This window comes from Myotis nattereri, assembly GCF_964212035.1.
Source record: "Myotis nattereri genome assembly, chromosome: 4".
NCBI classification, from domain to species: Eukaryota; Metazoa; Chordata; class Mammalia; order Chiroptera; family Vespertilionidae; genus Myotis; species Myotis nattereri.
In genome coordinates this window covers 75,154,647-75,298,825 of record NC_138079.1, presented here as the reverse complement: position 1 = coordinate 75,298,825, position 144,179 = coordinate 75,154,647, and the positions used below count along the sequence as shown (strand labels likewise).

General features: G+C 42.7%; 1 protein-coding gene across 1 annotated transcript; it reads left to right on the top strand.

Moving 5' to 3' along the window:
• Nucleotides 1-23,064: 23,064 nt before the first annotated feature.
• On the top strand, nt 23,065-128,031 carry ZNF608 (zinc finger protein 608; the record flags this gene model as incomplete). The annotated part of the gene is made up of 9 exons (XM_081088905.1): nt 23,065-23,343; nt 24,367-25,451; nt 69,219-69,474; nt 118,294-118,381; nt 118,894-121,345; nt 122,959-123,376; nt 123,938-124,110; nt 125,646-125,799; nt 127,946-128,031. The coding sequence occupies exons 2-9, from the start codon at nt 24,552-24,554 to the stop codon at nt 128,029-128,031; spliced, it is 4,527 nt and encodes a 1,508-aa protein (XP_080945031.1). The 5' UTR covers nt 23,065-23,343; nt 24,367-24,551.
• Nucleotides 128,032-144,179: the final 16,148 nt, after the last annotated feature.

Sequence of the window (144,179 nt, the reverse complement as noted above, 5' to 3'; positions counted from 1 at the left end):
ATCTGACAAAAAAAGGTATAATCTGATTCATTCACACTGGACAGTTGTTGTTGTGTTGGCTGTTGTTAATTTTTTATTTGCCAATCTAAGGGAAAAGAGGTCAGTGCCCCTGACTAATCAGGTATTGCATGTTTTAAAAATTCTTGTGGCACACCGGTTGAAAGTTGCTGTTCTAGAATCTACCTTTATGTCTTCATTATCTGTGTCTCAAGGTCTTGCTTCAGATAGCCTATTCTTTCCTTTAGAATTTGTCTGGCTCAGTTTTCCTCTTTTATTAGAATCAATTATTCAATAAATGTACCTTTACTCATGGATGTCCATGAGGTTCATTTAGTCTTCTAGGATTGTATTGAAAGTATTACATATGTCCCCCCTTTCTCCCATTGACCACTTCTAGCCCACCCTGTCCCCTGCCCCAGGCCTTCACCACCCTATTGCCTGTGTGTCCATGGGTTATGCATACATGCATACAAGTTCTTTTGTTGATCACTTCCCACCCATCTACCCTTCCCTGCTTTCCCTCTGAGATTCCACAGTCTGTTTTATGCTTCTGTTTCTGGATCTATTTTGCTCATCAGTTCATTTTGTTCATTAGATGGAATCCCAGGTTCTTAATCTAGCCACCACCTTCAGCCAGTCTCTCACTTTAGACTTACAGTGGTTTAAGAACAGCTTTGAGTAATCTTGCCACTTCTCAAGTGTGTGGTCTTAGACAAAACACATGCAAGCTGAGTTTCCATGAAAGTTTTTGGCTGCAAAATTAAGGAAGTAGGATTAGAATAGTCTCTGCGTTCTTTTTCATCTAAAAATATTTGATTCTAATTATATCATATTTTCTTTACTCCTATACCTGTGCAGGTTACATTTTCAAGGAATTTTTACTGTAACAAAATGTTCAACTGCACTTTATTTTATCAAATGTTAAAATAACTGGTCTAGATTCCATATTTGCTATTATGTCTTTATCTCAACATCTCTCTATAGCTATCAGTTTTTAATATATCGGTTTCTTAGGCTCATATGTATAGAACTGTTTTGACTCTATCAATTCATACTAGAAATACAGTTTTAGTGTATAATACTAGCAATTTTATTACACCTACTTGTAAAATCCATGACAGTTAAGATGGGATATCATCCAACTACAGGTGTATTTGATAGTTTCACTGGTTAAGTTACAAAATGAAAATGCTTTGCATTTACAGATGGTTTTATGTTTTAAAAGTACACATTAACTCCTATGACCCTCACAAGAAACTAATGAGGTAAGTAGAGCAAACTTTATTGTCCCAGTTTATAACAAAGAAAAATTAGGGCACAGCAGAATACTGAAGTGGCTTGCCCTAGGCGCCACAGTGGATTAGTGACATCTAGGACAAGAACTCAGGATTCTAACTCAGGTTCTTTCCATGGTGTCTGCCCCCATTCTCAGCCAGCTTGCTCATTCCACTCGGTGCAAGTGCAGAGCTCCAAATCTTCCACAGGCGTAAGAGACCCCTCTTACCCACCAGCCACATTGCTTTGCTTGGGAAAAATTAGATAAGGAATTATTATATAAAAATAGAAAAAAAATATATCTATACTAATAAAAGCCTAGGTGGTCCTCGCTCATGACATCGCAAGATAGCCACCATAAGATGGCCACCACAAGATGGCTGCGCACACAGTAGAGGCAGGTCCCAGTGGCCGCTCTGCGCAGTGAGGCCTGGGGGTCCCATGGCTCCGCATGGTGCGGAGGAGGCAGGTCCTGGTGGAGGAGGTGAGTCACAGCAGGGGAAGGCAGTTGTGGGCAACCAGGCTGGCAGGGAAGGGCAGTTCTGGGCGATCAGGCCAGAAGGGGAGGGCAGTTGGGGGTGATTTGGCTGGTGGGGGAGCAGTTAGGCATCAATCAGGCTGGCAGGGGAGCAGTTAGGGGGCTATTAGGCTGGCAGGCAGAAGCGGTTAGGGCCAATCAGTCAGGCAAGCAGTTAGAAGCCAGCAGTCCTGGATTGTGAGAGGGATGTCCGACTGCTGGTTTAGGTCCGATCCCACAGGGACATTCCCCGAGGGGTCCCAGATTGGAGAGGGTGCAGGCAAGGCTGAGGGACACCTGGGCCCCCGTGCACGAATTTCGTGCACCGGGCCTCAAGTATATATAATAAAAGGCCAGGACCATGGTGTAATGACCAGAACGACCGCTCGACCAGTCGCCATGAGATGCATTGACCACCTCTCGTCCCCCCGCCCCCACCGCCCCACAGGCTCTGATCACAGCACAGCAAAGGGGGAACCACAACAAACGGGGGTTGGTGGCGGGGTGGGACTGTTGAGCAGCAGTGGGTGGCAAGCAGCAGTGAGCGTCCAGCGGCAAGTGGTGGCGAGCGTTGCAGGGTGGCAGTGGCGGCAAGTGTCGCGGGCGTCACAGAGTGTTGCGGGGTGTAAGACATGGCCCTGACCGCAGGCTAGACCTAGGGACCCTACTCGCACACGATTTCGTGTGCTGGGATATATATATATATATCCTCCAAAATGTATATACACACTTTGAATTATTATAAAGGCAGTGTTTATTAAAATACATTTCATTTTCAAAATTGAGCTACCAGCTGTTAAAGTGTATGTACATTTTTGGGAGCAGCCTGTAGTCACAGCTTAAACCCTGTAAAAGAAACATAAGAGTACAAAGTACCATTTTCCCACTTGAAGTCTTAAAGGCAGGCACATTTAAGAAGGCACCAGAGAAAAAATACATGAAAACCTATGGAACAGTAGGTCATATAGTACACAGCGCAAAGAAATAATGCAATCAGAGATGTAAAAATTATTTGCGCTAGAAACAATGGTGGGTTTAGTTTACTTTTTAACCTTGGAAGAAATATCTGATTTGGATTTCGGAAACCAGTGAAAGGAATAGTGAATTACAGGTAGGCGTACAACGTTGGTTTTAGTAAGACACCATTAAAAAAGGGGGGATGGGAGGAGGGGCTTTAGACACATATAGACCTGGGTTCAAATTCAAATTTGGTGTCATTCTAGCCTCAATAATAGAAATTATCAGTCAAATGCCTATTTTGTGCCAGGTTCTGTGTTACATGGATTATTTCACTTAATCCTCTAAGCAACCTTGCTGCTCTCAGTGCCTGAGAGAACTCCTGGCACATGGTAAGAGATCAATGAGTGTTTGTTAAATTATTTAATACTGGAGCATGGTCTTTATTTTATTGATAAGGAAACAAAGGCTCAAAAAAGTTATTTTACGTGCACAAGGCCACACAGCTAACAAAGAATAAAACTAGGACTTGAGCAAAATCTGTCGAATTTAAAAAATGGGGATAATACTTTTCCAGGTGCGTCATGGGTTAAATGAAGTGCTCTGGCTAAGGTTGAGTACAATGCCGGGCACACTGGGCGTGCTTAAATAAATATTAGGATAAATATCGCACAGGAGCAAACTGATAGGGGCTGAATAAGAAACAATAAGGACAGCAGTAGCACAACTGTTTTTGGATTTTCAACAGTTTAAGGCAATGTGTTCAAAGTCGATAGAACTTCAAATGACCCATGTAAAGCAAATATTTGATGAGATGTTTGCTTTCATGCTCAGCCATGGCCACTGTTACTTAGTTTTTTTTCGGTCTACTAAATTTAATCCTAAGCATAAGAGAAACAACTAAATGACTTTTCCTGGAATGGTCTCCACTTTCCATATGTAATAGTGGTTTAAAATATTTCTTACAGTGATATAAAATGACATTTGATGCTTCAAATTCATACAATGCCTTTATAACTCTCTGAGGTGTTGCAATCAAACTATAAGCTTTTGGTAAACAACTTAAATATCCAGTGTCAGTCTGTTCAGGCTGCTAATAACAAAATACTATACACTGGGTAGCTTATAAACAAGAGACATTTATTTCCCACAGTTATGAGGGCTAGAAGTCCGAGCCACCAGATTCACTTCCTCATGGATGGCTGTCCTCTCACTGTACACTCACATAATGAATGGGCAAGCTGGGTCTCTGGAGTCTCTTTGATATGGACACTGATTTCATTCATGAGGGCTCCACTCTCATGCCCTAAGCACCTCCCAAAGATCCCATCTCCAAATACCATTACATTGAGCATTAGAATTTCTTCTTTTTTAAAAAAATTAATTTAATTTTTTTCCATCACCTTTGATCCCTTCTATGCTCTCTACCACCTCCACCCACCCCCTTTCATCCCCACAATCACCACACTATTATCTATGTTCATGAATGCTCGCTCTCTCTCTCTCTTTCTCTCTCTCTTTATTTTATTTTTTGAACATTAGAATTTCAACACATGAATTTGGGTGGAGGGACACAAATATTCAGTCCATCGATGGGAGAATTGACATAATAATATAGTATTTCCATCCTAAATATATTATGCAACCATAAAAAGAATGAGATTATTTATATGTACTGACCTGGGAAGATGTTTATCATTTATTCTTAAGTGAAAAAGCAATTGCAGAAAAGTTGTCATAGTGCAATTCCAGTTTTAGCAAGAAAAAAACTCTACATGTCTTGTATATGCTTGTAAATCAATGGGGCGAAATGTGTAGAAAGGTTCATAGTAAATTATCGGGAGAAGTTTATACTGGAGAAGGGAATGTGGTTAGGAAGAGGTTGACAGAAAGTGTATCCTTTTTTGCTTTACGTACATATGTACTTTCTCCTTAAAAAAAAAAAACTTTTTGAAATTAGTATGATTCTTTTTATTTCTTTGTTTTGAAACTCAATAGGAATTATATCAAGGTAATGTCCTAAGAATACCTATATAACTCCCTTCTACCCAAAACTCCATTGGAATGACAGAAAATCATCTTTAAGAGTTTTACAAAACCACATGGGTTGCCATATATTTTGAGAGATTCCTGGAAGATAGAAACCCGTGGAGATGGAAACCAGGACAGATGAAGGCTACTACAAAGGAGATATGAGTCATCTCAACAATGGCCTAAAGTGTATCAAGTTCAACAAGGGCCCAGGGTAATCCTTAGGGCACCTGAAGAACCACGTTTGGAAAAGCTTCACTAGTGGAGTTCAGCTTGCTCCTTGGCCACATTATCAGAACAGCTGGAAACAAAGGTTTCCTTCTTTGAGATTCTTGCCCTAACTACGTTTGAACCAAAATAAGAAATGGCTAGTGAAGGCCTCTAGGGTGTAAGTTCAAGTTGGAGAGAAACCCTATGTAACACAAGGTCTATTGAGGGGGAAATATATGTTGGATTTAGTTGCCCTCCTTTCCTTTTATACAGCATTTGCTCCTAGAATAAAACCTTGAATAAGAGCCTGTGAAGTAGTATTTCTTATAGGTGTGCACTGGAGGCACCACACCCTTAGTCCCCGGGTAACTTACAAATTCTAAGAGGACCTGGGAACACAGAAGACAAGCCAGGAGTCTACTCTTTCTTCCCAGATGGCGAGAGAAACATAGATTGCTGCCTCCTGCACTCCCCCTACTGGGGATCGAGCCCACAACCCAGGCCTGTGCCCTGATTGGGAGTCTAACCAGTGACCTCTTGGTTCATGGGTGGAGGCTCAACCACTGAGTCACACCAGCTGGGCCCAACAATAATTCTTGATGCCTATTCTGTCTCCCGTTGGTTGATAGAATAAAAGCTTAGATCTGGATCAGAGTTTAGAAGCTGCCTTCTAAAAATCTATTTCTCTGAAATAAGGAAATTGAGTCTCAGAGAGGTTAACTGGCAGGGTGTTTTTTAAAACATTGTTTCTAGTGCTCCCTTCTGCAGCACATATACTAACACACAGTTTCAAATTCTTTGAGACTCTCCCATAGACCCTCACAGGGGTGGGATCTCTATGCCCTCCCCTTGAATCTGGGTGGGCCTGTGACCACTGCAGTGAGGTTTACCAACTGTCCTTCTGGCTTTGCCAGGACTGCTCTGGATTTAGCCCTGCAACTCCCCCAGGAAACAACTCAGAACCAGACAAACCAAGATGGTTAGCCACCAGAGGGGTGACTTATGTGTCTTCCAAGGTTGGGTCAGGAAAGGCAGGCAGCTGTCACTCTGTTTATGAGAACACTCCCTCTTAGAGTCCTGAGTGCCACATGAGGTGTCTATCCTGAGGCTGCCAGGCTGGAACCTCCGTGTGTAGGCATTTCAGTGGACAGTCCCAGTTGAGCTCAGCCCCTAGGCATTTGCTCAAGGTGCCAGAAATGTGCGTGAAGGCATCTTCCACCCTCTAGACCAGCCCATGTTCCAGCCGAGTACTACCATGTGGCCTCTGTTGACACCACATGGAAGAGAAGGATTCATCAGCAGGGCCTGCTCTTAATACTGACCCTCAAAATAATAAAATATATATAATTGGTTGTTATTTTAAGCCACTACATGGAGGGGTGGTGCTAACTATATAGCTGTAGGTAATTAGAACAGCGGCTGAAATGCTCAAGGTTCTCAGGTGCCTTCAGTTCTGGTCCAATGTTTGGTCTACCATAATTCAGCACTGTGATTGTTTTTTCTTTCAAAATTAGTGTACATTCTCTGGCTAAATTGAGCCATAGCTTTCAAGATATTAAATACAATTATTGGTCTATAGTAGTGAATATTAAAGTAAACTGTCTTTAGGTTAGGGAATGATTATAAATATTTTTTTAAAAGCCGGTACTTTTGCCTTACAGTATATCTTTATATCACTCTGCATCTAATATTAAGAAACCAAATATTAAGTTAAAAAGGGAAAGTTTAATATAAATAATTGTTAAGTATAACGGGATTGTAGTAATCAAACACTGGCTGGTAAGCAGTTAAAAGAACTTTAAAGAATCTAAGAATAACAGATATATAATGTAATGCCAGAAATAACAATACAGGACAGCCACTATCCCTAGTGTGGAGCTAAAGATCCAAGGAAGAGTTCTCTCCCCTACTCCCCCAGAGCTCAGATCCTGACTTCTTTGGAGACAACATGGTCTTGGCTCATTGGATGGCAAAGGAGTCATTGGGGGCCATGCGGGGTGGGGGTGGGGGGGAAGTGCTCCCCACACCCCCAGAGAGCTGCAGGAATGCGCCCCCTAGTGTGCTGGGGAAAGCTGTACTCAGGAAGGTGTCTCATAAGAGGCCTACGGGGTGCCACAGGAAGCCGCTGGTCACTGGGCACTGCAGGAACAGTGTGATGCTGCAGGAACCAGAAGGCAAGACGCTGTCTCTCTCGTGCTCTCTACTAACAAGGCTCAACACTGGGCCAGCTGGCAAGGGGAAGTATTTAAAGAGATCAGATCCACTTTTACCAAGCAGGCAAAAGGGGTCAATTCAGAGTTGAATGGCAAAACAAACCAACCAACAAAAACTATCGTAATTATTAACTACGCATCAGGATTTTACTTTAATCATCTTAGTCTTTTCATATCAAGTTCTGTAAAAGGTTATCCAGATGTTTCCAAAAGGTAAATATTTTAGACGGCAACGGTCATATGTTTAAATATCATTTTATGATCATAACTTTTATGATCATAACTTTTATGTGACTACCACTTTATAGTATACCAAATCATTAAATGTTGCTTCTAAAGTTACTAAAAATCCCATTAGCGACTGTAAATAGGCACAAGACTACTTTTTACTTTTTAGGGTGCTAGAAATAGTCTAAAAGTAGATGTGGTAATGGTTGCAAAATTCTGTAAATACACTAAAATTCACTATACTGTACACTTAAAATGGGTAAATCTTATAGCATAGAAATTAAGTTTTTCTTAAAATCAGACACTAATTATATGACAAACTTTTCAAATGGGAAAATGGATATGCATTTAAAGATCTGTAAAAATGCTAGGTAACCTTTTTCCCACTGCTAATTCATTGAATAGTTTTAATACTGTTACCACATATTACATGCATATCCAATCTCTATATTTTTCCTTTGAATAATATTTTTTCAGAGCTATAATATTTCATGGCTTCCATAAATCTATTCTGATTCCTCTTGAGAATACTATACCACTCCCAATTTTTTTCATTAGATATTTGAATGCTTTGAAAAAGAGTTTTAAAATAGTTATATAATCATCCTTAATATACAGTTTGATTCTATTGGCAGCAAATGCTATTTATCATCCTAAGAACTTCACTCTTTCTTATTTACCATTTATTCTATTGAACTGAAACAAATTTTCTGAGATAACTGTTGAGGTTGCAGGTTCTATTTGCTTTGTTTTCTTCTTGAAACAGTCTTATCTTGGAAGTTTTGTTTGTGACCTGGGGTCACCTAAGGTTTTGACAACCTGAGTCCTGGAACCATCTGGGCTCTGATACTGGGTTTTGATACTGACTCGTGCCTCAACTAAGGAAGACAGGAAATCCATTAATTAGTTTCTTGTTTCTAGAATGAAAGATTAATGACTTTGTAGAATTAGGTGCATCCCTGAGTGACCATCCAACTTTTAAAAAATATATATTTGAAAATAAAATATAAAAAGTGGGTCTTTTTCAAGATTTAACCAACAAAGTTGGTGTGTTGTTTGTTTTTTGTATTATCAAGTCTAGCACCGTGTCTAGAATATAGTTGGTGTTTAATAAATGATATTTAAGTGAATGAATAAAGTGACAATATAAAGTGGTGACATTTTATTGTTAGTAGCTTCACTTTGCATTCAGGCAAGTGCCGCAAATGTGGATCAATGACAAACATTTACTTTTGGTTTACATACAGCAACTTGGTTAAAACGAAAACTTTACCTTAGACAAATATGACCCAAATGGGATGTAAAGTTAGAATGTAAAGAAAAGTCCTAAAGTTCCTTCTTATTTTTGTCATCTAAACCCTGTTTAAAAAAGGAGAGACTAATTTACAACAATACACTCGTTACATTTTCATACTTTGACAAAATGAGTCTGTTCTAATATACCAAGTTAACTTTCTTCCCCCTTAACTCATCAGCTTCCCAGAAAGTTACGGAATAGACTGAATTATCAAGAGCTGTAGGGTGTTTGAATGAAAAATTCTAATGATCTCAGGCTCTTTCTTGTTACCTATCTCATTTCTACTGCCTGCAGAGGCTGGCCTGGGTTTCACTCAGCGATGGCGAACCTGTGACACGCGTGCCAGAGGTGACACGCGAACTCATTTCTTTGGTTGATTTTTCTTTGTTAAATGGCATTTAAATATATAGAATAAATATCAAAAATATAAATCTTTGTTTTACTATGGTTGCAAATTTCAAAAAATTTCTGTATGTGACAGCGCCAGAGTTAAGTTAGGGCTTTTCAAAATGCTGACACAGTCAAAAGGTTCGCCATCACTGGCTGATGTCCTGGGGCTACTGCTGCCTAAGGGGCAGTCACCTTGCGGAAGTGGCTTCCTAAGTCTCCACTTACTCCCTCCAGTTTGAATTTCCTAAGCTAGTGATGACTGAATGGTGTCCCTGTAGTCACAACCCAAAGGTCTTCCCTTCCCCAGTAAATATTCTCAGCTAGGATCCTTGTTCATCAATTGATCTCTAAAATTTCAACTACTCGCTCTACTGACCCCTTTCTCTCAAAATATATGTTGAAAGCAGTTTCACATTAGAAAAACACAAAACAACGACAAAATTCTCCCAGACTCTTTCTTCAAAATACCTTTCTCTATCTCCTTTCAACAACAAGCGTCTAAAAAGAATAAGCCTCATTTTAACAATTTGCTTCCCTATATTTCAGTTCTGAACCCATTGTTTTTTGCTACCATTTTATGATCATTAAGTCCTCCACTAAATAAAAACTAATGGAAGCTTTGAGTCCTAAACTTACTTGATTTTCCTGATGTAAATGGAATTGGTGATCGCTCTCTCCTTCTCAGAGGTACCCCTTACCTAGATGAGTTTTTGTGTTTGTTCTTTAATCTTTCTGCTCACTCATTCATCATTCAAGCAGTTATATTTTCTGCTCCAAACTTAGATGTTGTTGTTCCCCAGGGATCCAATCTTTGACCCTACGTTCTATTTGTTGACATTAACTGTTGCTTCAATCAACAAGTTTTTGTTCATAAAAACCTATCTCTCAACAGGTCTTCATTCATAAAGACCTCTTCCTGCTCTGGTTAGTTTAATTTGGCTGTAGACTATTCTTGTAGATTTTTACTTTCTAAGTTGAAGGTTTCTAAGTTCACATTGGTTTATTCCATGCTTATTGTTATTGTTTTCCACTTGATATACTTGTTGGCTTGAATATTATCTCAGTACACTTTGATCTGTTCATTAACCATTATTGTCCCCTACATTTTTTGGAAATCCTTTCAACTATTCTCTCATATAGAGGCTCAATATAAGTTCATTAATTTTACAAATATGTTTGAGCATTACAATTTCCAAGAACTCAGACAGGCATGGATGATATAATTCATTTACTACTTCCTGGACCTTTCCTGACATATACATGATTGTAAATTAACTTATAAGAGATTCAAGTTTCCCATAGTCCTGGTAGAGACAGTCCACTCATTGCCTTGTGATAAACTCTAACTCCTCATTATGGGAGATAAAGGCATTCCTTCAATCCAGTCTGGCTGAGTGTCCCCTTTTGTACATGATAAAAGCCTACCCTTTCTTAGGTGATCCAGCAAAGAGCCAGGGCACATAGCTTGGTGAGCAGAGCACGAGCTGGAAGTCAGCTTCCATTGTTCCCTCACCAAACACCTTTGTGAGGGTTTATAATGGCCCTATCTACAATAAAACTTCTACCTCAGCCTGACCTCCATTCCTCCCCTCCAGGCTCCCTGTGATCTAGCTAACCTGCACTACACTGCTATCCTATTCTTCTTTGCCTCTACACCTGTGCTCATTGTGTTTTCTCCGCTTGGCATGACCTTCCTTCCATCTTCATCCTAATGTGGCACAACAATCAGTATAGAGCCTATACGGATTCCTTAGATAAAGTTAGCTGTTCTTCTTTCCCAAAGTAATGCTTTTTGTATTTATGAGCATAAATCAAACCCTACTGGAGTTCGGCAAGTGTCTTATGTCAACCATAGAACTTGAAGCATCTCAAGAGCAGAGATGAAGTCTTACTCCTTTTTGTATCTTCTGTGAACATGTGAACACAATAGAAGTTTGTTGAATGAATACCTCAAACTTAAACACAGGAAATGAGTTAATATTTGTAAAATGCTTAGCATAGTAACTTTCACAGAGTAAGTGCTATCTGGGTGTTTGTTAAATAAAATGAAAGGTTGATAGGTCAGAAGTTTGGGTTTAGAGGACTATTGTTATTATAATTAACTAGAGGCCTGGTGCACGAAATTTGTGCACTGGGGAGGGGGGTCCCTCAGCCTGGCCTGTCCCCTCTTGCAGTCCGGGAGCCCCATAATCAATCGCCCCCACAGAGGGAGGCCCCGCCCAACCGGCTGGGGCTCCATGATGGATCACCCCTGCGTAGGGAGGCCCCACCCACCTGCCAGAGCACCACTGCTGGGTAGCCTGGGCCTCCTTCCTTGGGGCAGGCAATCATGGAGTCCCCCCATTGATCACCCTGCCAGCTGGTGGCCTGGGCCTCCCTCTGCGGGGTGACCAATCTCATTGCACCCACCTTGACTGGCCTAGCGCCAGTGGATGTCATAGCATGGTCGTCTGGACAGTCGTTCCACTGTTCGGCCATTCAATCGATTTGCATATTACACTTGTGTTATTATAGATGATAATTGTGTCCATAATTTATTAATAGATTTAGAAAAACTTTTCTTTTTTATCACTAGACTTTTAGTAATGTGGAACCATGGATAGAAACATTGCTTTCTTTTTATATTCTATTCATTTTTCTAATTACATATCATTTCTCTCACCATGATAGTTAAATCTCATTATATTTAATGATTTATCCATTTTCTGCTATAACAGTTTTATCAGTGACTCCTTGTGTTATAATTTCATTATTTCACAAAATTATATCCTATTTGTTAAGAATAGTAATTATTACCATGATTTCATCATTTTCAATGCTCTTTTTAATCTCCATGACATAGCCTTCTTTGTGAAAAGATTAAACATTTTTTCTCTTCAGTTAGTTTAATTCTGTTCAATGTTGCTTATATATATAATGTTGCTATCCTATATAATAAAGAGCTAACATCCTAATTAGACCAAACAGTCAAATGACCATCCAGATGACATTCCGGACGACCGTCCAAATGACATTCCAGATGAAACCAGGGCTGCGGGGGCCAGCCAGGGCTGCGAGGGCTGAGCCCCTTGCATGAATTTCATGCATCAGGCCTCTAGTTTTATATAAAAATTTAATTCTGTGTTGAACTGTTAGTTTCATTTCTACAACTCTTTCTTTGAATAAGACAGAAAACATGCACTGAAGAAATCTGTTACCAAATATTTTCTTTTCTTCCAGTGTGTAATATATCTGTAACATAATATTAAATCTTCTCTCCTTAATTTCTAATGAATATATTTCTACATGAGATTTTTTCCTTCTTGATTGAAATATAGTTTATATAAGAAATTTATTAAGTGTCCAATTGAGTCTCCTAAGTGCATGTTGAAGATATATATAGAACATTATAGATTTTCACCATTTATGGCCTAGCAAGTGAATTTGAACTAAAACAAATAAACAAATAAAAACCAGAGTAAGCAAATGGTCAGAAGCAAGTATAATCTGCTGCTGTTTGTATGAATAACAATGTCAGTTGAGACTATTTTACTCTATTGGACTGATGCCAAAAATGTTTCAAAGTCAAAGGATAAACTATGTTTCTGAATAGCTCCTTCCTTATCTGAATCTAATAGCTTTTTTCTTTCAATTTTTAATATAGAAACTTCCAAATATATGTGTGTGTTACATAAAGAATAATATGATCCCAGTGTACACACCACCAGTGTCAACAATGACCAGTCTTATGTCATTTTTAATCTCCCTCTGCAACCTATTATGTTCATTTTTTTAATGATTAAAAATTTCCAGTTGAGCAATAACAAAAACTGTTTCTTAAAAAAAAAAAAAAAATCCTGCCCTAGCCGGTTTGGCTCTGTGGTTAGAGCATCAGCCCTAACTGAAGGATCCCAGGTTCGATTCTGGTCAAGGGCACACCCCTCAGTTGCAGGCTTGATCCCCAGTCCGGTGGGAGCACGTGTGGGAGGTAACCAATCGATGTGTCCCTCTCACATGGATGTTTCCCACTCTTGGTCTCTTCCACTCCCTTCCACTCTCTCTAAAAATCAGTGGAGCCTGGCCTGTGTTGCTCAGTGGTTGAGCATCCACCTATGAACCAGGAGGTCATGGTTCAATTTCTCATCCGGGCACATGCCTGGGTTGCAGGCTCCATCCCCAGGGGAGAGCATGCAGGAGGCAGCCAGTCAATGATTCTCTCTCATCATTGATGTCTCTCTCTCTTTCTCTCTCTCTCTCTCTCTCTCTCTCTCTCTCTCTCTCTCTCTCCCTCTCTGAAATCAATAAAAATATATTTTAGAAAATTAAAATTAAAAAACAATGGGGAAAATATCCTTGGGTGAGGATTAATGAGAGAGAGAAAGAGAGAGAGAGAGAGAGAGAGAGAGAGAGAGAGAGAGAGAGAACCCTGAGTCTTAGGTGCCACTTCTTCTGGTTGGCATAATATTGATCTCTGGTGAAAAATGGCCACATGGCTTTTCTTTGATTGAAAAGCATTTAAACTCATTATTCTCTTAGGAAGAGAAGTTGTCAGTCACTGGCATGTTTCTCTTTTCCCATTTTCAAAAATATGGGTGAAATTGTTGTCTGGAGCCATGCTGTAATGGCCGTCCAGTGCAGTGGTTCAGCATCCAGGCACAGGCCAGACTTCCTATATTAAATCTTGGCTCCACCAGGACTTAGCTTTGATACTTAAAAAACTAATTGTCTTTTCTGCATCTCAGTTTCCTTCTCTGATGATATAGTACTCATCTCATGGGGCTCCTATGAATTAATATGCATGAGGAGTTTTAAAAAGTTTCTGGAACATGGTAATTTTAAATCCCATTATTATTCACTTTCTAAGTTTAAAAGAATTGTGCATCCTTAAGGCAGGTGTTAGTATTTGAGGATAATGATGTAAAATTTTAAAACACCTTTTAAAATGATAAAGAGGATATAACATCTTAATTATAAAGAAAAATACATTGTCTTCTTTGCTTCTAAAAATGGTCTGACATGACTACTTTTTAATATTAAATTTAAAATGTTCTAATTTAATGTTTTAATTTTTTAAATCTCAGAGAAAAATTCTGGTCAGGACAGATACTGTTCAGAATATAAAATTTAAAGCACATGTTGGAGCAATTGATTCATTTAACTTTTGTTAATGGGATTCTATTAAAATCCAAGGAAACACCATAAGAACCCAAATAAACAGCATTAAAATATACTTAGAAGGAATGTCCACATACATTAAATTCTATTCTTAGCAGATCTCCAATGTGATCATTATGCGTAAAGGTGTTTTTAAAAAAAAGATACAAGGTGCTTTCTAGGCTGATTTTAAAAATCTTAAAAAGAGAAGACAAAAGGAAAGAAAAGAAGAGGAGGTGGAGAAGAAAAAAGAGAAGGAAAAGAGCAAAGAAAGGCGAAGAAAAAATAATTTTGAAAGAAGAGGGTCACAGAACAGGCTGGCATGGATTGTACACTGAGCTGTAGAAACCTTAACATACTGGCCCCGGAGTCAGCCAATCAGGATGCCGAGAACCACATTTCCATAATGATGATTGGCTCATGGACTGGAGGCTCAGCTGAGCTGAGAGGAAATGGGGAGGAAATGCTGGGCTGAGAAAATAGCAAAACAACTTTCTGGCTTTCTGTTGTTTATTGCATATTCTCCAAATGATTATAGTGATTCATCCTTTAGGAAAGCTTGTTTTGAAAACAAAAGAGGCACAGTTGTTCACAACACAAGTGATATTCAGCAGCCAAAGGAGCTGAGTATAATGCTACTCCTTTATTTTTCTTTAAAATAAACTTTAGTTGCCTGATTTTTCCAACCAAATATGTTAAGGTTTCCTAGGAGATTTATAAGGGTTTGATTTAAGTTACTAATTAGACAGGGATAAACCACTTTGCTTTATTAATCTGTTGGCTTTGTGAAATATACACAAATAGAATGTAGTTTGTAAAGTGTGGGGAAATCCTTAAATTCTAGAGCCAAAAGTATATGAGATACTTTCACAATTAAGGGTGTTCTGTTACTCTTCTATTCTCCCAAAAGAAGCTATATTGGGAAATTTTTCTTATAGCCGTGTGTGTGTGTGTGTGTGTGTGTGTGTATACTATATATGAAAACCACAGATACATTTACCAATGCATTTGTATTACTCTCACAGATTTTTGCACATATATAAAACCCCACTGTCATTAAGTCATAGAGATTTCAAAAATGACAAAAGGGGGAGCAGAGCAAGGGAGACAAGGAAGAAAGAGTGGAGCATAATGTCTGTATGCTGCTGCCTTTGGGCTCACTCCTGCTTGGTGGTTGTATTTTGTTGTACTCGTTTTAAAGACAAACAGAGCAGTGACAATATTTTGCCTACAAGTTTTAAAAATTTATTTTACAATCATTCTTTCCACAGACCATCTTTCTGGAAATGAGAATATTTCTATAATGCAGATTAAGCAGAAGTATTTCTCAGTCTCTGCCAGTGACCACTCCTTGGCTGGCTAACAGACCAGCCATTCAGAAGCAATTTTCTTCAGGCTGAAATTATGTGCTGACCGTAGCAGATCACTTCCCATAATAACCCTTCCCCCACCCAAAGCTAAATACAATCTGTCTCCTACTCACTGCAATAACGTGCAAATGACTGTAATTTTGCAGACAAGAAACAGCCCAAAGTGAAACATGTCTAAACAGAGGTCGATTTGAAAAATCAGGGCTATTACCTAAATCTGTAAAATACATATTGTAATAAAACCAGCAATCGCAATCTCCAATAAGTAGTTCAAAAAAAAAAAATGTAGCTCGTGTTTTGATCTTCTTTATGCACCCGGTCTCCACTGGCATGAAAGAAAAATCCTTGTCCAGAAATGGTTTCATTACAGGCGATGTAAATTGCCTTACTTTGCTAACCAATTCGCAGACCTTGCTCGGGCACCGGTTCAGATATAGTAGCCCGCAGCATACCACAAGGGCCTGGGCCAAGTGGAGGTAAGATTTCAGACACTTAACACTGACCTACATTGCAGTTCTCTCAGTGTGAGAAGTACACAAATGCTTTCCGTTAGAAGAATGTGCTGGTTTGCAGTATTTTGCTAGGTTCTCTAGAACTGCAGGGCATAGAAGGGGCAAGATGTGCTGCTTCTCCTTGATTATTTTAAGACTGAGGATTGGGAGAAGAGATGGGGAACTACCCACATGTAGAGGGAGACGTACCTCCTTTCACTTTATAGTTCTTTACTATTAAAATGCACTGTCGTCTTAAATCAGAGCATGGAAAAGTTGCTTTATGTCATTTCGATTGGCTTAGGTAAAGCCCTGTGAGGAAGATTTGTGAAGGCGGTCATTATTTTCCTTCCCTTGGCTGTATGGTCCCTTTGTTATATTTTTTGGAATTTAAATGGAAGGTGAGCCAATCAGACATACGTAGAAATGACATGAAAAGTTAGCGCAGCTCTGTCATACAGTACATGTAAGTGTACATATTCAGAAAATGTATATCAGAATGTCTGGGAGTCCTCCAGGGCAGGGTGAACCTCACGGGTGTCTCTCTTCTCTCACACGATCCCCCAGCACCCTGGAAGGAATTGAAATGTTTTCACATGCAGGGTCCTCTCTCTTCATTGGCCACCTTCTTCGTGGCACTTTATTTCGGTCCAGTGATGTTTCAGGATACTGCAAAAATGTCACATGTTTGACCAAAAACACTGCTCACCTCTTTTTGGTGACACTTGTCTAAAGATGGATATTATTTAAAATATTCCACAGAAACCTTAATTGGAGTCAGTAAGTGTGAGTGAGAAGGTAGAGAGAGAGTTTTCTCTGAAAGACCTTTCAGAGACAGGAAGTTAGGATGGTACCATAGGTAAAAGGAAAAAGACCTTCTAGTGTTTGTGTGGGCGTTTAATAAATCACCAATTCTATATCCCCTAGAAGCCAGGGCAGGTCACCTGCCCACTGCCTGGAGGCAGATCTGCATAAGCAACTCTAGAAAGGTAAGAATTTTTTTCTTCACAATCTAATTGAGCAGCCAGAAAGTTTCTCATCTTGTCTAAATTAAGTTCCTCTCCTCATAAATTAAGCCCTTTTCCAGGTATGTTTTATTTTTTATATAACTTTGATTCCTACTTTTTCACCTTGACCTTGAATAAATCTCATGTCAATGTTGGCATAGATTTAGAAAAGCTAGGACCAGGTATAGAGTTGCTTCCAAAAAATCAAAAATCCAAGGAATTATTTCTGATCCTTAATAATATACCGGAAATCAGAGGAAATAGGCACCAAAAAAAAAAAAAAAAAGACTACAGAGTTTTCCTGTATTATTGCTTGAAGCCCAGATCTCCTCAGCTTGGTGTAATTCTGCACTAAAAATGGAGTAAAAATCTTGTTCCAGGACCTTCTGAGTACCTGGTAATCAATGCAGTAAATGCAGGGGCAGAGCTGGTGGTGGTAGTGATTGGAGATGGGATAACACCAGTTACCTGCTCCTTCTACACTATCCTCATGCTCCCAAGCTCTCCATTCCTCCTAGATTCATTTCCAGACAGGTCCTCTCCTCTACCTCACTAAAAGGTAAAATTACAAAGTGCACATATTATACAAAACTGCACTAGTATTATTAAATATATGCATGTGGATATTAGTAGGGAGACGGGTGTGCTGTTATCGTGATAAGAGATAAACATAAAATTGTCTCTTCAAAATATAGTTGAACTTCCCAATTTTGTGAAGAGAGTGGCTCCAGTTTTCTAAGCTGGTAATTATCTTAGTGTCAGTCATCAATTAGCTGATAGCCCTCTGATGTCTCTTGATTGGCTCTTGTCAAACAACACAAAACAAACACATGCAAAGCTAGCATAACAACTGTGGTTTATTCAAGTCTCTTGGAAGAAAGAGGGCAGGAGGTAGAGGCGGGTGCAAATGGAGTGTGGAGATGTTGGAATGGAAGGAAAATGCTTTGATTTATGGAAATGGTTTGGGTTAAACATGTGGTTGAGCTTGGTGTAAACCTCAGTCTTTAACCAGTTTATCCAAAAGGTTTAAGATTTAGGGCTAGGTGTTAAAGTTAGGGTTAGATCAGATTATTTGAGTATTAGAAAGCCTACACTTTGGTTTTAGTTTTACTGAATCTGTGCCACAGGCCCTGTGATTTGCTTTTATCACGGCAGTGTGATAGAGGAGTGCTTTTACCCTTTTCCAACTTCACCAGATCTTATTGTCTATGCCTTTTGAAGTCCAGTTGTTTTGAGAGCTAACCATGGATTTTTCAGAACTGACATAACATATGGGGTAGTCGCAGACTTGGAAAGTCTGAAATACAGATGATGCTCCAGGGACACAGAAAGTGCCCAAGAGTGACCTGGTCCATGGAGGAACCAACCCCTCTTCTAAAAGAAGAAAAGTTAGAAATCACCGTAGGGTGCTGTATTATTGCCAATGGGGCATGCACAGACTGTAAAAGCTGTACATTAAAAAATATGAAAATACCGAAACTAAAACAGAGGGTGAGTGGATATCAGTATCTAATTTGCCCTATTTTATTTTGTTTTGACTTGAATACAGACCTACTTAGGGAGATCTAAGGACTATTATGGATTGCATTTCTCTAGTTAATATACCTTAGAAAAGGGTGGACACGACTATTTATTACTGTTTGCAGCATCAAATCTAGTTCATCTTGGATTGTGAAACAATTGGAATTAGTAACAAATATTTCCCACCTGGCCCTAGGCGGGAAACAAATAGTAACAAATAGTTTTGTATAAGCTAAATATACGGAAAACTAAAAAAATGAGTAAATAGACAATACTTAAAACATGTGACAGCCGAAACCGGTTTGGCTCAGTGGATAGAGCGTCGGCCTGCGGACTGAAAGGTCCCAGGTTCGATTCCGGTCAAGGGCATGTACCTTGGTTGCGGGCACATCCCCAGTGGGAAATGTGCAGGAGGCAGCTGATCGATGTTTCTCTCTCATCGATGTTTCTAACTCTCTATCTCTCTCCCTTCCTCTCTGTAAAAAACCAATAAAATATATTAAAAAACAAAACAAAACATGTGACAAATATTTTTATTGATCCACAAAGTTATCCCTGAATATTTATGTCATAAGGATCTTCTGCTAGCAGTAATTCACTTTATATGTCCATTCAGCTCAGCTGAGACAATCTTAAACTGCAATTGTGAGGTGGAAATTACAATCCCAGTAGCACTAGATAGTTAATACTTGGGATCATGATGCTTTCGATTAAATTCAGACCACCTCTGAACTTTAGACTTTCCGTATTATAGCTCCTTAAAGTACTGGAAAATAGCAATAAAAATGTAAAAATAAAAATGCTCTAAAGGCTTAATATATACAAATACATTAGCTTAAGTATATCACCTGTTACAGTATAATACTGAACTTATTTCATATTAACCTCTCTTACCCAGTGACCTCAGAGTCCTATTAACTTGGTTGCTGGCATTTGTCCCACAATACATTCTAAAATATTTCTGTATTCTTGATGGGTTGTCCTCTGTAGCTGTCAGAGGACTTTGACACCCCCACCCCCACCCTCCTTCCCAGGGAAAGGTTAAAGATTTGGGGGAAGGGGAACTCTGACAATCCATGGGTTTAAAAATGCTGACTGGCACTGTTTAATGGGTTAATCTTCCCAGTATATTTTATCTCCCACAGATAGATTAAAAAAAAAAAAATGAGGCTGGCCTGAGGTGTGAATGTGGTTGGCTGGGATCTTATTTTATTTTGCATTTTTTTGGAGCCACCTAGGGCCAGGTGGGAAAGATTTGTTACTAATTCCAGGGAAGAACCATTCACTTCGTGTTGGTTAAATGGTGGCCAGCGCTTGCACGTCAGTGCTGCTGGACCCGAAGACTGGAAACAAAAGGGTTACTTGTTTCCCCACCACCGCCTTTACCCCCAGATCGATTTTTCTTATTTAATCAGCGAGTAAAAAAGAGAGACAGAGCGGGGGGAAAATGGAAGAAGGGCAAAGTGGTGGGGGAGGGTTGAAAGCCAGAGCTGCTATACATACGGAAAATCAGCTTCGGGAGTTCGCGCTGCCGAGCCCTGGCTACAAGGAAGGGAAGCCAACAGGACGCCTGCAGCCGCTGCCACACAGCCAGCACCCACCCCTCCTCCCCGCGCCGCGCCGGCGGCTCATCTGGCTTTCTCCGCCACCGAGAGATCACATACATTATTTCCCACAAGATAACACAATCAAACTCGTATTTACCGACATCCTCCCCTCGCAGCCTGTTTGAGAATTGTTTTAATAAGTAAGTGTTTTAGGTGAATGATGTAGTAATTGAAACGGGCGCACCATTCCCTCCCCCCCCCCCTTCTTACTGCAGGAGGCTCCTCTACCCCAATCTGGTTGGAAAATAAAACGCTTTGTCTCCACAACCACCCCCCACCGCACCCCCACCCGCTCTCAGTGTGTGTTTTATACGTGTGTATTTCTCAACCCCCTACAGTAGCCAAGAGAAAGCAGCTAGCCAATGAGAGAGCCCAGTTTCATAAAAGCTGCTCTCTGATTGGCCCAGCGCGAAAGGGCAATGGGAACAAAGAAAAGTCCCTTTCAGGTATAGAGGCTGAGAGCTCCTTTTGCTCCACTCCCCCTGTGTGTGTTGTGTTTCAGTCCTGATTTCAGTGTTGCAGAACAAGCTTGTGCGTGTGCACCAGGGGGATTTTTTTTTCTTTTTTTTTCTTTTAATTTTTGCTTTGATAAAAAATACACAGGACAGTCTGTGACATTTGCTGGTCCATCTTCTTTAATAATAAATTTGTTGAAGAGATTATAATTTCCAAAATAAAGCGGCTGCAACCAAATACATTCAATGCAGTTAGAAGGAAAAGGTCAACTCGATCCAATACAGACCGTAAGTACGGTTGCGTGGTGTGTCTCTATATAGCACTTAGCGGGGACTTCATGCAGGGGAATGTTCGAGTTTTATGCATTGAAATGAGGAACTAGTTACAGGGTTTGGTTTTTGCATTGAGAACAACAACCCAAGAAGGGTGAATTTTAGCCAGTGGAGGGTGAAGCATTTGTAACTTCTTCACACAAATTAAGCTTGACTGGGCACTCGGGGTAACTTAGAGTAAATTACCTTTTGGGCTGTAACCCAAGGAGAATAAAAGTGACACAGTTACATATCCTGATCTGCAATGTCCATTCTGGGGCTCACCTCCACCCCTCCCTCTCCTAGCCTCGCTGGGCAAGACCTTCCAAACCGAGCCAGGAAAATGGGGGCAAGGGCAAAACAAGACGATTTCAGTCTCCTGTCACATCCTAGTGCCCAATAATTTAATATTAAACAAGGGCACAGTCACCCATTACATGTAATGGTGATAATGACCATTTTCCACCTCCTTAAAAAAAAAGCAAGCAGCAAAACACCATTAAGGAAAGAAGAAAAAAAAAAGCCCCACCCAACCCAAACAAACCCACAAATAGTAACAATGGTGTGTTTATTACAGGACCTGGCTTGGAGCTAGCAAAATATTTTTCTTTGTTTAAGACAGGAGGGGGTTCCCTAAAACCAAAGTAGCGTCGAGGTGCCTCCCTCCCTCGCCCAGGCGTCCCTATCCCTTGGCCCCTTGGGAAAGCCTACAAATTGGAGATAAGTTGAGGAAAGGTTTATAAGGTGTTTCTTTAAAACATCTGCTTTGCTCTCGTGCTCATTACATTTCACTCCTTCCGAACTTCCGAGAGCCTAGATCTGCGAGAAATGTTTCACATTCATAACTTGTAGCTGCGCCCACTGCAGGGGGTGGGTGGGTAGGCGGCGGTGGGGAGAGTGTGTGCAGGGGGAGGGAGGGGAGAGACCTTCAGCTTTTTTTTAAAGAGCAGATCAGTATTTTCTTGATACGCTTGTCACCATTTTTGTTCTCACGACAACCAATTGAGCCCTTGATCCTCACGTGATGTGAAAGGCTTGCACTGTAACAAAATCGCTCCTTTTAGATGGTTGGTTGTTGCTAACTCGCCCATCCCCCTCTCCCAGCCCCGACATTTCCAGCAAAGCGACTCTCCACTTCCAATCCATCAACAATTCATTACTGCTTTTAGCTTCCAAACGCCAGCTAATTAAAAATACTAAGCCAAGCTCCCGGGCCATCTGACTAAACACAGGAGGGGGTGGGCGAAAGAGGAGGAGAAGAGAAAAATAAATAAAAGGGAGACGCACCGTTTGCTGTGACTATAAATGGGGAACACTGTCCTGGAGAAGGTCGCTTGAAAAAAAAAAATCTTTTTTTTACCCTAATTATCGAGTTACCGCCTGACTGATTGGCTTGAGCGACAGCGGATTTTCCCCCCGCGGGGACTATACTAGGAACTCGGTTCCTTTTTCTTAAAACAACATAAAACAGGAAAACATCACATCCCTTAGGTTTCGAAGGCTGAACCAATTTTAAACGCCGTTATTTTCCCTTCCCCACCCCAACGCCCCCCGCCCGGAGCGAGAGCTGTTATAACTGGCTCATCAGCTCGCTGAACCCTCTGCTCCCCTCCCCCTCCACACCTTTCTTTTTCTCCTCGGGCTCCGCGACTCATCCCATCCTTTCTTCCTCCTCCTCCTGCTCCCCCTCTTCTTTCCCCCTCCTTTCCTCTTAAGTTAGTTCAAGAAATCAAATCTGTCAGGACGGGCGGAAAAATGCCACTTCCCGACTAACAGGCTGAATCCAGCCCAGATTTTCAGTCCTTTCTTCTTCTTTCTTCCCTTTCACTAATTTATCCCGATGTTAGCACATTCTGTCTTGTTACTAGCGGACGCCTGTAGGTTTGCTACATGGGATCATTACTTACTGATCACGGTGACTCTGAAGTCTGGAACTGAAGGCGGAATGAGAAGTTGGGAAAACTTTTTTTCTCTAAACTTTCTCTTTTTTTAAAAACACACAATTATTCTCGATGCTTGTTAAGAGGAAAAAAAAACCTTTGGTGCTTCTGTTATGAATGTGAAACATTATCTTCCAGCTGTACAGTGACACTTTTTTTTTTTTTTTTTTTTTTAAGGAGAAAAGGACTCCTGATCCGTTTGCCAAAAGGGGGGTGGGGAGGTGGAATAATGTTATCGAGTGATTATTCTGGCTGAGATGTGTTGTTTGGTTTCTTCCTTCTTGATCATTTGGTGTTTAAGTAAAATGAGGCACAAGCTTGTTTGCCGAGTGGAGTGGGAAAGGCATTTTGATTTGCTGGCCTAATTAAAAAATGATAAAGGATTAAAGGTAAGCAATGTCTGTGTGTGTATGTATATTTATTTATTTTTCTTGACAATCAACTGTTAAAAAGGGGCTGATCCCTTTAAAAACCGTTTTAACTGATCTTTGTCAAACACACACTCATTTGCGGTCATTGAGGCCACCTTGGCGCAGTTCGCTTAGAGTGTATGTCTTAATCAGGCTCCCTGTACAGTCAGTAGCACCATATTTAACAGATTGAGCAAGTCTGTGACTTGGGACTGTGGTAGAATTGTTTAGATGTATTTTTTTTAATCGAAAGGCAGATATTTCACTTTTCATTTAACACTGTCTTTTCTCTAGAGAAATGCTCTTAAAGACATGTTGTGTGTATTTCAAAAATAAAATTGTATAAACTGTTGGGGAAGAAAGGATAGGAGGGGAGGGGCTGTGTATGGAGGGGGGGGGGTGGATTATTGGTTGTTTCTTTCTGTTCCTTACTGGGAACAAAAACCAGAATGCCCAGTTTGTAAAAAGAAATAATAAAATTAGAAATAAGGAAAATATAGCAACATCATTCTGAAACTAACCTCAGAGAACTTCCAGGGTCTGCTCTTTTAAATTGCAAGATCTAGGACATGCTTAGGGATGTTTAAAACCATGTTCCTCCCTCTTGTCTGAGTGTTCGTGCTGTGTGTCTGGGGTTGAGATATCACTTGTATGTGCTAGAAAAAAAAATTCTTAAGCTCTTTTCTTTCCTTTTTTTTTTTTTTAAAACCTGGAATTGACTCAGATCCTTAAGATATTTTAATGCCTTTAAAAAAGTGATTTTGTTTGTGTTGTTGCTAAAGGGACTTTCTTTTTTAGCTACTGTAAGATGCTTACTGTTGTGGGTATGTTTTTGGGGTTTGGTTATTTTCCTTTATACCTGATATTGGACTGTGGAGACAATACATGAGCCACTTTACTCTCCATCCTTCCCTGTACCCCTTACCGACTCCCCCAGTATTAATCCTTTTTTATTCTGGTAACACCCAGACAAGAAATATTCGACTTTTCCCCCCTTCACAGGAAAAGGTGGACCTGGACTGAAGGGTGTAAAATCCCTGGACACATTCCTGGGGCAGGAAAAAGAAGAGGAAGATTAGAAGATTTTTTTTTTCCCCTAAGAGAAAGCCCAGCGGAGCTAAACGAATGTCCCCTCATCTCCAAAGGAAAGTTCATCGGATTTTTATTCTAGAGAGCTCATCTTCAGGATGTCAGTGAACATTTCTACTGCAGGAAAAGGTGTGGATCCAAATACGGTTGATACTTATGACAGTGGTGATGATTGGGAAATCGGGGTTGGAAATTTAATAATTGATTTGGACGCTGATTTGGAGAAGGACAGACAGAAATTTGAGATGAATAATTCCACCAATACCACTAGCAGTAGCAACTCGAAGGATTGCGGAGGTCTGGCCTCCGGTGGGGCCGGTACTACTGCAGCCTTAGCTGATGGCCTAAAATTTGCTTCTGTTCAGCCCTCTGCTCCCCAGGGGAATTCACACAAAGAGACCAGCAAATCAAAAGTGAAAAGGAGTAAAACTTCTAAGGATGCTAATAAATCTCTGCCTTCTGCTGCCTTGTATGGGATTCCCGAGATCAGCAGCACTGGCAAGAGGCAGGAAGTCCAAGGGCGCCCTGGAGAGGCAACTGGCATGAATTCAGCGCTGGGTCAAAGTGTGAGCGGCGGCGGCAACCCAAACGGCAATAGTACCGGCACCGGCACCTCCGCTGTCACCGCGGGGGCGACCTCCTGCGGGAAAAGCAAGGAGGAGAAACCAGGTAAAAGCCAGAGCAGCCGAGGCGCCAAGCGGGATAAGGATGCGGGGAAATCCAGGAAGGACAAGCACGACCTGCTGCAGGGCCACCAGAATGGCAGTGGCGGCCAGGCCCCTTCCGGGGGGCACCTCTATGGCTTTGGGGCCAAGAGCAATGGAGGTGGCGCGAGCCCCTTCCACTGCGGGGGCGCTGGGAGTGGCAGCGGCGTGGCTGCAGGGGAAGTTAGCAAAAGTGCCCCGGATTCAGGGCTCATGGGAAACTGTATGTTGGTAAAGAAGGAAGAGGAGGAGGAGGAGAACCACAGGCGAATCAAGAAACTGAAAACGGAGAAGGTAGGACACAGTCGCCTTCCTCGATCTCCCACTTTCCTCTTTGTGTGCCTCTGTGTGGGTGTGTGTGAGGGGTGTGCCTCTGTGTGCCTTGCACTTCTTATTTGTGCTTTTGGTTCCTTGTGAGATTTCTATTACGTGCATCCTCTCCCTTACCATTCGGTGTGGGGGAGCTTACTGGGGTGCAGTGTTTATTTAGCTCTTGCTTCTGCTGCTGCTGCTGCTGCTGCTTGTGGTGCTAGTGTTTGGGTCCCCAGGTGGGAGGGCTGGGTGTTGTAAGTACCTTTTGCCCTGCAGAAGCCTCCCGGCCAGCCAGCCAGTCGTGGTGTGCTTTTAATAGAAAACCTGTGCATGTACCCACTTGACTCTTGTCCTGGTTTCTCCCCTAAGGAGAACCGTGTTCTGTTTTAATTTACATGGCCTGGTATTTCTGGTAATGTGTCCTTAGGTGCAGGGTTCATGGTCCCTCCCTGGAGAGGTATGACAAGGATGCTAATTTACACTCCACCCACAATCCATTTATTTATTTATTTATTTCCCCCCCCCCCCCCCCCCGTTGGTCACTTTCACCAGAAAGTCAAAGGATCTCATCCTTGGATGGGTGGCTTTTATTGGTCCTGAATTAAACCTCAGCCTTGATGTCCTTGGGTCATTGGTTTCATAACTGTGTAGAAAGACTGGGATGGCTTTGGTTGCCGCTAGGTAGGACTCTACTCTTCTTCCCTCGCCCAGTTTTTAGCTGGAGATTTAAGATTTGTAGTTTGACCAGGGAGCTGAAAGATTGGTTTAAAAAAAAAAAAAAGTGAAATAGATTTGGTAGATTGGTGTTACTGAAATGTGCTAACATAGCCAAAGGAGGCCAGAATTATGTGTTGCGTTTGAGCAGTTTGGATGGTGGACTTGGGCAATATGGACCTCCCGCCCACCTTTGTCATTGTCTTTAAGTCTAGTTACACACGGCCTGTGAGAAACTGCCCAGTGTTCCACTGCTGGGTGCTGGAGGCCTGTGACTTACTGGTCTGGTGATTGTTGTGCATTGAGTAATGTCTCAGGACTGACGGTGCTCTGTCCACTGGGCAGGTTGGGAGTGAGCCGGGGGTGTGAGTGATGTTTCTATGCAACTAATCTTGAGATTAAGTCTACAGGTTGTGCCTTGCAGAAGCAAAATTCATATCATGTGGTTTGTGGCATGGTTGTTTGGAAATATGCTCATTAAATAATTTGATTTTTGCTATTTCTAACTTGCTCAGAATTGTAAGATGTCTTTGGATAATTATTTTTGTGTGCAGTGATTCGCTGTTCTCTACTTAAACCATTGTACGCCCGTGTTCGTGTGGTCAAGATTTAAGTTGGGGTACAGGAATAAAGTTTTGATTTGATGACTTTAGAAGTTGATGAAGGTGTAGATAATGCCAAAATCACAAAAATCCTCTGAACACTTTTTTATTCCTGTCCCCTTGGTCAGACAGCATTTTATGTTGATGACTTTCGATGGGATTTTTTAAAACTCAGGTTTAAACTCTTATGTTTAAATGTGTAGTTTTGCATACTTTCTGCTAAAAGGCGTTCTGAAGTCTTCTTATTGCTTAGTACAGTAGGGCATTTACTTTTGTTGCCAATAGTCTGCAAATTGCAGTTCTAATCTGCTCTAACTATCTAGATGAATTGCCCTAATCCAGTGCTCACAATGGCTGTGGTTAAGGAGTCAGAGCCATTTGATTGGATTCACTGCTGCGTGGAATGTGGGAGGTACTGCCCTTTTGCATTCCCCTTAGCCTTTTAATCTTCCAGCCAAATGTTCACATTCAACAATTTTGTTTAGCTGGCAATCGGAACATTTCAGTATCGCAAAGGCTGCTGTCATGGCAACTGAGATTAGAGCGTGGGGTCGCCTCTCAGTTTCTGTGTTCTTCTCACTTTCCAGTCACAGAGGAAACTGGACGAAGAATGGAAGAATTAAATTATTCGTATCCATGTAACTCATCTTCAGTCAGGATGGTATAAATGTGATCATGTGAATTACATAAATGAAGAGCAGACAAGTCATGATGGGGCTAGGGTGGAGGAGGGGAGAGGGCTCAGTGCATTTAGATTCACTCCACTGCCAAGGAAGTCACTGGCGTTGGCGCACAGGGGCGCTTCAGGGATGGCTCGGAGGGGCAGGAATCCCACAGTGTTGGCCATTCTCTGTCAAGCTGGGACATTGGCTCAGGGACACTGTTCCATCAGGCTTCCCTCCCCACCCCAGCCCCACCCAACCCTGGAGAGGCTTCTCTGAAGCAAGCTCTCATCCTTGGCACACAGATCTGTCACTCCCTTGCACAGATGCCACCCAGGGAACTAACTGTTAATTCCACTGACTTGTGGTTGTGTAAATTAGACTTCAATTTAGAAAATACTTTCTAATGATAGGAGGATACCTATTTAGGAAGTAAAGATTTAGAAGGACAAGTGTCACCTGACAAAAATATTTCAACACTGAGGCATCTTTGAGTCGGTTTTTTTGTGTTTTTTTTTTGGACATTTGGTACATTTTAATTTCAATCTTGCTTGATTATGTGGGTTTGTGAAGAGTAAGTGCCTCAAAAATGGAGATGGTTAATTGTCATCAATCAGATATGGCTCAGGATGGGCCAAATGTGAAAACCAAAGGGGTGTAGGATGTGTGTGTGTGTGTGTGTGTGTGTGTGTGTGTGTGTGTGTTTTCTTCCTGGTTCACAGGAGATTCATAAGGCTGGCTGTCACCGGTTAATTTCACAGCATGCTTAAATGTCTATTTTTGGTGTGTTTATTCTGTTTCTTCACTACACAAAGTCATGTAAAACATGATAAATTGGACCTTATGAAATCTAATTAAATCAATGAGTGTTCTACTCCTTTATGTGGAAACCACAAGTATGTTGTAAAAGTCGCCACTCCCTTAATACGTGTACAAAATCAAAACATGCCATAATTCTAAGATGTTTGAGCTCTATTTCTATAGCCCATTTTGTGGTTAAGCCACCAGTGACATGTCTGAATAAGTAGATTTGACGTGTTGGCTTTTGGTTGTTAAAACCTGCTTCTCCACCTTCCCCCGCCTTTCTTTTGAAGCATAATAGCCTGTGTTGAGGCTCTTCTGCATATATCCTCCTTAGCTGTCTTAGCAGTTTTGACTTATCAGACACAGACCTTCAGCTGGGCTAAATGGTTAGTGTTACATGGTTTTATTTCATCGCTGGAAAATTCAAAAATACCTAGCCGATTTCTTAAAAACAACTGATAACTTAAATAGACATGAAATGCAAAGGAGATCTTACGGTTGTGCCTTAGGGGTCTGACCACGCAGTACATATTCAGAAAGGAGATTCATTCTCCAATATCATACTGCTTTCACTAAGCTGGCCCTTAACAGCCTAAAGGTGGTGTCTACAAATGGACCTGTCTATAAAGGATATCATTCATTGTATTTTATTCTCTTGCAGAGGCCTTTTAACACTTCACTAGGGATTTCTGGCACATTTTCTAAGTGAGTGTGAGCAGTTTAAGAACATGTTTTGATTAATGAGTTTTATGGATGATATGTTTCTTCCCCCATATCTAGTGCCCCCTACAAATTCTGCTTAGAGAGTGCAGTTTATCTACTGTGAAATAAAAGGGCAGAAGGGTCACTTGCTATAATTAAAGAACAAAGTCCATTGTTGTCAGACAGCAAACTGTTTTGAAAGCTACACAAGGGAGTTAGCTGTTAAAAACGTTGGTAACTAAGGGTGGCTCCCAATCAGCGTGGATCCATCTCCTTACTTTTCTTTGGGCTTCCTCGGAGGGTAACAGGGCTTTGGAGGTGGGTGCAGGGGGGCTGCCCTTTCCCCAAGGAAGTCTTCTGTGAGAACCCATGCAGCTTGGAGAATGTGCATGACTTGCGCACACCGCTGAGTTCTGAGCATAGTATTTGAAAGCTGCTGGGTTTGCTGGAGAGATTTAAAAAATCCTTCAACTGATCAAGTTTGTGCTAAAAGGAGATAAATAATGCTTAGCAACTTTAATAACTTTGCAAATAGTCTGTAAAAAAGGTGTGTGTTTGGGAGTGGGGGTGGGGAAAGGAATTGATTGTCCAGATGTCAGGAGGTTAAGAATGCTCTTCAAGTGAAATTGCTTGGCTGCAAGATGGTTTTAATTAGAGTGTTATAAAGACTTATTTTTCCTAAGCAGCATTTTATAGTTAGTAAATGAAATGTATGCCGAAAGTGCTAAGCAGAAATCTCCCTAACCACAGAGGTGTTCAATAACCAGATTCAAACAACATGGAAAGTACCATCTGTTCTTCGTTTTCAGCATGAAAAACAAGGATTGAATGGTTGAGATTTGCTCCAATTTTGACTGTGTCTGTTTTTTTTAATTTAAAAAAGTTCACCTGGTACTTCATAGAAACTTGAAATTGCAGTAATATGAGCAACACTGTGAAAACACATGTTTCTACATTTATTCTAACCAGTTCCACTTTTATTTAAAAGATTTCCAGAAGCCCAGCCATTGAACACTTTCTAATGGTTATTCGGTTCCTGCAGGCAATCACAACGAGAGGTCAGTTCTTCAAAGATCTGACTGTTTAGTCAGTACCTGAATTATTCTGTCAATTTGCTCCCTGGAGGCAAGGGGAGCAAAGGCTCGCACAGGCCAACTCTGGTTGGCATTTATCGGTTAATCTAATTGTAGGTGATAGGGCAGGGGACTGGTGTTTACTATATGGAGACCTTACGCTCCTTAAGAGCTGTAGTCTAGGATTGCTGGTAACGAGGGATCTATTTTTTCCAAGGATGCTAACTTCTGAGTCCTTGATTTTTAGGAGGGAGGCTTTTGAGTTCTGGTTTTTAGTAAGAGCCCTGGGTAAAACATTATCCGGCCTTTGTTTGAGGTCTTTTATAGAAGCTAATAACTGGGCTTGTGCCTCCCTGAGATAAATGACATTATCTCTGAGTGGGCTGACAGGAAACAGACATGTTAATGGTGAAGCTGCGGGGAGGATCTGCTCCGGTTCTGACAAAAGAGTGGAGAAGGGACCCCTGGTTGTGGTCATTAACACATAATGCATTCTTGCTCTTCCTAAGAGGCCCTTGATAATTGGAAAGCTATTTTAGCCACAAGCACTTAAATCATAAATCTACTACTCCTAGTTCCCCTGCATTCTTAAAAGTAGCAAAGTAATGTGTTTTTTGTTAACAAGTGTGTGATCTGGTTTTTTAAATGGTGGCACCTCTGGGCTGGCCGATAGTGACATTTGGGAGAGCTGTGCTTCTGTCTTTATCAGATGGGATCTGTCTTTGTCTTACATCATTCACAGTCATCCCTCTCCTTTAATAAAGCAAAAAAGTGGGCCCAAAAGCTAAAAAGAAATAATTTTTAAACTTGAAGATGTCTCATGGGAGAGAGATAAAATCCATTTTTTATAAGTGGGGGGAAAAGATTTTGCTCAGTGATTTGAATGTGATGAAACCTGCCTTTTGAAGTGTATGTTTAAAAAGTCATGGGTATAATTGAGTTTCAATGCAGTTTAAACTCTGCTTCTTGAACGGAGATAATTGCCATGTTGAATGCACTCTGGAGGTGTAGAAGAGGTGGAAGGATCATGCTATTCTGTTCTTCAATGTTGAGCACTGGAAGTTTTTTCATCGTAATTACTGTAGCACAACATAGTTTTGATTGCCGGCACTTTGAACTTGTCAGGAACATGGAGGGTTTTGCTTGAATACTAAACAGTTTATTCCTAAGTTCCTTATTCTTAGTCTAACATTCTTGTAGAACATGGAAGCCAGAGCAAAGGAATGCTGGGCTAGCCTTCCTAGCAACATCATTGTGGAAATAACCTTTCTTCACTAGGATTGTTGTCAATAAATAATTCCCTCTTAAGCTGTACATTTAAGGTTATAGATAGGGAAAGAGAACAAGAATGATTTAAGTCATCATTATAGACGAACATAGGGATCACACTGGTGCCCGGTAACCCTGGTATTGCATAGGTATGTGTGTATAAATGTTGTTGAATTGTATGTATAGATGTGGGATTGCGAGTGGATTGAGAGCATTGAGCTAGTTTGGGATTTTTTTTTTTTTTTTTTAATGTCCCTGTTAATTTTACTCTGCTGCAGGGTAAGTGGGTCTACTGGTTTTCAGGTCTCTCTCCCAGCTGAAGTTTCACTAGGGATTGCTTGCTCTCTCTTGCAAGGTCTTTTTAATTTAAGATAAAGGTTTTGGCAACTGGAACAAAGTTTTTGCAACTGAATGAAAGGATGTTAAGCTCTTCAATTGACCAGCAGTTGGGTGGTTTGCAATGTTATTTTGAGAGGTCTAAGGACATTCCAGAGGGTAAGATGGGCACATTGCTCTTAAAGCTGAGATATGTATTATCTTCTAAATTTTGGTTGGAACTACCTTTCCGTTTTGCCAGAAGAACTGAAGTGATTACAAAGCAAATACTTCTTATATTTTGATAGGTCAGTAGGCCCTGAACTACATAATACTCATCTGCTATTCAGAAGGCTTCCTTCCCCACTCCCCCCTCCTCCCCAGTGCAGCTAAAAGAGAACTCAAAGGGAATGGGTATTTCAGTTAGAACAAATGGGTTTGGCGGGATGAATAAATACTATTGCTGATTTTTCAAAGCTACTCTCTTCCGTCTCATCGCCACCCCCTCCCTAGTTTGATTATTATTCACTGTGACATTCTAGCTCAACCACTGAGCTTTTTTGCCTCCTGGGAATCCTCGTTGTCAGCTAGCACCTTAAGAAAAATGTGCCTACAGGGACATTTAGGCATATTCCAATAATGCCAGATGAATGTAGCTTTTACAGTTTAAAAATATATTGATTATATTTTGTGTTGTACATAATGATTTTAGAAAGCAGATATTTAGGTTGTGGAATTGGCTTATTATGTTAACCGGAGAGCAGATGGCATGGTGCCACAGACGTATAATTTTACTTAAAGGGACTTTTAAGGTTTTGATGTGTTTTCTTTTCCTCTTATTTCCCTGATGGCTTCTTTTTATTGAAGGGTAACTTAAGGAGACCTGGTAGCAATTTTACTGCCTTCCCCTGACAGTTTGAAATAATAGCTTGGTCTTTGGTTGCACTGATCTTCTACCAGTCAACTTGATTCTGGTTTTTGTCATGTGGCAGTGAATTAAAAAAAAAGTGTTTGTTGTACGTTTTAAGAAATGGACTCTTTTATATGCTTCAATTAGCAACAGACGACAAAGTTCCTATTGGTCACACTTTCATAAACTCCTAGAAGTCATTGTTCGTCCTCTTGATTAAAGAAAAATCCTGGTTGGTTTCTTGGGAAAGCACATCTGGCCCTTGGGCTGCCTTAGGTACACTTTTTTTGCCTTTCACATTAGTCACTGAAGGTGCAAAGGTCACATCTAAGTTGTTGGTAGTTAGTTTAGCAAGCCTTCCCCATTCTGAAGGGCTGTAGTCTTTTTGGTTGCTACATCCACCTTATGTTTGAATTCACTTGGTTTAAAAGTGTCATTTGTTCTATGCCTAGATTTTACAGTGTTACCCATTATTCCCTGAGAACATCATTGGGATGAGTTGGAAAGCATCCCCTAACTTTTTTTTTTTTTTTTTGGCAAAGTGTGTGCAAGCCAGACCAGCTTGCTTTTGGATTTCCTGTCACCTCCTTGGCTGATTTTATGGATGGCTCATGTTAAAAGCAACAATAATGTTTGAATTGGAAGGGTTGAAGCCTCGGGTTTTCATTCTTCATGGAGAACTGTTTATTTGTGTGTGGTTCACCACAGTACATGGATAATGCTATCAAATCTGTGCTTTATTATAGGCTTATGACTAGCACAGCAGCACTTCAGTTATGTGTTTCTGCGTTTTAGTTCTTTGCCAATTCTTTTGTGATGGAAATGAAATTAGAAATGAATCTTTGCAGCCAAGGAGAAAATAAGCACAACAAATAGAAATTGTCCCTTGAGCCAGTTCAGAAGTAAGCGGTGGTGATTGAAAGAAAAAAATTTTTTCAAAGTAAGTGAAGCATACAGAAAAGTACTTCATGTAACTTTTCCGTGAAGATCTCTGGAAGATGAGCCTATCACTTTGACAAATGGAGGCCGCTCCAACCGCAAGGCTTTGTCCCTTTATATTGTTTCACATCTTAAGTAACTGATTGAAAAGCGAGTCACATTCCCAGACCCTGCAACTGCTTTGAAGGTGGCATCTGAGTCAGTAATACTGTTCACTTCTGCGCCCCAAAGGGAACAACATGGTTTGAAAGCAGCGCAACGGAGCTTTTTCCGCATCGAACTCCATTTGGCCAATTGTCTGCACTTGCATTCCTTGCCCAAACCCTTCACCAGCCTTTCCCGTGATGCCGCAGCAGATGCCAGACACTGAAGTAGAAAGCGAGCAGCTGTTTCCGTTACTCCATTGCTGTATTAGCCTCCACAATCTGCTTTCCTTTGCTGCCCCCTCCCCCACTGCGGAAATAAAGAAACCTCTCCCTCTGACTCTTGCGTGCTCCAGTTTATCAGTCTGCAGGTTTATCTTATCGGGACCTCTGGTCCCTTCGGAAGGCCCCGTGTATTGTTTCCGGGCTGGAGCAGATGGGCCCGCGGGCCCCGGGGGCGTGGTCCGCTCGTGCCCGCGCCGGCCGCGCGCTCCCTGCGGGGGCAGCGGGGGCGCGCAGCGCAGCCGGGGACGCGCCCTCCTTCCCTCCCCGGACCCGTTAATAGCCCCGAGCGCTGTAAATCTGTCAGCTCTTCACGACGCCCTTACCTCTTTCTTCATTTGCTCCAGCTTCTAGTTTGACAACGTTCCCTTGAGGCGGAATTCTAATCTGCTTCCAATTAGTTGCAAAATGTGACTGAAATTTCCACATTATGACTGCTGTTTTACTTGCACGCACACATCTAGAAACAAATTAATGCTCTTGAATATTTATTTTTTGAGCCTTTGGATTACTTTAAGAGGAAGTGTTTCCAATTGTGTGGTATGACTTCCAGGACTTGTATTTTTTTCCTCAAAGCCCTGAATACTGGGAATATATGTACACACACACACACACACACACACAGCAACAAGGGTGGGGGCCTCCCCATCTCTTAATAAGCCTTTTCCATCTTTTCAAGATTTCTCAAAATGTATTACATATGTTTAAGTTAAACAAATAAATTTTGTAGTATTTCTAAAATAAACAGAACGGGGCTGTTTGCCCAAGTTGAATGGACGGGTCCTAGTGCAGTGTTTTACTGGAACACAAATACACACAAATTCACTTCTAAAGATAGCTTACGTATTTTTGGCCAGAGCATAAAAGACTTGTTACACACTTTTAAATTCTTTCATTGATATTCAAAAGCTATAAAGCCAAATAAATAAATTGGGTGGTTAAAATTGGCTTAACAAATACAAGGGCAGCACCATATTAAAGATGTCACAATGGGCTTTAAATGTGCCTAGCCCTAGCTGGTTTGGTGCAGTGGATAGAGCGTTGGCCTACAGACTGAAGGGTCCTGGGTTTGATTCCAGTCAAGGGCACATGCCTGCTTGTGGGCTTGATCCCCAGTAGGGGGCGTGCAGGAGGCAGCCAGTCAATGATTCACTCTCATCATTGATGTTTCTATCTCTCTCTCCCTCTCCCTCTCTGAAATATATATATATGTACATATATATACATATACACACACACATACACATATATTTAAAAAAATAATAAATGTGCCTAAATCTGACCATGCCCGGTAGAGCAAGCCCTCTGGAAGCTGTTGGAATGTTAGGGCTGCAGTAGGCATAGTCCATGGCTGCCCGTGACTTTGCATAATCCACTATGAGGAGAATGCGCTGGGCTCTGGGTGTTGGACCTGGTTCAACTTTGAGGGAGGTCACTACCTCAACTCTGTTTCCTCCTTTACAATATATTTTTTTTAAACAAAGATATTGATTCACCTGATTATATGTAAATATTAGAGTTCTTTAAATCTTGGTTGCTAAGGTTAAGTTTAGCTTAATTTTATTACTTGCCTTAAAAACTACTTTCTCATGTACTGGCGAATTTTAGTACCAAAGCAGTTGTCTGTGGTGCAGTATTTGTAGAAAGGTGTTACTTTTAAGGTAAAGAATGTAAACAGCCAAATTTACTGGTGCATTTTATAGTAAAGTTCTGTCCTCAGCATCTTGGCAGATTGATATCAACAGTAAGAATGGGCTTTAAAGAGGTGTGAAGGTAAAGTGGTAAAGTGGTTATGTTGATCACATTACTTTGTATTAGTTTCTAAATAACACCTTCACATGTAAACAGATCAATTGGTGTTTTTTCTTTCAACATCATTGTCATATACAATCATAAAAGCTCTATGGTTGATTTATTGTCTTTTTTAATGTGTTGTTTTCAATCTCTGTAACCCAGAGGTGGACCATTTATTTCACTTTATTTAAAACAAATTTATTTTAAATTATATATATATATATATATATATATTTATAGTATAAAATTTAAATTATTTTATTTGAGAACTTTTAGCTATTGTTTCAAAAAGATGTAGGAGTGCTCTTTGTACTGCTTCCTTTCCTCTTCCTCTGGACTGGTAGAAAAAATAGCCAGATTGAAATCCTTAAAAATTTTAAGTGTGGGCCTTTTAAGATTGTAGGAACCTCCTAGGTTATAAAAAAAAAAAAAAAAAAAAAAAAAAAAGGAAATAGTTGCCCATAGTGAAATGCTCACAATAGGCACAATTGTGCTGGCCCCTCAAGTCCCCTGGTTCACTAATTACCCTTTAATGAGGTCAGTCTGCCCAGGCTTTTTTCCTACCTTGGGAGGAAAATCACACAAGACAGTTGGAGTTCAAGTGGATCTTGCTGTATTTGCAACTTAGCATAACTGCTTTGAAGGCCCCCAGGGCGCTTAATTGGGGCTGGGCATTTTTGTTTTGGGGGAGACTGCACACAGCGCCCCATTGTGTGTGTAGAAGCCACTGTGCATCTTGGAAGCATTACGTGCTTTTGTTGATGGTGCATAGTTTTATAAACTCCAAATGAGCTTATTGCCTTTTAACCATTGGGAGCACTAAATAATGGAAGAACCTAGAAGTCTTTGGGTTGGGTAGCTGCCAAGCAGTTAAAAAAAAAAAAAGAGGAATGAATAGTTTAATTGTAAAGCAAACCATTTGTTTATAGATTAAGATTTATTTGGTCACCAAATCCTATGGACCAGGAGGTGAAAGAATGAGGTCGTAGGTATAGGAATTGAATGCCCAGTGTTATGTTTTGTGATCATGCTCAGTTGTTTTACCCAGTTTTTTCACAAAAGGAGAAGGAATGAATGGTTTAATGGTGAGAGCTGCCAGGCCAAGTGTACTACTTAAGCTATAAAGAGAGAAGGGAGGAAGGCGGAGGCAGGTTGTCATTTCTTTGCTGCTTGGTCAGGAGGCTAAAATTCAAGGTTCTTTCCACTGAGAGAAGGACAATGGCTACTGTTGAATTTTCCTGTTTGTTCAAATGACTGGGAATAGTGGTGGTGGAGGTGGTGGTGATGGTGGTGGAGGTAGGGAGTAAAAAGTAGACAGAAGGTGTGTGGGAAAGGGGGTAGACAATGCACTTCTCTTGAATAGTTGGGGCCCTTTATGGAAATTCCCCACTATTTCATTAGTTAGGGGCCATGGTACTGAACAGAGAGGAACTCTCCTGCAAAGGCAGTGAAGATGGGGGAGGGGCAGGGGAGTGCAGTTGCCTGGCAGCCAGAATTTCAGAATGCCCCCCCCCCCTTTTTTCTTTAAGGACTGCATTGTATCTAACAGTAGAAGACCAGAGTCATGGCATTTGTTCCCATTGTAGCTGTAGTCTGTCCTTCTAATCCTTTTGTGAATAATTGGTTTAAGGCAGTGGTTCTCAACCTTCTGGCCCTTTAAATACAGTTCCTCATGTTGTGACCCAACCATAATATTATTTTCGTTGCTACTTCATAACTGTAATGTTGCTACTGTTATGAATCGTAATGTAAATATCTCATTACAATTACAGCTGCAGGATGGTCTTAGGCCACCCCTGTGAAAGGGTCGTTCGACCGCCAAAGGGGGGTTGAGCACCGCTGGTAAGGAAATCACTAGTAAAGTGTTGTTTTCCAGAAGTATCATTTGAACACTCCCCAATTTAGTTTTTATTTTTACATTAATCTTGGAGTGAAACCCTTTATCTCAAAGTGCTCTTTTGTGTATAAACTGTCACTCTAATTATGACTCAGGATACTTACAACTATTGTTTCTCCATGATGCCTTTGTATTCTGTTTGGCCATGGAAAAGCAAAGCCCATTCCTTAAAATTACTTGTGGGTTGCTTGATACTTACTAGATAAATTGAATGTTAAAGTATGTTAAATTGTCTTAACATGATCTCATTTGTTTTTCTCCTTACTAAATTCTGGGTACTGCTACTTTGATATGGTCCTTTTGAAATGGCTTGATTTTTGAGACTAAATTATGGCTGATAGCTTCATTTTCATTTTACAGATCTCTCTTTTTTGGGGGGCGGGTGGTGGTGATGGTGAGGAACAGGAGGGTTAAAAGAATGGGGAAACAAAAAGGGTGTAAAGATTTAGGTCTAAATGGATTCAGCCTGGTCAAATTAGCAATTTTTTGATGTGCTGTTGTTCAATCCAAATGCTTTTTAATTAATATTTTATATATTAGTGAGGAGACTGGATTTTACTTCTGTGAGCATCCAACATAATTTTTAAAATGTCAAACTTTTAAATCTCATAAAGTTTATGACTTTTATAGTCATTAAGTAGACTAAATTTGTGTAAATTCATTTTTAAAAGATCATGCAAAAAAACCCCACATGTTTTACCAAAGATGTAAATCCCTGCCACTGCTGACCTAAATTTGATTTATTTGGGTGTTTGCCTGTTAATATGTGTTCAACTTAGGTTTACTTAGCAAACTGAAATAGAAGTGCCAAGATAAAAAACATATTCATGTTAATTTTTGTGACAGCTTAGAGCCTTTGCAAACTTGAAATCTCTTTACAGTTTTAATCCCCCTGGGAAGGAAAGTTTTTGTTTTGTTTTGTTTTGTTTTATCAAATTGTCAGTGTTTCCACAATGTGAATGCTTCCGAGGGTTTAAAAAAACCTTCTAGCCCTAACTGGTTTGGCTCAGTGGATAGAGCGTCAGCCTGCGGACTCAAGTGTCCCAGGTTCGATTCCGGTCAAGGGCATGTACCTTGGTTGCGGGCACATCCCCAGTAGGGAGTGTGCAGGAGGCAGCTGATTGATGTTTCTCTCTCATCGATGTTTCTAACTCTCTATCCCTCTCCCTTCCTCTCTATAAAAAAAATCAATAAAATATATTTAAAAAAAACACCTTCTAAACATACCATGTATTTCAGTGAGTTCAGTCCTGTTCACGTGTATATAAAGCATGGGGGAATTGGTGGTGAGCTGCCTGCTTACTAACGAGGCTTCCCCTTGCGTCTGGTTCTTCTCCTCTAACCTCTCTATGGGTACCATCTAAGTGGATGCTTTTTGTTACTCACATAAAGTATGAAAGGAAAAATGTTAACCTTTTTAAGATGCTTTGAAAATGATTTTTGTGAACCTGCTTACACCCATGTCTAGTATAGGGTGCCCCAAAATTCATGCAAGATTTGCAATTCAACTGAATTGCAAATCTTGCATGAATTTTGGGACACCCTATACTTCCCATCTTACCTCATCTTAAAGGCTTAGTTCAGTCTCCCTTGGAAGACTGGCATGTGAACCCATCGGCCTGCTATACATTCATGTGCATTATTACCTTGTAAGAACTAGTGTTTTCCACTTACCTGGAGTTGGTACAGCTGCGGGATTAACTTCCAGCAGATAATCCTGTCCAGTTTTAGACAGATGGCTGTTCCGTAATATCTACTGCTATTTACTGGTGATTAGATGACAACAAAAATCACTGTCCATGTAGGATTGCAGCTCTCTAAGTATATGGAATCTTAAACATGCTGAATTTTCCTTTTCTGACACTTATGGTGAAATGTGAAGAGGTTTGAAGACTTTTGTACTTAAAAAAATCTAGAAAATGCCCAGTGAATTCAAATGACATTTTTACTGGTGCTCAATACATAGATAGAGATATCTTCAAATGGCCTCTGGATTTGGTGAGCACACATTGGAAGTCAAATGGTGGTGGGAAAATAGATACTGTTTTATCTTTTGTCTGTAAAATAAATTCTGAAAGGTTTTTGAAGAATTGCATTTTGGATCTGTTACAACTCACTTCGGGATCTAAGGAGTGACACTAACTGTACAAACACTCTGTGCAGTGATGTGTAGTTGCCTCCATGTTATTTGAGCTGAATGTGCGTGCATAATTGGAGAGATTATTGGAGAGAGAGTGTTTTGCTGTGGTAGATGTGGTTTAAATCCTAGCACTGAGCATAGCATTTACTTTCTCAGCTTACCCACAAAATCTGTGACTAATTTGGTGAATGTGAAGATTTCAGTCCAGATGGTTAGGTTTAATTGTAAAAACTGGAAAGATTTCAAAGTACCCTTTGAGGGAGTGCGGGAAACAACAACTAAACAAAAAAGAATGAAAAGTAACTACAAGTCACTAAATATAGAATATTTGTATGTTATGTATTTATATAGATATATATATACTTAAATATACTTAAATATATGTGTCTGTGTGTGTGTGCAATATTCAACCTTTTTTATCTCGTGGCACACATAAACTAATTACTAAAATTCTGTGGCACACCAAAAAAATGTTTCGCCAATCTGACAAAAATAAAAATATAATTTTGATTTATTCACACCGGATAGTTATTGTCGTGTTGGCTGTTGTCACTTTTTTATTTGACAATCTAAAGGAAAAGACTTCAGTGCCCTGACTAAATAGTTAGGTATAGTATGTTTTAAAAATTCTTGCAGCACATGGGTTGCACATCACTGATAATATGTAGCAGTCAAGGACAAGCTTGCAGAATCTATTCCACGGGTCCACATGAACAGATAGGATCAAAAAGAGAAGTGGTTTTTACTGTTTAATGATTTAGTATATCTGTTTAAAGTGATTTGGCTTTTTCTGGGCTCAAAATAGGTTTCCTCTCCAACGTGTTAAGAAGTTGCCACTTCCCTGTCAGCTGCTATTGTTGGTTAGAGCAGTGGCAGTTACCTCATCAGACCCTGGGGATACCACTCTGCTCAGGCCTTGGCTCCTATCCCCTCGCTGTGGGCCTCTCTGAGGCCTGCTGTTTTGAAGCTGCAGCTGTGAAGCTCAAAGAGGGAGTCAGCTTGCAGAAAGGGGAGGTTAGATGGTGATTAGTGCTGTCGAAGGACCAGCCTACTTTTCAGCATCAATCTATTCTTCACAGTTCTTTCATTTGATGGCCATGCTGGAACGAATACAATGATCTGAGCTGATGCTTTTAAAAGCTACCCAGACCTTCTGCTGGTTGCATCCGGTGCAAATCAGAGCTTAACAGGATAGAGATTGACCCCTCTTCTGTTTTAGATGGGGACACCACTGCCCTAAATCATGGGCCAATAAATTAGCTTTGAAGTTGGTAGGCTAATAGGGCTTTATGGTGAAATTTATTTGTAAAGGATGTCCCAAAATTCACGCAAGAAGTAATTTTGATAGAAGACACGGGTTTATAATTAAAAATTGTAAATTTTTTAATTGATTCATAAAGTATACAGTATAGGGTTATGTATGAAATAGCACTTCGGGTAAATGGCCTCCACGGCTTTGCTGGCACATATACAAAGCCGTGGTCTTCACTGTCCCTGCTCCTGAGCCATAATTGGTACTTGGTAATGCTTATCAAATTGAAGGGATTGAAATCAAAGGGCAGCAGATATTAGAATCTGATTCAATAAACCAAGTAAAATTAGGCTTTTATTTTTGTTGTTGTTGTTGTTAATGCTCGCGCAAAATTCAAATCTTGTGTGAATTTTGGGACACCCTTTATTACCTAGACTTATAAGGAGAGAATGAGGGAAGAAGAATAATGTATCCTGGACAGGAGAAGGCTAGACCATGGGGCTGTTGATAAGATCTGCCTTATTCTAGTTGAACACCTGGGGTTTATGGCATTGTGACTTACAGGGCAAGCAAATGGCCACATTTCTTGCACAGGAATGATAAATGCCTAATATTTATATGGAAATACATTTCATAATATGTATTTAGAAAATGTAGAGAAATGGGTTCAACTTATATGTGTTATATTTGCCATATATCCATTGCTTTAATATTTGATTCTTGAGTCCTCAGAATTTTAAAATGGCACAAGGAATGAGCTTAAAGCAGCAGCCAGCTGTACTGGGCTAATGATTTTCAGATTGTGGAAAACCTGTGAAATCTAGGCCAAGAGAAGGTGCTCCCTGAGGAGGAGTAAGTGTAGATCTTTGAGATGCTCAAAGGTGAGCAGAGGTGATCTTTGCTGTGATCCCTTTGGGTGAGTTCCTTTTTAAAAATATCTTTCTTTCACCTTCTGATATGTCTCTATCTGCTTAGAGCCCAGTTTTTCTCCATTTATCAAGATCTTTGCCCTCCATTAGCAGTCCTTTGAATGATCCTCATGGTGATTTGAAGAAAGACTTTTAAAGGTCCAAGAATGGAGCTCAAATGTGGGGACTATCTGGTAGGGGAGAGGCAAGAGAGCTTTTATGGGGTCTTAAATCACACCTCTTCTACCCCAAAAGCTGGTTCTTTGTAAAGCTGGTTTTGGAGAGACTCTTTTCTGTAGATGTTTCTTACGATATTTGAAACTGACAACAAGGTGTAAGTGATGAAGTTGAAACAGGGTCTGACATGGCTATTTTTTTTCCTTTCTTCTGATTTTACAGTGGATATTTTGAGGTACTTTTATAACTAATGCAAGGAGTGAGGTTCAATAGGCAAATGAAACCCTGAGGATTGACACTGCCGTTAAGCTATGGGTGAGTTAGACTTGAGAGTAGTATTATTGTCGTACATTTCTATTTTCCTTATTTGTTAATACATATATGTTATATAATACATAGTATATACATGCACATTTGTATAAGCCAGCGGTTCTCAACCTGTGGGTCGCGACCCCTTTGGGGGTCGAACGACCCTTTCACAGGGGTCGCCTAAGACCATCGGAAAACACATATATAATTACATATTGTTTTTGTGATTAATCACTATGCTTTAATTATGTTCAATTCGTAACAATGAAACTGGGGGTCACCACAACATGAGGAACTGTATTAAAGCGTCGCGGCGTTAGGAAGGTTGAGAACCACTGATATGCGGTCTTGTCTTCCACTGCACATTTCTAATGTACCTGAATCATTTGATTTGAATAGAAATAATAGCAATGCGTATTGCTGAAAAAGATGCTGTGCGTGCACATGTACAAGGTCCAGGCGGAATTTCAAGGACACAGGTCGGGAAGATAGTGGGTGTGATACACTTGCAGTGTACCTCTCACCCCCTCGGTTCACAGTAGGCCAGAATTCCCCACAGTCTGTGCGAGCGTCACTGAGTGCGCTGGACAAACCTAGGTGCTAGCCCTCACTACTGTAATCACACATGCTGCACTTTTATATGCCAGTGCTAGTTTTTATTTCCTCCGATACCTTGACTTGAGCTAAGGAGAGGGCTGGCAGAGCACACGGTTGTGTATTCTTTCTGTTGGAAATCTTGGCACATCTTAGGGCACCGTGGAGAAGAGGTTCACTGGAAAACAGAGTAGAAGATTTGCCTACTTGTTGAGAACTTGTGTTGACTTTTCTTTAAGACCTTTGGCACTAGGGGCTGGTTGTACTGTAAGAGAGAGGGTTGAGGCAAGGTCTGATGTAGCTGTGGTTTTGAGGTCCAATTATAGAGTAGAGAGCTGTGTCAAGTATCAACTTGAGATGGGAGAGAAAAAAAACAACCAACAGATTGAACAACTGACTTGAGGGGAACCAAAGCCTGGATTCTTGATTGATTGGATGTTTGCACTTTTTTTCTGGACATGCTTCTTAGTCTCCCTCTTGGCTGACTGCACATGCTGTTAAATCCATCCAGATAACACACATGGAATGTGCTCTGGACAAACCGTGTGCAGATTGGATGGGGAGTTGGGTGCAGGCCAGATCATGCATGGCCTTGTAGGCCGTGGTAAAGATTTCAGTTTGAGGATGATGAAAAACCTTTACAGAATTTTGAGCAAGGGAGTGACATGATTGGATTTGTTTCTGAAAACTTGCTCTTGACTGCTGTGTGGAGAATTGATTATAGAGAGGCAAGAAGAGAAATAGGGAAATCAGTTAGTTACAAGACCTTTCAGTAGTTCCAGTGAGAGGATGAATTTTTGTTGTCATCATGAAATTGGTGAGAAGTGCTTAGATTGTCTTAGGCAGTGGTTATCAACCTTCAGGCCCTTTAAATACAGTTCCTCATGTTGTGACCCAACCATAAAATTATTTTCGTTGCTGCTTCATAACTGTAATGTTGCTACTATTATGAATCGTAATGTAAATATCTGATATGCAGGATGATCTTAGGTGACCCCTGTGAAAGGGTCGTTCGACCGCCAAAGGGCTCGTGACCCACAGGTTGAGAACCGCTGGTCTAAGGTAATGAGGACAGGACTTGGATATGGAGTTGTGAGAGAATGAGAGTTAAGGATAAAATCTAGAAATTTGGAGGTGGGTGGGACCAAGAGTTGGAAAACATTTTTAATGCACCCCATGTCTGCCAGGTGATGATGCCCAGTGGGATGGCCAGTGCTGGAAGCATAGATCGGGGAAAGTGGGCTTCAGAGTTTGGGGCTGGAGAGTATTGTTAGGACAAAAGGGGAGCCAGGGCTGAGCCAGGGAGCCGTGGTGGGAGCCAGCATTGAGTCCACTGTGGAGGAAATAGCCGCAGGCAGTCTGGTGTTTCTGGAAAGCAAGTGAAGAAATTTTAGCAAGGAGGGTGTGATCAAATGTGTCAAATGCCTCCAAAAGTCAGGTTAAGACTGTTGACTTTGGAAGGATGACTGTTGTTGTTGATCTTAACACAAGTGGTCCTGAGGTGAGAGGTGGGGATGGGGGCAATCAAAGTCTGACCCGAGTGCTTGAATTTTACTGGGAGGTGAGGACCATGGAAAATGATGGCTAACACACTTTTTCTATAAGGGACGACATGAGGTCAGGAAGTATCTATCTATATCATTTTTAAAAGTAGGATCCTCTAATAATAGCCTGTTTATATGCTGATGGGAATGATACAGGCAAGGGAAAAAAGTTGCACATACCAGAGAGAGAGGGGTAGGGTAGGGGGGAGCTCCGTGGGCCGCTGGAGCTGGGGCAGGCTCTCCATTGGAAAGTCAGAAAATATGTACAGACGCAGGGCGGTTGGTAGGTTTTGTGGTGGAAAAATTAAGAAGTCTTCATTTTTATCATTGATGTTTAGGATATAGTTGCGATGTTAAGGGATTCTTTGTAATACAGATATTGTGGACAACAATATCTGCCTCCTCCTACAGTAGACAGCTTTGACTATTTTGTGTCCTCACAATAGGCATATTAGAAAGGGGTGTGTGTGTCAGTGCAGGTCTCAGTTTATTCTTTCATTCATCCCTTTATTCATTTGTTCACTCAGCACATATTTTTGGAATGCTGATTATATGCCCGGAGGCTGGGTCCTGGAAATACAATAGTAAGCAGAGTCTCTGCTCTCGTCACACTTATATTCTAGTTTATTCTGGACAAATAAATACGTTTTGGTTGCTGTAAAGTGCTGTAAGGGAGAATCAAGCAGGAGGAGGAGGTAGAGGGGGATGGCGGGAAAGGAGAGTTTATCTTTGTTTATGTTTGAGTAGGGACCTGCTCATCAGTCATGTGCCGCTTAACAGCGGGGATATGTTCTGAGAAATGCCTCATCAGGCAATTTCATTGCTGTGCGAGCGTCACTGAGTGCACTTGGACAAACCTAGATGCTATCCCTCACTCCTGTAATCGCACGGCTGTACTTTCATTAGCCTGGCAGGGCAGGAGGTTTGTTTACACCAGCATCATCACAAACACATAGCGCATTGTGCTATGATGTTAGGGTGGCTACAATGATGTCACTAGGCGACAGGAATTTTTCAGCTTCATTATAATCGTATGGGTCCACTGTTGTATATGCGGTTCGCTGTTGACTGAAATGTCGTATGCGTGCATGACTGTGCAGTGCAGAGGAGCCAGATCTGCGTCCACGCCTGGAGGAGGGAGTGTGTTTGGTGTGCTTGAGAAGACGTCAGGGTGGCCAAAGCTGAAAGAGGGTGAGAGGAGAGGTCTAGGAGATGAAGTCCAAGAAGGAGCATGAGGCCAGGCTTCAGGGAACTCTGAAGAACCAAGTAAGACGCAGAGGTGGGAGAGTTGGGGAGTTTTGAGCCTCAGAGAGCCAGGCTGTGACTGTGTCCCAGGGGGATCTCAGTGTGTGGGACCTACCCTGAGCTTCACTTCTGGCTCTGTCCCTCAGGTCTTTGATTATTCTGGTCTCTAAGTGGTTAAGGGAGATGGAGGTGTTATCTTGTGTGAATTATATCAACTGATTTCAGGTGCAAGATCATAAATATTCAGGTTTTTTTTTTTTTTTTTTTTCAGAAGACATCAAAAAGAGGCTATTACTTTCCTAGAATGAATGTTTTCCAGGGGTCACTAATTGTGTGTGCATACACCCTCAGTTGTATTGATGTAGTTGATTACTAAAAGTGTGAACAACAGAAATTTAAAATGATGAGATAGTATAAATAGAAACTCCCCCTTCTAATGCTCCTCATTGGAGCTCTTGTATACTCCCTGGGAATTTAACATGCCTCTTACTTTGGAGACTGCTTTAGAGTCCTGAGAAACTAGTTGCATTGATTAGAATAGTTTTTATTAGACTTAAAAGAAATTTTAAAAGCAGTACATAAATTGATAAAAGTTTAAATTGTACTAAAATATTATATAATGGAAAGTAGATTTTACTTCCCTCTTAGACCTGCTCCCCAGAGCCCACTACTTTTAACAGTTTGTATGTATTTCTTGAAATAGTCTCCATATGTTCAAGCATATATACTTATGTTTCTTGTATTGCTACACAGATCAGAGCATAGGAGAGAAACATCTGCACCTTGTTCTTTCTCCATAACTGTATGTTTTGGGTATCATATGTTACCTTTCTACCTTTGATTCCATAATTTATTTAACTGCTCCTCTACTAATAACATTTAGGTGTTTTTCAGTCTTTTTCAGCTACAAAATATTTTGGTGGATTTCATTTTGAATGCATTTCAAAATTTAATTGTCCCCAACTTGCTTTCATCAGTTGAATTCTCAACTGAATTGCCTATATGCCTATAATCTAATACTGTGAATTATAATTTTTTGACTTTAATCTGTGATTATCTGATAGTTGTTCATCATTTTAATTTGCCCATTTCATGTTAACAAGCCACTGTATTTTCCTACATATTGACAGTTTCTAACCTCTAATTTTCTAGTGAGTTGTTGGCCATTTCTTACTGATTTTAAAATATTTTAGTGTATATAATTAAATACACTTTTTTTCATGTTTTGCAAATATTTTCCATGTGCTCACAGATATTTTCCTCTCTTTATTTTGATTTTGATTCTGTTTATACTAGTTTCTCCCTCCCTCCCCCAGGCAGGTATCTTAAATTGGGTAGTTAGGTTTATAATTCATTTATTTTTATGGCTCCTACATTTTGTATTGGTGTAGAAAGACTTTTCTCCAAGATTATTTAATTTTTTTTTCTTGTATGACATTTATGGTAGTTGACTGTATAGTTTTTCAACTTGAAGGTGAGTATAATTTTCATCTTACTGCAGGGGTGGGGAACCTTTTTCTAAGGGCCATTTGGAGATTTATAACATCATTTGAGGGCCATACAACATTATCAGCTTAAAAATTAGCCTACTACATTTGGTCAAACATTTAATTAACTCACCTCTAATGCCTTGGCAGGGCCAGACAAAATGACTTTGTAGACCTTAAAGGGCATGTGGGCCTGACGTCCCCCCTCCCACCCCACTCCCCGTCTTACTGGCTTTTGGGGTTACATTTCAGTATAAATAACTTTGACCCAATATCCAAAATCCTTGAACCCTTAACCTAAAGCATTGTCTTTCTTTTTAAAAAATATGTTTTCTTGATATTTAGACAGAGAGGAAGGAAGAGAGAGAGAGACAGAAACATTGATGAAAGAGAAACATCAACATTGATCCGCTGCCTCCTGCACGCCCCCTACTGGGGATCCAGCCACAACCCGGGCATGTGCCCTGACTGGGAATGGAACCATGACCCTTGGTTCATAGGCCAATGCTCAACCACTGAGCCACACCGGCCAGGCGAACGCATTGTTACTTAATCAGATCTGTACATCTGAATCACTTGAAGAGTTCTTAATTTTTTTCCTTTCCCAAACACCCAGTCCCAGGTTCCCTACCTCATTATGATTCTCTACTTCTGTGGCTTCTTTGTGTGCATTTAGACAAAGCTTCACATGGCTCCTTTGAAGATGTCTCTTTGCTTTCTCTCCCTCGAAGGCAGATGTTAGGAATGGTTATAGAATTTCCTGTTTTGTTTTTTTTTCTTAAGGTTCTTTATAGAAAAATCACCACAGTATTGCTTTAACCGTGACTGCATTAAGTGTTTTGCAGGTGGTTAATTAGTGTACTTGGTCAAATGGGAGGTGGAGCAGGAAGGACTAATGATTTGCAGCTCCAGCCTTAGGAATATTTACAGCCAGGCAAATACCCGTACTCGTGTTTCCTGGACTCCTAGAGCAGAGCCTTTCTGCACAGTGAACTGCATAAGTAGTAAAAATGAGCCATGGCTTTGCTTAGTTAGCCCTCTGGTTTAGCAGCACGTAGATAATTGTCGTGGAGGCAGGAGGAAGTGTTTGGGAGTGCAGGAAGCATGCAGTTGTGAGTATCAGTGCTCTGGGGCTGGTCTGTGGAGGTCATCTCTCTGGTCAGCTGGGCGTCAGAAAATCGCCAGCCTGCAATCACGCCCTCGCAGTCAGCGGAGCACAGCCAGCACGTCCTGCTGAGGTTGGTTGCAGGCGGCCTTCAGGTGGATGGCTCCTGAGCCTTGACTTGGACTCCTGCCTGGGTTGTGGGCCAGGGGAAGAAGCTCTGGAGCTAACTGGGAATTGGGTGGATTTTTTTGGCTTTAACTTTTCTTTTATGACCCCGGGCAAAAGCCACTGTCTCTGGGCCTTTTCTTCTTGGACGACATTTTCTGAGTGCCCTTCCAGTTTCAAAAAGAGTTGGAATTTTCTCCGCTCCTACTTATTATTGCACTGGGACAAGTGTGTTGTGTCTACATCTCCTCTGTTTTGCTATTGTCTGTGAATTATTGTCTGTGAATGCACGTTTCCTCTGCCAGCTTGAGACCTTTCAGGGCATGGAGGCTGTCTTACTTATTTAAAATATATATCATTGTGTTTTTTTTTTAAATATATTCCATTGATTTTTTTACAGAGAGGAAGGGAGAGAGAGAGCTAGAAACATCTATGAGAGAGAAACATCGATCGGCTGCCTCCTGCACATCTCCTACTGGGGATGTGCCCGCAACCCAGGTACATGCCCTTGACGGGAATCGAACCTGGGACCTTTCAGTCCGCAGGCCGACGCTCTATCCACTGAGCCAAACCGGTTTCGGCATAATTGTTGATAGTATTTCAGATTTCTCCCATTCCCTCTCCAACCCTTAGGACCTCCCCCCTCCCTTTAGGTCTTCACCACACTATTACCTGTGCCCATGGGCTATGCATATAAGTCCTTTGGTTTATTTCTTCTTGTCTTCCCCATCCCCATCCAGGTATGTCAGTCTGTCCCATGCCTCCCTGCTTCAGGTCTTATATTTTTGGTCATGTGATACTTGTCTTTTTCAGATTGGCTTATTTCACTTAGCATAATATTTTCCAGGTCCATCCATACTGTCCCAAAGGGTAAAAGATCCCTCTTTTTTATAGCTGCATAGTATCCCATTGTGTAAATGTCCCACCGCTTTTTTATCCACTCATCTACTGATGGGCACTTGGGCTGCTTCCAGATCTTAGCTATTGTAAATTGCACTGCTATGAGCACAGGGGTGCATACATTCTTTCTGATTGGTGTTTTGGGGGGTTTTTAGAGTATATTCTCGGAAGTGGGATCCCTGGGTCAAACGGAAGTTCCCTTTTTATATCTTACTAGTTTTTACCTCCCCAGCACCCAGCACTGTGCCTGATTCTAGGAACTGCTCAGTAAACACGTGCTGTATTGCAGGGAAAGGAGGGCCTCGAACATGGCTGCTCAGGTTTCACACCTTTTTGTCTTTCTTCCCCATCGAGATCATAGGCAAACACGTTGCTGGGAATTATCTGGGTTTCCACCTATCTTCCCTTTATGTGGCATTTTAAAATGACTTAAAGTGTCTGTACACTCGGTTATACTGCACCTGCTCTCCTGGGTCTGGTAGAGCATGTCTGTTGAATTTTAATCAGTTAACTGCCACGATACTTTGAATTTAGTTAATAAAGGCCCACCACTTGCATCTGTAGACGCTTATGGCATACAAGGGGTTAAAGAATAAAGATGCTTTACCCAGAAGGGTTCCCCGGTGTCAGAATAACAGATGGCAATGGCATCCTGTTTGCTGGCCCATTTTTGTCTGATGATTTCTTTGTCACCCACAAAACCCTCCGGGCTAAAATGGAAGGCTACTCTTTCAAAAAGTCATTATCCAAGTAAGAGAGACCTGCTTATTACAGCTTAGAGCTTAGGTGTGACCTTGGGAACCTTGTTTAAACCGAGTTAACAATCTAATTTGTATGTATATATAAAAAAGCCAGCCCAGGCGTTGGGAGTGTAATAAGACCTTAGGAACTCAGGGATGGAATTTGGCCCCTTCATCTTCTGCGAAATTTGTGTAAGTATTTGGAGCACAGCCCATTCTGACAGCTTTGGTCTATAATCATTGATTACAATCATATGCCATTAATAGTCATAACTGTTGTTAAATAGAACAGTGGTTTGATTTTTCTTTTTTACCTTGAAGTAGCTCATTAAACTCAACATGTTATTAAAATACAATTTTTTTGTAAAAAAAATACACTTACCAATATACATTTAATAGATTGAAATGTATGTGTTTATTGTGAAGGTCTTTTTCACCTGAGCGAGTGGTTGCTGTGTTTGACAGCTGGGGCACCGTTGTGGTTCTTCTAGAGCAGCAGTTCTCAACCTGTGGGTCGCGACCCCTTTGGGGGTTGAACGACCCTTTCACAGGGGTCTCCTAAGACCATCAGAAAATACATATATAATTACATATTGTTTTTGTGATTAATCACTATGCTTTAATTATGTTCAATTTGTAACAATGAAAATACATCCTGCATATCAGATGTTTACATTACGATTCATAACAGTAGCAAAATTACAGTTATGAAGTAGCAATGAAAATAATTTTATGGTTGGGGTCACCACAACATGAAGAACTGTATTAAAGGGTCGCAGCATTAGGAAGGTTGAGAACCACTGTTCTAGAGTCATGTAAGTTGTCTGCTTTTCTGACATTAAGGGAGCTTTTACTGGAAAAGTGGTGGGGAAAATCTAAAAATCAGATGTATTATAAAAGATGATGTTGATGGTGCCATTAATGAGAATGTTGACATCTTTTGGAGGGTGCTGCTGGCATATCATCAACAGGGCCTAGGAATCATTTCCTTTTGAGGGTCCCTCCCACCCCCAAAGTAAGTTTCCCAGATTAGTTGTTTACTCCAAAGGCTATTTCCTTTCTAGTATTAAAAATGTAATCAATAATAATGAATCTTTGTACAACAAGTAGCATCTAGTTGCCCAAGGAATGTTTGCTTAATTTAACAACACTGTAAATTGTGTGTATTTCTAAAGCCATAACCCGTTGATTTTCACTTCAGCCTTTGGTCAGAGAACATGATATTGCTCTGTTTTTACCCGTGAAGAAACTGAGGTGTAGAACTAATGCAGAGCCTTTACTTAGCAAACGTGCATAGAGCATGCAGCATAATGAAAGAGAAGGACTGCTCTTGTCTTGACTTTACCACCAGGTCCATTCTTCCTAACTTTAGGTTAGGGTTTTATTGAGCATCTATGCACTCTTTGTCTCAGGGGTGGGGGAGGAAGTATACCTATTACAAACACATAAACCTTTGCTTCTATAATTACACTAGAGGCCTGATGCAGGAAATTCATGCAAGAGTAGACCTTCCTTCCCCTGGCTGCTGGCACGGGCTTCCCTTGAAGTCCTGGCTTCGTCCGGAAGGTCGTCTGGAAGGACATCCAGTCTAATTAGCATATTATGCTTTTATTATTATAGATTATTATAGATGATTTCTCAGACTCCACAAAGACTTTGAACTCCAGATAAAGAATCTTTGATTTAACAATTGCTTGTCAGCAAGCCCTTGAATTAAGTGACTTACTTGGGGGCCATACAGCTTGACCACTGAGAAGCAACAGGAACCCCATGCTTCTTTTTCCTCCCCTAATGTTTTCCCACTACCCCATGCTGGGTTTGAAATGATGGACAACAAACACTCTGTAAATATAATGTTGCTACAAATAAAAATTCAAAGAGATTTCTAAGTGTTAGCAGGGGAAACCCAGGCTCTGCATTTTGTAGTGTGACTTATGTTCATATATTAGGGAATGTGCTGGAACCCCACTAAACCATTAGTGCCAGCTGTTTGGTCTAATTTGATCATTTACAAAAATATAGCAGTCCTCACTGGTACGTATCCTATACTGATATAGCTGAATTAAATACTGATGCCTGGGGCTTCTATTTTTGCAGATGCTTTCTATATGTGGGTTGTGAGAGCTGGTTTAATTCTAATTGCAGAAATATCAGTGGGATTTATATCTGTCTTCCTGAGATGGTTGGAAAGAGGGAATTTAAGTACTTAGAGTTAGCACATATTTTGATTTTTGTTCTTCATTGGGAAGAGCCATGTTGATTTGAAGTAACTCATTAATGTGCAGGTTAGTGCTTTTAGCTAATTAAATTTTTGTGGATTGTGGAAATATAAGAAATATGTGAGGGTTTACAAAATTTCTGTTTTTCAGGGTAAAGAAAAAGCCAATGTATAGTAATTTAAAAGTATTTCAATCATGACTTCATTTGTTTCATTCTAGCATTAAAAAAGGGATATGAAGAAGGCTTGCCTGTCTTTCTTCACCAAATAGCAGCTTTGCAGACCTTTACAAATTCCCATATGTTAGGGGAAAACATTTTCCAAGAAGTTGGCAGCATTGCACTTTGTAGCTTATGCCAGCTTCTTCCTTGGGCCAACTCAACAGAGAGGAGAGCGGGAAATGCCTTGTTTTAGTGGCTGAATTACTCCGACAAGCTTTCACATCGCCCCTCCTCTTATTAATATTCTTTTTGATGTGAGCTTGTAAAACAGAGGATTGGCTGTTAATCTCCACCATCTCAAGGGCTTTTGGCAGTGGCCCATAATTGATGTGTTCACATGGCTGTTGTCTGACTACTAATGATTAGACAGCAGTGTTATCTACCAGCTACATCAGTGTTGCTTATAAATCATACTTGATAAAGTGCAGTTTCATTTCTTCAAAGAGTCCGTACATGTCTACATACTTTGATAGAACTGCCAGAGGCATTTCATGATTCTATGACAGCTTAGATTAGGTTTATTTTTCATTTCTGTTTGACAAAATATTAGACTTTCTAACGCTTGTGAGAGAGAATGTTTTTGTTCCTCTAACAAGGCACTTGGAGCATGATCGGCAGAGAAAGATTGCCTGCTCTCCACGGGCAGGTGTACAGGTTGGGGTGGCAGGTCGCATTTTGGCCTTTGCTACTCAAATGCCGAGGTGAATGGAGTGGGGCCAGGCCACTCTGAAAGAGAAGAGAGGAGGCCAGCGGGGAGGGAGTCCTAGACTCAGACTGTGACATGGCTGGGAGGGCCGCCTGGAGCTGTGAAATTGCACTGCCAGTCACAGTGTGTGCAGAGCCTATGCGTCAGGGTGTGACTCCACTTTGTGGGAAGGCAAGGAAAAGCAAGAAGGTTTTACAAGTGGAGGCGGGAATAGCCCCAGAAATCATATTTGTTGTCCTCCTTTAGTGCCCATATGGGGATGCTTCGCTGTCTGCAGACACATCCACCTGCCCAGAGCTCGGGGCACTGCAGAGATGAAACCTGGTTGCACATTGCATATACATGGTGGGCTTTGATTGGGAACTGCTGAGTCTTGGGCCTTTATTCTACTTTAAACTCCTGTGTCCTTGAGTTAACTTTCCTCATCTGTAAAACAACCCTCCCCCCCCAAAAAAAGAGAAAATAATTTCTAAAATCATTCCGCTGCTCTCCTTGTATACCTTTGCGTATCCTTGGGCTGTATTATTCCAGAGTCCCTCAGTCCTCTTGCTAACATTTAGTTAATTAATCCTCACTTATTCTTTTCTAGGTCAAATATTAGATGTCAAAGAAGTGGTTATATCATATTATTTGACTTTAAGATATATATATATATATATTTACTGGGTTTAAAAAATCAGATTGCTTTTAAGAGATGTTCATATCATTATGAGGTGTTAGAGGTTAAATATTTTCACAAAATATACAACTTTTATGTAGAATAAAATTATGTGGCAAAGATTGGGAGTCGGGTTTTGTTAATAAATTGTTATAGTTATGAGTTACTAGATTTCTAGAATGTAAGACTGCAGGGGAATGCTCTGACCACCAAAGCTACTTGAAACAAATTTCCCCCACTCCATCACACCCAAGCAAAACAGAAGTTACAGCAGATCTCAGAATGCTTCCCAGTTTTTATTAAAGACTTAAAATTGTTCAAACAAATGCTCTAGATAGGTGTGCCTTTTATATAATCTTTGGTATTTTTACGTACATAAAGCTATTTTTCCCAGTTTAGCTTCTTACTTGTACCCTCACTTCTAGGTGCCAGGTTTATTGCTTCACTGCCTGATAGTGGCTTTGACGTGAGCTCCCTTTCCCCCCAGTATATGTAGGGCTAAAATTGAAATAAGCACTATAATCAAGTAATAAATATTTATTGATATATATTAGCATTGAAAACCAAAGGCACTTAACTGAGCTGCTTATCTTAAAATGATTTGTGGTTGAAGGAAATACCTCCTCCCTTTTTTTATTAGACAAAACAATTTAAATGTAAGTTAGTTTGGTTATGGTTATTAGATTTTAATGCACCATAGAAAAATATTCATGATTAACTTAGAGGAGATAGTCTTTCAGTGATGTAAATGGATTCTTCATTTAGTTTTGATACATAAAGCAACTATATTAGAGTTTCTAATGTAGCTGTAAAATAGGGGGGGGGGAAGCCTATTAAAAGATTGAGTATGATTTTGATTATATAAAATATATGCATATGTAAAGTCTGGGTGGTACTATTAGAAATAAAAATTGGAATAGTTTTAAATATTTTTTTTGCCATCTTTAATGTTTTCTTTTAAAAAGTAATATATGTATGTGAATTTTATGAAGTGTATTACTGTCATAGCAAAACTAAGTATGCATTTTTCCATTTAAAAAATATAACAGTTCTACTTGACTGACGACAAATCACAATTCAAATTAACTTAATTTAAATTTAGCTTAGTCTAATGCTAACACTGTTTGCAGGTGTTTACCACGTAACTGGAAATTACTATAATATTAAGGGAGGCATAGCAGAAATACACATTTTAATGTAAATGTGGAAACTCTATCACCCCCAGGGTGTTTTTAGTTTAATGTTGGTATATAGACTATGTCCTCCATCATTTTTTTTTTTGCTACATCATATAAAATTCCTTCTTTACTGGCTGAGAAATCTTGTCCACTTTAAAAGCTGCAGCCACCCATTTAATTTGGGAACTGATCTCTTACATTTAAGGCAAGTATTATTTGATAAGTATGAGATTGGGTGAATTGCCCCTAGTATTAGTCTCAATAATTTGTGAGAGCCATCTGACATCTATTCTGAAACACAAAATGACTGTCCCTTGCAGGATTGCAGCTCTCTAAGCATATTCTGAAACATGACAGTAAAATTAAATATTCTGGAAATAGGGATGAATGCTAAGATAGTGTGGCCCGTCTCCCATCCCCCAGTAAGCCCTCGTCATATTCATTTTAATATGCTTTTGTGCAATCTTTTGAGACCATTTTCATAGAATTTATTTTAATTCCTCAGGCTAGCATTCTTCATGCCATTTTACAGAAGCTGACACTGGAAGCTCTTGATCGCCTTCTTAGGCTAGGATTCCTCCCAGGACAACAGCTTCTAGAAGAGGATAACATTATTGTGCCTGTCAGATAAAATCTTGCTCTATGCCTGATTCTAAATAACTATAAATGTTCAATTATAGAGCCAGATATCTTGAAGTTTTCCATTTCATTTGGTTTTCAGAGACTAGAGTAGCATGTGTTGGGTTAGCCATGTGAGAAGTTAAACAAGGCCCGTAAGCATGTGCTGCTCAGGTTGGTGGGCACACACAGTGCATGCTAGAGATGACAGCTGTAGCTAACTTTTGTTGAGCACCTATTATGTGTTTGGGATAATAAGGGCTTTATGTGGATTATCTTGTTTGATGTAGCTATGACATAAATACAAACTGGTAATCCCACTTTAGGTAAGGAAGCTGAGACTTAGAAAAGTGAAATAAAAATGTAAGATTATGTAGCTAGTAAGCTAATGTCTGAGAGCCAAACACAGAGACTGCATTCTTATTTTTATATTTTTTATACTCTGTTACCCAGGTCAAAAGTATTGCTGGGACACGTGGCCTGAGACACTGACCTGCCAGTCATTATTCTCTGAGAAGGAGCTTCTGGGCCTGATGATCTTAGCTGTCCCACTCATGACCTGATTGTGGGTGAAAGAACTCCAGGTGTCTGGGATTGCTTGATTCATTTATAGTCTCCAACAAAATGTGGTTGAGAACATTAGTTATTTCATCCAGTGCATTCACTTATAAGGGAATGAAAGTATCCTGATTTTCATAATTAAGACGTTATTAAAAAACACACCTTGCAAGTATACAGGATGCTTAAGTTTTGTTTAGTCTTATAGAAGTAGAGAGGTCTAATTTGTTGAAAATTTTTTGTGTTTTTCTTTATTTATTTATTTTGCTTGTGTGTAAGCTCTGTGCAGGCAGGGATCTTGTCTGTCTTGATTATCATTATATTAGTGCCAAGCAGCACAAAGCCTGGCATTATAAAGAGATGCTCGATCAACATTTATTGAATGTTTTAAGTTAAAATTGAAATATACCTCCTTGGGTCACTTTTCTCGGTTATCACTCCTGGGTTTTATTGGGAAAGCTGAAAAGTAGTGGGTACATTAATTCTTTTCTTTTTCCCTTATTCAGAAATAGATGTGCATGCTTACTTCTTCTTATTCCCCATTTCTTCCTGCTCTCTTCTGACACTCCTCCCCCATTCCTTCTCCTTTCTGCCCACTCTCTACAAACTTATACTAGAGTCCAGGTGTAGACCTAAGTGAGCTATTGAAAGGAGAGTTGCAGGGGTGGTGGTGGCGGTGGTGGAAGAGGGTAGATGGTGATGAAAGGAGACTTGGGGTGGTGAACACACAATACAGTGTACAGATGATGTGTTGTGGAGTTGTGTACCTGAAGCCTGTATAATTTTGTTAACCAGTGTCACCCCAAAGAGTCAATAAATAAATTCAATAAAAAGGGAATAAAAGAAAGTAGAGTTGACGCTCGAACAACATGGGGTTAGGAGTGCCAACACCCCCCCCCCCCAGGTGCCTCTAACTTTTGACTGCCCTAAAACTTAACTACTAATAGACTCCTGTTGACCAGAAGCCTTGCTGATAACATGAACAGTCAATTAACATGCAGTTTATATGTTATATGTATTATGTACCATATTCTTACACAAGTAAGCTAGAGAAAAGAAAAAGTTGAGTAAATTCTAAGAGAAAACTACATTTACAGCACTTATTGACAAAACCTAACGTGTACCTGTTCAGTTCAAACCCACGTGGCTCAGAGGCCAACTGCCACTAATGAGACCAAAGGTCACCCACCTCTTTCTGCAAAGAGCCCGTAGTAAATATTTTGAACTTTATGGGCCCAGATGCAACAAGTGTATTATGGAAGTACTTACATAATGAGGGAGAGAAAACAATTCCTACAGATTTTTTTTTTAAGTGGATGAAAATGCAAACCTAATGATAGTAATTGAGTCCAATTTGTTGGTAATACAGGTCTTCTAATGAGAAGAATGAAATTCTCTTTATTGGGAGTGGGGGATGGTAATGTCATTTCGAGTAATATGGGTTCATCGTTAGTGATTGCGTTCATTAAATCGATTGTAAGCATTCATTTGGAAACGAATTCTTAGCTTGTGGGCTGTACAAAAACTTGGTAGTGGGCCGGCTCTGGCGCCCAGGCCTTCGTTGGCTGACCCTTGGCCTGGACTGTGGACGGGAAGACACCCCACGCAGGGAAACTGCCTTTAATCTTCCTCTGTAAAGGCTCCTTGCTCTGAGACTGGGGAGGGGAGGAGCTCACATTCGGAGGAAATGGGATCTGGAGACTGGGAGCAGGAACGTTGGGTGGAGAATTGGAAGAGAGAAGGGAGCAGAGGGAGCTTCTCTGTCCAGGGCGGCAGCGAGGTGCCTCGGTGGGTGCCGCGGGGCACCGCTCTGGGAAGCAGCACAGCCAGGATGCCCGGGGTTCTGTGGCCTCGCCCCCTGAAGCCCAGGCCTCGGTTCCTTCTCGGTGGCCCAGGACATGGGGAGGTGGAGGGAGCTGGCCTTCGCGGGGAGGGTCTGGGCTCTCAGAGAGCAAGTCGGCTCATGGGAGAGGGCTGCGGCAATGCTGCGAACCAATGGAAACAGAAGACCCCAGGGAGCCTAGGGGCCACGCCGCGGGCCTCCGGTGGCTGTGAGGGGCAAAGTACGGGCTACATTGGCAATTACTAGCCTTTAAAGAACTTGCCCTTGACGGGAGGGGGGAACCTCAAGGGTGGAGCTCTTCCGGGCGCTGTCTTCTCCCGACAGCCCCCAGCCCCTCCCACAGCCACCCTCCTCTCCTCCTGCCCCGCCGTGTGGGGGCGCAGTGTGGGGGCGCAGTGTGGGGGCGCAGTGTGGGGGCGCAGTGTGGGGGCGCAGTGTGGGGGCGCAGTGTGGGGGCGCAGTGTGGGGCGCAGTGTGGGGGCGCAGTGTGGGGGCGCAGTGTGGGGGCGCAGTGTGGGGGCGCAGTGTGGGGGCGCAGTGTGGGGCGCAGGGTTCTGCCCCTTCTCCTCACACCCTTTACATGTCCCCTGCGCCCGCTCACCCCCTCCCCCTTGCTCGCTGCCGGTGACTCCTCGCTAGTCTAGCGCATCCCCTGGAGTTGCACACGGTCTTCCCACCTGCCGGCACCTCTCCCCACAGGTGGGGGTGCGCCCTCACCAACGGAAACAGAACCTGAGACTGTCTTTGTGCCCCCCCCCCCCTGCTGAGAGTGCTCCGTCCCGACCTCCCCCCACCCCCCGCCTCCGTTACCATCTCTTCCCAGGACTGCAGTGGCCTGTCCTTCCCCACACGCACCCCCTCTCCTCTCTCCTCCCACAGCTTCCTGTGCGCTTGCCCCCAAAGGAGCCACCCCAGCCTCCCGTGCCCCTGCCTTCCCGCCTCAGTGCTCGCTTCTAACTTCACAACGACCCCCCCCCCCCCATTTTCTTAGCTTGGCCTGGGCTCATGAGAACCCAGACACCACCCCCAGAGGCCTCATGCCCCAGCCTCAGCTCCCCCTCTGGTCCCTACCCGCCCCCCCTCCCCCCACATGTCCTGATGGCTCTGCACCTCCCTCCTTCCCTGGGTACCTCCCGGGTCCCTCCTGCACTTGCTGGGTCCCCTCTCCCACAACCCCCTCCCTCCCACAATGCCCCCCCATCCCACAACCCTTCCTCCCACAATGCCCCCCATCCCACAACCCCCTCCCTCCCACAATGCCCCCCCATCCCACAACCCTTCCTCCCACAATGCCCCCCATCCCACAACCCTCCCTCCCACAATGCCCCCCCATCCCACAACCCTCCCTCCCACAATGCCCCCATCCCACAACCCTCCCTCCCACAATGCCCCCCCATCCCACAACCCTCCCTCCCACAATGCCCCCCCATCCCACAACCCTCCCTCCCACAATGCCCCCCATCCCACAACCCTCCCTCCCACAATGCCCCCCCATCCCACAACCCTCCCTCCCACTATGCCCCCCCATCCCACAACCCTCCCTCCCACAATGCCCCCCCATCCCACAACCCCCTCCCTCCCACAATGCCCCCCCATCCCACAACCCTCCCTCCCACAATGCCCCCCCATCCCACAACCCTCCCTCCCACAATGCCCCGGGCCCAACTGCCGGCTCAGCCCTGACAACACGCTGCTCCGTGGCCCGCGGCTGCCTCTGCGCTTCGGCCCCTCCATAGCTCCCGGCGATGCTTGGCACCTCCTGGCACCTGGCAAAAATCTGTTGGATGATGAGAGGACTTCCCATGGTGAGGTGGCTTTCAGCAGCGGCCCTGCCCCAGGGGCGGCGGGGGCCCATGCACTGTCCCCCTCGCACAGACCAGACGAGGCCCTTGGACCACGTTGGCTTGTTGGCTGCAGGGCCTCCGCAAGGGGAGTCCAGGTGACAGCCCTCACCACGCGCCTTCTCCAGTCTGCCCTAGCGTTTGGTTACTTGTATTCTAAAGCGGAATGGCTTAGCATCTTTTAATTAAAATTTAGTCTTAAAAAACAGTATGAAAGGAATATGTGTTCGTGTCAAAACTCAGGCAGCACAGAAGGCTGTGAAATGAAAAGTGACCCCCCCTGCCCCCCCATATTTTTATGGATGAAATGTCTGGAAGGAGGCGTGAGACACAGAGGAGAGGCTCTCCCTGGAGAAGGACCTCCACTGGCTGCCCAGTCGGCTCCGTGCTCAGGGGCAGGACTGCATTCGGGACTGGGAACAGCTTTTGGGTGGGGGAGGACAGTTGACGAGAAGAAGCTTTCAAAAGTTTGGGTTATGGTACAGAACTTGGTAGAGGTCATGACAGTCCCTCCCAGGAGATCCTCCAAAGTCAGACGAGAACACCACCCTTGCTCTCATGGAGCTGTAAGAACCAGACACTCCAGTGACCTTGAGTGTCTCCAAGGTGTCCTTGGACATGGGCATGTGGATGGCTGTGGGAGCAGGACTCTGATTTTATCTCCCCCTGTAACCTTTGATCTCTGTGATAAACTATGGAGCTCTTTACTGGGTGGCTTGATTTGCTATGAAATTAAAATTTCAAAGCTTTCTTTATTGAGATTGATCAGTATTTAGAATCTGCACTTAGGAGGCCTGGAGGGAAGATAGAGAAGACATGCATGCTGGGACTCAGACATGCATTTATGTGGGCAGAGAGAGGAGTGAACGGTCCCAAGATCGTGTGTGGGCAGGGGGTCCAAACTGCTCCCTCTGTGGCTGGCCCGCCTTCATTCCCGCAGTGTGACCCAGGCACTTCCTTGTTATTTGTACCGCCAGCGTGTTTTGTGTTGATAATTCAAATGTCTAAAATACTCCTTTCAGGTGGTTGCAAATGAGATTTCATGGTGTAAGGTAAAGAAGTGCTGTGAATAGGAAGGATTAGGAATAAGGTGACTCCCCTCTCCTCCAAACAAAACAAAACAGGCTTTTATTTCCTCCCTGAGCTCCAATCTCCCTTCTTATAATCATGTCTGTGTCCAGAAGGTGAGGGTGAGAGGCCTCCAATCTTTCCCTCATTTCAGGAGAAATTTAGAGTCCTGCAAATACTGGCAGTGTATTGATGTCCAGGATCTACTAAGAGACTCAAGTATTCAGAGGTTTTGACGTTGATTTGTTAGTATCAGTGCAAAATCCACAGTCAGAAATCCAGAGTAAAGTTTCACTCCCAAGGTTTGGGGACCAGATCTAACGGATAAATATGGGATTGGTGTGAAACTTTCCAGGAATTCCCCTTTGTGCAAAAGTAAAGGGATGCGCGAAAAGGATAAATGCAAGGAGACGGATGTGTTTAGTACCTTTAGGACAGTCTCCTTTATCTGTGGATGGTTTTTGTTTTTTAAGCGGCTTTGGAAGTAGGCAGAAGGAGAGGAAATCAGGCAACCCTTACGAACACGATATGAAAACACGGGTCATTTGCTGCTACTATTTAAAGCACACCCAGCTCCCTGAGCCCTGGGAGATGTCAGTGACACTTTTGAAACAGATGAAGAGTCTCTGGCTCAGCCACAGGACAGGTTTTTCCAAAGCGCACAAGTGAGGCTAAGCATGTGATAACGGACGCAGTCTGGTGGAAATGTCCCGCCACCTCCATCGTGCCAGGTTCCTGTGGAGCTCCTGCTCAGGGAGAGCCTCCCAGTGAGGAATTTGGTCTGGCTTCAAGACAGCCAAATACATTTAAGACACTGAGTCGAGTCATTTCATCAAACTCGGCCTTTGCATACGCAGCACCTTTTCTTTTGCTTTGCAAAACTGTCCCTGTTAGAGGATGACGTGAAAAGTAGTCACTGCCGTTTAAAGTATATGTTACACAGGTGGCTGGCCCGCCTGTGCCTCTGCTTCGGGCCCTGGATGTAGGGCCACCTCTGGAGTGACGCACTCGCGGTCTGTGACCTCCCTAGGCCACCGCTCCTTCTGTGATTTCAGGGTGGCTGGAGTTGTGGCTGGAAATGCAAGCATTCGTCTTGGCCCCACTGGCCTTGGGGCCAGAGCCCTGGCCCATCCCAGGTCGAGCTTGCCCAGGTCAGAGGCTAAGCCTTTAAAAGCACTTGAGCAGCGAAACGTTTGGCTTTTTATTTAGGGCAGGCTCTGGTCTTCACACCTAGGAACGAGAAAAAGAAAATAGCGGTATAATTTCCCAGTCCTGTACATGGTTGTAGCTTTTGGAATGGGATGATTTAAAACAATGACAACAAGACAAAGCTGAGCTTCGGTTTCAGTGAGGTTTATAAGCGAGGCTTCTGGAGGGATTGCAGTGTTTGAGCAGACGATTGAGGTTCACAGTTTGAGCTTCGTGCAATAAAAAGTGACACGGGTGCGCGTGGCTTCCAACATACAGAAAAGGTCAGAAAACAGGAGGAAGGTTTCTTTCCAACGTGTGTTCTGTTTTACGTTTCGGAGAGCTTGCTTGTGGTGTACATCGATGTGGGTTCAAATTCTGGCTCAGCCGCTGACCCTAAATGACCTTTTAAAGTTACTTTTCCCGTTTCTTATTTCTCATCTGTATAGTACTTCCCTGACAGTCTTGTGAAGATTGAATGAAAGAATGCACGGTAGAACCTAACCGCTCCTGTGTTGCCTGTGTTGCACAGTAGCTGCTGATATTGTTACTATTTTTTGTTTTTTTTTTATAAGAAAGCCCCATACACGTTGAACTCGGTGGGGTTTGGCCTTGAATTTCAGCTCCTCAGATAACTTGCCCATCCTCCGAGATCTTCAGTTTCTGCCTCTATAAAATGGGGATGTTGTGAGAGTTAAAGGACGTAGGACGTGTGTGGTGCCTGGTACACAGTGGGCCCTTAGTGAGGATTTGCCTGTGTTGTTTTCAAAGCCAGCTGGAAAGCACACATCGCTTTGATTGTGGTTCTAAAGGGAAACGTCTGCTCCCATTTAGGAAAGACAAAATTAGGGACGACCGAATCTGGTTGTTCCAGGTTTGTCTTTCAAGGATGGAGAAAAGGTCAGCGCTTCAGGAAACAGTCTTTTAAGCTTCCCTTGCTTTGCTAATGAGGCGGTGACGTCAGACAGAAAGGGTGGTTAAAACGCAAAGTGCGAGACTGGCAGCAGTGGTCCCCTTTAAAGAGCCGGGATTTCCCCTACGCAAGGTGCAGTCTCTGTCTAATGCTTTTTAAATTAAAGAGGAGGCTGTGGGCAATCTCATCAAACAGCCAAACACCAGGGCATAGAGAAAACGTGAGCATTAAGTAATTGTGCCCCAGCACGCTCATAGAATGTAAAAGTATTGACCAAGCAGAAGAAAACGCCATTCTCACTGTGGTTGTTGGCCATCTCAGAACTCCAGGATTGAGGGGTTAATAGCAAGACGTGGAGCTTTGTGGTCACAGATGGAAGAAACCTGGGGCCAGGCCCCGGTAGGGTTCAGATCTGCCCCAACGTCTGGGCTTCCCCTTCTCGCTGGCCTGGTAGCACTCGCTGTCCCCGAGCCACCTGACTGGCTCTTCGTTGGATCTGAGCAGAGCAGGAGTGCCCACTGGAGCACCCCCAGCCTGGCCCTGGCGACTCTTCCTCCTTTGCTGTCAGTGTCTGGGTCCTGGAAGCCATCACAGGCTCACACAGTCGCTGCTCCAGTGATGCAGAGCTGCCGCCACCAGCTCCCCAGGCTCATCCGCACTCAGGGAGCCCTTGAAATAAGGTGAACAGAGAAAATATTGCCAGAATCTCGCTGCAGATTTCCCCCAGCCCTCTGATTACACACACTAAGTGCCGCTATCTGTGTAAATAACCTTTTCTTCCCCACCTCTGGCTCCCTCCCTGCTCCCCCACTCCCAGGCTCCAGGCTCTCTGGAGTGATAAATAGCCAGGCTACTGCTCAGCGTGCACCAACACCTGGGAATAATCATGCAAAAATAACAGTGAGAGACTGCCGCGCGTCTGTTCTTGACATTAACTTTCCTCAGTTTGACAGGCTGCCACCACCAGCTGTTAGACTTATGGGTCTTTTTTTTTTTTTTCCACTGGAGATGGCTGCTTTCCTGCTTCCCGCTTTTGGGCTGTAATAGGGCTACATCAGTGTCCCATCAAGATGACAGAAAAGGGCGTTGACAAAGGAACCATTGCTAAAACCAGCCAGTGCTCTGTTCTCATTTTTTATTCCAGTTATTTGTGTTATTTGACTACTGATTCCCCACTGATTTCTTCACGGAACATGTGATTATTGCCACTTTAGGGTACCCTCCCAGAAAGGTGTCTATAACCGCCTCTCTTGAATTGTCTTTGAATGTAGCGAAGCCTAGCATTTGGCCTTGTAGGACCAAAACACCTATTGATTACCTTTTAGTTCAGGTCTCAAGTATGTTTGTAATAATAATAGTAACCCTGACAACGGCAGTCCCTTTCATTTTATTACAGCTGCTCTGTACTGGGCCCTGAGCTAATGTTGCCTGGGTGATCTCATGTGGTAGTTGTGTTAGCCCGGGGTTATTTCCATTTTACAAATGAAGCCACTGAGTTCCACAGAGATCAAGGGACTCGCCTGAGTTTATGTCACTAGAGGTGGAGCTAGATTCCAGCTCAGAGACGGACCCTGCACCCCCCACATGTTGCTGGTTGCCCTCGGGTGCGTGTCTGCAGTTACAGCTGTAATTTTGCTGTGTTTGTATGATCGTATTTGATTAGTGCCACAGTTTTGCCCACTCTTGTTTTGTTAGCAGGCTGCACAGTGCCGGGCGCACAGCAGGTGTGTGGAAGTTATTTATCGGGTGGATATCTGACTGAGTGTAGGTGAATAAAAGGAGACTTTGGGGGGAGCAGTGTATGATAACGGGGTGCAATGGGAGATGAGTGGGCAGGGATTTTGCAGAAGTGTAGAGCTTACCTGACCAGATGCCAGTTTAGGAAAGGAGTGTTTCCCCAGGCTGAGCTTTTCAGGGTTAAGGCCTTTTTCTTACACATTTAACATATTTTAACTGCTCTTACCCATGTATTTGGAGGGGATGAGAGATTTATGTTAAACATAATAGGACATAAAAAGGAGCTTTGTGAGTTTGTGTGAAGAGTTAGGGAACTGTACTATCCAACCAGGGACATTCTCCCCCCGTCCCCCCACCCCCGCTCCCCCCACCCACCTCACAAACCATTGTTTCTGAGCTGAGCACTATGCTGAGCCTTCACTTTGCATGAATTATCTCATTGAGTCTTCACTGTGACCTTATGTGAGTAATGTTATTCTTACTCCCACTTCTTAGACCCAGAGTAGCCAGGTAGCTTGCTCAGGGTCCCACACAGCAAGTAAGGACAGGACCAGGATTTGAACCCAGTACATCCCCAAGGCCCACCACTATCAAGTCCAAGTGTAAGCTGCCTCTTCCCTTGAGGGAGTCCTTGTGAGAACTGTTGCTACCCTCTGTCTTAACTTCATTAGCTGAAGAAATTACGGTTCAGTGTAGGGGATCAGTGACCTGAGAAATCAGGGTGCAGTGGAGTTGATCTTCTGTGGAAGGCAAAAATAACTATTAAAAACTCTCTCAAATCCTGCTTTACATATGGTGCATGTGGTTTTGTGTTAGCCACCGTGAGATACACAAGAGAACTGAAACCTGTTGGGGGGAACATCTCCCACTGGGGGCGTTTGCAGGCAGAAAGAGTTGGCCACACTGCATTATTTCCCACCCACACCTTTTTCTTTGTTCCCGAGTGTCTTCTGAGTGCCTGCTGTGAAGCTTCTGCATGTAGGAGGCTGCTCTTTCAAGCTCCCCTGGGCTGCCACTGGGGATAACTTATCGCCCCGCACAGATAGGGGTCACGTTTTTCTCTAGAATCAGTAAGTTGGGCTACATGACCTTCTACCTAAAACATTCTGGGATTGTCTCCTGGGGGAAGTGGGGAGACAAACTCAGCTGCTGTGCCTGGCCGGGTCACGCGGGCTGGAGGGCGGCTAGACCCTGTCAGTTGATGTCATGAGGAATGTGGGCTGAGCATAGCACATTCAATGATGATGTCAAGAGATCATGGAAATTCAGATATTTTCCTAATTTTTCGTATTGGCAGAAATAAAAATAAAAAAATAATTGGAAGGTTTTTAAAAGTAGCAAACCTACCAAATAAAACATCTCGGAGATGGCTGTAATTCCCTACCCCCTCTCCCATGGTGACCTCTGGGGAAGAGGAACCCCCAGCAGACCATGTGGGTGGTCTTTGTTCTTCACTCCAACTCCTGAAATCCCAATGGAGAAAAGTTCTCTTTCCCCCTCTCACTGGTCATGGTGATCCAGTGCCTATGAGAATGGCAATATTGAGCGAATGTGAGGAAGCCGGTGCAGTGGGAAAACTAAGAGAGAAATTCACTTTGTAAAGAGTCATCTTTAAAACTCTATTACCTATTGCATTTTCCTATCAAGTTTAAGGGTTTTAGGCTGTTACCACATTGGGGGACTATTTAGGGTTAGGTTAGCTTCATATTTATAGTCAAACTCCCTGAACCTTAGCTTTCTCATTTGGAAACATGTGGGACAGGGCTCCAGTGTCCCTTCTGTGACCATCATGAACTAAACCTTTTCATTGCTTTGGATTGTGTTGATGGAAATAAACACAGTTAACTTGCTAGAAGGCCCAGGACACCTCAGTCTCTCCCTACAAACCGTCTAGATTCTCTAGAAATTTGCTTTTTGAAATTACATACATATCCCAAATAGTGACAGGTTATCAAATGTGAGTGTCTGTATGCAAATGTAGTCAGAAGCTGAGTTATGTGGATGTAAGGACTTAGTCTAGAAATTGTTGTGATAGGATTTGTCATTAATATTAGAAGGCCAAAAAACACATTTTCCAGTTGAGGAAAATGGGCTTCATTGAGGTTAACTGATTCTCCAAAATCACAAGCTTAATCAGTGTGTCAGAGTTGGGGCCCGAATCCTAGCGTTAACATGCCCTGTCTCTGTGGCCTCTCTGGTACACATTTTCCCATTGTGTCCTGACCAGAGAACTGATGCTCTCCAAGACTCCTCACCTCTTTTGTTTTATTTCATTTTCTTGTTTATCCAATTTTTGTACAGTTTTTTCTCTTGAAATTAATGAAAGCTGTCAATTAAGTGACACAAAGAACAGTTTGGGAATATTGCTCCCTTAGTCTTTTCCGTTTTTATGTGTAGCATTAAATTACAGCCAGTTCACAACTAACTACACATTTACATTTTGTTGGAAACATTGGGGAAACAAGTGCAGTCGCTAGTTTATAAGTTTCCTTGCTCTTTTTTTTTTTTTTAATTCTAGAAAGCTCTTCCAATCACACACAATCTTTTAGTCATAATAAAGACTACAAGGAAGCATTGGTTCCCCTCACCCTTAAGTTTCCTCCCTCAGAACTTCTTTCTTCATTTGTCAGCTCAGTTTTAAAATAGGAACTATCAGTGTGAACTTTGATCCACATTAAGCTGCATTTACACGAAAGCATAAATCACCAGATCTGGGGCTGGAGGCTGTTAAATGCTTTTCTTTCTTGGGCTCTGTGATCAAGAATGAAGAACAATAAAAAACATGGAGCAAAAGAAGTTTTATGGCAGCTTTGAGAGCAGGAAATTAAGTTTCTTTAACATGCAGTTGGATGAAGGGCTGTTCTATTGCATCTTGGATCACTCAGGCAAGTGAACGTCATTTTATCATTTTAGTGAAATGCAAACTGTAGAAATAGCTCACACAGTTATATGAACAAGGAGGCCACACAGATGACTGCTTCAGCTGTTGAACTAAGGAGCACATTTTCTTATGTGACTTATCTTGAAATGCACTCTTGCATTTTTTTTAAAAACAACAAAGACTATATAATATTATGTCTGTAGCCAAGTGTCGATTTCTTACAAAGGCTAACTTGGAATATATGTACAACAGACTAACCTGGCATTTTACCAAAACAACCATCTATGTGTCTTGTTATACATACAGCTTTCTAGCCCAGCTGATAAAACATGCAAGGTGTTGTTTCTGATATGTAGAGGGTGTCTGTGTGCAACATGAGGACATACGGGACCTGGAGTCCTGGTGCAGACATGCTTTTCGCATGTGGCTCTTTCACATTTGATAACCTATCAGCAAGGCCAAAGCTATTGTGTAGCAGTAATAATAGTTGTTAAAATGTGTCCAATGAGTGGATGAGTTGGTTGGTGACCTACCTATTTAGTATGTGCATAGCCTTTGGTTTCATTTTGGCCAGATGCCCAAATGTTTTGAGGTGAAGAGCTCCTTTACTGTTCTCAGGGTAGGGGTGCACAGGAGTCATGGTATCACAAGGTCTTGTGCTGGCTGTCAATTTCATTTTCTGGATTAAAGAGACGGGCTGCAGAGTCTCCGTTGAACTCATCAGGGATCTATCTTTACAAGTTCAACCACTAAAAGACTTGTGCTTTGAAGAGACTGAAATTCTATCGATGTTGGGCACATTCATTTATTTCTCCGTTTATGTGAATTCTCCTGAACTTTGCAGTAGAACACTTAATTAGGAGTTGATGCTTAATAAATACATGCTAATAATATCCAGTTTATGTGTTTCAGTGTGTATATAATCAAGTTTATGTATTTTATGTATTCGACAGAGTAAGTTCATGTATTTTAGTAGTGACTTTAATTCATTATGATTTATGTACTTTGAAAACAATTTTAGTCCATTTCCTTTGCTTAGATGTCCAATGAGGCATATATGGTGGTTATTGGAATTTCTCCTTTGGAAAATACTGTCATTTTGAAAATAAGATTTTATTATGAGTGGTAAATAGTCCTAATTTTGCAAAGCATATTTTATTCACGTCTACTGAGGCTAAAGTTAGTCAGTTGGGGAATTTAGAAGGACACGAAAAGCCTGGCTAATCTTCAGGAAGCTAGAGCTCTGATAGTTGCTTTCTTTGGCACGAAAAAAAGAAAATGCTCACTCTTATTCTGCTTTATGTTTGGGCACCATTAAAACACTCAGAGCATCTTCCCACTGCAGATGGGATTTGGAAGGGTGATGTATTCTAGGCGGGATGTAAACAGATTGCACTGAAGAGAACTCACAGCGGCAGCACCACTGCAGTAAGCCTGTCTGTCTTGCAGGTTGACCCCCTGTTCACAGTGCCAGCGCCTCCACCGCCGATTTCCAGCACTCTCACGCCTCCGATTCTGCCCTCCTACTTTTCCCCGGCTGCGTCCAATATTGCAGCCCCGGTTGAACAGCTTTTGGTGCGGACTCGTTCCGTGGGTGTCAATACCTGTGAAGTTGGAGTAGTGACAGAGCCCGAGTGTCTCGGGCCCTGTGAACCTGGGACCAGTGTGAATTTGGAAGGGATCGTGTGGCACGAGACAGAAGAAGGTAAATACAATTTATTTTTATATATTTCCTTGTGCCCGCTTCCCTGTGATGTGTTTTTGTCCGCCTGTAAGGGGAATTTGCTTTGTGGTACTGAGAGAGGAAAGAAAAGTGGTTTTTCTGCTCTTTGGATTTTTGTTGAAATAACTGTTTGTCTTTTTGTTCATGACTGCTTTTACTTTCAGAATGACTCAGGTGTCCCTGCAAGTGGCTTTTCACTGTAAGTGCTAACAGGAAGGACTGTGAGAAGCGGGGTGAGGGTTACCCTTTCCCCTAAGAGGTGTCATGGAAATTAGAAAGTGACGTAGATCTCGAGTTTCTTTTCTTCTTGGTGTGCCAACTGCTCTGTTTGTCTGGATGTGGTGTCTTTTGTGTTGTTGAGGCTTATATTTACCCTCTGAATTGAGCCAGGGTTTTTGCGTTTATCGGAGGCCGTCACCCTGATGTGGCTCTGGCTGGTGGGTGCTCAGGTGAAGCCAGGGTCACAGGCTTAAGCCCCCGGGGAGCTGGTCAGTTCTCTTGTATGGCCAGGTGGAGACCACAGCACCTTCCCTGCTCCTTAAGTCAGCAGGCCATCTGGCAAATGCAGTCCATGAGTCATAGTGAGGTGCACGAGAAATGGATCAAGATAAATCTATCACTGCTACTGGAAACACAGATCAGACTTCCGCCATACTGATAGTGGATCCAGACCCTGGTAGCCATGTCTGCAGCACACGATTGTCCAGTACAGCCGGTTTCAGATGGCCTGTGTCATTAATAGAGGCCAACAGATCATTGAAAACTAGAGAGGGCTGTCGTTTGGGGCGTGGCAGAATAGAAAAGCGTAGTGCTTTTCACAAACCTAACAGAAAAGATAAGGAAGAAGCATGCCAGGCTGTACCAGGAGAACAGAGGAAAAGGAAGACCCTGGGGAAACTTTTTCCCTCTGAGCTAGACTGGTCAACGATAAAGGAGGTGACCGTTGTCAATATCATGGTCTTTTGGGAGAAGGGAAAGGACAAGGGTAATAAGAAGGGTCTGAGACTCAAAATCATCGTTTAGGTACTTCTATAACAGGGTGAAAAACTGAGGGCTGAAAGCTAAAGGGAAGAAAATAAAATATATGCAAAAAAAGCTGAGTGGATGGGAAAAGGGACTATATTGGGAGTAATTGTTGGGAAAGAAGTAGTTGAGAGAATAGTTAAGAATAGCGACAAACTGGAGAATGAAAGGAGAGAATAAAAATAATGAAAATCAGGTGACAGGTGTAAACAATTATCTGGAGGCAGAAAATAGCTTAAGTTGTTTTAAGATAGAAAAACAAATTCTTGCCCTGACCGATTTGGCTCAGTGGATTGAGCATCAGCCTGCGGACTCAAGGGTCCCGGGTTCGATTCCGGTCAAGGGCATGTACCTTGGTTGCGGGCACATTCCCAGTAGGGAGTGTGCAGAAGGCAGCTGATCGATGTTTCTCTCTTATCGATGTTTCTAACTCTCTATTCCTCTCCCTTCCTCTCTGTAAAAAATCAATAAACTATATTAAAAAAAAAGAAAAACAAATTCTTAGAAAAATCTTTGAGTTTTACATATTACATTAAATATGCTCTTATAGGACATATTTCATCATTAGATAAAACATGTGTAGATAGTGTCAATAAGGATTAATAAAGATTTAATTACCTAAGAAGGAACCAGAGATGGAATGAAAGCAGTAGATGTGAGGAGTTCTCTGGTTTGCTCAAATGGAAGTGATAGTTAAAATTTACTTTTGGCTTTAAAAAATTGGAGGGCTTGGGGACTCCTCCTCCTTTGAACTTTGAACTGGGAAGCCATTTAAAACAGCACTGCGTAACCACATTAGGAGGGATTGATATAAGAGGAGCGGGAATTAAAGTTTCCCCAGCCCTCTTGCCTGTTCAGACCCCATCCAGTGTGGGGGTTTCCAGGTGAGGCGCAAGCTTCTCTCATTGCCTCTCTGTAGGCTGTGCGAATAGTTCGCCCCCCTTAGATTTTCCCTAGAGCAGAGGTGACATCCAAGGGCTTCAAACTGGTATGCTGGTGTGAAATGTATAGGAAAGGACTTAAGACACAAGAAGGTCACAGTTCATTCGTTTAGGCGCTGATTTTTCAGGAACAGAAAAAAGATTTGGAGCTGTACGTTTCCGTAAACTTGAAAGGAAGATTTTCTAATACTTGGATAATTTACTCGTTGGGGGGAAGCTTTGTCTTCCACTACTTACTTAGCTGTGACTTAGCGCTTGTCGTTTATTTATTCCAGTGTGAGCCAGGATCCAATTCCTGCAGTGTGACCTCCCTGGGTGGTAGATGTTGTAAAATTAGCCACAGACTTTCTGGAACAGCTGTAAGGCTTGGGTTATTTTCCACTTTGCTTAGAAGTCTGCTGGGTTTTGACTTTTAACCTTAGCCTCTAATAAAAGATGGGATTGTTTAGAAAAAAAATATGCGTTTAAAAACTTGATAAAGTTGATAAGGAATTCTGATCCTCGGCACATGAGCTTAAAGAGCTTTACAGTATTACTATCCAACATCATTATTATTGCTGTTATGTTGTAGTGATATATATATATATATATATATATATATATATATATCCCCTCCATTTCACCCTCTTCTGAAAAATTCAATCTCCTGAGTCTGGTGGACCTGCTTTGTATGCTGTGATCCATCCCTCCCTTTGGATGTCTTTCCACTGCAGCCTGATGGCTGGGGAAGCTTTTCACACACAGTCATGGAGCTGTGGGCCGCTCCAGCCTTATTTTCACATTTTCCAGGATTTGGAATGTATGGATGTTTACTGTGATAACAACAGGAGCTGGAGCTGTTAATAGAGTCATTCTTTCTGAATAAACTAAACTTCTGACCTCCACAGAAGTTAAGAACTCGTCTCAGTAAAGGCCTAGGTCCGAAGATGTGTGTTTAATGTGCAACCATTTCCAAGAGCATTCCATTTGCATTTTCCCCTCAGTACAGTGTGTTTAAGGCTCTTGTACCAATTTAAAAATTAAACCCACTTGACTGTTAATTTTTCCCTTTCGGGAAGGACAAAGAACAAAACAGAGCAAATGCATTTGGAGAGCTAAAGGAGCTGGGTTTGGGGAGCAGGGGAGGAGAAAGTAAGCCACTTAGTTTTTTAGCGTGAGCTTCTTGAACAAAGAGCAAGTCGAGCAGTTATAAAACTGTCAGTAGCCTTTGACTAATGTCCTGTAGATTGAGTTGAATAAAATCTCTTCCCTGGTGTCGTCATTTGGAGGGTATTGTATAGCGTAGTGTTTTTCACAAACCTAATTTATGTGCATTCACGCGTGTGTGAAGGTTGTATATGTGTGTGTGTTTCAAGATCCTAGAAATTTGGAGAGCTCCTCTCTGCAGTCTTTCCGGGGATATTGAGTGTTCTCGTGGTTTCTTTGGATAGTGCTGCGGAACTGCAAGACTGGAATGTGAAATCCCCACTAAAGGCCTAACCTTTTCTTGTGCTTGCAGTTCCTCGTCTGAGGGAGGACACTTTTAGTCACAGACTTTCCCCTTCGTCGTCCTGCCAATGCATGGAGTCTGGTTGCTGAGAACCAAACTGTGCTCAGGAGTAAAGTGTTCCCAAGCAGCTTCCTCTGGAAATCATTAGTGGGTTTCAGATCATACTTAATAGGAGAGAAAAACTATTACTGCATTTGGATGTTTAGTTATTCTACTCTGATCTTTCTGCTTTAAGGTGCATGCATAGGAGCCATGATGTATTGTACAAAATTACTCACAGATGTTGGAAAGAATTTCCTTAGCATTTCATTCCTGACATTTGGGACACACATGCCTATGTATAGTTATTTGTTTGAAAATTTGCTCTTTTTTGCGGGGAGAGGGGTAAAACAAAACAGACAAAACATGGTGTATATAGCAATGTGTGTAAACACATATGTGTTGAACTTGGCTTTTAGTTCTTGTGAATGTATTTTCCTTTTGATTTTTATTGAATCATTTTTCTTATTGGGCTTATTTATGAGTTTTTTTTTCCCCCCTACCAAGTACATACTTGGTGTGGTAGTGCCCATGTTCTCTCTGTCATCCCTGTCCTCTCCACTTTCCTATTGGTTAAGCAAAGCCACTGAAGAAACGGAAGCGAGAAAAAGAATACTGGTATTTGCCATTGACAACCTTTTAAACATCTGTAGGTTACAGGATGGTGGTTCTTAGCTCTGGGCATGTGAATCACCTGGAAAGCTTTTATTTTTCATTTATTATTATTTTTAAAAATCTTTATTTTTGAAAGTATTACATATATCCCCTCTTTTTCCTCTCCATTGACCTCTTCTAGCCCTTCCCTGCCCCCCTACCCCAGGCCTTCACCACCCCATTGTCTGTGTCCATGGGTTATGCATATATACATGCAAGTTCTTTGGTTGATCTCTTCTCACCCACCCACCCTCCCCTGCCTTCCCTCTGAAGTTTGACCGTCTGTTCCGTGCTTCTATGTCTCTGGGTTTTTGTTCATCAGTTTATTTTGTTCATTCGATTCTACATATGAGTGAGATCATGTGATACTTATCTTTCTCTGACTGGCTTATTTTGCTTAGTCACCTGGAGAGCTTTTAGAACACACTGGTGCCCAGGAACCGCCTCCAGGCATTTCCTGGGCCTGGGTTGGCCTTGTGGTCTGGGTTGGAGACCTGACATTGGCATGTTGTTTCAAAGCTCCCCAGGGGATTCTAATGTGCAAACAAGGTTGAGAACCACTGTCTTAGGGGAGAGAAGGGATGCCCTGGGCCTTTGCAAGCTACTTCACATTTTCCCTTTACGGAATTACATGTGTTATCGCCTCATTTTCTTGGGTATGAATGGAGAGAGACACCTTCCTACTTACCTCACAGGTAGGTACTGCCTGTCAGGATGCTGTGCTGTGGCAGGCGAGCATAGTTCTCCAGTCACAGTGCTGGTGAGAAAGAGGGTCCGGCCCAGCTTTGATCCTGAACGTGAGCTGCACAGAGGTTTGGGGGCTTAATGAACAGCTAACTGGCCCCACTCTTGCTGGTGAGTCACTGGTCAGGTGGAGTGCCCTGTTGCTTCTGCAGTGAGCCAGACGCAGGTTCTGTGTGGTTTCTGTCAAATTATTTTTTAAATAGTTCAGAAACCCAGAGTATTAAAGAAGTTAATGAGGTGGCAAATGAAAGGTTGTATTTGGAGAATCACTGGGGGTTTCCAGAGGGGACAACTTGTGATAGTCAGTGTGGTTTTTTGAGAAGATGTAACACCTGGTGTGAGAGGAGGAATGCTTGTTTCTGTGAGGCCTTTCCCCTGATGTGCTGCGTGTTTTCCAAGGAAAGAAAAGTGATCTTGGGGATTCATGTGTTAAAGGTAATTAACTGGAGAAGTAAACGATGCTCTTTAAACCACCAGAGATGTTCTTAAATTCTTTTGCTTCTCCTGCATCTCAAAGTCATAAAGAGGATAAATGTTTAAATGTGCAGTATAGGGGGTTTTAGGCTAATTCATTAACTGGCAAATGATTCTATGTAATTAATAACAGATCTAACATATGGTATTGTTATTCCTATTCGGCAGTATTTACCCACCAACCTTATTACTGACAATAGAACATTCCTTTTCAAATTTTGATTTGAGGAGAGATGAAATATTAATCCAGGCTTACTTGGTATTTTTAGTAACTGAGCATAGAGTTATTGCAAGACTCTACCAAGTGAAGTATTACTACTTATTAAAATGTTTCCCAGTGACTCACAAAAGGGGAGTAAGGTGCCCACTTTTGCTGTTGCATTTCATTACCTGCCGCACCAGTGATGACTGTAACAGGCAGCCAGGGCAGACATTCAGATGGCAGTGGATCAGCGTTCCCTGTCAGTACGGTGCTAAGTGGAGAGAACCCGGAGGTTTTGAGGGGCTGAGAGAACCAGTAGTTAGTGCCACTCTGTGTACTGGTCATGGACTTTGTCCTCAGTCTCCCCGGCCATCTTGCAGCGGTGGTTGCCAATGAAAGTGTGGATGGTTTTTGGTTTATCATCATTGGTGGCAGAGCAACTCAGGATGCACCTTCCAAACTGCATAAGGGCTGCCCATTTTCACATGCAAAGGGCAACCCACATAGAAAATGAAATAGTGTAGTTGCTTCATTACTTAACACCTAATGTCACCACCAAAATATACACACAAATGACACAAAAGAACAAATGTTTGGTCTAAAAACATTAAGCTGAATCCTACCTAATAGTAGCTTATATTTCAAATTGACAGGAGCTGAAGTGACTGACCATGTGTACAGTGGTGAAACATTTTTTTTAAAAAATAAAATTGGTTTAGGATATATGTTCTAAATACCTATAAAACGTATCATGTAAGTGTTTTCTTTTTTAAGATGACTGAAACTAATGTTACTAGCTTCACAGAAAAATCAGAAAGTAAAACTGGAGGGCGGGTATTCACATAGTGGACACTCAAGGATTTGCTGGATGAAGGAGAGAGTGAGGAGGGGGAAGGGAAGGCTTGTCCATGTCATTGTCCTGTATTTTTTTTAAAGATATTTTTATTGATTTCAGAGAGGAAGGGAGAGGGAGAGAGAGATAGAAACATCAATGATGAGAGAGAATCATTGATTGACTGCTTGCTGCATGCCCCCTACTGGGGATCGAGCCTGCAACCCAGGCATGTGCCCTTGACCCGAATCAAACCTGGGACCCTTCAGTCTGCAGGCCGACACTCTGTCCACTGAGCCAAACCGGCCAGGGCTTGTCCTGGATTTTGCTTGGCTCTCAGTCCTGCCTGTTTCATGTTTTCCTGATGAGGTCATGTGGCCAACATTTGGATATGATGAGTGATTGTGGGTTTTGCTGGAAAACGAAACCATGGACAGTCACTTCACCTCCTGTCAATTTGAAAAATAAGCTACTAATAGGTGGGATTCAGCCTAATGTTTTTAGACCAAACATTTGTTCTTTTGTGTCATTTGTGTGTATATTTTGGCGGTGACATTAGGTGTTAAGTAATGAAGCAGAAAGCTTTAAACTCACGGTGTAAAGGCGTTTCGTTACCCCTTTTGTTGGTTGATATTATAGCTAAACTTATTCTTATATGTGAATGCAGAATGTAAGACATTTGAAAACCAAAATTTTCTTCAGACTTAGGTATACTAAAAGATTTAAGAAGTTGTCGCATTAGATTTGGGTGTGTGGTATTGCCTTGTTTCCTTTTTTTGTCTTTTCCCTGTAAAGGAGTTGGTTAGAAAATCTTGAAAGAGTTGTAATATACTTTGACTTTGAACTGAAGATATATTTCCTAATTACAAAATACAGATGCTCTTATTTTTTTGCAAAGAATAGCTGTTGGCTCACCTGGGCCTACTGATTGAAGCATTTCATTGACTTTCTAAAAATACAATTTTTATAGCAGATGTACTGAGATATAGTTCACATAACATATAACCCACCCATTTAAAGTCTATAATTCAGTAGTTTCTTAATGTATTCAAAGTTAGGCAGCCATCACCATAATTAACTTTAGAACATTTTCATTAACCCAGAAAAAAACCTGTACCCATTAGCAGTCTTTGCCACAAAGCCCCAAGCCCCTTTTTATTGATTTTCACATATTTATCCTTACTTGATTCTTCACTGTTTTATGTGTAAACATGTATATTTCAAGAGAAATGATTGATTTGCTGAGCACTCACTCTGTGCCGGGCATTGTGCTGGGCTTGCTCGCCAAGCCAACGATTGCCCTAATCCCCAGGACAAAATCCAGCGTGCCGTATTACCGTCTATATTTTACTAAGGAAGATACACCTGTGCAAGGCAGGCAGCGGTCCTGATGGGTGAATTTGAGTCAGTATTCTGAATTTCTAACTACCATCACTCAAAAGTTCTTGTGTATATCACAAATGGAAAGGGGGAGTAAGATGTGGGCGTTTTTATTTTTAATGCAGAATGATAGGAAACTCTTTACAGTTCTGGCATCTGATTTTGGCAGGAGTAATTGAGTCAGCCTCAGCTGGGTTGATGTATACAAACCCTCCTTTTGAGCCCACTCTCCTGTACGCTTCCCAAGTGCACACATTCCATCTGTTTTGCTCGCTTTGGGATCCCCAGCGCCTGGCACAGAGTGAAGGGTGCCATACATATTTGTTGAATGTTGAATAAATTCACGGAACAAAGTGATATAGTTTTATACCTGTTTAAGTTTGAGTAGCGTAGCTTTCTAGTGAAGAATACGTTGTTTTAAAATTCAGTTTGGTCTAGACAATCTGGAAAATATAGTTCTAGAAATCTACTTTGTCATTGATTTTTTAAAAAAAATCCATTATAAAATCTGATTTATTATATTTTAGCTTCCAACCTTGCTATTATTAGCTCACTCTCTACACAAAAGGAGAAATAAAATATTTGGTATGCTTTTTTCCTTCAGTCATTTATATCTTCAATATGGTTTTTATTTGCTGATTAAAAAAAAAAAGAATATGTGGTCATTTTAGGACATTTTGGGGGTGAAGAAACCCAAGTAGAAGAAAAAAAAAACTATAGTCTCTCTGAACAGGCAACCACTTTAATTTGTAAGTTTACTTCTTTCTCTGCTTTTTCAGTATGTGTGTTTTTTTTTTTTAATGTACTTGAGGTCATTTGGTAGATCCACTTTTGAATATTGCTTTCTCTTTTAATCTTAACATTAAAACATAAGCATTTTTGATGTTTAAAACATGTTCTAAGATAAGACCATTGATAAATATTCTGTGGAATAGATACAAGATTTAATTTAAATTCCTCTAATGATGGATATTTACATTGCCTTCAACTTCTTAGATGCATACATACAACCACTGCATAGTATATCTTTGTGCATGAAGTTTGTGTGGTGTTTTGTGAATTTTCTATTATTATGATAAGATCAGTTTTCAAGGAACGGAATTGCTGTCAAAGGACACATTTTTTAAAAATTTAAATTCTTTATTGTTTAAAGTATTGCATATGTCTCCCTTTCCCCCCATTGACCTCTCCCTGGCCACTCCCACCCCCAGCACATGCTCTCACCCCCCTGGTGTCTGTGTCCATTAGTTATCCTCATATGCATGCATACAAGTCCTTTGGTTGATCTCTTACCCCCCACCCTTTTCCCCTGCCTTCCCTCTGAGGTTTGATGGTCTGTTCAATGCTTCTCTGTTTCTGGATCTATATTTGTTCATCAGTTTATATTGTTCATTATATTCCACAAATGATACCATGTGATATTTATCTTTCTCCAACTGGCTTATTTCACTTAGCATAATGCTCTGCAGGTCCATCCATGCTGTTGAAAATGGTAAGAGTCCTTTATTTTTTACAGCAGCGTAGTATTCCATTGTGTATATGTACCATGGTTTTTTAATCCACTCATCTGCTGATGGGCACTTAGGCTGTTTCCAAATCTTAGCTATGGTGAATTGTGCTGCTATGAACATAGGGGTGCATATATCCCTTCTGATTGGTGTTAACACACTGGTACACATACCACTTAACTGCTTTTCCAAAAGGTTATGCTAGTTTCCACTGTCCTGGGTAAGAAAGCCCTTCTCACTTAGCTTTCCTGACTGGGGAGGTTGTAAGTCAGATGCAGAGCTTGCGATGCCCGTAACCAGGGTGCTACCCTAGATAGAGCGGGAATGAGACTTCCCCTTATAGCAGAAATCAGAACGGTTCAGCCAGAGAAAGCAAGTGTGCAAGCAATGTTCTTGAGAGAGCATGTGCTGGGCTCTGCCCTGGTGGCGGTCTTTGCTCTAGATCATAGAAAGGTTTAGATTTCAATTTTGCTTGTGTCTAGAATGACATTTTATAAACGCCGCCCCCCCCCCCCAAGTGTAAGAAGTTAAAAGACACTTTTAGATATGAGGAATTCAAACACCCAGCCAAGGAAATTTGTAATAAGCATCCATTCTGAACTGAGAGGAGTCTAAGCCACTCGTAGTTTTCTCTCTGCAGCCATCTTTCTTTTGGGTTCTGTTCCTTCAAAATAAGGATGGACGAAGGGTAGGACCTTTATAGACAACCATTGCACTTCATGACTTGTTGATATGTGTAATTTGTCACTTGACATACTTGTACTCAAGCAATTTGCAGCCTCTTCCCAGGCATACCCTAGCCCCACAATGACCCCCCCACCCCCACCCCCATGGCCTCTTCCCGAGGCTTCTCCCATGTGTAGCTGCTGTAGGAGGAACTATCCATGTAGTTTTAAAAGGTAATATCTACCAAGCATTCCCATATGTACCCTTCCCAGCCCTTATGCTCTCAAATAAGATTGGCTATTATTTCCCTGCAAAAGGAAAATAAGCTATAAAATGGGAGAAGGCGTATCATGGGTTGCAAAAAGCCATTCTCAGCAAAGTAAGTTGGAGGAATTTGGCTCATGGGCACAATTGCAGGGTATCTAGCCAAGTCTGATGTAACACAGTCAGGAGACCCAAGAGAGGTCGGATAAAGAGTGTTGTGTGAGGTAGGCAAGACCCTTATTGCTCATTTGATCATTAATTGCTTATAGCTGAGTAGGAAATTGAGCAACTATATACACACCACACCCATATGTGTTTATTTCATCATTAAGCCTGTGGCTCATATATGAATTTGAGACACTTTCACAGTGTTTCAGTCCGTGGGTGCTAGATATGTGGCTGTTTCCTTTACATGACGCAGTTGGTGTGTCTGAACATTTAAACACTTTTCCTGGGAAACTTTATGTTGCTCTGCCAACACCATCTAATTAGCATCGGCTCATTTAAATGGTAGATTCCTGTAACTTGCACTGGTACGCTGATGGAGAAACAGGTCCAGACAGTCCAAATAAAATGACTGTGTGTCCTTTCTGGACTTCTGGTTTCTGCCTAAAATGATCAGCTTTCCTATTTTTAAGTCTGTGCTTCTTTATGGATGTTGTGTGTGTATGAATGTAACCAATTATTTTAAAAATATGCTAACAGGCAAATAAACATTGGCTTGTCAATTTGAGGTTTTGGCTGAAATGTGGGAACTTAATTCGGCTTATAGAGTGAAATGTTTTTTAAATTTAATACTCACCAAATATTTTTACAAAAAATACCCCAAATGTCATTCTCAAGTATGTATTTCATAACAAGGAAAAACAGTGGCCCGCCCCTCGCTCCCCAAGCCTCTGAGGCGGTGCCCGGGTCCCTCTGGCTCAGTGGGCAGCTGGGTCCCACCAGCTCTCCCGGGACCCCAGGTACATCTGCACGGTTTGTCTGTTGTCACGTAGGTGTCTCCTTGATACTCACGTTGACAGACAGCTTTGGAAGCAAGTCAGGTTGAAAGAGCTGACTGAGAACGTTCACTGTGTCTTATTTCGCTCGAGTAGCAGCACAGGCCAGCTCGTTTAAAGAGAACCAACAAAGACCCCTTTCCACCGCCTCCCTCAGCTTGGTGAGAAGACCGACAAGCCAGCCAGTTCCAGACGGTACCCACAGGGAGCCGCTTCTTTCCAGCTCCTTGAGCGCACACACATACAATTATTTCTTGTCCAAACAAACATGTAGGGGGTGGGTACTGGAAAAACAGAAAAACCGTAATTGGGATGGGGGGCATTGGCTTGGCACCCTCTGGACCTGGAACGGAGCTGGCTGTGGTAAGCAAGGGTGTGAGAGGCGCTTTGAGTTCAGTGAGCCTTTGAGTACGCAAGGGCAGACAAGTTAGGAGGCCGGAGACTGGAACTGTGGCAGTCTCCTTTGCAAAGCTTTAGCACCATATGGAACTTGTCTCTTCCGCAACACCTCTGCCTGGTAGGGGGACTGGCGAGCATTATCCTATGCACAGGGAGTTCTTAAAAAATGTGAAGTTCTAAGTTGACAGTGGGACAAATGACCTGGTGGGGTTAGGGGAACGGCAGGTCAGTTTTCAGAGGAGCAGAATGCAGTGAGCTACTTAAAATTGTATTGACTGCACGTGACTCTTTGGTGATTCAGAACCACAAAATCCTCAGTCAGTTGCTAGAGAACCTCTGAAGTGCACATCCTCTAGGTCAGGACATCGCACTTTATAGCTGGCTTTTGAATTAAATATCTCCTTAAAGTAAACATCATCACTCATACCAGTCCTCCTGAGCTTGCACTTCCTTGCAGTAGCACATTTCTAAGTACGGAATTTCAACAAAGCATGACATATGTTGAGTGTGACTGTTAAGTATTTGAGACTGTGGTTGGCATCACCACCCTCATTTTCTCAAAGCAAGGAAAATGAATTTATGACTCGGGTGGAAATCAAGGCAGGGTATAAAGAAGAATCAAATGCCATGTAATTTTTTTGTAGATTCAGCAATGGCTTGGAAGGGATCTAGTTGTCTTGTCCACATTGCCTCACCTCAGGGTTTCTGAAGAGGGTGGGCTGGACCATACTGGCTCCTCCCCCAAGGAGTCACTCAGGCCTGGCTGCTGATACAAATCCCCTGGGGTCTGGATGCGGGCTCTTTGATAAGTCCCTACCCCTGGGTCTCCCATGACTCAGATTTGATTCCCACCCTAACACTGTGATGCACAGGGTCAGAGTTCACACTGCTCTTTACCCAAGGGAGGTACAGATACTTAGTCAAGGGTATGTACCTTTAACCTGTGTGCATTTACTCAGTGGAAACAGTTTGCATATTTGGGAAGTTAGAAATAGTAGTCTGGTTTTTACAGAGGTCTTGGGGGACCGTTAAGGAGCCTACATTTGTGTTGTTCTTTTACCCCACAAATTCTGGCAGCTTCAGCTTGTTGCAGTTCAGTGTTTGGTGTCACTGGTTCATTTTTTCACTCTGTTCATTAATGAAAAGTGAAAAGGGACAGCAAGAGGGCCAGGCCAGTTGGTAAGCATAATATGATTGATTAGAACCCCAAATGAAAACATTACAATTGCTTGAAGGCAGCCAGAGGCTCTCTCCTACGGCACATGAACTTTTTGTTTTTTGGTTATTTGAATAGTAGAGAGTATCTGGAATGACAGTACCTGACTAAAAAAACCCCGTGAAAAACCGATAAAAGTTATGCTCCTTTATAATCCCCCATGATAAGCACAGTGAGCATTTTATATTTCATACAAAATACTGTGATTATTAAGATATTCTCGAAGGGCCTGATTGCATACATCAAGAAGCACCTGTAATATTTTTATTAAAAATTCTCATTTATCCTTTTTGGCTGCAGTGTTCTAATATCTATCCATCAAGCAGATTTTTAAAACTATATTGTTACAGAATGTTCAAGAGTCTTGGTATTCTAGTTATGACTGTTACTAGACAAACTTTTTGAGAAAAGATGTGTGGTCATGCCATGAGAAAAACCAATTAAAACAAAATTATGTGATTGCTATAATTTTGTGGTTACTGTCTTGTATTGGTCTTAAGAGAAGAAAAAAGGGAAATTGGTTGAAAGAAACAGGTAAACTATGTGGCTATTTAACTTCTGTTGGGAACTCCCACTTCCCACCATCCATCCACATTTGTTCTAAAACATCTGTGTGTAATCTAATGACCTAATGAAGGTCTTTTAGAGTCTTCCAGTTGCTTCCTCTGCTTCTGCTGACATTCTCCCTTGTTCACTGTGAAAGGTAGTGCGTTTTACCTAAGCTGAATAACACGTAGTTCAGAAATGCCTTTGGATTGTCGGGAGGTTTGATAAAGTACAAGGGAAAGCAAGAACCCCAGGAGAAACACTAGACTACCTGTCAAGAGAACCAGGCTGTCGTCTCACTGTTCTCACCATCAAGTTGTGTTTTCTTGGCTTTGGGCCTCATTTTCCTCCATGTGTAAAATGGGGGTATAAGGGGCGGGGGGGTTGGCATACATAATCTCTTGAAGGGACCTGCAGTTTGGGGGAGCATAGGCGTATGAAGATCATAGAGTGTTCTTGCCAGAATCATTTCAGACTTGCGGGTTTTTGAATAAAATTTCTAGCGAACAGCCTTGATGGCCATACCCTTTATATCACCATCTGGGTCAGGGCCAAGTGCTGCTGAACAGCAGGTTGGCATGACTTAAGTCTCCAAAAATTTGGATCAATTTCTGGAACTCTTCGTTCCTCAGATCACTTACTGGCCTCGAAGCAGTTGTGCAGTGGAGTGGAGTCTGGTCTGAGCAGCTGACATTTACTTTATGCTCTGATCACTCCAAGGAGGAGGGCGCACCTTGGAGACATTATCTGTTAAGATTCCTAAAATGTAGAATCATAAGTTTCATTAGCCGGTTTTCAAGTCCTTGGTCCAAAATGCCTGCACGAGCTCCGTTGACTTCTAGTGCTACTGTCTCTACCTTGTATTAAGACTCATTGTTCATATAATATTATTAACTAATGTCACCCATATAAGTTTAATTTTAAAAGACTCATCAAGTTTCTTAAAATGCCCCAAAGATGACTGTGAAATGGAGAATTAACTGGAAGCTCGAGAGTTAACATACAAGTATAGTTTAATTTCCTTTTAACTCGATTTAAGTTATATGTGTGTATAGTTAAGGAAGCCACAGCGTTCTACAGGTTCTAACAAAAATCAGTAGTTTCTTAGTCCACCTTTCCCTTCTCCTAGTTTTTACTCCCCAGAAGCAACTAACTTTAAACTCTTTTAGCTGTTTTTTTTCTCTATATTTTGAAAACACATCTTTATATGGCTATTTCTTGATGTATTTTTTCAGTTTTCACTATTTTATATTAATTTCGTGTTATGGAAGATGATGATTTTGTTCTTTTACTCCCCTTTCCAACACACATTTTACTGCCTCTCATTCTCCCAGTGTAGTTAGGAGTTGTCTGTTGCTGTGTAACCAATTACTCCAAAATGTAGTTCCTTAAAACAACAAACATTATCTCAGTTTTTCTGTGGGTCAAGATTCTGAGAGCACCTTCACTGGGTGTTTTGGCTCAACTTGTCCAATGAGGTTGCAGTCTGTCTATGGGCCTGGTACCACAGTCACCTGGGAACTTGACTGGAGCAGAAGGATTCACGTTTAAGTTCACTTAACTTGGTTGTTGTCAGGCTTCAATTCCTCATGGGCTGTTGGGCTGAGGACCTTAATCCCTTGCTGTCCCATATGAGCCTGTCCCTAGGGTTGCTCATGACCTGGCCACTTGCTTCCCCAGCAAGATCCAGGAGAGAGCAAGTCCAGCATACTCCAGAGTCATGGTATAACTTAATGTAAGAAACGACAATCCATTACTTCTGCCATTTATTCATTAGAAGTAAGTCTACCCAAACTCGAGGTGGGGAGGGCATCACGCAAGTGTGTGAATACCAAGATGCAGGGGTCATTATTGGCTAGCTTGCACACATTATGGGTTGCCTACCACAAGTAATTTTTAGTTTGATCAATATTCATTGTTTCTGTTATGACTATGTTGTTCATATGGAAAATAATATAATAATTAATTAATAATTAATAAGTGAGAATACAAGACTAAGCTCTTTCTTAGACTCACAGCTGTAAACCTGCCTTTGCCCCACCCTGTATTATTCACAGCACGGCCGTGTCCCTTTCCTTTCTCGTTCAGCTTTCTTCCTTTGCCTAGTGTTCCATATACCCATCACTAATTGAGCATAAACTGTCAGGCCAGAAATACAAATCACTCGCAGTTCATAGCAATGCATCAAGCAATCTATAGATTTTATCTTTTGAAGTAGTCTCTGCAGGGTCTTCTGATCGGCTCCAATCAGGACTGATAGCTCGGGCTGTGTGCTGAGCTGTAAAATTCTGAGCTCTCTTCATTCTGAAGATTCATCCCATTTGCCTCTTATGTTAAATATAAATACCCCATTTCGTGGATCTGTGTACTCATCTCTCTTGTTCCTGTCCCTTCCTTTTGGTGAATCGCATCTTCCAATAGCTTCTATGAAACGGTTTATGGGAAGTAAAATTTTTGAAATCTTGGATGCTTGAACATGTTTTTCTTCTATCCTCACACTTGACTGATAAAGTGGCTAGATACAGAATTGGCTAAAATCATTTTCTCTCAGATTTTGAAGATGTTGCTCCATTTCTTTGAGCTCCATTGCTTTGGCAGTTCAGTGCCATCCTGATTTGAGATCTGCCGTTGGGTACCTATTTGTTATCCCATCTCCCAAGCCTTCATCTTTTCTTTGTCCCCAGCATCCAGACATTTTTCAATGACATCTTTGTTGATCATCTGTGCTGAGCTTGGCCCTCTCACTGGAAGCTCAGGCCCTGTAGGGCTAGAAGTTTCGCAGATGTAATTCTTTGGAGAGGATATAATTTCTGTTTCCATGTTCTCTTTTTCTGGAGCTCCTGTTATTTAGAAGTTGAATTTCCTGTATCAATCTTCTACTTTTCTGATCTTTTTTCTCCTTTTTCAAATCTCTGGCTTACAGGTTCTTAAATACTTTCTGATATGGAGAGAGTTTCCCAGCTTCATCATTCCGTGTTTTTGTTTGTTGGAGTGTTTTCCATGGTCACCCATTTTGTTGGTGTTTGTCACAGGTGGTCACGGGGAACAGGGGCAGGTATTTGTCTCAGTTCCCCGTGTGTCTGAAACACTGAGTCAGCATTAGGCTTTGAAGAGTAATAATCAGCCTCATCCTCAGGCTAAAGGCCTGCAGAGGTCAGATAGGCTATGTTGCTGGAGTTGGAGCCAGAGAACCCACCTGAGATCCCAGAGCGCCAAGGACTTTCAATTTTCACCCTCTGTGGGGCACCAGGTGAAATCTGTGGGGACCACCTCAGTGTATGTTCCGTCCTTGTTGCTGTTTTCAGTGCAGGAGAGGGTTTACCTTCTGGCACACAGACACTGACACTGAGGTTTCTTGCTGCAGCTCAGACTAAGCCCAGGACACGGAAATGGAGGAGTGTAGACACAGAGGGTGAGACTCTGCTTCCTGTCCACAGCCTGTTCTCAAAACGTAAGAAAAAAATGTAGCCAGCCCCCCCCCCCAACCCCCACCCCCGCCCAGTCATTTCTCTTGTTTTCCATAGTCAGTCACCTGGATGGTGAGTGAGGAGGGAAAAGGGGAGAGGTGTCCGGGCCCGGTGGAGACCTCCCAGGCTTTGCTTTGGAGACCAACAAGTGACAGAGCAGCACAGAATCTCTTTATCTTCTTCCCTCCTGGGAAGATTTCCCCCAACCCTTCCTTGTCTGCCTGCTCCCCACAGCTGGGCATGGAGTCCCTGCTGCTGTTGTGGCCGCTCCTGCTCTCTCTGCAACCTGCTAGGATTTATGATGGCGGTTCCTGTGTGGTGAAGAGAGGGTAGGAAATGGAGGCAGGGATGACCAGCCGGAGCAGCAAGGCGAAGGGTCTGGCGCTGGCAAACAGCAGCGCCACACTCATGACTGCAGTGCTGAGAGTTTGTGGGGGTGAATAATTCTGGTTTGTTTTTTTCATGGAAAAATGTCTCTTCTCATACAGTTTTTATTTCTGAAAGCTCTTTTTGTTATTGGGATTGTTTCCTTAAAATCCTATTCTAGTTTCATCTATACTGTGTCTCATTTCCCTAAGGATATTAATTTCCTCTTTCCTTCTCCCTGCCTCCCTCTTGATCTCCCTTTCTTTCTCTCACCATTGTTTCTAAGGCCTCTAAATTACTTCGTTGGTTTGTTTGGCCTCTGTATTTGGTGTTGGAGACCATCCTCAAGTGCCTGGGACCGACCCTAAGCTAAGTCTGCCAGTGATATGCCTGTTTGAAGTTCCACGTGCAGAGGTGGACCTTTTGATGGTACAAGGCATCTGGGTGGATTCTTTCTCCCGGGGGTTCCCCAGCTGGGCATTTCCATGCGCTTTTTTTCTTGCTGTGATCAGTTTCCCCAGAAAAGACATCTCCATTTTCCGGGCCACCAACTTTTTTGGTGCCAATTTTGGAAAAATATGGGTGAAGGTTTCACTTTCCATTGTATAAAAAAACGTTAATTTTTTAAAGTTAATCATAATATCCTTGATATGAAAAAACTCTTAAAGAGCCTAAGTGTCTTTGTTGAGTTTTCTTGGTAGCTACCATTTATTTTATGACCTGAATTTGAGATGATTTCATTTGATTTGGAATGTGCCATCATAATTACCACTTTCCACTTATGGAGAGATCAAGTCATTCAATTGACTATTGTCATAGCTTACTTGGCCTGTGTTTTTCCAAAGGTGTCTTTAGTTATGCTTGATTTTCAGGCAGACTGTAAGTTTAAAACAGCGGCACATAAATGAAACAACACTGCATTTTTTTTGTTTGGCTGTTGGTTATCTAAAGAAATTTAGTCGCTTTTGGGATGAGTTGTTTCACAAGTTGGTTTCTCACAAAGTCCTTTCAATGTTTGTAGCAAAACCCTCATCCACTTGGTTGTTGACCCACCTTTTAACACCTGCCTCTGTAAGAGGGCAGTTGAGGCAGGTCTCATAAGCACTTTTTTCTACACAGGACAGAAGCACTGAAGACACCTCATTAAAGCCCAGGTTCCTTGGCCTTGTACTGTGGTAGAGTCAGGCCCCAGGGAAGGGCATATCTAGAAGCACTCTGCTCACTTACCCAAAGCCTGCAATTACAGCTGACCCTGGAACAAAGCCAGGGTGAGGGGGCCACCCCCACACATAATTTATGTAGGCTAAACACACTTGGATTAACAACTGTGGACCTAAAATTCGGTTTTTGATCTGCAGTTGGTTGAGTCCATGGATGCAAAGTCTGGAGATACACAGGACTGACTGTATTTTTATTGAAAAATCTGCAAGTGGACCTTCACAGTTCAAACCGGTGTTGTTCAAGGGTCAACTGTACTTGTATTTTTAAGTTTTTCTTCTTAGCCTAGGAAGGTGTTTTTTTCCTTTAGTCCATCTCCTTTAGTGTAGTAAAGGGTGCTTACCTTCCTTGTTGAGTTTAAAGACTGTAAAAAATGATTATAAGTAATCACGATATCTTATTCTGAAGCATTCTTGTCTGAATGAATGAATGGTGAGAAAGGAGTCAAGTTAGCCCATGACTTTAAAAGCCACTGTCCTTCCTCCTGTCTGTCTCCCCCATGTTGTTCAAGCCCATGTTGGTGCCCAGGGGGAGCTCATTGGGTGGATTTCACGCAATTCTGTCAGTCGAGTCAATAACCAGTCGAGTCAATAACGTGACAGGCAGTAAGCTGAAGGAAACGTTTTTATATCCTTACAAGTGTTATCTGCGAGGAGCACAGTTTGTAATGCTGGCGTGAAAAGAAGGCTCCTTTCAGATGGCCAGCTTGATGCAGGCAAAGCTGCTAATTTGTTTTCAGCTTCAAGGAGATTTAGAGCCTTGGCCTCCCTGGCTGTAACTCGCAGTGGAATTGTTTTCCTGCTCCTTCATCTAAGCCTCCTGCTCGTGGATAGCAAAGGCTAGGTGTTTACAGAACTGGCAGCACCAGGTTCTTCTTTTGCAGACAGGCATGGAGATTTGTTGCCAGGGACTTTTTCTGACTTAATGGTGTGTTCTTGGGAAAACACACCGATTCTTTTTCATATTTGAGGGCAACCGCAGAACCTCCCATGGGAAGGCAGACTAGAGTTCAGTCACTTACCTGCCGGGAAAGGAAGCGTCAGAGCGAAAGTTCTTGCCTTGCTCGCCTGGGCAGAGCTGTCAGCCCTGCCTGGAGTAGACAGCATACAAAGGAAACACGCACGGCTGCTAAAGTGCAACCTCAGAAAACGCCAGTCAGACCCAAACCTTTGGCAGGTCGTACCCCTGGCTTTCCTGCCAGTTCGAATATGGACATGAGAACTGACACGGCAGCCCATCGTGGTGGGGGTGGTTCCAACATGTCCTTTCTGGCCTTTGGTGAAGCCCCCACCAGCCTGTTTAGACTACATTTACAGGAACCTACCAGTGGCACGTGTAAGAGGAATGCAGAGAAAGAAACGCTAGCAGGTGCACTCGTGGTTTGTGCACTCTTGGTCAGAACTTTCATTATTCTGTAGATTTCCATCCTTCATTAGATTCATTTTAGTCTTTCACATTTCACTGAGATTTGTCCCAAAGTGGGGGCGTTTGGGTTCTGAGAGTTGAGGTTTTCAAATTTCCTGGTAATGCCTGGATCCACATTCTAGGAATTGCTTCACTGCCAGCTCTCCTCTTTTTGGCAATGGAAACTGCATGAATAATGCCTTCTTTGAAGCTCGAAGGCACACAATAAGCTAAAAACTCTAATTGAACTTTACAAGCTGAAGGGGCTGACTTATGGGCAGCATTTGAACAAACTTCTAGCCACCATAATTTAGTAAGGGTTAGCTGCCAAAAGCCAGGGAAGGCTTTATTTGATCCGTTTATGAATTAAGAGCCTGCAGTAAATTAATTACCATATATTGGGGCTAATAAAATCCAGCAGGATGACAAGGCCTGTGGGTCCCTCTGTAGAAGGGAGTCAGGACAGAGCCGCTTCCTGGTGCCTGAACACTTCCTGGCCCCGGCCCCCCTCAGTGCCGGAGAGGGCTGGTGTTCACGCTCCATGTCCATCGAAGAGGCATTTGAGCCAGCTTTTGGCTCAGTAACTGCTGGAAGGCTTTGCTTTATTGATCATAATAAGCTGTTCAGTCTTATTAAAGTTGCATCATGGAGTCTGGTTTTTAGGAGCCCTATTGAGAATTAGTTGCAGAAGAAGTGATTTGCTTGTATTTTCCGGCAGTTAACAGGCCAAGCAGATGGGAGAGCAGGCCTGAAATAGTTCGGTTGGCTGCCTGCCACTGTTCTATGAATTTTGATTTGCACGGATATGCAATAGTTTTATTTTTCCCTTTTTGGAAAGTTCTTGCCTAGGAACCTGGGGAAAATGAATGCTTGGCTTTCTGTAAAATGCACCCTGGTCAGTGGCTGTCGCGGCAGCGAGCCTCGGAGGCCCTGTGTGGGTCAGCGGAGCAGGACCCTGCGGACTCCGGTTCTGTCAGAGCAGGGGAGCCGGCTCCAGGCTCCCGGGGCTCTTTCATTCACAATTTTCCCTGTGTTTCCAGGTGGCTTGCTTTCCCTTCAGGCTGTGTTCACCCACATATTGGATAAACGGAAGGAAGGGTGGGATATGTAGGCTTTAAAAAAGCACTTCGATACCAATGTGAAGTCAGCCAGAGCAGCATTCGGGTGAAGAAGGCCTGTGTTCTACCTAAGTCTGTTTTAAAGACTTGTCACATTAAATATTAAGTACATGCTATTTTAAACACGTGTTAAGGTACAAAGAACAACATGAGAGTAGCACCCATTTCCCACCACCCACATGAAGAAATAGAAAGTCAGTGTCAGGCCCTTTGAACACCCCTGGTGACCCTTCCTTCATCCCACGCTGCTTCGCCTTCTCCTCTATGAAGCCAGCATTCCGAATTTTGTGTTTTTATATTCCCGTGTTTTATTACATCTCTCTGAATTCCTAAACAACACATTGTTTGTTTTGTCTGTTTTTGAACTTCTTATAAATGGAATCATATGCAGTATATTTTCTCAACTTGCTCTTTTCACTCAGCAGCAAGCTCTTGTTCATTTTCACCGCTCTATCGGGTTGTTTGAATACATCATTATTATTTATCCATTCTCGAGCCCATGGACGTTTGGATTGTGGCCAGTTCTTTGCTATTTCAAATGTTATTCTGTGAACATTCTTGTAGGTGTCTCCTGGCATACAGGCCCACTTTTAAACAAACCAATCTACTTTAAGCAGCATGCTGCTATTTTTTTTTTTTTTTAAGATTTGTTTTGCCAAGAGGGTAAGCCACAAAATATTTTAGGCATTATAGATTATAAAATGGCCACTTATTCCACACTTCAAAGAAAGGCCTGTATTTACACAACAGTGTAAAGGAACAGTAGCTTAGTTTCTCTGCTCTTAATAGTGGTCTGATAAAAGTCATCGCTGCCGCAAAATACATATCATTAATGTTTGTTAAAACAACAGCATGAAGAGTGACGTGGAATTTTAAGATAAAAAAGATAAATATTAGGAAAAGGAAACCTCCAACATGAAACGCCTGCCTCCGTTATGTGGGCTTCGTTCACCTTTCTGAGCTCACAGAGCATTTACTGTGTATTGTTTGCACTCGCCACTAGCTGTTCTGGTTCTGTTTCTCCAGTGGCACTCATTAAAGGCCTTCAATGGCATCTCTTTCACTTCATATACGTTGAGAACATACTAGACACCATAAATATGCACCACTCTTTAAGTATGCCTTCTAAGAGAACCCGTGTTGAATAAGTAGAACTCTGCGTGTCTCCTGTAGCCTCATCTTGCTACCCCTTTCCTCTCTGCCAAGAGCGCTCTTCTCCCAGATCTTCTGCATGGCCAGCTGTGCCACATCTGTCAGCTCTTGGTTCAAATATTACCTCCCCAGAAAGACATTTCTGGACTCTCCAAACCAGCTTTTGTCCTATCACTTCCTAAACCTTTATACTCTTTTATTTTCTGCAAGGACTTAGTATCTAACATTATAGTTGCTTGCTTGGTCATTCTCTGTCTCATCCCATGTGGTAGGTGGTCCTGGAAGTCTGTCTTGTTCACTACTGTGTTCCAAGCACCCAGTGGTGCCTAGCACATGGAGGGGGGTGGGCATAAAAATGGATTGAGTCCATTAATTTTCCTTAATAGCAGATAGATTAAGGACATTCTAAGTAAAAAATAGTTGTAGTCTTATGATATGTGTCCTAGTAGAGATGAGGTTTTCAAGCAAGACATCAAACGCCTTAAGCTTTATTTTTCTCATCTGTAAAATGGTGGTATGGATGTAGTAAATAGAAAAACATTAATAGGTATAGCCTTAGCTGGGTGTCTTGGTTGGTTGGGGTGTTTCCCATACACCAAAAGGGTGTGTGTAGGTGCATTTCCCGATCAGGGCACATGCCTAGATTGTGGGTTTGATCCCTGGTCAGGGTGCATGTGAGAGGCAACTGATCAATGTTTCTCACTCACATTGATGTTTCTCTCTCTCTCCCTCCCTGTCACCCTTCCTCTCTCTCGAAAATCAATAAAAACATATCCTAGGGTGAGGATTAAAAAAATAAACCACAAAAACATTGTTATAAAATTGCTTTATTTAAAATGGAAAAGATGTGTTGTTATTATATGTGTTGTTTGCATTTTATAAACTGCCCTTAAGGTTGTCAAAGGGAACTTGGGTTAAAAGTGTTTTAGAATTTTTCTGTAGGAAAACAGTCTTCAAGCATAAATGTGCCAGTCAGGTTAAAAGGCTCCACGAGACTGCGTATCTCAAACCCATGACTCCAAGTCAGCCTCGTTAATTTTCATCAAGAATAGGCACTCATTTGAATATATGCACCTAGCTGATATGAACTGGAAACTTGAGGAGAACATTTTTATTTTCCACTCAGCACTTAAGTATTCAGAGGTCTGTAAATTTACCCTGGCTGATACTTCGTTGTAATATTCTCTTGTTCTTTCATTTAGGAATATTGTTTATCTGATCAGTTGAGGTGTATTCTCCTTCAAAGGAGAGACTGTTTTGTTTTTTTAGTTTGTTATTCTATTGGTCAAACATAGTCACGTGCTCCACAGAGAACGATTGTTTGGATAAAACTTACTGTTTAAATATTTTTTTGTTTAACCTTAGAATCCTGTTTTTCTCAACCCAGAATGCACATCAAAATCCTTTTAGGAACTTTGGGAAAATGCCATTGCATTTCCAAATATTCCTACTCAGTTGGTTTAAGATGAAGTCTAGATATTTTGTTTAGCTTCATAACTTCCTACAGGTTATTCTGATCAGCAGCCAGGGCTGAGAAACCAGTAAAGGAGAATAGTCATTAGTTCACAAACATCCACTAGAATCACCGGGGGAACTAGAACCTGCTGATGCTTGGGTGCCCCTCTCAGAGGTTCCACTTAAACTGGCCGGGCCTCGGGGGTTTTCAAAAGACCATTCAGATGATCCTAATATGCAGCAGTTTTGAACAACTCGGGGCTCATTGGAGGTAGTACCAGACACAGAAAGGTCTGTGCAGCCTTGCCTGGTGCTATTATTTTCCAGGAATGCCCCCCGAAAAGCAGACCCAACTCTAGAATCACCAGAAAAGTGGTTGGGAACCTGAGGCTCTGCAGATGCTTTTATGATCAGGCAAGTTGGGGGACATGGCCCTCACCCCGTAAATACTCCACTTCTTCCTATAGTATGGTTATGGGTGAATTGTCTCGTAATTTACCTGGCCTGCCTCTGAGCAGAGACCTGCTTTGCAGGCACTCACTGCCTTATGAATAAAACAAAAGTCTCTCAGATTTAGCAAAACGTATATGAGCTGCAAAAGGTCTCAATTATGTCCTTTCAGCGAACAATTGCAATTGCTCTTTTTCTGTAGTTAAATAATCACAAACTAAATGCTGCACAAATCCTTGAAATAAAAAGCCTATTTGGAGACAGACATTTGATCAAAGGAATATGCCAAATTCACAACTGTTTGTTATAACGAGTAGGGATATCTTGGGTAATTAAAAGCTAAAACTGATGAAAAAGTCTCCTTGTACTTGAAGGTCTTCTCTCCTCCCGCACCTCTTCATGTAGTCTTTCTAAAATTGGGGGGGGGGGAGGGGAGGCGGCGGGGGCTGTTGTCTGGTTTGTGTTTCAATTTAATTCATTCATGATTTTGCTCTTGTGGATGTAATCAAATATAGTATTATATTAAAAACAAAGAAATGAATAGGCAAAGGTGAAAAGCCAAGAGCATTCAATTGAACTGACCTCATTCTGTTATGTGCCTAGCATTGTGTGAGCCACTAGAAATGAAAAGTATAAAAAATATGGGACCATCTCTTGTGGTTGGAGGATAAATATGAATGTTTGCAGTGTCTAAATAATGTACAACTTGTTTAATCTACCAGCTGGTTAATCAATTGGATGATAATTAAGCGTGGGAGGTATATATATAATATATCATACCGCCTGGTGTTTCTGATCATTTGTAAGAGGTTCCCAGTCCTTTGTGGGAGAAAGATCCCGCCTCCATCCCCCTCCCCAGTTAAGGGACTGTTTAATAATGACAAGCACTCCCAACTTTGTGCTGAATCCATTTGAAAGGATGAACAGGTGTGTGGGACATCGAAGATATTAGGGGCTCCAGAAATTTATTAATTGCATGTGCCCATTCTCTCATGTTATGCTTTCTCTGCCGTTTTGAGAAACCAGTGCAATGCACTCCCTTGTCCCCTAGTTTATCCGTAGTCACCTTAATTTAGTAGGACCTGTCTGTTGTCTCCAAGCCTCTGACAAACTCATACTTCTTTCCCATGAAAGAACTTTTAGGAGACATATTTGTTTTCTCTGGGTTTCCTCTGAACGATGTCAAGATCTGATGTTTTTGCCTTTTAGTATTTGAGATGCTAACATCAAAAGGCTGCCCCTTCAAAGAAATCCATGTTGCCATTTAAATGGTAATTACTTTTCTCCTGGTTTAGCTCTGAGCTTGGTAAATTTAACTGGCTCAGTAGTCTTGTTATGCTTGTTGGTACTATGAGATGAGACTCAGAATCAAAAACACTAAGTTGTGATGAGGAAGACAGTTGAACACCGAGATTGAGGATCTGTCCAGTGTTATTTAAAATTTTAAACTAGCCCTGGCCAGGTGGTCAGTTGTATGGGGTGTTGTCCTTTACACCAAAAGGGTGTGTGCAGTTTCCATTCCTAATCAAGGTACATGCCTGGGTTTCGGGTTGGATTCCTGGGTGGAGTGCATGCAGGAGGCACCCGATCGATGTCTGTCTGTCTCTCACTGAAACCAATAAAAAACATATCCTTGGGCGAGGATTAAAAAAAAATCTTAAACTATGTTTCAGTGAAAATAGTGAATGATCCTTTTTTTTTTTTTTTTTTTTTTGGTAATTATCCATTTTGCACGCATTTTTCCTTTAGTCCCTGGAGATATTTCCAGTTTTCCCAGTCAATATAGCTTACTGATGTAATTGAGGGTATAGTTTGATTCGTTCTTTACAGATTGATTATTTTCATGAGTATTAGGATCATGATGTTTTAAAAGTGCTAGGCCTGGAACCTAGATCAACTGAATCACACAGTATTTAGGGATCAGACCCAGTCATGGTTACTGAAAGTAATCTAATGTGTATTGGCAACCACTAATACAAGCCAGTTCTTCATTTTATTTTGTCAAGTAAGAATTAAGTCAAATTTATTTAACTAGGTACCGATTATTATTTTATGTTGTATTTTCTCAGTAGAATTTTCAGGGAAAGAAAGTCTTTCAGCTTTTTAATAATTTACTGAGTAATTTCTTCATTATTTGACCCTTCCTCTGTAGAATTGGGCTTTTATCCTGTGCACTCCAGGATAAAAGAGCCAAAGGACAATACAATGTGTCTATTTCTTAACCACTATTTCTATTTTCTTGTAAAATGCTTTTGGCTAAAGGCAAAGAGATAAATTTGACTGGAGGTACTGTGTGAGTGGAGGCATTTGGGAGAGAAGGTTGGAAATTGGATGTGTGGTACTCAGTCACCTGTGCTGCAGTCATTGTTAGAAGCTTAATGTGGAATGGGATTTGTTTTTGTGGTTTGTGGTTTCAGATGACCTTGTGGTTACCACGGGTTATTAAAAACCCGGGGTGGCAAGGTGAGTCTTGGTGCATCACCAGTCTAAGAATTCACCGGGAGACATATAGGTTGAAAAGGCTTTTCTGGACTTCTCTTCATATTGTGTATCTCTACTTCTTGACCATTTAGTTAGAGCAGTGGTTCTCAACCTTCTGGCCCTTTAAATACAGTTCCTCATGTTGTGACCCAACCATAAAATTATTTTCATTGCTACTTCATAACTGTAATGTTGCTACTGTTATGAATCGTAATGCAAATATCTGATATGCAGGATGGTCTTAGGCGACCCCTGTGAAAGGGTCATTCGACCGCCAAAGGGGTCGAGACCCACAGGTTGAGAACCGCTGAGTTAGAGGTTCCTTTGACTATTTCATTATCTACTTGGTTTATAATCAAGACCACACATCTGATACTAGGCTGCTGACTTTTCCCCCTGCCTTTTTATTCCCTCAAGCCCACAGTGCATGTGTATTCACGTTTGTGCTTTCCATCCACGGAGATAGATCTCCAGCTGGGAAAATATAGTGTGTACAATACTCTCTGCCTTCAACTGACATTGCTCATAAATTGCAACAGAAACACTGCTATCAGCAGCTTAATAGCAGGTAGAAGGCAGCTCTGCATATCACGTCTCAGCAGGAGACAGAAACCGTGGCTACCAAATTTCCAAAGGAGAAGGGGAGGGGCGGAGAGTTTCCTATCTAAGAATAACTGAAACAACATTGAAAACTGATGCACTGAAAGCAGCTTTTTGAAAACGACTTGCAAGGGCTGACTCGGTGGTTGCTCTGCTGTCACTTTTTGCTGAATTGTTATTTTTGAAGACCTCACAAGAGGTTTGTGGCGAGGCTGTGTAGAAAAGGCACGCTTGTTTGCTTCTCTCTCTTCCTGACTCCATTATTTTCTTCTTTCCTCTCTCCCTCCCTTACTCACTGCCCCCCACTTCTTTTCTTTCTTTTTCTTATCTTTTCAAAAAAGGAAATAAAAGATCTTTGATAAACTTAACGGAAAGGGTACTTGTTAACCCTGCAGCAGTGACTAGGTGGAGTTGGAAGTTACCCTCAGGCACCCCCCCCACCCCCCACCCTGACTTACTGCTGGGTCCCTAGCAGAGGCATCCAGCCCATAACATTGCAGAAGCTAGCCTTGCTATTAGCTCTGTCTCTGAACCACAATCTATTTTGTCTCACGCAGTGATCTATTCAGTTATTTGACTTCTGGTAAAAGCACACACAATGATGTCGTATTTCAAGATGTTAATATTAGGCTATGATGTAAAAATGGATACATTTATTTATAGGTTCTTTCTGTTGAAAGCAAACAAACAAGCACTAAAAACAAACAAGCAAACAAACAAAAAACAACTGCAAGGAAAATAATTGCTCCAGTGTGAGAATCTCCATTTTATCTTAATAAGCGAGCTTCTATGAACATTGTGAGAAGCCCCCAATTGCCCTCTGCTTTTGTGAGTAGCCATAGCAGAATTCTGCTTCTTGTCAGAAGAGCTTAGTGTGGATGGGGAAATAATTCTTTCTTTAAACCAAGTTAAGCTGTTGTATTAATCCTCCTGGCAAAGGGCTCAGGTAGATGAAAAGTTCCCAGCCTCATTCCAGGCTCGTTGGTGATTTTCCCTAAAGGAATCACGGACTACCGCCCCCCCCATGCAGCCCGTTCCCAACAATGTTGGAAAGTAATTAATCAAAATCCTCATTTCCCATTTCTTTCCTGGAAGACCTCAACATGGTTTATGCATGTCTTATTTCGTAAGATGTATGGTTTTCTTTAAAGTATGTTAGCCTTGTTGCTCTAAGAATCACTTTAGATGCTTGGAGTAGAGCTAAGAATCAGTATTTTTAATAAGCACCCAAGGGGATTTTTATCCTCCAGCTAATTTGGGAAAGCATTAAGAGTCTGATAGGCCTGGGTTTGAAACCCACATATACCATCTTCTAGGGATGCACGTTTGTTTGAGAGAAGAGATTCCGATTTCTCTGTAGATCATCCAGGACCCTGAGGTTCAGAAACCTGCCCTATATTTATTTCAAAATTGGAACCCTGATTCTTAACATTTAGCCAAAGCCAGAGCCTCAAATCAAAGCCTATGGATTGGCTGTCAGGATCGCTCCATTTGGTTTGGGTGTGGTGTGTTTTCACCCCTTCCTGCGAGGTGCCTTGGCCGGGTCCCCCCTCCATTGGCCCAGGAGGTCTGGTGACTGGTTGCCTCTTCCAAAGCAGAGACAGTGAGTGCCTGGGGTGCAGCCCTGCCATTGGGCCACCAGTGGCTACTTTTGAGCCTCGTGATAAAATGAAGCAAGCAGAACAAGTGGCTGGCAGTGCCGGTTAGATAAGCTCTGTTTTGCAGTGTGACTTCTTACAGTGCAGAGAGGCGGGCAGTGTGTTTTGTGGGTGAGAGAGGGGGAAGTCCCCAGGCTCGTTCTCTGTCACTTGCACCTCCTACCAAGGTGCTGTCCTGGAAGTCTATGGCCGCACACACTGAAGGCAACCAGGGGTCCTGCTTCACCCCACTTCTTGTTGTTGTTTTGCTCGTGTTTTTCTGCTCAGAGCCCTAGGAGAGGGGAGTCCCTGTGTTACCCGCCACTGGACTGTGGTTATTATCGCTCAGTGCTCGGGCGCTTTCTTTACCCAGACCTCAAAGGGGCCTTTTCTTGATCCTCCTCTTCTCCGTGGCAACTTCGGGTCACTTGAACGTGCGTCAGTCTCACTGGGTAAAATGCCACAGTGGCTGCTGGCTGTTGGTCAGGCCTCCCAGCTGTGTGGTGGGCTTTAAAGGAACTCCCTGCTCACTGGAGAAGCACTGAGAAACTGTTGACTGCTGTCTGGTCTCCACCCACCTGGATGCTGCTGTGTGGACACAGGATAATGGGAGTCCTGGAGCCTGGACCAGTCATTTCATCTCTCTGGGCCTCCTTCTCCAGAGAGGGAGCAAGTTTAGAACAAGTGATCTCCAAGAGTCTTTTGTGCTTGAAAAGTACATGAAATTTTTGCTGTTTTTTTTTTTTTTTTATGGGGATTCTGGACACGATAAGATGAAGCTTATTGTGTGTAAATGATGTACCTTGTCATCTAGATTTAGTACCCTAATATATTCGGGCAAGGGGCAAACCCCTTAAATTGAGGGCCAGCTGTGTGTGTTCACCCTCTTTGGCCGGTATGCATGGAGATCCTGAGTGACTGATTGTTACAAACCAGCACCGGCCTCCCCGCCACCCCCGCCCCCACCCCCCCGCCCCCAAGTTCCAATTCCCAGTTCTGTTCTTGTTGCCTATGCGACCTTTGGCGGCAACTTACAACCTGCTTTCATTCCTCAGCCCATCGTTTGTGAAACGGAGATGACATAGTACCACCCCTCCATTGGGTTGTTAGGAGGATTAAATGAATTAATATTTTGAAGACATTCTGAATTGTGCCTGATACACAGTCAGCACTAAATGCACTTGTTAAATTAACAAGCAAACAAGGTACCACCCGCGGTGTTGTAATATTTGTTTTAGGCAAAGACAGGAGTGCTCTCATGAGCCTGCCTGCTTGTTCTCTGTAGTCTGGGAGTCCAGCCTGGATGATAGGAAGACACTCATACTTGTACATACTCTTACAGTTAAGAGTGGCGGTAACATGTGTCCTTTCTTTTTGTTTCGTTTTCTTTCTTTTTTAAAAAAATTCTTTATTGTTTAAAGTATTACATATATCTCCTCCCCCCCCCCCCATTGACCTCTCCCCAGCTGTTCCCATCCCCAGCACATCCCCTCACCCCCCTACTGTCTGTGTCCATGGGTTATGCTTATAGGTATGTCCTTTCTGAAAGCCACATCAGGCTATCTTCACAGCAAGTTCTTCCAACAAAGGTGACCACGAGGGGCGGTCACGGATGTATCGCAGGATCCGCAGTGAGCGAGCACTGTCCCAGGGCCCAGCTTCAGTGCTTGTCAGAGGCACCTTTCCTCTGAGGTCACGTGGAGTGGAAGCGGCAGGAAGAGGTGTAGTTGGGAACAGCGCTCCATGTGTAAATGCTTCGTAAAAAAATGTTTATTGCTCTGCTCCCTCTCCAGCCCCCAAACCCATACTGGTAAATTTCTTTCTTTTATTTTATGTAATGACTGGGGTTGTGAATGCAGTCTAAGAAGAAGTTATCTTGAAAGATGGAGCCTAAATTCCTCACGGGCTCAGGCAACTCATTTTTACTTTCAATTGCCTTGCTAATTTATATTGAGTAACTGGACATTGACACCTGCAGTCGTCTGTGTCTGTAGTGACTATATTTACTCAGGTGCTGATCGCTGCATTTGCATCGTTGCTGTTATGGCCATGCATTTTTAGAATAGCAATTTTTATTTAAAAAAATTTTTAGTACTTCTTTGTTACACTGTAGAATACTTGCCTGCCCAGTGTAATTTATGCATATTTACCAAGTTTCTGTTTTAAAATAGGCCCTGACATAAAATCAAGCTAATTTAATTAACCAGAATTAAACATTAAATGCCACAATTTGTTTAACAGATGAAAACACTTGTGCACAGCAAGCCCAGTTTGTATTTTGGTCATTTGAGTTGTGAAGAGACTAGTCAAAATGAGTTACAACCTTCCGGGGTGGATGGGGAGGGGGGCTGTCTTTGCTGTATGATGAAGGCAGGGATGTTGCATTAAGAGTCAGGTACATGATCCTTAAAAGCTTAAGGACCTGACATTTTTAAAGAAACTACTCTATTTGGGTAACTGGGAGAGCATGAGCTATTCTAAAGCACACCAGGAAAGAAAATCTGCATTTCAGTTGGCACCAAGAAAGTCCCTGTGAGAAGTCACGGGACACTTGTTGAGGACAAGTGATGAATAGTCCTCACTTCCCATAGTACTACCTTCTAATTAGGGTACCACGAACCAGGCCCAGCTCCAGGCCCGCACACTGCCAGTGGCACGCCAGCCAGAGGCAGGTGAGAGCATCTGTGCCAGCAAAGATCACAAGGAAACATCGCCCTAAGCTGCTTCACCGAGTTTTCCACTGTGAATAATCGTGAATGTGTCACCTAGGATTTGCATTGCTGAGCACTAAGTTAAATAATTTTGTATCTCCCTGAAATCAGTTTCTGGTTATCACACATGCAGATTGAAACCCTGGCTTTCAAATGGACACTCAGCAAGTCACATTGATGTTTCCTGAAAGGCAAGGAAGGCTGTCATTTCATGCTTCCTGGGCTTCACCGGCTATTTCCCTTTGGTGCACACAGGCAGCGGGCTGCACGCGCGGACGAGGCCATTATGGAGAGAGAGCTTTCTGCTCTGTCAGCTTTGTTTTATAAAAGCTCTGCTTTCTTTATTGCCTTTATCTATTACATCTGTAACATTTATTTAAGCAATGACAAATCTCTCTTTGGGGCCCAGAGACTGGGAGAATAACCACGGGCAGGCAATCGGAAGGAGATTTGTTGGATATGACTGCTCATTAAATTGCAAGGAGTAGTGGGAGAGGCCAGCAGTCCGCATCTGCTGTGGCTGGGCAGGTTATGGTCTGTACTTAGAGCTTCGGCATCCGGTGAGCGACAGATGTACCTCATCAATTGCTTTTGTAATAATTCCATAAAAGTGAATGGCTTCTGAAATCCCAGAGGGAGGTTCCTGGTTTCTTTAACTTATAAGAGTACTTATTTTGCAAAAATTTCTAATAAAAAATAGAAGATACAGAAAACCAAATTATTTGCATCTACATCATTATCAAATTATTTTTAAATTGGAGAGAATCAACTGAGATGGGCACCTTAGGAGGTATCAGAGGCAGGTGATGAATAATTCTCAACTCTACAGTTTTCACTATTATATTTTGATTTGTATGCACAGTTATAATATTGGAGTTCATTTATAGTCTTATTCATTTCAATATTTCACTTGCCTTTAAGAAAACATTTATTGAGCACCTGGTCTTTGCAGGTACTTCGAAAGTCATGGTGCTTAGTCTCCTATGAGAAGCTAGGGATAAACGCAGGCATCCTGAATGTCATGGTAAGGTCTGTGGTAAAAATAGCCACAGGGCCCATCAGGCAGTCTCAAGGCCTCCCGGAGTTCAGTGCACCTGAACTCGGACATTCAAAGGGACTTGGAGGTGTGAGGCCAGTGAGAATTCCATATGACAGTGGAAGCATAACCAAGGCCTGACTTTGGACAGTGGTATGGATGGAGACAAGGGGACAAAGTTGGGAATTAGGAGGGAGTCAAAACAGGCATGATTTGGTGACTGGTTAGATGTGAGTGCTTAAATAGGAGAAGTCTGGACTTGTGAATTGTGTCTCCTTTGAAACCACATCTGGAGTCATAAAAGTTGGAACTGTAGTCTAGTGAATTCTAGAGTCATCCCTAAGTTTTATATACTGTTGTTACCATCTACACAGTTCAACATAATTATAGAGGTTTCCAGGTTCCATGCCTTTCCCAGACCACCGTTTTCTCCTAGAAGGCACATTATAGGAGAGGAGACTAGTAGTTCAACACATTAACGTGCATAGCCATTGGTGTGCTGGGAAATAGTTAACAACCAGCTCTGGGGTGGGAGTTTCGGGGTCAAGGAGGACGGGAACTCTGATTCGCAGTGTTCATTGTTTTCTGTGATGTATCTAGTGGTCTCACCATGGTCAATTTCAAGCTTCCGATGGGATGTCCTTGGGCGTGGATTTGGGAAAAGATGTGCTCCGTGTCTAGCACATGCTTCCAAGCCCACCTGAGTCGCCACTTAGATGGCCTTGCTCACCCTATGGATCCCCATCTTTGCATATGTAGCTCCTTCATGAAATTGTGTTATTTATAGACTTGTTCATGTAAACTGACATAATGTATTTAGGAGCATGGTGACTGTGTTCAAATCTCTGACATTGCAACCTGGGACAAGTCAGTTGGTTAAGCTTTCTTTCATAGAGTTGATTTGTTCATCTGTAAAATAGAAATAATAAAAGGACCTGGCATGTAGGTGCTGAGAAATGAAATAATATGTGTAAAATCACTTATTCTTATGACCTACACATAGGAAAGCACTCAATCAATGCTCCTTATATTTATTTTGTGTCTTTATCCCCTCGGGACAGTAACTCAAATGTTAGCTCTCTGTTGTGTAAACTAATGCTTATTTTATTAGTTTTGCATTTCGTTCTTTGAAGCTTCAAAGGAGACCACAGATTCAACAAGTATGTTAAGATTTGGTGGGCCAATCTCGAGTTCACTTTGTCCACAGGCTTAGACACATTCATGATACCTATTTGGTGCCCTTGCAGCTTCCATCTTTATTGACTCAAGTCTTATAATTTGTAGTCTGTCTTTATATACAGCACCTACTTGAATATTTTAGTTGATTTTCTTTGAATCTTTTTCTAACTTATTTCTGCACTTTAAGAAATAGGACTACCCTAGGAAGTCCTTTTATGTAATAACAGGCTACACATTCAGTTTTATGGTGTTTTGTTTTTTTTCTAATAGTTTACAAAACAATTTTGGACCCTGGTAGACCATGATATTGATGAGTTCACTGTGGCTTTGTGCATTCTTGGTTAAATTAGAAAATTCCAATTTTCTGTAATATTAAAGTTGAGTTGGACTGAGTGACACCAGAAACTGTAACGTGCTGTACCAAGAGGCTTTTATCAGTACTGAGAGCACAGTTTACTCTAAGAACCACCACCTTTATGGAAAGCCTATCAAATGTAGGCTTATAGTCACATATCCGGGGGTTAGTACACTATCAAATGCACACAGAGCAGAATTTAATTGAAAAATGGCTTTCTATTCACTCACTTGGAAAACTGGCAATAATTTATATATACTAATTCATATACTTGGATATGAATGAAATGGCATAATCTCTTGGCTAAATGTTGAAGGATTTTGTGGCTCAAAATGTCCAAATTAAAAGTTAAAAGTTAAGTCACACACACACACACACACAAACACACCCAAGGCCTTTGTTTTTTGGGCTTTTTTCCCCCTGTATGCAAGAAATTGAGTTTCTAAAATGTCAACATGTGATTTCTCCTTTGAATCGTTCAGATTCTAGCCTATTGCTCAATACTTTCAGCAAGTGTATTTGGGGGCTGGGGCTTGCTGTGTGCTGGGCCTGGACTGGACGAAAACTCAGAAACAGGCCTGGTGCTCTGGTGCTTGCTTTTGACCAGGCCACTGCCTTTCCCCTGCCTTCGGGAGGTCTGTTTAGGTAAGAAGAGTTTGCCTGGTTTTTCTTTCAAAGGAATTGGGAGGCCTTTGGACCAATAATTCTGCAATGTCTTTAGAGGACAGAATTCTTCACCCAGAGCCTGAGTGGAATTCTGTAATCTTCACCCTGGGGCCATTCAGTCAGTTGCTGGCTGCTCACAAAAATAGCTACTAGTTTCCACTGAAAATATCTTTAGTCATTTTAAACAAAGGGCACAGAAGGAAATAATAGGTTTGTATCTCATTTCTCCATCAAGCATTTCCCTGCCCCATGTACTAATCCCCACAGGTATTTGCCATGAAAAAATATTTAATGCTCCGTATGCCAACTCCCAAGTGTTATTTCGCATTGTCCAGCCAAACATTTTGTGTTTGCCTTGGTATTAGATTGAGCAATTCAGAGACTGGTGGGTACAAATCAGATTTTTGTCTAGAATGTGTGTATATAACTTTTGAGAATGTTACAAAGCAACGTGGGAAGATCTTGAAATGTTGAGTCAGGTCTTCTTTCAATGAAAAGAGGTGTATATAAAACACACCCTGATGACGAGCTGCAATTAACAGTGCATTACTTTCTGGAAAAGACTTCAAGCTGGCTGCCCTGCAGGTCAGAGTCAATAAAGACTGAGTTACTAACAATAGCCTTTCTCTCTCCCTGAAGCCTTGGACTTAACCCTAACTTCATCAGACAAGAGAAGAGAATAAAGCGAACAAAAGGAGTCTTGGAGGTTGACTTGGGCCTAATGCTCAGAGGCCGTAAAAGCTGTCAGAGAGCTTGATTGATTGGCTCTCACGCCTTAGTCCCCAGTGCAGAGCACTAATGTTCCGGCCTCTTCTGAGAGGGCTGATGTGCCACCTGGGGTCAGGACAGATCGGCCTGGGGGCTAATGTTTCAGAGGAGGCCAAAGTGCAGTCAATAATTTATACGGAAATTTGTGCTTAGAGTCGCAAGGAAAGCAAGTTTTGACTCCAATTCCAGTCTGTCCACAAAAGAAGTCTGGGTCAAACTTTAGATCATCCGCTGACTTCATTGTGTTAATAGCACTTAAGACAAACTTTAATTGAAGAAGAGAATTAAAATCATTCTGGAATATTTATTTAGTAGTTATGTGGAAACAAATTTCAAGAGTTTCAGAATTGATAGGTGAAACGGGGAAAGGAAAACAGCGATTTTGAACTTATTTTAAAAAACAAAAGCAAATCGCCCCTAGAATGTAAGAACCAGATCAGGTTAAATCATAGTGACTTTGGAAACTAGTAAGTGTCTGTGGGGAGAATCGGCTCACATGCTCTGAAAGTGAGCTCACAGCACTGACAACACGGAGAGAAATGTTAGGTAATATCAAGGACTAGGAGAGATACACGTATCAGAGAAGAATTAGGTTGCACTTAGCCACCTTGAATACTTCTTCATCAGGTTGGCAGAGAAATGTAACCAAAAGTCAGCTTAGGTGGCTGTGTGTGGCTGTATGTGGGAGTGTGTGCATAGAACATCCCTGTGTCTACATAAACACATGCATTTATACACTCAGCATCCAGAAATAGAGCGAAGCAGTGACACCCAGCGAGGCTGGTCAATCAATAACCAGCTAAGTTTTGTTCTGCTCCAGCAAAACCAGGCCTTGCTCCAGTAAGTGCTAACAAAGGCCTTTTTCCCTCTGCTCTGCTGAGGAGAGCACTATTAGTCAGGCTTCATTAGGCTTGTTTACAGAAAAGAGCTGGTCTCTAAGCACGTTATTGAAATACTTGTAACTCTGTTGGGCTTTTCTCTTCCCTGAAAGATAAGAACTTTGGAATGTGGGGTGGGGGAGGGTGGGAAGGCAGCCTCTGACCATTGTCAAGAAAACTGGCCTGGTGAGATGGGAATTGCAAAGATGAGTTTGCCTTTAACCTCATCTGCCTCCCCAGAGCCTTGCTGCGGGGTGTCATTGCTGCTGCTCAGGTGCTGGGGACCTTTCACGTCGCCCTGGGTAATTCAGACAGATGCCAGGCGTTCAGGTCGCTTTGCTGTTCCTGGGAACTTGACTTGAGGGTTTCCTTACCCCAGGTCCCAGGGAGGAGGCGTCAGTGGTTTGGAACTGCATTTCTCAATCAGCTTTGTTACTGAGTGGCAGCAGGAGGAAATGTTTGCTTTAAATAGTGGGTATAATTGGAAGGATAACTATATTGGGTGAAGTTGGTGTTGGGCGTAGAAATAATAAAAATCCTTAATGTTGGAATTTATAACCCTTAAGATTCTAAAAGGTACATAGACCCAGACAACAGTATGATGGTTACCAGAGGAAAGGGGTTGGAGGGTGATTAAGGGTAAAGGGGGCCAAATATATGATGACGATGATTTGACTTTGGGTGGTGGACACACAATGCAGTTATACAGATCATGTATCATAGAAATGTACACTTGAAACCTTATAACTTATTAACAAAAGTCACCCCAGTAAATTTAATTTAAAAAAATTCTAAAAGATAGATATGCCACGTGCGCGGTTAGCCTGGTCATCAGGAATACAGGACAGTTAGTATAGGTGCCTCTATCTAGAAGGAATGCAGGGGGCTTGCTGCTGGCTGTATTCCAGACTGGGGAATTCTTGGTATTTTGGCACCTTCCATTTCTCAGCTTGTGACCTGGTTTATGGGGGAGTTTCAAAGGTGAGCAAGCCCAAGTCCATTTGCTGAGCGGCCCTTTTGCGCCAGGGCCCATGTTAACTGATTTGATATTGATATTGTCCCTATTTCACAGACAAGGAACCGAGGGGAGGGTGGGGGGCTCAGAGAGTTTTAGAAGCAGCTTTGAGGTCTTTGGGCCAGGAGAGTGAGTCTCCAGAGCCCTCTCTCAGGCACTCAGGGGGCTCCATTTGATCACCAATCACTTTTATTCTTTCTTCCTCCCTAGTCCTCAAAGCAAAATTGACTGCAGACTGAGTTTGATTAGAGGTAATTCCTCCAGCTTCCTTTATTCCATTCGGAACCAGAGCCATAATTATGTGGCTTCACTACCTGATTGTGTGAACTACCTCCCACGCTGCTGTGCTGCTGCAGGGCAAGGCCACCTCCAGGTGAGAGCAGGGAGGTTTACCAGGGACAGAAGCCTCACTCACCCCATTGCCTTTTATTGTAAGGGTACTGGCTCTGGTTTCTCTGATATCCGCATTTCTTCTTAGATTTGCAGAGATGGTGATTTTTCGGTGGCGCACAAAATGTACCCCTTTGTGTGGCATGTACATGCAGAGCCTTCCTATTCTCTCTCTCTCTCTCTCTCTCTCTCTCTCTCTCTCTCTCTCTCTCACACACACACACACACACACACACACACACACACACACACAGTTGAGAGAGGCAGTTCCGTGTTTTTCAGCCGCTGTGGTAAATTGCTACTTTAAAATTTCAGCAAGTGGAATAATAGCAGAGTGATCATCTCCAGTGAATGCTGTTGGCCTTTGTAAAGAATGGCTTGTTTCAGGGGTTCTGTGATTTACGGGGACACAGCTGGTGGCCAGGAGAGCTGTAGGAATGCGTGCTCTCCTGAGCCCGGTAGAGCTAGAGATGAAAAGGGCCCAGAGCTGGCACAAAAGCAAATAAGCACTCTGACTTTAAATAAAGCATCATAATTTATATGAACCAGGTTCTTCAGGCCCAGGGACATGCATCGGTAGCATCTTTTTGATGTGAGTGTAATTGTCAATTGGTTCCCACTGTCCCCTGTACCTCAAGGACTGGGGATGATGAGAAATTACTTTAAAACACGGTCCTGTAATCTAGAGTGATATTACACATGTTTTGACAAGCAGTTCGCTGGCACTGAAACCTGAAACTCTGCTAACCTGCCACTTAGATGGATCTACAGTAGGTTTGTGGAGAGGACTAGGTGATGGAGGAGAAGGGAGGGCTGAAACCTCCACGTTCCCTTTTCCGAGCCTACCGCCCTTCCCTGAAGTAGATGAGGTTTTTCATTCTTACATTTTAGTTCCTCTGCATCTTTCATTTTCATTCATCTCAATAATTACTTTGCCTTCCTGCCTGTTCCTCCCTCCCTCTCTCCTGCCATAGGGGAAGCCTTGGGCGAGGACAGATTGCTGCCTACACAGGGAGGTGGGGAGGTGGCCGGTAGCGGTTAAGTGACTTTACAAATGCACAGTATCTTACACCCTTCTTCCCCCCTCCACCCCTAGAGTACTCCCTTTTAGGAGAAGTGGCAAAGGTGAGGAGATTTTGCCTTAAGGATCATTATTTTCCCCCTGGGGTTGCTCTTTTCTTTATCCGTTTTTCAGGTTGAAAGTCTCGGCAATGTAGATCCTGGCTATAGAGGTTGTTAGATCCTGTAAATAATATTAAGTGCAGGAAATGACAGGGTCGATGATGTGAAAGGCCTGCATCCTTTCAATTGCTTATCTTCATGGCCTGCGAGTCTGGAAGTGCTTCCCTCTCCTTCTGGGGGATCCTGGCTGTGTGCTTCGTGCCAGAACCTCGTGTACATGGGTGTCTCCTAAAAGAACATTCTTAAAGGAACGGCATGTTAGGAGCAATAACCATGTCATTATCATGGCTCCATAGTGGTCCTAGTTGAGTGAATACTTATCAATTGCCTCTTCCAAGGTACGTTTATTGATTTTTGGAGAGAGAGGAAGGGGAAGAGAGAGAGAGACACAGCAATTGATCACTTTCCATATATGTCCTGACCCAGGACGAACCCACAACCTTTTTGGTACAGGGTGCGATGCTCCAACCAACTAAGCCACCTGGCCAGGGCCCCTTCCCAAACTTGTGAATGCTTTTATTTAAAGGAAGAAAAAATAGCCTCCTGGTGAGCTAATAATTAAAGCTTGTGAGACTGGATTGTGGGAGGTGAGTCAGTTCTGTTATAGTTGGCATTGAACTCTGGTCTACCTGTGAAGAAAGGGAGGAGGAGAATAAGAAATCATTCCGATACTCTTATGTGTCTAAAAGGAGGAGAAGACATGAGGTAACTGTTGGCCCTAGAAATCAATCATCTAAACTCATCATATTCAGGTAAACCAATGTGTGCCTGCAAAGGAACTGGAGAAAATTCAGGTTTAAGACTCTGCACTGGAGGTCAGAGTGGTACTGTTGCTTGTCTTTGTGCCACCAAGCTTCAAGGAAAGTTTAATCAACAAGAAATGAAACCTCTTTATACAAATGTATACCTACACATATTCCAGACATATTCATGTTCAGTTCATGTATTTAAATTGCTCCAGACGTTTGTCTCAGAAGACTGTATTGTTTTCTGCCTACCCCTTTCCCTTCTGCCTCCTTCCCCTCTTCCACCTTTTATCATTCACTTGAGCATAGCACCTCATCCTGCTAGGTGATGGAGGACGAGGGAGGGCTGAAACCTCCACGTTCCCTTTTCCGAGCCTACCGCCCTTCCCTGAAGTAGATGAGGTTTTTCATTCTTACATTTTAGTTCCTCTGCATCTTTCATTTTCATTCATCTCAATAATTACTTTGCCTTCCTGCCTGTTCCTCCCTCCCTCGCTCCTGCCATAGGGGAAGCCTTGGGCGAGGACAGATTGCTGCCTGCACAGGGAGGTGGGGAGGTGGCGTGTAGCGGTTGAGCATTGATGGACCACAGCTTGGAAAGCATCCCCTTGGAGGTGCAGGAGGCGGCTTTGATGCGGAGTGTCTCTGACCTGCTGCCCTGGTTGAGGCAAGCTCAACAGGCTTGTCGTCTTCCCACCACCCACCTCTCAGCACTATCACCTAAACCTGTCTTCTTGCCTGTCCCCAAGTGGAAACCCTAGGTACCTTAGCAGAAACTATTAGAGGAACTGCCTAAGCACTGAGGGCTACAGATTGGGGTATGAATGGTTACAATATATATAATTTCAACACTAGCCTCAAGCCATCAAGGATAATATTGCTTTAGGATGTATATATATATGCCTAACTTAAAAGCACATGTTTTTTGTTACTGATCATGTTTAAAATTACTTCCTAAAGATCTATGTGATTTTTTTCATTATTCTCTTTGTTCCCCAAACTGCCTATATTGATATCTGTGACATCTTGTAACTGTGGAACTTGCTAAAACATATGTACTGAGTATGTAAAAGAAGGAAAGCAGTTCTTTCTGCAGTAAGCATGGAGCTCTAATGATGTGTTTTGATTTGATTTTTTAGAAGTTATGTCTTAGGCTATCGAAGTTGTTATTTATGTTCAAACTTATGTAATACTTGGTCTGTGAAAATATTATAACCATCTGCATATGTATGTATGGGACAGCATTTTGGTGTTCCCGGAGGTGCCGTACAAAAGCCTGATTTCTGCTCCCTCCTCTTACCCACAAGACTGCTTGTATTTTCTAGAAGTGGGAAAGGATAATGTTACTAAGGAAGCAAGAAAAGAAAGGCAGCAAGAGCTTCTTTTAGCTGACCAGTCAACTGGATATTGACCACCTGTCTTCCCGGGAAAGAAATAGATGGCAGTGAATAAGCGAGAGTCTAGTTTTCCAAGAAGCTCAATGATTTTTCCAAATCAATACAGCTCATCAGGCCTCAGAACAAAGGCTGCAGGGAAGGTGACAGTGATGGAAGTGGCTGTGTGTTCTTTTGTGTATTAAACCATAAGACCCATGGGGAAACAAGGGTCCTTTAGCCATGTTTTTTCTTTCTTTTTTTTCTTTTAAGGCTTATTCACTGTATTTAGGGGTGGTGGGGGGGGATCCTTTCAGATTTTTTTATAAAAGATTTCCATAGATGCTATCTGATGATCAGATTTACTTTTGAAAGAGAAAAGCACATCAAGTAGGAATGAATACCATCTTTCAACATGGAGATTAGAACAGCATCTTGCCATTGCTTTTTGGTATTGGTCTAGTATACTTACTTGGGTTAAGACTTTATTATTTTTTTTCCTTGTTATTTATGGATAGGGTTTAGGGGAACCAAAAAGAAACGTCTGGGTGCCCAGATTAACCTCTGGCAAATAAAGAATCATAACTATCCTCCCATAAACGAACCTTGTTCCTAATGTCCTGAAAAATAACGCCAAACCTTAATAGGAATGCTGAACTGTCATCTGAGAGGTTATAATTAACGCAGATAGAGTGGTGCCAACATATTCCAGCCACCGACAGAGAATGTCTATCCAAACCAGCAATTTTTAGCCCTTCAGTCCTTTAATCTTTAAGCTCACTGTGCTTTCATAAAGTAGTACATTAACACCAGAGCAGTGTGTCTCTGGGGTTAATGGCTGGGGTGGCGGCACACTAGGGCATAAAGTGTTTCATTACACTTCCCTTTGTTAGTGCTGCCCTATCTCCCAAGCTCCATTGCCATACACTGTTTGTTCAGATAAAGCCCAATGTTCAGGGTGACTAATCGCAGCACTGTGTTCCAGATGGTTTGATTACAGGATGTGGTTAAAGTGACTCTTCAAACATTCGGCCCAGCAGTAGGGCTCTTTAAAAAAAATACTACATTTTCTGGTCATGTGACAATACTTTCTCGTCCTAATGTTCCATATATACTTGGCATGGGCACTAGGAAAGTCCCTGTGCTTTTTGGCTGTCCGGAATTTCATTGGCAACCTTAGTTGTAAATTTAAAATTTCCCCAAATAATTATAAACTCAGCATTGTCCTTTGAAGAAAGACCGACCTGAAGGGTGGAAACTCTGAAGCCAGAAAAATGAACAAGAGCACTACACGAGCCCCGGCCGTTTAAAAAGGACCTGTATTGGATACAACAGAACCACGAGAACAAGCCATTGGGGGGAGTCCAGTACAAAGGAGCGGTGATAAATCATACCTCGCACAATAGTCGCATTGTATAAAAATATAGGGTAACACGATAGCTGAAATATATGAACTTTATCTTGTACTCATGAAACCAGCGTATTGTGGCATTTTAATTGTCACTAATGTTCCTACTGGAAAAATATATAAAAGGAAAGAAATGTGTAAAGTTTTAAAAAAAGGGGTGTGTGCCATAAGTGGGTTCTGTTTCATTGTTATTAGAATGGGGTTTCTGTTTTCTGCATGAGTGCACACCAAGTCCCTCCAGATGTGCTAGTCTGCATCAGAGTTCAAAAAAAGCTGTCTGATTCCAGATTCGGCCATGCGGTGCTGGCGGAGACCTTCTGTCACAGGGATGAGGCACTGAAAAACTGAAGTGGTCTTTAAGCTGTAACACAGACAGCTATGCTGATCCACTGGGAAACCAGCCATTTGCCCATTCCTGAAGAAACATCTTCACAAATACCAGAAACAGTAATTCATACACCATATTTATAACATCTTTGGAGCCAAATCTCTCCGCAGAGAATTTCTATCATCCATAAGCCAGTGGAAGATTATGCTTATTGAAAAAGTATGGGAACAGTGAAAAGAAGTGACTAAAATTCAAATCTAGATTCTCTTCCATTACCACCTGGTAGTTCCTAGGTGCTGAATGAACTCTCTCTGGGTGCTGGGCACTGTGCTCCCAGGTTGCTGGGAGGAGAGACTTCTCTTGTTTCCAGGGAGTTGTCGTCTAGTTGGCAGAGACAGGCATACTGTGTGTAAGTGTTCAAGGGACCATGTACTAGGTTAAGACAGATAGTCTCAATATTGTTTCAATACAGTAGGAGTTTATTTGCTGCTCACCTCGTGGACTAAATTGGTATTCCTGTCTAGTTATCCCCAGATGAAGGAGAGCCTGCCGTCTTCTTGTGGCCTTCAAGGTTGCCGTAGTCTCTATCCCAGTCAGCCAGAAAGGGGAAGATTCTTATGGGCCAGATTCTTCTGGGCCAGGCCTGGTAGTGACACATGTAGTTGACTCACTTGCCTTTTTTAGATCTGAGGCCCAGCATCACATCTAACTGGCAGGGAGGCTGAGAAGTGGCTGGCTGAGAGGAAACATGGATTCTGCTGAGCGCTCATTGGTGAGGGGACTGACTGTATGGAGTGAGTGAGGACCCAGGAAGGAGTGGCTTTTTTTTTTTTTTGGTGTTGTGTTATGGTCTGTGTGTGACCAGAGAGGATTCAGAAGAGATAACATTTGACTTTGTCTCCATTTGGTCCTAATTCATTGGGAACCTTCACGTTCCTTGGGGATTTGGACTAGGACAGCTTTAAAGCTTTTTTTCATGGGAATTAAAAGTGACGTGCAGAATGGTTAAGGAAACTTGTTTAGGCTGGAGGAGAAAATATGAACTGGAGGTGACGAGAATGTCAACATGGTCATTGTCCTTGCCTGGGTGAACTAGATGAGGGGGGGACTGTCTCTCCAGGGTATCAGAAGGCACAGAGGGGACCACGGTGTTCAGACAGGTTTTAGTTTAGAACCAGGAACAACTTTTAAACAAGAGAGCTGGAGGATAAGAGGGCAGTCGTGGGTGCTGTGAGTGATGGAGAAAAGGGGATGTACACCTATAAGTACTGGCTTTCTCATCTCATAGCCAGTGCATCCTTGGGGGTTTGGCCCACCACAGCCCTCTCAGCCTTTAGTACCTGTGACCTTTAGGTTTCTACACTTATTAACTTTCCCTTCCATGTTACTCATTCAGATTCCTAGAGTAAGTCCCTGTTTGGTTGCACCGTTTCAGGCACTCATCACTGGAACAGTCAAGTGAGGCCAAGGTTGGGATTACTGGTCTAGGAGCCTAGTCCCCTGAGATTACCGTCTGAGCGGGGACTGTGGGCAGGACACGCACTGTGAAAGTCACATCCAGGATCTAGTTTACTGTGATGGATTAAGGGCCCTACTCACTAAGTATGGGTAATATGCAGACTATACTTCCACTTCTGGATTATAGGGTATCCCTGTGTTGGTTCTGTTCTAAGTCTTTGAATGGAGTTCTAGCCAAAATGTGATTTGATTCCACAGCACCAGGTAAGTACCTAGTGTATGCCCTGTAGATGCACAATAAATGCTTAATGGGCCTGACCATCTGTCTGGGACCACTTAACTGCTAAGTATTGACATGAGGAAATAACAGAACAGTGTGACTATGAAATCTTCTGAGAGCTCAGGGCTCTTTGACTTACAGAGGGAAGGGGCTCAGGTTATCGAACACAGACCACATTATTAAGTGTCCTGTAAGTAATTTGCTTTATGGGGGCAGCAGCTTAGATTCTGTATCAGTATCTAACACTAAGCCTTAATACAAAGAAGAAAACCCTGTGTGGCGAGCACACTCAAACCATCCATTGCTCTCTTCTTGTTTCATTGGTAATAATCATCAGAGAGTTTTCAAATATAAAATGTTACAGGGCAGGCATTATTAGAATTTTGAGAAAGAACATGCCCAGTCCATGGGTGGAAAGGGAGGATGACAAACCTGGTGGGATACTTGAGAATATAAAGATGAAAAGGACTTGCAGAGATTGTCCCTGGAGACTAGCTCATAGGCTAGGGTTTGAAAGAATAAATATGCATTAAAAGAAATATTAAATCGTTTTTAGAATAAATCCATATTTATTTCCAATTTACATAAAAATTAGGCCAGAAACATAAATATGCACAGATTTATAAAAAAATTCAGATTTGTACATTTAAAGGACTAATTTTCATTTGGAGCATTTATTCCTTCAAAAAAAAGTGGAGTCGGCTTTATGTGACCATGGGCTACAAAATGTTCAAGATGTTGAGACTTCAGCAAAACAACAAGCCATGTACAGCTTTTAGAGCTGAAACACCACCTCTGTACTTGGCCTCTCACAATAGGATGTTGTCTAAACAGAGACTTCCTTACAAAGAAACAGTACACTTTGTAGTTTGTGAGAAGGGTTCCTTGAGCCTTCATTCCAGCCTGCAGCAGCAGATCTGGCTGTGCAAACATGCGCGTGCTACAGCCGCACGGGAATTCCGGCAGACAGAAATACTCGGTGGCATTGTGAAGTGGCTTGTACATATAAAGAAAAATAGACACAAGCACACGTATTTAATTAGCTCTGCGTGATGGAGACTGTTCAAAATCTCCCCAGGAATAGAGCGTTTTAAATAAGGAGGGTAGAAAAATAAAGCTGACCTATTAAGGCCCTTTGAAGTTGAAAAAAGACTGTAAAGATTTTTTCTTTCTCCACCGAGTGCTAATAATACTATTAGTTGTACTTAGATAAGAGGCCTGCTTGTGTGGCTTCTAGAAATGGTATCCAGCGGTGTGAATAGTTGTACAGTGTGGAAACTGCAACTGAGATTCAGTCTTTGTGACAGCTTTAAATGGTAGACCCGGATAATCAGGGATTTGCTTGTTTGGGATCCCTGCCTTCTCACTGGCCCTCCGTTATCCTTTGTCCTTTTTGGAGACCAGGATTTCGGTTCTGCAGGTTTGGAGCGGGCTGGTGGGCTGCACCGAGCTGCGCAGGCAGCGTGGGTCGCGGTGGTGAACCAGCACCGTCACTCAGACCAGCTTTCATCACACAGAAGGGCCTGCGGTGATCAACAGAGCAGGGTCTGGAGGGCAGCTCTCGCCCCGGGAACCCTGGTTGGGCGCACACGCCCCTGCCTGGCCGGCTCAGCCCGCCCCAGGGGCGCAGCCTTCACCCGGCTCCCCCCGCGCCCCCCCCCCCCCCCAAGCGGTGCTTTATCCGCGCCCGCTGCCTCCCTCCCTGTGGCTCTGGGCCCAGCCAATCAGACGCGAGCGTTCCCAGCAGGCACCGGCCAATCCGAGGCCAGTATTTGCTGGAACCGCGAAACCCTTAGGGGAAAAGCAATAACAAAAGCCTTTCACTGCTGACAAATGTTAAGTGTCTGTGCAGACTTTTCCTGTTTTTAATTTTATTACTGCAAGAATGGAGGGTTTGTTGTTTCTTTCATGTTTCCTTTCAAGCAATTTTAATTATACATTTGTGCTACATCAGGGACTCTGGAACGCAGTGATTCAGCCCATTGCATCTAAAGCTGAAATGCAGTAACCTTCTGGCAATACAGATATATTCCTGTTCTGTAAACATAGCTGACATGCTAAAGAATTTTAAGCAGCTGTAAAGGTCTTTGACACCACACACAGTGCCCCAGAGAGCACATGATGTGAAAACCAGCTCTGTCTTCCCCTTGGCCTGCTCTCCCACCCACTCCCTTTTCCTGAAGGGATGTGCTCATAAAGAATCCTTTCCTCCAATTGTTGTCTTGTGCAAATTTTGACCAAATGCCTAATTACCATTGATTCCCATCCCAATGTGAATGTTATACTCAATGGTGTGTTTTTTTAAACCATTCCTGAGGGGCTTAGAATGGAATCAACTGTCATGTGAGGAAATGCTTGCTTTGCCTCATGCTAGCTTTTCCTTCCCCTGCTAGACTATTGCTACAGTGAGTAAATTCAGCTGTCACCTAAGTAATAGCAACACAGACCATATGGGAAACAATTTTTGAATCTCTTTTTGAGGCTTCTGAAAGGAATCCTTCCTTTCCCCTATTTGAGTCCCAGCCATTCAAATATTTTACCTGGTGTTAAAATGCTCCCAAGGAAATGAGTCGTACCTTGTGAGCAGTGGTTCTCAACCTTCCTAATGCCGTGACCCCTTAATACAGTTCCTCATATTGTGGTGACCCCCAACCAAAAAATTATTTTCGTTGCTACTTCATAACTGTAATTTTGCTACTGTTATGAATCGTAATGTAAATATCTGATATGCAGGATGTATTTTCATTGTTACAAATTGAACATAATTAAAGCATAGTGATGAATCACAAAAACAATATATAATTATATATGTGTTTTCCAATGGTCTTAGTGAAAGGGGTTGCGACCCACAGGTTGAGAACCACTGCTTGTGAGGTATTCCTTACCCATAAGGGAGTTCAATATAGGTTTTTTGTAAAATTCCAAATGGCAGTGAACAAGGGAATAAACCAGCAACAGCTGTGGGCAAACTACGGCCCGCTGCCCGTTTGAACTGAATAAAAATAAAAAATAAAAAGACCGTACCCTTTTATGTAATGATGTTTACTTTGAATTTATATTAGTTCACACAAACACGCCATCCATGCTTTTGTTCCGGCCCTCCGGTCCAGTTTGAGAACCCCTTGTGGCCCTCGAGTCAAAAAGTTTGCCCACCCCTGGGCTAGAACTAGACTTTGAGTAATGTCCCTTCGTTTTTCTAAGAAAGCGGGGGGGGGGGGGGGGGGGAGGTACAGAACAGAAAACAAAGCCTCGCTCAGATATTTTCTTTCTTTACCCTAATGTTGTATGTATGCCTCAGCATCTAGGTCCTTGTAATATATGCGTCAGAGGAGTGATTTTTAAAAATGTCTCTTGTCCTCTAGTGAAGTAAAGAGGATGTTGTATTTTGTTTCCTGTGACATTCGGCATACTAAGTGCACTTAAGTTTCGTGATTCACAGATGCAGTGCTAAATTAAATCGTCTGTCTGCAAAGCAGTTGGGAAAAGCAAAATGGTTTGCAGGAAACAAGTGTGCTGGTTTGAGGGTTTTTTCTAATCTTCTGTGGCAAATGCTTACTAGAGTTGATTCTAAAGATAACCCCAAGAGCAAACCTATTGTGCACATTTATTTTCTTAAGAGGCCTATTTTAGGAGCCTTTAATATGAAACAAGACCAAACAGTGAAACGGATACTGTACCAAGGCTGATTCTTGTCTCACAAAGCCAGAGAGGGGAAGAATCAGGAACGATAAATCATCTGATTGTCTTTTATCTGGACTCCATGCTCCCTGCTTCCCTGCTTGTATACCTGTATTTGTGCACCCACATAATGTTTTTTCAGTAAAAATCGCCATTATTTTATATTGTTGAATTAGAAACAAAACCGATTTCTTTCAGTCACCTTCTGGTTTAAGCGTTGGTGACTGGCATTTAGTTTTTGTTGGCTGCTTGCCAAACGAAAGCAATTATGTGTAATAATAGAAAAATTAAGAGGTGAGTGTTGCTGTTTTACAGCAGGACATGGCAAAGACCATTTCCTTCTGTCAGCAGTATCTTGATTACACTCTCACACACACCCTTACCCTTTTGTACTGCATGCGCATGAGTACACACACACACACACACACACACACACAATTTCCTGTGGGTTTTCATTTGGGGTCACTGAAACCAAAAAGAGGAAGAATGCAAACCACAGCTTTTGAAAGCAAATGAGAATAGAACTTTGCTGGTAAAGTAGTAGTAGTAATAATAATAATAATAAATGAGCTGTAACTAGAGTAACCTGTGCTAACCGGGGTCCTCCTTCATTCCCCCCCGCAGGAGTCCTAGTGGTCAATGTCACGTGGAGGAACAAAACCTACGTAGGGACCCTCCTGGACTGCACCAAGCACGACTGGGCCCCTCCCAGGTATGCACAGAGCCGTTCGTTTCAAGCTCTGTTTTCTCTCCTCTTTCCTCGCCTGCCCCCATCCTCTCTTTGCAAGGAAACTAGAGAGAGAGATGAATAATACATAAAAGTCTGCCTGTAATTGAAACCAAGCAGAAGGGAAATGAGCAATTCAGGATTGAACACAGTAAAATGCAGATGCTGGATTTCTTTTCTGCCAGGAGATTGCTACTCCCTGCCCCTACTCTCTTCTTTGTTTTCTTCTTTTCTCAAAATGGGAATTTGAACTGGATTTGAAGCTGGTTACCTGAGCCATTTCTCTTTGGTTTTCTGAAGAAGAATCTAAGCCATTGGTAGCCTGCTCTTTTGCAGGTGTTGAACTTGTCAGTGAGAGAATAGGGTGTCTTTTCCTTATCTGGGCCCTGCCCTAAAGCTGCTGGGGTGTTGGCTGCTCTTTGCTGCCTCGTGTACCTTGTGATCTCACCTGGCTCTTTGGGGTTGCTCATTGTGACATCTGCTCCTTGCTTTTCTAGGTTCTGTGAGTCACCCACCAGTGACCTGGAGATGAGAGGGGGCCGGGGCCGAGGGAAGAGAGCGAGGTCTGCCGCAGCCGCCCCGGGCTCAGAAGCCAGCTTCACAGAGTCCAGAGGGCTGCAGAGCAAGAACAGAGGGGGCGCCAATGGGAAAGGGAGGCGGGGCAGCCTCAATGCCAGCGGGCGGAGGACACCCCCAAATTGTGCCGCTGAGGACATCAAAGCCAGCCCCTCCTCCAGCAACAAAAGGAAAAACAAGCCTCCGATGGAGCTGGACCTGAACTCCAGCTCCGAGGACAATAAGCCTGGGAAGCGTGTCCGCACCAATTCTAGAAGCACTCCCACCACCCCTCAAGGGAAGCCAGAGACTACTTTTCTGGACCAAGGCTGCTCCTCACCAGTGTTAATCGATTGTCCTCACCCAAACTGCAACAAAAAGTACAAGCACATCAACGGCCTGAGGTACCACCAGGCTCATGCACACTTAGACCCAGAGAACAAGCTGGAGTTTGAGCCTGACAGTGAGGACAAGATCTCGGACTGCGAGGAGGCCATGAGTAACGTGGCCCTTGAGTGCGGTGAGCCAAGCACAAGCGTATCAGCTTATGACCAGGTGAAGGCGCCCGCGTCCCCTGGCTCGGGGAACCCCCCTGGGACCCCCAAGGGAAAGAGGGAGCTGATGAGCAATGGCCCAGGTTCTGTTATCGGATCTAAAGCTGGGAAGAATTCCGGCAAAAAGAAGGGCCTTAACAATGAACTGAACAGCCTCCCGGTCATCTCCAACATGACGGCCACATTAGACAGTTGTTCGGCGGATGGCAGTTTGGCCGCCGAAATGCCCAAACTGGAAGCTGAAGGATTAATTGACAAGAAAAATTTGGGAGATAAAGAAAAGGGCAAAAAAGCCAACAATTGCAAAATGGACAAAAACCTCTCCAAACTGAAAACTGCCCGGCCCATTGCCCCGGCCCCGGCCCCAACCCCCCCGCAACTGATCGCCATCCCCACGGCAGCCTTTACCAACACCACCACGGGGACGATCCCCGGACTGCCCTCCCTCACCACCACCGTTGTGCAGGCCACACCAAAGAGTCCTCCGTTAAAACCCATTCAGCCAAAGCCCACCATCATGGGGGAGCCCATCACCGTGAACCCAGCTCTTGTGTCGCTCAAAGACAAAAAGAAAAAGGAGAAGCGAAAGCTCAAGGACAAAGAAGGGAAAGAGACGGGAAGCCCGAAAATGGATGCAAAGCTGGGTAAACTGGAGGACGCCAAGGGGGGCGGGAAAGATTTGTCCGGGCATTTTTTAAAGGACCACCTCAACAAGAATGAAGTGCTGGCCAATGGATTGTCAGAATCTCAAGAGAGCCGCATGGCCAGCATCAAAGCTGAGGCTGACAAGGTGTACACATTCACAGACAACGCTCCCAGCCCTTCCATTGGGAGCGCCTCAAGAATGGACTGCAACACCTTGGTGAACGGGCAGGCGCCCATGGCCCCGCTGCACGTGCTCACACAGAACGGGGCAGAGAGCTCTGCGGCCAAGACCAGCAGCCCCGCCTACTCGGACATCTCTGATGCTGCCGATGACGGCGGTTCGGACAGCAGGTCGGAGGGCATAAGGTCAAAAGCCAGTTCCCCATCAGAGATCATTGCCAGTAAGGACGGTGTTGGAAAAGGGCATTCTTCAACCACAGCACCGTCCTCTCAAATGAAAGAGTCCCATTCTCCCTATTACCATGGCTATGATCCTTACTATTCTCCAAGTTACATGCACCCTGGGCAGGTCGGCGTCCCTGCAGCTGGGAATGGTGGGAGCACACAGGGCATGAAGATCAAGAAGGAGTCTGAAGAAGAGGCCGAAAAGAAAGACAAGGCAGAGCAGCTAGATGCCAAGAGAGTGGACCATCCCTCAGCATCCCTACAGCCTCAGCACCAGTCGGTTATCACCCAGAGGCACCCTGCCCTGGCCCAGTCCCTTTATTATGGCCAGTATGCCTATGGGCTCTATATGGACCAGAAGTCTCTGATGGCCACCAGCCCTGCCTACAGACAGCAGTATGAGAAATACTATGAGGACCAGAGGCTGGCAGAGCAGAAAATGGCCCAGACTGGGAGAGGAGACTGTGAACGGAAAAATGAGCTCCCCTTGAAAGAGCTGGGCAAGGAGGACAGTAAACAGAAAAACATGCCATCGGCCACAATCTCAAAAGCTCCCCCTACTCCGGAGCCTAGCAAAAACCATTCTAAACTAGGGCCGTCAGTGCCTAATAAAACTGAGGAGACAGGTAAATCGCAGCTTCTCTCCAATCACCAGCAGCAGCTTCAGGCCGACAGCTTCAAAGCTAAGCAGATGGAAAACCACCAGCTTATTAAGGAGGCTGTAGAAATGAAATCTGTCATGGACTCTATGAAGCAGACAGGTGTAGACCCAACCTCCAGATTTAAACAAGTAAGATTGTGGAGCATGGCCCCCACAGGGAGAGAGCAGGCTGAGACTTGCGCACACATGTCTGGGCTTGGTGGCTAGGACTTCTTGACAGGAAATAAACCAGAGGGTTCATTAGGGTTGATTCCTCTTCTTTTGAAAAATACCTTAAAAGACTGCCTCGGGAGTTACTGTGTACCTCTGAAATGTACATCATTCACAGTTTCCTACTGTGGACATGTGCTTTCCATGGTCCGTGATGCTGTTGACTAACTGAATCTGACGTGGTCCCTTGATTTCTTATTGAGTCCAAAGTGAGGGAATTCTGCTGCAAAGCCATTGAGTTTCCTTCTGACTTAACACTGCGATTGAGAGTCTGACCTCCAAAATACTTGTTTTTCTACATTCCAAATTTCTGTTGGCATCTTTTAGGAATGTTAAAACTGGGTTCCAGAATTCACATTTCCCACTCAACTTTTTAGTGAAACTTGGGACCCAGATGTCTTTCACACGGCGCCTGGGATGCCTGGATGTCGGTTTTGCACCTGTGTTAAGTGCCCCAACATGGAGCTCGGTGCTGGTCACCTGTGAAGAGAGAGAGGAGGTCTGGGTAGATGTGCCTCAAGCAGTCATCCCAGAGCCCTGCAGCATGAGGTTACATGTGCAAACACCTGGAAGTCGGTCCCGTGAAAGCACACATATGCTAGCACTTTTTGTTGTGGTTCAGACATCCTGACTGCCTTCAGTTCCCTGAGTGTCCATTCTGGATTTTTCCAGCATTTCCCACCCCCACCGCTCCCACTCTTAGATGTCCTTGGTGAATCAGAGCAACAAAATTCTTTCTTCACATTCATTTCTGTTCAAAAGTAGGACCTTAGACCCAACTTTGTTCACTTAGGACCTAAATTCCCAGTAGGTTTATCATGAATGGGATGGGGGTCACAAAGGCCGTTTAGGACCTGAATCTCCCCCCCCCCCCGCCCCACCCCAGGACTGACTCAGGCTGTGGCTTCCCAGGGCTGTTAGAACGGTGCGATTTGTAGAATGGGGTTATAAATGACTTTGTTTTCTAATAGAAAAACCATAATGTGTACTATTAATTTGAAATTTTGTTATGATTAAGATATTAGCACATAATGAGATATGAGCCAGTATAGTAAGCTTCAGCTGTGGGTGAAGAAAATGTATTAGGAAACCAAGAGTGTTTTTCCCCCTAAATGATATTAATTGCTATAGTAATTATTTGGATTTACTATTATTAGCTTGAGTTGGAATTTTAAAAATTCTTTTTGCCTATGTGAGATATTAAAAGGAAAATGAGAGTTAGATGAAATATGTGTAAGGATGTTATTTAATGTAGAGAAATGACCTACGTTTGAAGCCCAGCCCTACACATGGGCAGCGGTGTGACCCTGGTGTCACTTGGAACTTTAAAGCTTTGCTTTTGTCTTCTGCAGAAGTGATCAGTAATAATGCCTACCCCAGACATGATTATTCTGTGTAGGAGGGAGAGCTCTGTGCAGTGCTAGCACATGAATAAATGTTAACTTAGTAACAGGAATAGTGCTGTCATGATGATTAATGGTTTCTTTGAAAAAAATTGAAATTTTAAAACAAATCTTTTTCTAAAAAATCAGGATCCAGATTCAAGGACGTGGCATCATTACGTATACCAGCCCAAATACCTGGATCAGCAAAAGTCAGACGACCTTGACAGAGAAAAGAAATTAAGGGAGGATAGTCCCAGGAAGACTCCCAATAAAGAGAGTGGCATGTCCAGCCTTCCTGTGTCATTAACCAGCATTAAGGAGGAGCCCAAAGAGGCCAAGCGCCCTGACTCGCAGTCCATGGAGGAAAGCAAGCTGAAGAGTGACGATCGAAAGACTCCCGTGAACTGGAAGGACTCTCGGGGAACCAGAGTGGCTGTGTCCTCACCCCTGAGTCAGCATCAGTCCTACATACAGTACTTGCATGCTTATCCTTACCCGCAGATGTATGACCCCAGCCACCCTGCATACCGGGCTGTTTCTCCCGTCCTAATGCACAGTTACCCTGGTACGTGTTGTGGGTTCTAACTCTATTGGAGGGAAGAGGCTGTGTTCAAATCTTAGCTATTAAAAACTCAGGATAAATTAGATGCTTCAAGAATGACATTTGTTTTGCTTATTTTTATGCTGCTTAAAGTCCTAAAGATGAAACTGATTTAATATAAGGGTTCTTTAGGATGTCAAGAGTCCTCGGCTATTGTTTCCATCGTCTCGGATAGGCTGCCATAGCTGTTAGACTGACAGATACTTTATTGCCTGTGAAAATATTCTAAGCACTTACTGTCATAATCATTATAGTTACTGTTCTTTTCACTTAAGCGGACACATAAATGTATGAAATGGCTGTAAGCTCAATTCTGTTTATAACCTCCGTTCATCAGGATGAATTAACTGGGAGAAGAAAATTGAAGGACCTAGATACAGTTTAACAATGATGTAGCCCATTCTTAACATAATCCCCTATTTTAAGGTCTATGACTCTTATCCCAAATTCATGTAATCTGAATGATTTTCTTTTTTTTTAAGATGTAGCTCATAACTTGACGTGGCATTTGTTGTTTATCTGCAGGGGCCTATCTCTCTCCAGGATTTCATTATCCTGTTTATGGGAAGATGTCGGGGAGAGACGAGGCCGAGAAAGTCAATACCAGCCCCAGCATCAACACGAAAACGACCACTGAATCTAAAGCACTGGATTTGCTCCAGCAGCACGCCAGCCAATACCGCAGCAAGTCCCCTGCTGTAAGCCGCCTTTTGTTCTCATTTAAAAGTCCTGGGTTTTGGGGGGAGGAAAAGGGGCAGACTGGAGAGCAGTCTTGAAATAGAAATGGTTTTGGGACCCAGCTGTGATTTCTGGATGCTGTTTTATCCAAATACATAAAGAGTGGAATGTTCAAAAGTAAGACGGTTTCACACGAGGAAAAAAGAATTGTTAAAGCATGTATGGCGGTCACACGCTTTTCTATTGCAAAATCTATACCTTGCCTTTCCAAGAGGATGCATGTTAGGTGGACATTTAAATTCATATTTTGGTGCAAAATATTTGTGATGCAAGATATTTGGATGCACTTGCATGCCAGAGTGAGTCACTTGGCTCAGGCGTGGTGGCTGCATCTGTTCTTTTTTGGCCTTGACTCATCGTCATGTCCCTATAACTCCGCTGAAGTAATGCAGACATGTGTCCTTGTGAAAGATGGCTCTCCCGACACCCTGCCTCCCCGGCCCCTGCCCAAAAAGACTGTTCTGAAGAGAGACAAAAGAAAGGATGTGGTTGCTCTTGGCGAGAAAGAGAGGTTTGGAATAAAGTAAAATGCAGCATCTGTGATGTGAATGAGTCCACCAGAGACTCTAAAGAAACTAGAAAAGATGATTGATGAATCTTTGTCTGTGAGTACTACTTCTAGTGCAAAGATTTTTCTCAAGTGAGAAAAAGAATTTTAGTGAAAGGGTGGTTAAGCTCTGGTGGATAAAAATGTATCAAAAAATACATGACCCTTAACCAAACTGTGATCTGGGAGAATAGAGCTTCTTCTGAGTGTACTGAAATGGGAGATTCTGGAATGCTTTTGGAGACCTAGGGCAATGATTTGCTGTACCTGATAGTGGCAGGTAATAGGATGCATTTTTTCAAGGGAACAAAACAGACAAAGATATTTGAAATTACAAGATAGATTCTCCCCATAAAATGTAAATGAAGTAAAAGGGTAATCAGAAAACTTGACCTTGAAGAAATTTCTTACAACTACTTCTTTTCCTTGACCCCATATTAAAAAGTTGTTTCTGGCCAGGCCGGTGTGGCTCAGTGGTTGAGCGTTGACCTATGGACCAGGAGGTCACCGTTCAGTTCCCAATCAGGAATGTGGGCTCAATCCCAGTGGGGGATGCAGGAGGCAGCCGATTAATGATTCTGTCTCATCTATCATTGATGTTTCTATCTCTCCCTCACTCCCTTCCTTTCTGAAATAAATAAAAATATATTTAAAAAAAATAAAAATAAAAGTTGTTTCTGGGAAGAAGTTGAGTAGATTCTAAACCTAAAATGTGAGTAAATAGCGAAGTCCTCTTCAGTCATTTGAGGAGATGATGGGTGCCCCTTTAGGGTGGGCTTAATTCCAATGGAAACTGAAGCTTTTTTGACTTGATCTTGAAGTAATAAGTAATTTTAAGTATCTGTGTATTTGCCTTTTAATCATTAACATGTATCGCTGAAAGGACAAAGGGAGCACGCCTGCTGCTTTTTTGCGGAGGACTAATGGGATAATCTCTTTCTGTTGCAGCCGGTGGAGAAGGCTCCAGCGGAGCGGGAACGGGAAGCAGAGAGGGAGAGGGATCGCCACTCCCCCTTCAGCCAGCGGCACCTGCACACGCATCATCACACCCATGTAGGCATGGGTTACCCGCTAATCCCTGGTCAATACGACCCTTTTCAAGGTCAGCAGCTCTATCGTTGTGCCTTTCTTCCTTCCGTTTTGGAAAGCAGTTGCCCAAACTGCTTAAAAGATATCCTGTCTTAAAAGATATTGAGCTTTGCGTTAAGGTTAGCTCTGGGGAGGGTTCTCAACATGTGCTTCTTAGCATTTCCTAGTAGCGAAACTAAGGCCGTCCTACACCTTTGTATTCTGCTAAGACACAGAATGGCCACCACTTAATGACGGTCACTTGTTGGTGTTATCAGCGGCTTACTGTTATCTCGCAGGCTAAGGGTGGCGGCCAGTGTCTGGGGCACTGACTACAGCAATCAGAAGATCAGATAGCTACTTGAGGGAAATTGTGGAAGCAGGGAGGCATGGTGGGAGGCTTCGTGAAATTGTCCTGATTTCTGCAGGCCTTTTAAGTTGCTCTTTTCTCATGGAAGTAACAGAAGTAACATGGTCACGCTTAATGTTTTTTATAACCTCATTCAGGGACTCTCCACAGCCCTTCACTGCTGTGACTCTTTCACTAAAGATGGAGAAACATCTTTTTTTAAAACAAAACAAAACATGTTTTTATTGATTTTCTGAGAGAGAGAGAGAGAGAGAGAGAGAGAGAGAGAGAGGGAGAGAAACATTGATGTGAGAGCAGAACATCGATTGACAGCCTCCTGCACGCTCCCTACTGGGGAATGAGCCTGTAGCATGGGCATGTGCCCTGACCAGGAGTCCAACTGGGGACCTCTCAGTGTACAGAATGACACCCAACCAACTGAGCCACATTTTACCAGGATAGAGAAACATCTTTTAAAAAGCCATAGAATTGACAGGAGGGAGCCTTGAACTCATGGTGCTGTAGTTGAGCATGTGCCATTTATCCTAACTCTGTCACCTCCCAGCAGATGGGCCATGGCACCGGCTCTCCCAATAGATCACCTGCTAGGATCTTGCTGTCTTCGCTCTGGCTGCCACAAAATACCACAGTCTCTATGGCTTTAAACAACAGGGATTTATCTCCTCAGAGTTCTAGAGGCTGGGAGTCTGAGATCAGGGTGCCAACACGGTCAGTTTTGGTGGGGAGCTCTTCCTGGCTTGTAGGCGACTGTCATCATGCAGTGTGCTCATCTGACCTGTTCACTGTGCTGGAGGGTTGGGGTGGGGGTGTCGGGGGAGAACGGGGAGAGAGAGTGTTACTCTCTGATGTCTCTTCTTATAAGGACACAAATCCTGTTGGATCAGGGCCCCACCCTTATGAACTCATTTAATTTTAATTACTTCCTTGTAGGGTCCTATCTCCAAATACAGTCACATTGGAGATATGACTTCCCATCAGGAATATTGGAGGGACACAATTCAGTCCATAGCTAGTGCTTGCCAAGTTGCCTCTTACTCTGCTATGGGAATACAAGATGATATGGTTGCAGGTGCTTCCAAAAGTAGGAAGAGCTATACACTTGTGAAAGGGTCATTTTAAATTATTCAACTCATGTTACTTGGTGTCAACTAGGGTGTTAAAAGAGACATAAAGGACATAGAAGGAGAGAGTGATCTTCCCTAGGTTTGTTTCCTCTCCTTTGTCCGAAATTGTTTTCTATAGAAGTAAAAAGAATTTTCTGTTGGCGACTTCATGACATTTGGAGCTATTACGTTCTCTGACTGTTACCTTTCTCTTGCATGGTAAAAGTTAAGGCTATTTCTGAGTTTGGTTCACTGATTCCATGTACCTTTGGGATGCATTGCGTTCAATCACTGGGGAAAATGTTAACGTGATAAGTTATTACGAAACTATTGTATTCTAAGCAAATAGCATGTCATTTCTGTAATTCACTGTGACTTTTGATTCCTGTTGTTACCTGGTGGCCATTATTTCTCCTGAGCTTCCTATTCAGGAATGCGTGCAAACCGTTTAGCACCGTGCAGAGCCAGACAAATGGAATGCTGTATTCTCTTCTGATAGCTATTAAGAAAACCGCAGCGTATTCGATAGAGGGACAGATATTGGTTAGGCCAAGCGGTTCACAGTCTGTCCTTGCTGCATGAAACATTTCATGTGTGTGTTCAGGAAAAGACATACCGCGGCTGTTGGGTCTGCAGCCCTTTCCCACTGGCCTGTGCCTACTTGTGTCTTTCTGAATGTCTCAGAACCCTGCATTTTCCCCCACTAGGCTTGACCTCTGCCGCCCTCGTTGCCTCTCAGCAGGTGGCTGCCCAGGCATCTGCATCAGGAATGTTTCCTGCACAAAGAAGGTAACTATTCTTTACATTTTTGAATCAGTTTTTTAGGTAGAGACATTTCAGTGGGTGGGAGGAAGCAAGAACAGGCATTTTAGACCAAAAACTTAGGTCCTGAGGTTTTCTGTTGTTGTATTGAATGTGCTTTTATGCCACTATGCTTCACATGAAACTTCTGTTCCACAATCCTCATTCTGTAGCTGGAATGTAGATCCGTACTGAACTGGTCCGTTGTTTAAACAGTTGGATAGTTTCTAAGGTTATCCTCAGAGCTCTGATAAAATAATTCACTATAACTCCCTTTGTGTTACTATGTTTAAAAATAAAGTTGCAAATGGAGAAATTTATTTTCATAATGTTAAAGGTAATGTTTGTTCTTTATTTTTAATTATCCCTCAAGTGTTTTTAAAAAGGGAAGGAATACATTTTTACAATGTATATCATTACCCTGTGTTCATTCACTTTCTATGGAATTGAATTCCATGAATTGAATAGAACTAAAATAAGCCTATCAGTCTCATGCTTTTCATATTTTCAGATGTGGATGGAACCCTGTGCTAAGGTTATCTTTTCTTTTGCAGAGAATAACAAGATTGGAAAATGTACGTTGTCATGTGACTGGATCACATGGAGAAGCGCTTTATACAGACATCAGTTCCATGGTGTTAATTTGAAATGCCTTAATGGCAGGCAAAAACCAGTCATTTCATTTTTGTAAATTACAGATTTTATCACAGAGTAACAAATGTTGCTGTAATTAAACTTCTGTTTTATATATATATACGTATACATATATGTATATATACATATATATATATTCTTTACTTTTTGTATCAGTAACCAGGCTCGCACACACAGGGTCTGCTGCCAAGTTGCAAACCACTCAGTAAAGAAAATGAAAAATGGATCTGTCATGTTGAAAGTGTTAGCCACAAAAGGCTGCCTACTTTCTTTTCCTTTTTCTTTGAATTGTAAATAACTAATGTTATGTATCAGTGTGCCTGAACCTTGCATATCCTTCAGATATTTCCCGTAAGCCCCTCAGAAAGGCTAACTGTGGTGATGACACTCGGTACAATTTAGACGTCTATTTGGTGGCTCCTGTTAAAGACACATCCGTGTAAAATGTTCCTGTGGTCACTGTTTGTACTTGTGTATTGTGGAAAAAATACTTTTGGAAGGCATGGGGTTGCCAGTACCACAAAAACTGTGTTGTACATAATGTAAAGATTAAAATGGGGACATAATGAGCATCTGTGAATAATGAGGTGTCATTTTTTTGATAATCTTGAATGGCAAATAACCCAATAGCCTGCATACCAGAGACATCTGTGATTGTTCTATTACTTGAATAGTCCTGCAGTCCCTTTTTTTTTTTTTAATGTTTACAATTATCCAGTTTTAGAAGAGAGAGACTTTAACGCCATTGCCTGGTTACTTGTTTTATGCTGTAATCTAGTTTATTTTATGTAAAATGTATATTGAATGCTTTCCTTTTTTATACCTGCCTTAAATAATTTGGCAATCAGAATTAAAAAGTTTTTTTTTATAATGGCTTCTTGTCTGTGTCACGTTATTGCCAGCTGGCTGATGGTGATTCTAATTTTCAAAGAAAGGTTTCCTAATGTTACGAATGTCCGATGTATGAAATATGATATATAGATAGTAACTTTTCTTATATGATACACAGGTATAATAGTCAAATAGTATATTTAATTCAGTGGATATATGCATATGTGCTGGATATTTACACTGAACATGGAGTGTTTACTGCAAATAGGTACATACATGTTTCTTCCATATAGAAAGTCAGCTAGCCATTTATTTGACTTGTCATTAAATTGTTTTACTAGTATATTTTATGCCAAATATACAGAATTAATCCCTCCCTCCCTTCAAATAAAAAGTTGTTAAGACCTACTTTATCTCAGGCCTTGCAAGGTGCTGGGGTATAGCATTAAGCAAAGCAGATGGAAATTCCTGTCCTCTTAGAACAGCGGTTCTCAACCTGTGGGTCGCGACCCTTTTGGCAGTCGAATGACCCTTTCATGGGTCACCTAAGACCATTCCTGCATATCAGGTATTTACATTACGATTATAACAGTAGCAACATTACAGTTATGAAGTAGCAACGAAAATAATTTTATGGTTGGGTCACAACATGAGGAACTGTATTTAAAGGGCCAGAAGGTTGAGAACTACTGAGTTTTCATTTTCTAGTAGGTGTGGTAAACATAATAAAATATATAAGTAATGTGCAGAGTACATCAGGTCAAATAAAGTCTTTCATTCAATTTCTTTTTGTTATAACATTGATTAGGTGCCATAGGAACTTGACTCTTATTTATATCAATTAGGCAATGGTAAAAGTGTCCTTATATGTCATTGGCTTAAAATCAGAGAACCTATTGTTGATGTTAAGTGAGGACTTGACTATATATTCGATGGTTGGTAAACACTGTGGAGAAAAATAAGGCATGGGAGTGGGAGTTTGTAACAGCAGTAGTGATCCGGGAGGCCTCCCTAAAGGAGGCGAGGAAGAGGTCCATGCGCGCATCTAGGGGCAAAGCCCTGCAGGGAGATGGAATGCGGGAGCAAAGGCGTTAAAGGAGGTGTGTGCTTTCCCTGTTCGGACTGGTTGATTTCAAGGCTTCATTCCAGCTGTAAGTTTTTATGATTTTACTACAATTGCTAATGACAGTTTTACCACTTGGTTTTCTAAAAAGTTCTTCAAGTTGACAAAATTTGTCTTGGTATAATTTGCTTACTTGGTATAAGTTCCCTACTTAGGGGCCCATGCTTCACAAGTGAATAGATGTTTACAATAAAAAAGAAATACTTCCACCGCTGGTGGGAAACCACCGTGAACCGTTGCATTTGCTGTGTGCCTTATGGGTCTAGTCTATGTTCTTAGTAAATTTCACTAGGCAGAGCCTTCTCCCAGGTTTCAGTTTGTTTTCCTTTTGAATTTCACCCATTCGTCATTTATGAAGCTATTGTTTATGGTGCTTATTGCTACACGAGTTTTTCACATACTTTCATCATTTTTTTAAGTTATCAAATTTCTTCACTTCTTGCATCATATCCAGCTGTGTCCTTGAAGACTTGATGTAATTGGCCTTATCCCAATTAAACAAGTATGTTTCCTCTGTTCAGCATATGGTTAAAGTGTGTCTGTTGGTTGCCTAAATGCTGCTCCGGTTTGGGAACCGACCAAACCATTCAATGGTTGAAACACAGGAGCAGAGCTAAGGTCAATTTACATCCCCCCCACCCCCACCCCCCAGCTGAATTACCAAGTTCCCTGGTGTCCAGGAAGTCCTGTGGACGCCTGATCACTTTTCTGCTTTGAACAATCATATGGAAACCAATCTTGCCTTTCAGCTGCAAAATGACTGCTTGTGTGCTCATTACATCCCAGGCTTATAATCATTTCTAGTGGGTGCCTAGCGAGATGGGGTTTAACTAGGGGCACCAGACCATGCTTAACCCTGCTGCTGTCATAAACAAGAGTGCTGATAAATGCAGAGAGATAGTGACCAAAAGAACAATGCAATTTGAATACTCTCTCCTCCTAGGCTTTTACTGGAACATTACTCATGACTGGTTTACATTAATCACTGAATGAAGTTTTGTTTCTTCCCCTCACTGTTCCAGTGTTGTTTTTGCTGATGACAACATGAATTGCCAAAGGCCAGAGCTTGTTTCTATTATGTGTGCCATTTCTCTAGCTGAGCACAGAGTACCTGCCTAGTAAATTAAAGGTTCCCAAGAGACAAGCACGCTTGGCTCCATTATGTTACTATGATGAATCTGCCATTAATACTGTTCTAATTGTTTTACTTTTATAGACATAAAATCAGTCCCCTTAGTGACTAATAATAGGATTTATTGATTTTACTAAACATTGTTCATTGCAGGCCTGCTCATATCACCTTATCCTGAACACGTGCAAAGAGTCTGCAGTGCCGATACCTGCAAATCAACTTCATGGGGACAGGAGGCTGAGGAGTTGTTTACAGCTGTGGTCCCAGCGAGTACAGAGTATTAAAAACAAGGTAATAGGCACCATAGAGAACCATTTGCTCCTAGAGTAGGATCTCTGACGGCTTCTTCGTGGAAACTTACCGTTGATGTTCCGCCCAGGTCACTAAGGCAACAGCGTAACGAGGCTGGCCTTCCACATTCACACCAGCCCTGGCCTGATTTAGTGTGGTTTCAGCCCCAGAGTCTGAGAGTAACCAGAATGAATAGTTCTGATTGATTACAGGACAAAACAGCAGTTTAAATGATAATTGCTGGCCATTTCATTCCCTCCCCGACTCTGAAAAAGAGACAAGACAGGGAAAGCCATTTATTATTGTTTTGTCACTAACCGCTGCCAGCCACTCCCTGCTTCCTGCAGGAGCCCGAGTCACGCATGCTGTTTGCTTTCGATTAACTTTAGGGGAGAAAGCAAAGTGTAGCCACTGTGAGAGGTGCTTTGGTCATGGATTTCTTTTTTAATTTCTTAATAAAATCACTCTCTAAAGCAGAGGTTCCCAACCTCTCCACTGTTGACATTTTAGACCAGAAAATTATTTTTTGGAGGGTGGAGGTGGGGTATGACCCTGTGTATTGTGGGAGTTTCTACCCACCAGATGCCAGTAGCAACTGCTAACCCCCCCACCCCCCCCACCCCCACTCCAAGTTGTGACCACCAACCGGTCCTGAAACTCAGATCTCCTGCCTAGCCTCTGGCCCACAGATAAAAGGCTAACTTCACTTGTTCTTTCTTGCATTAGAACAAGGACGGGGGAACCTTTTTTTCTGCCAACAGCCATTTGTATATTTATAACATCATTCGAGGGCCATACAAAATTATCAATTTAAAAATTAGCCTGCTCTATTTGGTCAAACATTTAATTAACCCCTAATGCCTTGGCAGGGCCAGACCCAATGATTTCATGGGCATATGGCCCGAGGGCTGGACATTCCCCACCCCTGCTCTAGGAAATAGAAAGCTCACCAATGGCTGCTGGTAATCCCATGAAATCATAATGGGGATGCTCATTTTCCAACAGGGATAAAGTTAGACCAGATCTAGCTTTTTAAGGAGAATTGATGGTCCAGATTTTAACATATTAATTAATAGTTTTTGTAGGTTGAAAATGAATTCAACCTAAAAACCATGCGAGGGGGCTGAATTCAGCTCACAGCGCATCAATTAGTAAGATAGGTTTTATATATGTAGTTAAAAACCTTCACCCAGGCTCTCTAACATGCATTTTATTTTTCCCTGGAAAGAAGGCTTTCAAATTGAAAAACCTGGGAAAAGGTCGTTTGTAAGTGAGCTGCTGGGAAGGAACTCAGATTTCCTCAGACCACACACAATTATGTTAGCTATGTTGTTCTGTGCACCTGTGCGCACCTGAGTATGTCTCCAGCTAAGCATGGGCAAGGCATCGTAACTTTCTCAGCTCCGCTCTCCAGGCAGCTACTGAAAACAGATCAAGGTTATCTTGCAAAATAGAGCCTATTTGACATCCAAAAAAGAAACAGTTCTTGATGAATGGAATCACAACCTTTATTTCTCTTCCAAAAATCAGAATCTCCTCATTTTCAAGGCAGGAGACTTAACATGGCACTGTTTTCCCACTATTGAAAAATTTAGGTTATTTTGTTTATCTTCAGCATTTTAAAACAATTTATCCCTTTTGTCAGGAAAATTGGGGAACAAGAATATTAGTTGATTCATCTTTCTACTGATTTATGGAGGTGTTTTCTTCTTTATCTTTTTTTCCTTCTTTATCACAGCCCCTCTTAATCCCTGTCCCCCTCTTATGAGGATCCCTGTTTAAATTGGGCCAACCCAGATAATCCAGGGTAATCTCTTCTTTTCAGGGTCAGCTGATTAACAATCTTAATTCCATCTGCAATCTTAATTTGCCTTTGCTAGATAACCTAATATATTCACAGGGATAAGGAACAGACATCTTTGGTCATTATTCTGCCACCATACCATGCAATAAAATTTCCTTTCTGCCTGGGTAGTAGTAGTCACACAATAATAATAGCTAGCATTTACATAGTATTTATTATGCACTAGACACTGTTCTTAAACACTTCGCGTATAACCACTCATGAAACTCTCATAATCCAATTACTCTTCCCATTTTAGAGCAGAGAAAGCTGAGGCACAGCGATGAAGCAGTTTTCCTGAGTTCCCACTGCTCTGTAAGTGACAGGGACAGGCTCCTAACCACTGTGCTATCCTGTCTCAGGAAGAGACTGTCACCTCCTAGGTAATGAACAGCACTAGCCAGCTTTCCTTTGCTGAAGCATTTGTTACCGTAAGAGGGCACAGGAGTAAGTATAGTTTGTGTGTCTAGTTTTTGTGAGGCAAATCCCCTGCGTAGCCTTTCCTGGAGTTGGGCATCAACCCAGACCCAGGGGACTGAGAGCAGGAGAAGTTGCTGGAAGATTTACAACAGAGGCATGTGCCCTGACCTGGAATTGAACCGTGACTTTCTGGTTCATGAGTCAGCGCTCATGAGTCAATGCTCAACCACTGAGCTACACGGGCCGGGCTACTCTGCAATGCTCTTGGCTTTGTTCTCGTCTTTGTCCCTTATGTTATGGCCACAGAAGTTCCAGGAGACCCATCCAGAGACCTCGCTGCCCAGGGGACGGGGCTGAATCTTTCTGTGTCTCTCTCAGGAGGGAAGAGACCTTGCTTGGAGACCTCTGGTAGACATCCCCTCGTGTCTTCTAGGCCAGAGCAGGTGCGATCTCACTCCTGAACCTCATGGACAGGAGGACGAGGCAGCCGGGACTTCCCCAGGCTAAGGGAGAGGAGACTGTCCTGGACCTTGCATGGGAGGGGTCATGGCTTAGAAGCAGGGTTCTGTTAGGAAAGAAGAAGAGCCTGGATGAATGTTTTCTATCTGAGAATAAACCTGAGGCCAGTGGGACGGGTTGGGGGGTGGGGGAGTTCTCCCAGGTGCTCCCCGCTTCTCCTGAGGTGGAAGCCTGCATACGGTGGGTGTGGGTGGGAGGCAGGCAGTCATTTGCACTTAGAACTCAGAGAACAACAGTAACAGATTCGCAGAGTCTGGAGATTGGGCAGAAAGAGTGGGGGTGGGGAGGCACTCTCCTTGAGGAAGAGACACCAGGCTGTAGCCCACGGTCACTGAGTCAGTCACAGAGGCTTTGAGGTGAGGAAGAGCCTTGACTGGGTCTCTGAGAGCAGCCTTGCTGTGCTGAAAGGGGCGAGGGCGTGCGGGGTGGGGGGGGGGGGGAGGGAGGGGTATGTAGGTGGTGACTCCCAGGGGCTAAGTGGGTGGAAGGGCACAATCCTCTTTGCTTTTGCCCGCCCCTCTCCTCCCACAGAGCAGAGCAGTGGGTGGGGAAGAAGATGAGGGATGGCCCGGGCCGCGCCCTCCACCCACCTTCCCGGGCGCCAGTGTGCACAGGACTAGCCTGTGTGCAGGGGGATGGACAGTCGGTGGCTCGGTCATGGTCGCTGACTTGGACGGGGATGGTCTCCGGCCCCACCCAGCAGGTCTAGCGACCGGAACACTTGGGGTGGGATTGAATTCCTTCCACAGAAGGAATTGTGAGAGAGGCCAAATTCATTCAGTAAACATTCCCGAGTGCTTACTAAGGCCTGGTGTTTCCTAGGGACAGAGCGACCAGATGGGGTGCTCACAGCCCTTCTGGACCCAGTGGGCCAGCCCTGTCCTCTGCGGCTCAGCCAGGCCCCCATAGAGCGGAGCGAAGCAGACCCTGCAGACCCGTTGCTGATGGGGAAGAGCTCAAGTACAGACGGGCACTCCCTGTGGGGAGCCTGTGACTAAAGCTTGTCAACCTTCAGGCCTGACGCGCCTGGCCTCAGAAATCACAGGTGCCTGTGTACTGGCCGCCTCTAAACCCCCAGCGTCCGCTCGGCGAACAGATGCTACATAGACAGACAAGAAAAGATGGAGTTTATGGTAACAGTTTGGTGACCAGACTGTCTCCTGTCAGGGCTGCCTGCCCCCACGCAGGGCCTGAGGAGGGAAGGGCCCAGCAGGCCGCTCCGAAGGCCCTCTGACCCAACGTTGTGAGCTCAGCCATCACGGGCCACTGCGAGTGGCAGATGTGCCCAGAAGTAGAAAGCTCCAGAGACTCATTGCAGCCCCTTGCCTGGATTCTGTCCGGCATCTGAGTAAGCAGCAGAGTCAGAGGCAAAAACATGCCCAGGCCGGGGAAGGCACGATGCCCCTCCGTGGCGCGCCTGGAAGGGGGTGCTCTCTTGAGAGTCCTGCACTGAGCAATGCCGCTTCTGGAAACCCCAGGTGACAGTCTCGGGCCCAGACCTGCTCCTGTGCCTGCGTCTGGTGGGTGAAGCATGCTGAGGCGATGGCGACCAAGCAGCAGCCCCAAGGTCAGATAAAGAGGCTTCCTTTTCTCTTCTGGCACTGGAAACAGGAATTGGTGCTAAGTATGAACATGATATCTTCCCAGAAGGTCAAGCGTCTTGAACTTTGTCCCACTCCATGTAAGCGACTCTGCGGGCCTCTAAGGCTTCCTCTGGATGCCCAGCAAGCTCAGCTGTGTGCTTCCTGCTGGCAAATGCCACCATGCCTTAGTCAAGGAGTTCTAAGTGGTAAATAACAGCTCTTGGCCGGAATCAAACCCGGGACCCTTCAGTCCACAGGCCTGCTGGTTTGGCTCAGTGGATAGAGCATTGGCCTGCAGACTGAAGGGTCTTAGGTTTGATTCCAGCCAAGGCCATGTTCCAGGGTTGTGGGCACGATCCCCAGTGGGGGGCATGCAGGAGGCAGCAGATCAATGATTCTCTTTCATCATTGAGGTTTCTGTCTCTCCCTCTCCCTTCCTCTCTGAAATCAATAAAAATATACACTGAGTGGCCAGATGATTATGACCACCTGATGTTTGTAGGCAAATTAGCTATAATTTCACGCTGAAGTTGCTAGAGGGCCAGACCATTGTAAATAGGGAAGCAGGTTGTTTACCATGACAGTAGAAGTGATTTTTTTTCTGAAGATATGGGTAAACAACGCAATTAAACAGCCTTTGAACATGGTATGTGTGTGTGTGTGTACATATATACATATATGTGTGTACACACACACACACACACACACACACTAAGTGGCCAGATTATTATGACCACCCCATCAGTACTTCGTTGGGCCACCTTTTGTCTTCAATACTGCAGTGATTCTTCTTGGCATTGAAAGGTGATGCGAGGAATCTGACACCATGCCTGATGAATAGCACCGTCCAGTTCTGTGAGGTTTGATGGTTGTGAAACCAGCTGCCTGATGGCCCTTTTAACCTCGTCCCACAAATGCTCAATTGGATTGAGACCTGGTGATTGTGGGGGCCGCCTAAGCAAGGTAAAGTCTCCCTCATGTTCTTGAAAGCACTCCTGCACAATACGAGCACCGTGGCATGGCACATTGTCTTGTTGGAAGAAGCCATCTCCATTGGGATACACCATCAACATGATAGGATGAACTTGATCAGCAACAATACTTAGGTATGTTGTGCTATTCAGACATTGTTCCACACGAATTCAAGGGCCCAAATCATGCCAGGAAAACATGCCCCAAACCATAACACTGCCCCCACCAGCTTGAAGGGTTGTACTCATGCATGTGGAGTGCATGCTTTCATGCTGTTTCCGCCAAATTCTCACTCTGCCATCTGCATGATACAACTGGAAACGTGATTCATCGCACCACATGACTTTTTTCCAGTGCTCGACTGTCCAATCCTTGTGTTCCTGTGCGAATTGGAGACGTTTTATCTTGGTAACTGCAGACAGCAAAGGTGTTTGAACAGGCCTTCGGCTTCCATATCCCATACAATGCAGTGTATGGCTAATTTGCCTACAAACATCAGGTGGTCATAATAATCTGGCCACTCAGTGTATGTATATATATTTAAAAGTGGTAAATAACAGTGGTAAATTACATTGTTCACATTAATAAGCAAAATAGGCAGATTGAAGGCAAGGCTGAGAGAATTTATGGGAGCAAAGGTGGGAATTGTGTGTAAGCTTCAAGAAGGCTGGCACTGGGCCTGAGAGATCTTCAGACTCTTTCTTCTTCTCTCTCCTTGCCTCCCCTTTCCTCTCTCCTCCCCTCCTCATTCTCCTCTCTCTCTCTCTCTCTCTCTCTCTCATCACAGCCTCTGCTCTCTTTCTTCTGCCCCAGTCTTTCTGTCTCTGCTCACTGACCCTCTGATTCTAAAAGCACATGGACTGCCTTCCTGATTCCAAATTCCCAGGAGAGAAGATTCAAGTGACCCCACTTGGGGCCAGGGAGCCAGCAGGGTACTGCAGGTTAGAATGAACTTGGAGCCCAGGGGTGGGAACAGATTGCTAATTACCTCCTAGCTTTGGCTTCTGTTGACCAGCCCTATCCCGCTGCCATCTAAGCCTTGTGTCCAAGGAACATACATGGCCAGAAAGAGAAGCACTTTCAAGTCAACCTAGTTATAAAGAGGTTTTATTGAAAGCTTATGAGTCAGTTTCATAATACCCAGGGATAAGGAGGGTGTTGGCAGGTTGTGGCGATGGTATCTAGAAAACCCCATGTCTCTCTTGAGTGCCATGTAATCTCTTACTCCTGCTCCTTTTGGCGCAACTGCCCCTTTCTCCTGCATCTGTTGACAGACTCTTTCTACCTCTCTATGGTTCCCCTGCTGCTGTGAAGGTGGCTGAGGATTGCTATGGAGGTCACTCTGTCCTACTTTTCACCATCATTTGACTGACTTGGCATTTTAATTCCCATTCCAATTCCTTTACTAGGGTAGTGGATTTCTGTCTCTAGAATAACCAAATGTGGCTGCCAGTCTTGGGGGAGAGGGCAGAATCAGACAGCTAGGACCCAGGACTGTCACCTCCAGAGGCAGATTCCCAGAGACAGGAGGTGAGTCTATGGCATCGCAACTGTGTCCTGACTTGACATTCACTCACTCCGTTGATAAATAGTGAGTGCCTGTGTCAGGCTAAAAGCTGTTCTGGATGCTGGAGATAGAACAGTAAAGAAAAGAGACCCAACCCTGCCCTCATGGAGTTCATATTTTATTGGGAGGAGATGACCATAAACAGATACACAAACAAGTGATAAAATACCAAATTACAGAGACAAGTTAGAGTACAGCAAAGAGGATATGGAGTAGCTAGAGAGGAGGGGAAATTTCTATTTTTGTGATAAAATAAACCTGTAAATATGAATGTATCTATTTGGTCTTTGTCTGAGTTCCTGTCACAAAGCACCTAAAACTTTGGAACTGCCTAAATGATAGGAGTATCTTCCATTCTTCATAATGAGCCCCTGTTGTCCAAACCTGAGTTTATGCTAATGAAGTGACTCTGGAGGAAAATAGCCCTTCAATAGATTGCTTCAGGAGGCGGGCGGTCTCCAGAGAGCCAATCATGTGATTAGAGGGTTGGACTACTTAGAGCCTGATGGCGAACCTATGACACGCCTGTCAGAGGTGACACACGACCTCATTTTTTTGGTTGATTTTTCTTTGTTAAATGGCATTTAAATATATAAAATAAATATCAAAAATATAAGTCTTTGTTTTACTATGGTTGCAAATATCAAAACATTTCTATATGTGACACGGCACCAGAGTTAAGTTAGGGTTTTTCAAAATGCTGACACGCCGAGCTCAAAAGGTTCGCCATCACTGACTTAGAGGGAAGGACTGGAGGTTGAGTTCGGTCGCCAGTGGCCAATGACTTAACAAATCATGGCCATGAAATGAAGTTTTGAAAAAAACTGCAACAACGAGGGTCAGGATGCTTCTGGGTTGGTGAATACATCGATGTGCTGGGAAGGTGGCATGTCTGGAGAGGGCATGGCTGCTCCCAACCACCTGTGCCCTCCTATCACGTCCTAGGCATCTCTTCCCTTTGGCTGTTCCTGAATTGTATCCTTAGGATAAAAATATAATAAGTATGATACCTTCCTAAGTTCTATGGTTCATTCAGCACATTATCAGACCTGAGGGGGATTGTGGGAACCTCCAGATTTGTAGTTGACTGGAAGTACAGGTAGCCTGAGGGCTCCATATGTAGCTGGCATCTGAATTTGGGGCAGTTATATGTGACTGAACCCTTGTGGGGTCTGTGCTAACTCGAGGTAGTGTCAGAAATGAATTGAAGTGTAGAACATCCAGTAGATATTAAAGGATGGGAGAATTGTTGTTGGAAAATTACATAATTTTATATAGGAGGGTAAGAGAAGAGATACCAAAATGAAATGAAGGAGCAAGTCATGTAGATGTTTGGAGGAATGTTTCAGGCAGAAGGAAGAACAGTGCAAAGGTCCTGAGGTATTAACATGTTTGGAGTCTGTAAGGGCGAGCAAGGGGAACAGTGTGGCTGGAGCACAGTGAGGAGTAGAATGGTGAATAAGATGTGTGTGGGCACAGCCTGGCTGTGGCGGCCTCCAATTTCACAGCCAGGGGAACTATCCCACAGTCAGGACAGAAAGCTCACAGATTTAAGATGCACAAATCACACAGTTGATAGAAGCAATTTAAACTGAAGCATAGAGTTAGAAGCCAGTGGCGAGAAATGGAGTGGATTAACAACACGCTTAGTTGGGGTACGAGCAAGTGGAAGGCCGCACCACTTGAACTCTGTTATACATGTTCATTTGTCTATTTCTCTCTGTGCTTCATCAGCCTTCCCTGCTGATGGTGAGGTTGCGAGGGCCAGAGATGAGGGCGAGGAAGATGGAAGGTGCCTGGTGGCAGTTCATGCTCACTCATTGGAGAGCCTGGCCAGGAGCTGGAGCGGTGGCCTGGTGAGGAGCTCTGGGCTTTATCTGTTTGTCCAGGACACACAGCAGGTGGGGCTTGGCTGAGCATCACTAATGAGTGAGTGGCTGAAGTAAGATCTCATGGATATTGAGAGCTTCGTGTCCTCATGTATATTTAGTAGATAATGAATATTCAGTGCTTCATGTGTCTCATGTATACTTAGTGAGCCATGAATATTTAGTATTTACTTGCTTCTCCTGTTCCTTTCTATCTAGGTCCACACATGTATGCTCTACTTGCTTTATCTGTCTACCATATCTCCCAGGTAAATAATTTAATGATCTATGCTTAACACATCTAATGATTTACATCAATCTTGTTTGTTTTCTTGTCTTCTGTGCTAGAATTGAATACTCTCAATGTGTCAAATGCACCCTGCATGAAGTCCAAGAGATGAATGTGTGTTTTGGAGTAGAGAGGTGGCATATTATTAGGGTTTTATAAGCTATTAGAGGCCCAGTGCACGAATTCGTGCATGGGTGGCTCCCTAGGCCTGGCCAGAAATCAGGGCCGGCCAGGGCAGGGGATAGGGAGCAGGAGGTTGGCCACCGGCCCCAAGGAGGGAGCCAGCCCTTGGTTCCCTGGGAAAGGGGCTGCATCCACCACCTATCCCTGGTTCCCCGTCCCAGCCCAGGGCCCTGAAGGCCCCAGTGGAGTTGGGAGAAGTGGTGACAGTCACCAGGCGTGGAAGGAACAGACGCCAGACACCGGCACCCCACTACTGCACGGTTCCCCGTCTCGCCCCTTCTCCTTCCCTCGCTGCCACCATGGCAGGCAGGTGGTGGGCTGATTGGGGCCTGCTTGCCTGGGGGAGGGATGGGGTGTGGGAGGTTGGCCACCTGCCCCGAGGAGGGAGCCAGCCCTTGGCCACTCTTGGAAAGGGGTCGCATCTGCCACCTCCCACCCTCTGTTCTCCATCCCAGCCCGGGGCCTGAAGGCCCCGGGTGGGGTTGGGAGAGGAGGCAATGGTCTCCGGGCCGGGTGCAGAAGGAACCGCTGCCGGCCGGCCATGGAAAACTTGCTATGGGAATGCACTGATCACCAGGGGGGAGCTCCTGCATTGAGCGTCTGCCCCTTGGTGGTCAGTGTGTGTCATAGTGACTGGTTGACTGGTCATTCCATTTGTTCAGTCATAAATGTTGCTTAGGCTAATATATATATATATATATATATATATATATATATATATATATATTGTTAGAACTTTATTTTTACTCTGAAGGGGATCAAAAAGCTGTCCATTTAGATGAGCCTAAAACAGGGGTGGGCAACCTTTTTGTGAGCGCTTGCCAAAACCAGCAAAATCTCTGACTCAAAATTCTTCTGCATGCCAACCCTAATTTTTTGAGAACATGTTACACCTACTTGCTATCTCTTAAGGTGTACGTATGTGAAGAACCTTGAAGAAATAATAAAATTCATTCGAGCAACAAAAACACAGTATATGATGATGAAAAATACTTTTATTTTTTAATGTATACATGTACACTGATAGTCCAACAGAAAACTTTATGACTCCATTTGATATTATCAGTGGGACTTTTGCTGCTGCATCACTGATGACAGAGATTTTACATCAAGTTTATATTTCGTGACCTTCAGAGATATGCACGAGCTACTACTTTCATCCGTCAGGCTACTCCTATTAGGAGACTTAACAAAATTCATCACTGAGAACAAAGATTCACAAGCATATGTGGATGAAACCAAAACACTGGTCAGAGCTAGGAAGGCAGGGAGAGTTAAGGCAGAGGCATAGGAATTGCTCTTCCCCTCTCTCGTCAATCCATGTCTATGGTCTTTAAGATAACTTGTTATGTAAAATTATTTATTTATCTAAGATGCACCTACACTGAATTTATCTGAAAAATAAAAAAGTCGATTTTAAGAAAAAAACTGTAAATGGAAGATTATAAGAGAGGGTTTCGCATGCCAGCAAAAGTTACTGGCGTGCCATGTTTGGCACGCGTGCCAGGGGTTGCCGACCCCTGGTCTAAAACATGTATGGAAGATTTTAGGAAAGGCAGGAGGTAGGAAAAATTATAAAGGCAGGTGCCAGCAGATTCTTTGTAGGGAGATGTAGTTTAGAAGGTGCTGAAGATATGGGATATGGGTTACTGGGGGGAATGATATTAATTTCAAGTGTTTGCTTATTAGATCTTTTGACCTTGTCAGGGTGGCAAGGGGAAAGAACGGGTGGGATGAGCCTGCCACCAGGATGGGAAGGCACGCTGAGCACAGAGTGGACAGGGGTCAGCTTAGAGAACAGACACAGCCAGCTCTGGAAGGAAGTTTAATGGGAGAAATTTGCAAGGTGGGAGGAGATTAAGTAGCATCTTTAACATTGAAAGGCACCATTGCTTTCATAATCATTCAATCTTTGTGATAAGCTTGACTTGCCTCCCAAAAAGATCCTATTTAAATCATTCCTTGCATATTTCCTTTTGGCCATTTGAATGAATTTTGAGAGATACAATACTGTGTACTTTACCCCCATTTTTATGATGTGGGTTAGCTGGGGCAGAAGGTTAGCATGCTTGCGACTTTGATAAAAGGGTTTCCAGTGTTTGTTTATAAGCAAAAGAGTATAACAATTTGAATCGTATATAACCCTAAAAAGTTAAGCTCTACTGAAAAAAATCAATTGAAAATGTTCTTGTGGAATATAATTGGTTTTACTTTTTGAGGAGTTTCTCTTGTTAAAAAGAATTTGATGATTATTTCTTTCTCATGTTCCTATAGCATAGAACTCACAGGTGCTTGTTTATTTTTAAATTGCAGAATATGTTTCTTAAAAACCGTATAAAACCTATGAAATTACTTTAGTTTAATATTAATACTTCTGAAAAGTAAAATTAATACATGAAGACGTAAAAGTAAATTTATTTTTATTTGTAATGAAACATTGCTTGACCAGCAAATATGGTATTTTATTGCTATAAATATACCTGGGCACATTGGTTAGCCACATGGAAAAAAAAAGTAACCTGGAATCCAACATAGACCCTTAAAAACAAAATAATTTCTAGAATCAAACATTTAGTGACAGTATCATAGTACTACAAGAAAACAATGATAATTTATTTATATTCTTGAAGTGGGAGTGAAGTGTCTTGTATGTGGCATCAAATCAGAAGTCATAGGGGAACAGATAAATAATTTGATTACATTGTAAATTTTCAAGCTGCATTTGGGGAGTAACATCATAAAATCAAACTACAAGAAACTAGGGGAAATATTTGCAAAATATACCTCAGGCAAAGGGACAATTTTTATACTCAAATTATTTTTAAAAAGCATTGAACCAGCAATCTCATAGAAAAGCTACACAAA